Source organism: Gymnodraco acuticeps, unplaced genomic scaffold (assembly GCF_902827175.1).
Source record: "Gymnodraco acuticeps unplaced genomic scaffold, fGymAcu1.1, whole genome shotgun sequence".
In the NCBI taxonomy this organism is placed as follows: Eukaryota; Metazoa; Chordata; class Actinopteri; order Perciformes; family Bathydraconidae; genus Gymnodraco; species Gymnodraco acuticeps.
The window spans coordinates 2,209,753-2,353,931 of NW_022990441.1; the positions used below are offsets into that span (position 1 = coordinate 2,209,753).

The 144,179-nt window shown below is 41.3% G+C and overlaps 5 protein-coding genes across 12 annotated transcripts; 3 read left to right on the forward strand and 2 right to left on the reverse strand.

Annotated features, from left to right (window-relative positions):
• Window positions 1-3,305: 3,305 nt before the first annotated feature.
• vps53 (VPS53 subunit of GARP complex) lies at window positions 3,306-26,567 on the forward strand. The gene is made up of 22 exons (XM_034225489.1): window positions 3,306-3,460; window positions 3,856-3,936; window positions 5,577-5,626; window positions 6,061-6,127; window positions 10,582-10,668; window positions 11,098-11,213; window positions 11,697-11,816; window positions 13,685-13,763; window positions 13,888-14,031; window positions 14,110-14,252; window positions 14,817-14,958; window positions 15,682-15,780; window positions 16,239-16,333; window positions 17,339-17,581; window positions 18,661-18,808; window positions 19,145-19,227; window positions 19,345-19,423; window positions 19,737-19,885; window positions 19,994-20,063; window positions 20,290-20,427; window positions 24,811-24,915; window positions 25,572-26,567. The coding sequence occupies exons 1-22, from the start codon at window positions 3,374-3,376 to the stop codon at window positions 25,737-25,739; spliced, it is 2,493 nt and encodes an 830-aa protein (XP_034081380.1). The 5' UTR covers window positions 3,306-3,373; the 3' UTR covers window positions 25,740-26,567.
• Window positions 26,568-26,764: 197 nt separating this feature from the next.
• Window positions 26,765-29,672, forward strand: rflnb (refilin B). The gene is made up of 3 exons (XM_034225490.1): window positions 26,765-27,359; window positions 27,799-27,893; window positions 28,102-29,672. The coding sequence occupies exons 1-3, from the start codon at window positions 27,165-27,167 to the stop codon at window positions 28,472-28,474; spliced, it is 663 nt and encodes a 220-aa protein (XP_034081381.1). The 5' UTR covers window positions 26,765-27,164; the 3' UTR covers window positions 28,475-29,672.
• A 977-nt stretch (window positions 29,673-30,649) lies between these two features.
• Window positions 30,650-38,429, forward strand: LOC117552181 (tRNA-dihydrouridine(20a/20b) synthase [NAD(P)+]-like). Of its 4 annotated transcripts, XM_034225477.1 has the most exons (12): window positions 30,650-30,990; window positions 31,246-31,367; window positions 31,549-31,666; window positions 31,982-32,104; window positions 32,604-32,838; window positions 34,405-34,511; window positions 34,735-34,835; window positions 35,639-35,786; window positions 35,866-36,001; window positions 36,560-36,662; window positions 36,767-36,867; window positions 37,251-38,429. In XM_034225477.1, the coding sequence occupies exons 1-12, from the start codon at window positions 30,899-30,901 to the stop codon at window positions 37,284-37,286; spliced, it is 1,422 nt and encodes a 473-aa protein (XP_034081368.1). In that variant the 5' UTR covers window positions 30,650-30,898; the 3' UTR covers window positions 37,287-38,429. The 4 variants fall into 4 exon arrangements, with proteins under 4 accessions (XP_034081368.1, XP_034081365.1, XP_034081366.1 ...); XM_034225475.1 differs by lacking the exons at window positions 30,650-30,990; window positions 31,246-31,367; window positions 31,549-31,666; window positions 31,982-32,104; window positions 32,604-32,838 and adding an exon at window positions 33,761-33,900 and having other exon boundaries at window positions 34,394-34,511; XM_034225476.1 differs by lacking the exons at window positions 30,650-30,990; window positions 31,246-31,367; window positions 31,549-31,666; window positions 31,982-32,104; window positions 32,604-32,838 and adding an exon at window positions 33,778-33,900 and having other exon boundaries at window positions 34,372-34,511.
• A 35-nt stretch (window positions 38,430-38,464) lies between these two features.
• Window positions 38,465-69,701, reverse strand: LOC117552180 (solute carrier organic anion transporter family member 1C1-like). Of its 4 annotated transcripts, XM_034225470.1 has the most exons (15): window positions 69,468-69,701; window positions 66,157-66,329; window positions 60,128-60,269; window positions 52,114-52,246; window positions 51,707-51,828; window positions 51,477-51,623; window positions 50,321-50,419; window positions 48,795-49,043; window positions 47,903-48,067; window positions 44,126-44,321; window positions 43,696-43,861; window positions 42,998-43,170; window positions 41,010-41,074; window positions 40,774-40,891; window positions 38,465-40,467 (listed from the first exon to the last, which is right to left on the reverse strand). In XM_034225470.1, exons 2-15 carry the CDS (start codon window positions 66,250-66,252, stop codon window positions 40,242-40,244), a joined length of 2,097 nt encoding a protein of 698 aa, XP_034081361.1. In that variant the 5' UTR covers window positions 66,253-66,329; window positions 69,468-69,701; the 3' UTR covers window positions 38,465-40,241. The 4 variants fall into 4 exon arrangements, with proteins under 4 accessions (XP_034081361.1, XP_034081364.1, XP_034081363.1 ...); XM_034225473.1 differs by lacking the exons at window positions 66,157-66,329; window positions 69,468-69,701 and having other exon boundaries at window positions 60,132-60,150; XM_034225472.1 differs by lacking the exons at window positions 60,128-60,269; window positions 66,157-66,329; window positions 69,468-69,701 and adding an exon at window positions 57,027-57,094.
• An 11,980-nt stretch (window positions 69,702-81,681) lies between these two features.
• On the reverse strand, window positions 81,682-131,670 carry LOC117552275 (cGMP-inhibited 3',5'-cyclic phosphodiesterase A-like). Of its 2 annotated transcripts, none has more exons than XM_034225625.1 (15): window positions 130,682-131,670; window positions 102,203-102,448; window positions 98,233-98,378; window positions 98,029-98,144; window positions 97,656-97,899; window positions 97,414-97,502; window positions 96,587-96,783; window positions 96,274-96,411; window positions 95,289-95,400; window positions 94,654-94,761; window positions 93,461-93,660; window positions 92,877-93,080; window positions 92,621-92,782; window positions 88,941-89,208; window positions 81,682-88,283 (listed from the first exon to the last, which is right to left on the reverse strand). In XM_034225625.1, the coding sequence occupies exons 1-15, from the start codon at window positions 130,751-130,753 to the stop codon at window positions 87,967-87,969; spliced, it is 2,619 nt and encodes an 872-aa protein (XP_034081516.1). In that variant the 5' UTR covers window positions 130,754-131,670; the 3' UTR covers window positions 81,682-87,966. The 2 variants fall into 2 exon arrangements, with proteins under 2 accessions (XP_034081516.1, XP_034081515.1); XM_034225624.1 differs by having other exon boundaries at window positions 97,426-97,502; window positions 130,682-131,441.
• Window positions 131,671-144,179: the final 12,509 nt, after the last annotated feature.

The following is a 144,179-nucleotide window of genomic DNA, read 5'->3' on the forward strand; positions in this document are numbered from 1 at the left end:
ATCTAATCAATAGATTTATGATTCGAAAATTATAAAAGTAGGGTAGACATGTGGATATTATCCGGCTGAACAAAACGTGCATTTATCTAACAGGGTTGTTTCCCACAGATCTTATTTTGAGCTATTTTCTAAAATCCTATGGAGAAATATCATTGCTTTTTTGTCGAGGGAAGCCATGCGCAGTTTACTTCCGGGTTTTAAGACGCGTCACTGCAGCTCTCTCGTCTCCTCTTCACACACCACACTTTTCGCGGCACACGTACTTACAGCCAGTGGTGTAGTGGGGATTTTTTTTACAGGGGGGACGCTATTTTAATTAGGTCATCCCAAACAATGCCACACAAGTGCGCATGCGCGCAGTGCACTCACAAAACGGGCAGACAGGTCCACAGAAACTACCGGTATGCTTAGTCCTACTTTAGTTACTGTACTGCAAAAAGCAGACGGCGCTGCGCTCAACACACACACAGACTCAAAACCATGGACACACTGGCACATAAGTTACATAAACAATTTATAGGCCTAAATTGCATAAGCTACAGTATTGCAACTAAGCAGACAGTGCTGCTTCTCTCTCTATCTCTCTCTCTCTCCACTTTCAAAATCTATTTAAAACTCATAACAAACAAACAAATGTCCAAAGTTGTCCTGAAATTAACTTATTAAATAAACAAAACGAAAAATATAGCCATACTTATGCAAACAACATTGCATCTGGACTTGACATTATTCTGATTAGGCCTAGCCCGCCCACACACACACACACCACACACACACACACACACACACACACACACACACACACACACACACACACACACACACACACACACACACACACACACACACTCCACACACACACACACACACACACAACACACACACACACACACACACACACACACACCACACACACCCACACACACACACACACCACACACACACAACACACACACACACCAACACACACACACACACACACACACACACATCACACACACACACACACACACACACATCACACACCACCCACACACACACACCTTGGGTTTTGAAGACTGATAAATCCGAATTGGTATGAACAAACTTTGCCAGCCCAGTTTTCCCAGCTTTGCAGTCTATCCACGGTATATGCCTCTGTTTCCTCCGCCATATCTCCTCCGTCCATACCTCTGGGAAATGTGAGCTTGAGCTAGCTAGGGGAACGTTGCTAGCGCAGCTAACGTGCACGTTAGCTAGCATTATCCACGTCTTGAGGCGGCTCTTCTGATGATGTATTACTAGCAGCTCCACTTGTAGCTTCGGTGCTGCTAGCCTCTTTCTTCTTGTGAATTATATTCTTTTTTAGAAAATAAGTCAAGTAAAACATGTTAGCCTGCCATTATAGAGCTTTTTCGTTAGTGTTCTTGAGGGAAAGAGCTGCCGCAAAATCGGCGGGCGCGGCGAGCTGTCTCGCCGTGGGTGTGTCAGTGACCGTGGGGTCACGAGCGTGATGATGAATCATACTTTTTTAAGGAAATCATTTTTATTTTTTATTATAATTACTGTGAAATGTATTATGTTTTCGTCATTATTACAACAAATACACACTTGCAACTGATAACACTGGCAATGATTTTATATTTATTAGACTTAAAAAAAAAAGATCATGCTCAAAATAAGTGGGGGTACGGCGTACCCCCGCGTCCAACGCCCACTACACCACTGCTTACAGCCAATCAGCTCTAAATGATGTGAGATGACGTATGGTGGGGGATGGCAGCACTATGCCCCTATGGTCATTATTTTTTTGCCACACACATTAAATAGGACAATACTCTGAGCATGCGCAGTGTAGTTTTTACAGTCACCATTGACTTAAACAGGCAGAGGGAGGGGCAGGATCGGGTTTTGTCCCACATGGCTCTAAACGGCTCAATAGGCACACACTGTAGACACTAATTAGAAGAACACAGACTAAAACAGCAATGTACAGACGAATTAGATGATTAAACATGATCTTAAAATATATTTTATATATTTTTTTATTTTTTTTTGCATTTTTTTGTAATCATTATTTGTAATACTTTCTGCTGACACTAGGTGGGGCTGTGCCCCACCTGCCCCTAATGACCAGTCGCCACTGGTCCTAGGAGTGATAGATTAATAGTTACATTTACAAACAACTTTTTAGTCTGTATGACAAGTTTGTCCTGTCTCCTTTTCTCTACTCTATTGATTTTCATCCCTCTTTAATATGCAGTTAAACCTGATACAGCCATTTTTCGTCTTCTCTCTTTTTCTGTCTCACCCCCCCCCCCTACAGCGAGACCTCGACTCGCTGTAGGGGGGGGGGGGGGGGGGGGGATGAGTCCTCGACTCGCTGTGTCATCTTATGCGTTTTCAGCACTCCACTGCTTTCCACTTCTAAAAAGCTCTCTTATGGGTTTATATTCCTGTCTTTGAAAGAAAAAGAACAGTGTAATGCTTAGAGGCTGGAGCTAATGGGAGCATGTGTGTGTTTCTGTTAGTGTGCTGCACCTTTAAACAGCAGGTGGCACTGCTGCTCTTTAAATCATGATGTGCGCAAAGAGGACAGCAATATGTTACTGCAGTAGGTCGATTGCTTGTAACAGTAGTTGTGGTAGGGACAATTTTAGCATGATAAATTGTTTCTGCAGGGCACACTTTAAATGAAATCATGTTAAAGGCCAGAGTGCCTATTAGGATCATCAGAACAGAGGAAATGTGTGGGTCAACAATGTAGGAAGGTGTTGTACGGTTGTGTACATTTAATTTGAATAAAAACGATGAGGGCACATTTTCAAAGTGCAATGTGCAATTGTTGAGGTTATTCAACTGTACTATGTATAACACGTTCCTCTTGTTAAATGGTCAAGGAAGGAAAGCCAAGGAGATGCAATTTTTTTTTTAAAGTTATTACTTTTAATTGAATTCCCTGGGACCATGGATCATCTTCTTATTCTGATTAATGCCTGGTGATAAGAATTGTTTTCCATGAAGAAACAAATGCTACTGCCCTTACGTCCCCAAAAAAAGGAAAGACGTTCAGACAAAGGCATTTAAAAACAGTCATTAAAAAGAAAAGATAATAAAGGAAACATTAAAAAAAAATACATGAATATCTACCCCTGATGTCAACTGTTTTGTATACAAAATATATGACCTTCATATATGTTCTTGAATACATAAAAGAGAAAAAAAAGAAAGAGAAAGCGCAAGGTGTGTAACGTGTAACTACAATGAGACGTTAAAGTGTAGCTCTGATTTCCGACAGCCTTGAAAGCACCGTTTTCTACGTCATCGAGTATCCCAAAAGCCTCCTCACCAGGAAGTGGTATGCCGGAGATTTTTTTCAGGATTTGTTTTGACAATGATGGAGGAAGAAGAATTTGAATTGGCTGAGGACTTGGAGGCTATTCTGCATCTCACCCCAGAGGTGCAACTAGCCATTGAACAGGTAGCCGTTTGACCCTCGGTTGCTCTAGCAGCGTTTAAACAGTGTTGCTGCTCATGCCTATAAACCAGCTGTTAGCAGGCTAGCTCAACGTTACAGTTCTGTCACAGCTAGCCAAAACACCTTGGGTTCCTCGATATATTAACATTGTTAAGCCTCCAAAACATCGTGAGGTTGTTTTATATGTTGCTTAAAATAACACGAGAGTAAAAGGCAAATACGTCGTGAAATGTCATTGTAATTACACACGTCCCATTTATCAACTTGTCAGTGTATGCTTTCAGTGACAAGCCAAAACCGGTTTGCATGTTGAAGTATGCCAAATGACTCCATCAAATATTTAGTGAAACGTTGTCAGTAACGTACTGACTGGACGTCATGTATGTTTTGTGTACTAGGTTTTCCCCAGCCAGGACCCACTGGACAGAGCAGACTTCAATGCTGTGGAATACATCAACACCCTATTCCCCACCGAACAGGTACACTTTATACATGCATGGGTACACTGAAGTGATAAAGACTGTTATGCTACTGATATCCATTTTATTGGGGGGCAGTCAAAAGCCATATTTGTCATTAGTGTGTTGATAATGTTTGTCTTTGGTTATACTGTTGTGGAATTCGTTTTAGGTTGGAAATTCAACATACTGATAGAAACAACTAGTATTCAGAGGACGAACTCTTGAGCCCTCACTCAGGGGCTGTCAATACATTTATTACACCAAATCAATCTTAGTTGCAATACCTTAATACTCATATTAGCGAAAATTATGCTGATAAATATATTAAAAAGGGTCTTGTGTTTCACAACTTTTTAAATGGCTGATCTGTCATTAATATATTTAACACAAACATTTAATCGAAAGATAATTTCAGTTTATTTCAATAGCTTTCATATGTGTGACTCCAAATTCATACCAGCAATGTTGTCTACACCGGACCGTTCAGACACACTGTTGGATTGAAGTGTTTCTTTTATTTTCTATGAAAACATTTTATGAACATTCTGCAGTTTTTGTATTGAAAAGTCTTGATTTTTTCAAAAGCTTCAATGTCATGTGACCCAGTGACTCTATTATACATTTGGAAATATATATATTTGTAATTATTTGTAATGACTTCATAAGCGCAGTTTAAAGTCATATATTTTTTCTCACACTTTTATTTGAAAATACTTTAAGAACTATAAAAACATGCTGGTTTTCTTTATTATATAAACTTGTTTAATAATAAAAATAGGTGTGCTCTACTTATCCACTGCAATGGTAGGAGACCTTTCATAAACTCGTGAATTTTCATAAGAATAACCATATACGATTGAAGAAATCACTGAACAAAATCGTGTACAACTTGTCCAGTGTAATAACTCTACATTAATCTAGATGTCACATGCTATGGCAGTTATTGAAAAAATATCATATGTCTGTGGATGCAATGAGTATGTTGTGAATCTTTATGTATTGCACTTTTGGACGGTATACTTAATAAAGTGTCTGTGTGTATACTCCATTTCCATGAGGGGTCGCTGTTACCCTATAGTTTGTGCTCATCGTATACATGGAAGGGCCCCTAGTGTAAAAGTGCATGAATTTTTTCTTCACCTAAATGGACTCTATGTGTACTATTTCATCAGGTAAGGTGTAAACCTGTGCTGCAGTTGAAATGGCTAGTTAAACAGATTTGTATACCCTGAAGCAAAATGATCAGCTTTTTTAAAGGGACAGTTTACGTCAAAATCACATATGTTTCCTTTCACCTGTAGTAGTATTTATCAATCTAGACTGTTTTGGTACTAGTAACCATGTTGGAGGTAATGGCCGAGAAGATGTCTGCCTACTCGCAAATATAATGGAACTAGATGGCACTCGGCTTATGGTGTTCAAAGTGCAAAAAAAATACATTTGAAAAAATCTGCTGCAATGTGTCATCAGAAATCATGACCCATTAAGTCAAGTTGATCTATAAACCTTTTTGTTTAGTAGTTTAATGTAGGAATTGTACTTTTGTTGTGAACTGTCCCTTAGGCACACATGCAGTACATGCTACAATGTGTGTATTTAAGTACAGAGGTATAATATAGGTTCAACAGCTGATTACCTGTGTTTGTATTTCCCATCAGTCATTGGCTAATATTGATGACGTGGTAAACAAGATTCGTCTGAAGATCCGGTGAGTTCATTTCATTGACTTGATGGCACATTTCTTGTGTTTGGTCATTTCATTTCAAAACCTTTATTTATCCAGATTGTCCATTGAGATCATAGATCTCTTTTTCAAGGGAGACCTGCAGCAATTCCAGTTCCACATGAAACATAAAACAACATAAAACAATAGAGGATATCATACAACATATTTACAAGCTACATTTACATACTTATCAACATTTACAAATACCCATAGTTTCAATGAGCATTTCACTTAGACTAGCTTTAAAAACATTCAGAGGAATAAAATTGCTCAGTTTCAATTTTAGCTGTAGACTGTTCCAAGCAAGTGGCGCTGCGCACATAAAAGCTGTCTTACCTAAGACAGTCCTTGCTCTTGGCACATCAATTATTTTACCCTCAAACTGACTGCAGTGCCCTTTGTGTCCCATTTGATAGGCGTTTGGATGACAACATCAGGACAGTGGTGAGAGGCCAGACCAACGTGGGTCAGGATGGCAGACAGGTGAGTCGAGCTACAGTGGTTAAACAAACTTGATCAACTTCAAATATGTTTTCCGGCACAATGAATTGTCATTTATGTCATTATGGATAGGAAAAAATATACATTTATTTAATCTATGAAACATGTTTCGTTGGTTGTCAGAATTAAGATTTATGTAACTATTGAAATGTATTATCTTGTTATAGTGAAGATGGTGGAGCTGGAATTTTTCCGCAAAGGCTGATTGATATGTGTCCAATGTAACCATAGTATATAAAGCATTATAGAAACATAGTAGATGTTACGTTATATGGGGGATGGTAACACTGTTTTCTTATTGTACACGCAACCACAGTATCCTTTCCCTGAAGTTAGAATAGCGCCACTGGCTTCTCTAAAGCCATAGAAAGATGTTTTTCCCGCTCTCCTCCTCTTTCCTCTCTCTACATTGCTTCCATGGAAAAGGACAAGATGACTCAGAACCATTCCCACTCCTCAAACTGCCCTTCTTTACGGAAAACACGTCTGGGAAATAGATTCTCGTATGTGAAAACGTAGATTTATTTTAAACCCTGGCTTTTGAGTCTTTGCCTTTTCATGTTGGAGCGTGATGGAAAAGAACAGCCCCTGCTGATTTAATCCAGGTCCTCTTTTTGTCGAGGAGTTGTGGCTCAAAGGGAATGTGACACCTGACGGGTGAGCCGTGTATGTTCTGACCAGTTGACATGATGAGGTGTGTGTTGTCGTCAGGGTGTCTGGCCCGGTGGCCCTGTCTTTCCCCGTTAGCTACTGTTTGGTAGCGGAAACACTCTAAATCCCTCCAGACCAATAACATTACACAGCCACACACAATCATTTTAGTTTGTTTTTCCAACATTTCCAGAGGGAAAATACTTTCTGTAGATGGAAAGAGGTGTTCATTTCAAGACGGCGATTAAGACATAAAGCAATAGGATAAAACCAAAAGTATCAGCAATTTAGTCATTTCTGCTGTTGACTGATCTCAACTCACTGAGCTCAAAGGAATGCCTGGGATGACATTTAAGATTATTGAAGAAGAATGGAAAAATCAAGACAGGAGGAGAGAGAAAGTGGAGGAGATTCTGGGAAATATTTCTCTGGTGCTTTTTTTCTGTTTGGAGTCATATGCTGCAGGACAGAGTGTGGAAATGTGGTTCCCTTAGTGTTCGACTTAAAGCGCTGTTATTAAGTGTTACAATGACTGTGTTACCTAGCAACCAAAAATCTTTGCAATCATTCATTTATGAAAAAAACAACAACAGATGCATACAGGAATGGCACTGCAAGCCGATTTGTTTACGGTATGATGTCAAGTGGCTCTGCGGCAGACTCAATTATTACATAAACTCTGTCATTAATCAGAAGCTAATTTCTTAACAATCCAGACTAATTCCTTTTAATCTGCATCATTTAATGTGTCAAGGTAATACAGAGGTTATGCCTACAGTGCTGAAGGTGACTAATTGTTGGATTCTTCTGAGCAGTCTGGCTATATTGGAAAATGTACTATGAAAATATCTGTATGGTTGTAGCCTGCCAGTTAAGAGTTTCCTGCCACACACACTGTTCCTGTCTGTTGTTAAAGCAATTTGGATACCACATGCACACCTGCTCCACAGTCAGCTCAATATTGCAGTGCACTGCTAATGAATGACATAAAAGCCTGGCTCGGTGGGAATCTATATGTTCTTGTCTGAGTCAAAGGATCTCATTAAGGAACCCAAACATTTGTTACCAGTTAATTCCATTCACATAAAAGCTGCAGTATGTAAAAAGGGGTATGAAAACACACCCACACACATACACATAGTGGGGCTTGCTTCCTGCATGGTTGGCAGTCTGGCATTTGTGTTTTTCTTTCCGTGTGTCTGATTTGTCTGTTCGTGTTTACATAATTTTATATATAGTCACATTGGTACAGGGAAGGATGCAATACAGTATAGGCTGGTATTCCTGTAGAAACAGCATTAATGTCAATATTTAACTCAGAAAAGGTTGTTCAAAGCTTGTTTTAGCGTCCATGCTTTCCTGTTCTCAGAACTCTGTCTGCTCTAAATGCACTAGTCACTTTCAACCTTCGCCACAAATATGTTTAGTGACTGTATCAGTTTAGCCTATTACATTTGTCTAAAACATCATCTGTAAACACCAACTTTGCCAACATTTTGTATTGCTTTTTAAAGGAGAAATTAAACAATTAAAGAAATACGAGGCAGCTGGATACTAGGATATTTATATTTAGGCTATAAAAGAATACATTAGAAAGTGGTGCTTTGGATTTTATTTACTGTCAGTCTTAGCTATGACAAAACAATTGTTTTAAAACAGGGAGTATTTCTAAACAAATCTTTTTACAAGTTATTCTCTGTTAAGTGAAACACTCTTCTCTCCAAATGTTCTCCCTACAAATGTTAACATGATGGCAATGAAACAACTATTAAAATAGCCCTGATTAGTCGATCAGATTTTTTAGAATTGGCCTTAATCTCAGAATTACCATTCAACCCAACCTGTATGTCAGAAAGCTACACTAGCATCTGTCAGAGGGAGGAGTGAAGTGCATCCTGTTCACACTCCTTTTGTACCTCTATAACACTACATATGTATGCATTGGAGCCCTGCTGATTATTGCATGTAAGGGATACACTGGTTAGCATATGTGTGTTTGTGTGAGAGCAGATAACATCTCGGGCTTAGAGGCGCCTGCTGGGCAGTGGTCTCTCTCTCTCTGCTCTCCTCAAGGCTAAATACAGGAAATGAGCGCTCGGAAGCGAGCCAGTTTGTCTCAGCTGAGCCTGCATGAGAGGCATTTGCCGCCTTGGAACCAGCCTCTCCTGCATGCAGTTTGCTTTCTGAACAGCTCCTCCAGGGAACCTCTTAGAAGATTCAGTGGCACTGCCTTCCGCTTAGATCAAAGAGTAATGACATAACCTGCATGCATTTTTCTAATTCATTTATCCAATCACCCGACAACCAATGGGTTGCTTGAAGCATAAAATGAAAGGGGCAACCTAGACTTGTTCTCATCTGTATTAAAGAAGAGATCCTCTCTGTCTGGCCTCCAGGGCCGACTTCCCTAATGTAGTTTTATTACACAGAGTAGATCAAGTGTGAGCTTAGTTTAAGATTACAAGAGTGAAACTCCTTGCCGGTTTAAATGTCAGAATGGTTTTGTTGTGATTTGATGACCTTGTCTTAGTGTTGTGCTGATTTTCACTGGGTCTCCACGACACTGTCACCAAGTGCTGCTTTTTAGCCACTCTCAGGAAGCAGAGTGAATCCTCTGCTGTCAGTGAAAGCTGTATTTATGTGTTGTGTGTATGTGCACAGTTTGTGTCTGTTTGCTCACTCACTGTTTCTTAGACGTGCTTGTAAAAGTGGTAAATTCCTTGCACAGCTGGTGCCGGCTGTTAGCATTCCTTGGGTGCATCTGTCAGTCTGTGTGTGTGGGTGTGTGTGTAAATCTTAGGAAAGTCAAAGTTGTGTCGTAGCATCGGGCCAAGTGAAGCCAATTACCTTGGCATCAGATGTCGAGCACAATCTCTGTTTAGGACCATCAAAGAACAGCTGCCATGTCAGATGATGGGGAAATATTCAAATGGCACGTTAACTATCTTACAATTGTAACTGTCTGATGTTATCTAATCCCGTCTGGCTTTATAGGTTTTTAAAACTGCTAATAGTGTCTTTAGACTTTAACCTGTCAGTGTCAGATATCTAGTTAGCTTTCCAGATAGATGGGCAATTACTGTGTATATATCAGAACTGTGAACAGGCATAAGTGGGATATTTATTTTACATGAACCAAAGCCAGTAGTGAGCGGATAAGAAAATATCCCTGGAAATACGACCCAGGCTGGCAAACCACAACTGACAGTTATTCCACACAGCCCTGCTTCTCAAATCCACTGTATTTTAAGTGTAACATGTTTTTTTGTCATACAATTTAGCTAAAAAGTTCACCTCTTATGTATGGGATGACACATTTTCATTCAAGGGCTTCCCTGATCTCTCTCAGGAATTTGTGGATTAAAGAATATACAGTATAATAAAGTTCTAGACACCAGAGGGACATTTTATTGTGAGTTTGGTACAGTAGGTTGACTCATTTGAAATATATCCACAGTACAATACTGTCTGTTAGAAAGGACACTTGTAAGGGATAAGAAGAATGCATGCAAATACACACCTTTAACGCCTCTCAGGTGGAAGCACCAAACAGCAAGGGATTGTTTTTTCTAGCTGTTTCCATGACTTGCCATTTCTCTACAGGTAGACAACTCCACACATTCAAACTCAGCATATAAGCGTTAACTGAGTAGGAGTTTTTATCATCTCTTTGTTCAGTTCAGTTTGTTTGAGAATAAATACACACTTTTATTATCAGCGGCAGCAGCAGGTGAAAAAAAGGTATTCTCAGTATGTTTCATATTTTCTCTGTTTGTTTTGGACAGGCTTTGGAAGAGGCCCAAATTGCCATCCAGCAGCTCTTTGGAAAAATCAAAGACATCAAGGACAAGGCAGAGAAGTCTGAACAAATGGTACACACACACACACACACACACACACACACACACACACACACACACACACAAAAGGTGGCTTGTTGAAGCTAATCAGTGACATGACCTGGCAAAGGGGATATACACTCTGTATCCTTCTGTTACAATAGAGGAGAGAGTTATTTAAAGTTGAGGAAGTAGGCTGGGTGTGTAGAGAAAGGATGAAGGGGGAGGTTGGAAAGCAGACCCTCACTCAGTGGCATGTAGGAGCAATGATTTCTCAAACCAGTGGGTGGATTGTTTATCTTGCTCTATTTATCTTTGTCGTATCGCACCATCCAGTCGAACCACCTATATGTGTACACCTTCTCTTGCTTCCTCTTTTCCCCATCTCTGAACATTTTATTTTCTTCTTATTCTGTGCGATATAAATGACCAACCTCTCTGACCTTTTATTTTCCTGCGCAGGTCAAGGAGATTACGAGGGACATAAAGCAGTTGGACCATGCCAAGCGCCACCTAACTACATCCATCACCACCCTCAACCACCTGCACATGTTGGCAGGAGGCGTCGACTCTTTAGAGTGGGTGCAATCCCTTTTAACAGAATGGATCTAATTTCACCTAAATAAAGCATTTAGGATTTTTCAGAAGCTCTTCAGTTGTGATAAGCGTTCTACATTTTCTGATAAAGAGTTAGTTGCTGCCAGTAGAAATACTCTGAACTGAATGAGGAGTTTTATTTCAGTCTGATATGATTTCAGTGGCATGTTAAAAAAAAATACGGGGTTCAAGCTTCTAATGTATATTGATAAAACATCTGATTTGTCTTTAAAATCTGTAAAAATAACATCCTTCTTTGTTATCTTTTCTATCTTTTAAGGGTAGTCTTTTTATCCCCTTTAGCATGTTAGGAAGGAATTTGCACATGTGAGAGATATACACTTAGATTGATGCTTGAATGATACGTTTACAGATGTGCGTGGCATTATCACTTGACAAAATGTAGCGTATTAAATATATTTTCTTTATTTAATAATAGAAATGTGTGTTGTTTTGGGTTCCAGAGCCATGACCAGAAAGAGGCAGTATGGTGAGGTGGCCAACCTGCTGCAGGGAGTGGTCAATGTGCTTGAACATTTCCACAAGTACATGGGCATACCCCAGATCAGACAGCTATCTGAGAGGTAACTGAAGTGCACACGCTAACACCTACACACACAGCTCTGGGGTTGAGTATCAAAGCATTAAGAACAGCTCATTTCCAGTAGCAAGTTCAGAGCCGGTTCTCTGCTTACAGCTGAATATTCCACCGCTCGTCAGCAGAACTGTTGAAAAGTGGTTACAGTATTTGGATGGAGGTATTTTGCGAATTGCATCCTGTTTATGCAGATACAGTATACACACACATCTCCACAAATACAGGAACACAGAGGAAGGAAACACTGAACAGAGTCCCATTATGGCCATGATTCTTCCATTGTGAGAGATTAGGAGCATACTTTTAAGGGTGTGTTTGTGTCTGCATGTATGTGCTTCAATTAATGGTACATTCCAGAAGTTTGTTTGCTCTCCTGCCAATATCTGGAAAATACACACATCTACACACGCACACACTGACACAAACAACAAAGTGCGTTGTTACACTCTCGTTTCCCTCAGCCCTGACTGATTTAATTTCCCTTTTTACTATTATTTTCCATGAACATTAAATCAATTTGGGACACATGATTCCTGGCCATGTTCAAGTTTAAAGCAGTGCTGATCCCCCCCCAAAAAAAGATGACCTTCTGTTCTGTTTTGACTGAGGTGTGGCCAAATAGTTGTTTACCAAATAACAGCTGCGTGGAAGAAGTGACTCGAGATAATAAGACAAGGCAGAAAGCTGGACGCAAACAGTTAAAAGAAAGTCACAGACAAGACAATAAACGACTACATATTTTATTAAATTCTGAACTCAATCTCATTAAAAACTTAAAACATTTACAGAGAAGGAGTTAAGTAATTGTTGTTTTACTTATGAACTTACATTTAAAAAAGGGATGGTAATAAATATAAAGCAATACAAAAGAAGAAGAATGGTTTGTTTTATGTGAATATTCTACATGGTTACAGTCTAAATGTATATTAGGGCCTCCAAATTACAATTCTCCCTTCCTGCCTTAAAATATTTAATTCAGTTAAGGAAATTGTTATTTAATTTGTCTTTATACTTACTATACTGAAAGTGCAAATGTCATAGTTGAACCTGATCAACTTTTTTGTATCTTAATAACAAGCCTTACTCTTGTCATTGCTTAATGCTTCGCTCACCTTCTAAACTTCACCATGACTCATGACACAGTTCAGCTGACAGGCAGCCAGACAGTGTTTTGTTGTGTACTGTATCTATGTACTGTACTATTGTGTGTGTATATATATATACTGTGTGTATACACATACATGACCTGCTGTTCTCTCTGACATCAGTGTATATGAGCACGAGACTCAGCTGAAACGGGAGCAATAGAGCAGAGTTTGTTGTTACACTCAGTAGCTGAGGTTGCTAGCTGGATATTTAGCCGACATCATGCACTTGAAATAAAGCTGCCAGTTAATTTGCCCTCCATCTGTGAAAACATCTCTGCACCCTCTCCTGCTTATTCTGGACCATTGTCATGGCTTTGGGAGCTGTCCTTGGTTAACCCAGCCTGGAAGCCTTCAGGCAACACAGACCCTCCAAGCACTGGACAGACAGAGTGTTTAAGTGGATCCTTTTGTATAAGCACTTTCGAAACATTTTATACAGTGACTTTATAGTGGGTGAAAACAAAACTAGCCACTTGTAAACAGTGTCTTTGTCTACAATCACTGAACAATCATTACATTAGGGATATGTTACCTGGCTGTTTATCATAAAAGGTATTTGCCAAAGTAGCTAGGTGGCCAAATGTCATATGCCAAAAGTCTATTGTATATTGGAAGCTTCCACATGTAATTGCTACCATTCCCTTATGCAATTTGAATGATTGCGGAAACAACTTTAATTAAAAGATGTCATTTATTGGATTTCCAGAGTAAAAGCAGCACAGAGTGAGTTGGGGACTCAGATCCTGGCAGATTTTGAAGAATCCTTCCCCTCTCAAGGCTCCAAGGTAAGAGTTTCAGATTTGTTGAGTTTAATTTGTTTCTGTAAAAATGAATAACATTTCTCACTATTCAGACACTGTTCTTGTCTCGTTCCACCTTGTAAAAAAACGTGTATTGTTATCCATCCAGAGACAAGGTGGTCCCAGTAACGTGTTGAGAGATGCCTGTCTGGTGGCCAATGTGCTGGATCCACGCATCAAACAGGAGATCATCAAAAAGTTTATCAGGCAGCACCTCTCAGAGTACCTGGTGTTATTCCAGGAAAACCAAGATGTGAGTAAGAAACTGATTTCTCTAATGAACAAGATGATATCTGTAATAGTATATACTAATACCATGACCTGTGCTCAGGTTGCATGGCTAGACAAGATCGATCGGCGCTACGCCTGGATCAAACGGCAGCTCGTGGACTACGAGGAGAAGTACGGACGCATGTTTCCTGAGGAGTGGAGCATGACGGAGCGCATTGCTGTGGAGTTCTGCCACATCACCAGGTAACGAAAACACCACAACATATAGCATTAAAAACCCATGTTGGAAAAAGCGGTGCAAATGATCATGGGCTATTAATTGTATATCTTGTGTTTCTAGCCTATTTAGTGAATATTTTGATGGTGTGTCTCTGTCCCTAAGAAAAGAGAAGAAAGAGAAATAAATAAAAGAACAATAATTAAATGTAATTAAATTAAAGAGAACGTGGCTGTGGAACATTTTGGCACTAACCACACTGGTATGGCATGCTTCTCGTGAGTCTTTGATTTGGCTTTTAGTGCAGTTGACGTAGGTGGCCTGCATGAGCAGCGACCTAGTGACCACACACTCAGCCGGTTTCCCTCAGCTACAGAAGGCAAGAAGAAGTGGGCACTGTGTGTGTGCTACTCTCGACTACAGCTGACAACAACAATGCATAAATCCAATCAGTGTCTTAGGAGAAGCCTGAAAAGACATGTGTTAGGTAATAGGATAGGTGTAACATAAAAGTACTAACAAGGGTCAAAGCATAGAAATGAATATTCTCATAAGTAAGCAATTTCAATTTTTGTATCTTTGTTTTTAAGGGTGGAGCTTGCCAAAGTGATGCGAACACGGGCTAAGGAGATTGAGGTGAAGCTGCTTCTGTTTGCTATTCAGAGGACCACAAACTTCGAGGGTCTTCTGGCCAAACGCTTCACCGGATGCACCTTGACTGACATACCCGGAGTAAGAAAACTCCAATAAATACATACAGTTGTACTCAATTTAAACTCCAACTGCTTCCACCTTTTCAAGCTGAAATTGTCCAAACACATAGAAGCTTAAATCAGAGATCTTAATTGCACTTCTGCCCTTAAATAACACTTTTCTTACAATACAACATTTCATCCAATCAAACTAAACGTTTTGATGCAGCTTGCTTTTTTTGTTCCATAATCACAATTACATAAAGCTGTTTGTTTTGTTCTACTCACACACACAGTCCTCTCTGTGTCACAGCATAAAGAAACCTTTTACTCCACGTGATGTTGTAAGTCGAATTGTATGCAATAAATAAAAAATGGACGGTTAATGATTATTATTTTGTTGGACGTAAAACTCTGCCAAGCTTTTTCATCACTGACAATATTTAGGTTAGTCAGAGGCCCTTTTGTCCTCAGTTAGGTTTACACCAATGCCTGCTGGGTTCTGCAATTTGATCAGGGAATTTAGTTGAGTGGAATTTCATAATTGGATTTGCAGTTTCACCAAATCCTCCCATTAAATTGTCTACATAGAAATAGAAGAAACTGACTAAGTAATACTGAACGATTTAAATAATTACAGAAATATTTATGCAAGTCAAGAGAGTTGTTAGCATGGGATGCCTAAGTGGCAGTAAAACCCCTAATGCTGCTTTTAATAATTGAGTAATAGAAAAAATACTAAAGTTTATCTGTTCTTTTATAGAAAAAGAGGCCAGAGAGTCCTCTTGAATCTACTAACCCCTTCCTGGATGACGACGCGGGTGAGGATGTGGGCGCAGATAAGGACGAGGATCTAGCTAAGGTGAGTTGACCTGGAATGACCCCATCTGTTTTGTCACAATGAGATGTTTCTTCCTCCTGCTTTTTGATTGGATTGATTGTTTTGTACTCTTGCTAAAGGTAATACCACTGGTTTATTGGCTTATGCAAGTAGAACAGTTGTGTAGCAGCTCAATTTAAATATGTAATGTTTATTTTGTTTCAGTTAAAAAAACAACAACAACCTTATAACCCATTCAAAGCAGGGTGGATTGGTGTAAACTGCATAGTCACTTTAAGTTGGAGCTTATACCTTGGTAGCTGATTGTACTTACAAATGAGAAGTGATTTCTAACAAGTTACACCACCATATCTTTGAAAACTGTGCTCATATTTTGACCTTTGTTCGCTGAGCTGGAAGCACATCATAAACTCACTGATTGATACTCAAAGGCGCTACAACTTAACTAAAATGCCTAATTGATGTCTCAATCCTTTTAGCCCAGAAAGCCAAAAGCGCCGGACAACCCTTTCCATGGTATCGTCTCCAAGTGCTTTGAACCTCATCTATACGTCTACATAGAATCCCAAGACAAGTGAGCAACACACAACTATACAAGCAGACAAGGCCATATTGGGTCGCGGTGCACAGACCCAGGGTCAGAGGCAGGTTGTGTTTAAGGAAGGCACGCGCATCCTTTTTCCACTCATCAATCAGATCCCCCACCTACCATTCTACTTCATTGTCTCTTCTGTCTTTCCATCTCTTGTTTCTGAATGCCTCTGTCTCTGGCAGAAATGTTTCCCATTAGCTACGCGACCACAGACGCTGGGAGGAGGAGAGAGGGAGCTTGAATAAGTGCTGCCACAGCAGATCTGCCTATTTTCTTTCCCACCTCTTTATTGCTTTCCTTTTTGCCCCCCCCCTCTTTCTGTCTTTCTGTTTGATTCCTCCTTTCTTCATCTCAATCTCTCATTGTTCCTATTTTGTACATTTCTCTAGCCATGCTTATGTTTTTTGATTCCCTTCCTGTCTCCCTGTCTTCTACCATCATCCTTCACTTTCCCTCCTTTAATCCCTTCCCCCAGTCATGGCAATCTCTCCTGAAATCAAACACAGTTCTGGGAGTGCTGTGCTTGCATGCAGGCCCTGGCTTTTGGCTCTCTGGCCCGTTAAATGCTGTTTGTCTATCCAAGGGAACAGTGTTGACCTATTCTGCAGTTACAACCTCATTTTACTTCAGTCCAAAGGCCTTAGGCAGGCAACAGCCAGATCAGCATGTCCCCAGTGGGACATAGCAGGAGAGAACAGTGGCCTGCTTGTTTTGTCCTTGGCTTTAATTCCAAGATTCAGCAGGATTGGGCCCCACCAACTGACTGTGGTCCTGTTGACTGTAGCACTTTTGATTTTGATATGCATGGAATATTTTCTCCTATTCAGCCGTGTGGCTCTCTGTCTGCCTCTTATTGTATCCTTAAGTTTATTTAATGGGTTTAGGAATGATTTATTTTAATGATCATGTCTTTTATGTTTGAGTCACTTATTTCCTAATCCTAATCCAACCATGGGGATTTGGCTGTACATTTTCTGGCATCCGCAGGAACCTGGGCGAACTGATTGACCGTTTTGTGGCTGACTTTCGAGCGCAAGGCCCACCCAAGGCTGGCACGGAGGAGGGCGGAGCCGTGCTGCCCAGCTGTGCGGACCTCTTTGTCTATTACAAGAAGTGCATGGTGCAGTGCTCACAACTGAGCACCGGGGAACCAATGATCGCTCTCACAACCATCTTCCAGAAATTCCTCAGAGAGTATGCTTGGAAGATCCTCTCTGGCAACCTTCCTAAGTAAGACATTTAAAAAAAGTCATTATAGTGAAAATGTCCTTCCTCATGTCCATCATACCATGGAGATTTTAAAAGAATATGAGAAGAAACGGTAATCCAGCATGACTTTGCTTCTAAATGAAAACACTTCCAAATTGGCTTCCAATCTCTATGTTGTGGAAGTAGCTTTCATATTTCCTGTTTCCATCCAATCAATAAATATTCTGGGCAGTAACACAAACAGATTTATTTGGGATTCATTTTTCACGAACAAAATTGTCAGGCCAATATTTGTCAAATCTGTTGGTAAGATGATGTTAGGGAGTTTAGTTTTAAACGAAATGTCTTCAGTGCTGTGTGTATGATGGATTGTGGTGGCATGCTTTAAGGGATCTGGAGTTAGTTATGTTGTGGCAAAGCCTAATATGCTACCAGCAAAGACATCTCTGGCTTATTGTCCACATTATAACTCATCACTGGCTGTGGTGTGCACACACACACACACACACACACACACACACACACACACACACACACACACACACACACACACACACACACACACACACACACACACAAACAGGGGCTCTGTTTCTGTCTCAGATATTCATGCATGCTAATTACAAACTTGTGCTCACAGACTAATGTATACCATATTCTGAGCTGTACACAAACATGATACAAAGATGCACTCAAAGGCTTTGCAAGTGCGTACACTTACAAACACATGGGGACACAGTCGTGCAATGTGGTGTGCTGTAAAGGTTTGCAGAGGGGCCCTCGAAAGGAGCTTAAACTGTTGTGGTTTCTCTGTTATGTCTCTGTGATGATGTTAATGTAGAGCCATCATGTTGGTGCTGCCACCCCATAGATTGTTGATAAATGTCTTTAAACAGTTACTAAGAGCTATATCTTAGTTGTTATTATCAAACTCATATGTTTCCAGGTATGATTAGTTGAGAAGTGTAGGGTTTCTGCCAACAAGTAAAATCTTGAATTATATATGCTAATTCACTATTAAATGTTACAACCAGCCAATATGTTGTCTCCATCTTTGTTTAACTGCTTTTCTCTTCTGTTCCTTATATCTCTCGATTCAGATCCAGCAGTAACAGTGGAGGTCTTACCATAAGCAATCTGCTGAAGGAGAAGGACGGAGCGGAGGCTGCAAAGTTCACCATGGACGAGCTGTGCCTGATCTGTAGCATCCTTAGCACTGCGGAGTACTGCCTGGCTACCACACAACAGGCAAGCACACACACATAAGCACACCGATGCACCAATCTTAAATATCTATAAATGTATGGCATGAGATGAACTACAGTGACAGTAGACACTAGAGGACACAATAGATTCCTTCCATGTAGCAGTTACAGAACGTTTGACCTGTGTTTCATCCGTGTTTTAAGGAACTCAGAGTGATTACAATGCATCCTGGAAGTTTTCATTCCTGCTCCTTTTTTTAGGCAACAAAGCAATTTGAAGACAATATTAAAGAGAAATATGACAACATGCATTACAAAGGATGCACTCGAAGTAATAAAGCTTCGTATATTGACGTTATTTTGTTTTATTATTTTCTAGTTGGAGGAGAAACTGAAGGAAAAAGTCGATAAAGTCCTAGTGGAGAGAATTAATTTGACTGGGGAGATGGATACTTTCAGCACGTAAGTGACAATTACAGACATGCAATGTTTTATTAGTACAAAACATATGTGCTTACCTAACAGTGTGTTTTGTGAATAATATGTTTTAATGGTGTCAATTTGTTCTTGTTTTCACAGTGTCATCTCAAACAGCATCCAGCTCATCGTTCAAGATATTGATGCTGCCTGTGACCCTGCTCTCACTGCTATGAGCAAGGTTGTACACAAACACAAAAAATCACACATCATCTCTAGTTATTGGATCAAATACCATTGCCATTGATATAAAAAAGGAACCTTTTATTTTTTTGCTTTTAAATTATGAATGCCATAACACAAGGTTTCTGGTGGTTTTGTGAATGTCTCTTTTCTAACCATCATCATTCAGAAAACCTTGTAAAATATGTCCTTGTTTTATGTGTAATGCATTAAAAGGATTGTCACATACATATTACAATAAAATGTATCGTAGAGCATATGCTAAAGCTTCCCTTCTCTCCCCTCTCCTCTCCTCTCCCTCTCCCTCTCAGATGCCGTGGCAGAGTGTGGAGCACGTGGGAGACCAGAGTCCTTATGTGACCTCAATTATCATGCACATTAAGCAGAATGTGCCCATCATCAGAGAAAACCTGGCCTCCACACGCAAATACTTCACACAGTTCTGCATCAAATTCACAAAGTACAATATACACACACAAAGTATATATAACACACATCATTGTTATATTTATAAGCCACAATTAACACTTCAAAAAATTGATGTTTTTGTATTTTATTTTTTTCTCAGCTCTTTCATTCCCAAATTCATCAACCACCTGTTCAGATGTAAGCCTATCAGCATGGTTGGAGCTGAACAAGTATGTTTAATTCCTGCTTATCTATCGTAAAGTGTCATTAATTATGGTTCATTTTCAGTCACCATCCCAATATATCTTCTGCTGTACATGCATGTGCACAAATGCATGATTATTACATCAGAAAATCCATTGTTAGCATTCATAATGTGCACTGGTGTATATGTTTCATCATGAAAAGCTGTTCTTAAATGCCTGATTTTCTGTCTTGTGTATCCTACCCCATCAGCTTCTCCTTGACACTCACTCCTTGAAGACAGTCTTGCTGGATTTGCCCTCCATTGGCTCCCAGGTGCTCCGCAAGGCCCCTGCCAGCTACACTAAGATAGTGGTGAAAGGCATGACCCGAGCAGAGATGATCCTAAAGGTGAGGAGTGGGTGGGCTTCAGTGCAGCAGCTTTTTTCAGAAGCCTTTTGTACATGTCTTTTGCATTTGTACAAAGGGCGGAGCACTTCCCAGAATACTGTTGGAAAAACACTCAACCATGCTCTTAAGGCCAGTAGATATTAGTTTAAACAGTTTACCTTACTGAAATAAACTAAAGAATGAGCTTGTTTCTTTGACTGATGGATTATAATGAGAACCTGAGATGTTCTCTTAATTCACAATAGTTCAACTCAAACATATTATCAGAGTCGCTTGATGTTTATGGGACACTTCTGATTTTATTACATTTAACTTGGGTGGCTAACCTCATGCGTTCCATTTTACAACAAAATCTTCACTTTCTGGCCTTAAAAGGACTTTGAACTTTAGATGGGCCATTTTGGATGAGTGCAGTCTGAATTTAATTTTGGTTTGCCATTGTGCAGATGTAATGTTGCTGACATATCCAGTTAAACATGAAGCTTGGTGTTGATGCTAACGCTTGACCTAGAATAGTCTGGCACAACCTCTAGCTAACTGCTTTTTCCACTAATTGAGGTTTCATCATAAGAAGAAAAAAAAGACAACATCTCGTCTGTGGCTTCCCTGGCAAGTCAGAATTAAACAGTGTATTTTGAGTCACTCGCATAGATTAGTTAATTTTGGCAGAATAACTCTTGAATTGTTTCTTTACCCCTACTTACAATAGCACTTTATGAGCATGTTTCCATAAAATAACCTACCTCACATGAGGTAGGGAAGGAATGGAGCTCATGCACTACTGGTTTAATGAGTGAAACACAGAACACACACACAAACATATTCTTTAACACAGTATGTGGCTGACCTTGAGCCAGTGGAAAGGTGTGAGTGAGAAATTAAGGATATACATGTTACCATGCTCATACTCAAGAAACACTTGGAGTTGATCACGGCATAGGGGTGTTGTTGTCGGTGAGGAGAGCAAACACAGGAAACAGCCAGTTAGCCATGCGTCAGAATTACCTTAGGAGACCTGAGAGAACTCTGGTATGTGGCTGATGTAGATGAACCCCACCCTAATTAACTGTCTCTGGAGTGTACTGAAATGCAGACACTCACACGCGCCTGTCCCTACATTTCCCTCCCTCCCGGGAGGCCTTCTTTCCTTCCTGAATTTGTCATGGTTGGGCTGTTTTGTTGTTTGTAACAATAAGAGTGACCTTCACTAATCATGCCATGCTTTACTTTAATTTGATGGATACTTTATTATACTATTAGGCAAATTAACCACTCTGATCATTTGTCAGTTTTCTACTGGGATGCACACTGTTCCATAAGGCCCGTGTTTCCTGGAAAAATGCCCTGAATGTATACACATGAATTTCAACTCATCTGCCACACATTAAAGGGGCTTTCACATTATAGAATTATAGAGTGTATTCACATCAGTATTCACTGCCTGGTTTTTACTGAATTGGAGTGCCAGCGGGCCCCTTCAGCTGGAATGTGATCTACAGTATATGGCTTCTTAAAAACTCTCATAGACGTAGCTGACTCTGCATTAAAGCCTCCAAGTGGTTCACATCGATTAGAAGTACATTATTAGTGATAATAAGAATAATAGAGAAAGTATACATTTCTAATGAATACAATCAGCATTGCATAATGTTCCTGTTACTTTAGCAACAAGTCATTGAAGGGAGAAGTCTCTGTTGCATCTCTTTGAAGAAAAGAAAAGGGCCACACATGGACTTTTTTTTTAACAGTTTTGGCCTTGGAAAGAGAAAGCTCATATTAGTTTAGAGAAGCTTTTGTACTATGAGCAGCATATAAGCCATCAACTTTGTGCAACTTAAAGTTTCCTCACAGGTAATTGCTTCCACCTTGGGCTAAGTCTGAAGCCTCTGAAAGACAAACCTATCGGAACAGGGTCAATATAATAATTCCTCTGTCTAGCCTCAACAATAGTTTTGAATTGCTCTCTGTGATGCTGTGGCTTGAAATGTAATCCGGCGCACACCCCCACCAAGGAACTGCAATTCATTGGGACAATTGAAGGAGCACTTTAAGTTCCCAAAGCTCACTAAGATTTTAGCATAAAGCCAACTTCAGGAATACATGTCAAAATCTAAGCAGATCATAACATATTTGTTTTTGAACATTTAGATTTACACACTGGAGAACATATCGTACGTACAGTAAATGTAAATGTACGTCTTATTACTGTAAGATTCAACAAAACAATGAAGTTAGTATGTTTTGTTTTGAATAGTTTGCCATGTACACAGCTGCACATTTAAATGATTGTGTTACTGTTCTTGAGGTGGTATAATGATCTCACACTTATCAAAACGATCCTGTTGATGTTTCAATTAGAAGTGAAGTAACTATGTTTATAAGTCAAGCGGTTAGTGAAAAGTGAAGCCAATGTGGAAGTGCAGCTGGCAAAGAGAAGTTTTTGAGAAAATCCCCCTACATCTCACTTGATTTACCTCAGTAAAACATTTTCCTGACGAGTCAATGGCTAGTTCAAAATCTTCTTCAATACAGCATGATGTTTGTGTTGTAAATGATGGTCCTATTTAGAGAATAATAGTGTATAAAACCTTATGTGTTCACCTTCAAACTTGAACCCTTTCCCAGTGTGTGGTATTTGTTCACATAAGTTCATTGTAAACATTTTGGTCACTTAAAAATGTTTTGTTCAGCACTGGGTTGTACTTTTTGTTGCCCTCTTTGGAGCCGCGAAACAGACTGTTAGCACACAATTGCCTTTATTATCACCTGATGAAGTTGTTATGTGTTATAAAAACAATTGCCTACTAACTACTACACATAGACAAAGACATTTAGTATGTGGTGTTGACTCCTCAGGGATCCTATTTAGCCAAATGCTTCACAATGTTCAACAGGAACCAGCTGACTTTATCTCTATTCTCTTTGGATCAGCTCGGGAATGAGTACAGTGGTTCATCGGAGCTTCTTTGTTATGCAGAAATGAAGCTGTGTTTGGCCGAGCGGTAAGACTGAACCAAAACAATGAAGTTCTTTGTCCTAAAGCCAAAACAATGAGTTTAAAGATGTTCAAAAAGTCCATGACGCTGAGCGGATCTCTGATCCTTTCTTGATGTGTTCATTACTACTAGAGACCCCTTTCACAATATGTGTGATCATTTGTTCCATTGTTAAAATAACAAGATTCAAATTGCATATTGTTCTGCACGTCAGCTGACAAAAAAAAGTCTCAAGATTAATTACCGTATTTTTTTCCCACTTCCACCACCACCACCCTAAATTAGTATTACACATATTTGGGTTATCTGTTTTGTGTGCTCAGTGATGTTTAAAGTACATAGGATTGTAAGCTGTGTGTCTGAGACGCCTCTCGTCTGATGCCTGTGAGACGTGGCTGTTTTCCACGTTCATCCAGCCCATCATTGCTCCAGCTCTCTGTACCACCTCTGAAGCTCTCTTTTGGGGAGTATTTAAAAGGCAACCCCCCTTCCCCCCCCTTGTTCAGCCTAAATGCACCCCCCCTTACTCTGTCGCTCTCACTCTCCTTTTTTATGCCCCTTTTCATTCTTAGCCCCCCGCCCTTTCCTGTTTTTTTACAAGGTCCCTACAGGCCTTTCCTTTGGCCTGGCTCCAGGACAGTTGCTAAGTAAATCACAGTCAGCAGGGAAAGCAAAGAATTCCACACAATTCTTTCATGGCTGCTCTTCCCTCTTTTCTCCTGCTTCTGATTTCTAAACTATCTTCCTCACTGTTTCACTCACCTTCCCATATGTTTCACCGTGAGTAAAAAAAGTAAACACTGACAGATTTGGTCTTTTTTAGAATTGAAGGAAATGAGAAACATTTAGAATTTTAGTCAGATGATCCCTGTGTGCATGCCTATGCATGAGATGGGAGGTGGGGGTCTGTCAGCCATGTGTTGGTCTGCCTGCTTTGTAGCGGCTGTAAGACATGCTACCCAATCCACGTTTTCCAGTCTCGTGCTCGTATTGTAGGAAAAAAAAGACACCAATAGAATCTAATCCAAAAAGACATGTGCCTCATTAAACCTTTTCTGCCTGCTCTTGACTAATGCTGATTTTTGCCCAGACTCATTATACCCCCAAAATAATTACCGGTGAAACCATTTATTGCCACTGATGCATGGAGTAATTGCTGTGTAAAAGGAAAAAAAGAGTGAGGATCGGGCTCCTAAATTTAGAACCATAGTCCCAACTTTGTTTGTAGCCAGAACTACATGCTTTTGTCAGTTGCGGCCCCCCCTTTCCCTCATTTGAGCCGTAGCTGCCCCATGTGGGATCATTTAAAGATCTCTTGGGTCGTGCCATGATGGTTCACAGGAAAGGAGGGAGGGTTGAACCCCACATTAAACTCTACTTTCCACAGGTGGTGATGGCCCCACATGAACCACCAGTGGTGTTTGTTGACAACTACATCAAGCTCCTGGCTGACGGAAATCCTGAGACCTTCCAGAAGATCCTGGACATGAAGGTCAGTTGTTTTTTACTTTACCAGTCATTTCAAAGGATAGTTTGAGATTTTTGGAAATACGACTTTTTTTTAAATTACAAAAGCAGAGTGAAAACTTGCTCTCATCTCTTTCTTCAATTTCAAAGCTGGACCTGGACCTAGTTAGCTTAGCCTACTGGAATGAAATAACTGTCAAGGTTTTGTTGGAAGGTAACTAAATCTGCCTACCAGAACCTCTTAAGTGAACTAATTAACAGCTGCACATAAAACCGAAAGTGGTCGTTTTTTTTCACTTTTGTCTTTGGTGTACGGATTAAACAAGATATAACAAGTTAGTTAGTGAGCTTTACAAGTGTTGGTTGGCAGATTGTGTTACCTTTGATAGAGCCAGTCTAGCAATTGCCCTTCCAGACTATGCTGAGCTGACCTAACTGGTTGCTGGCTCCAGCTTCAACATGAACATACAGGTTTAATGCTGTTGTGATCCTTATCTCTCTTTTGGTTGAAAAAAAAAAAAGCGTATCCCTGAAATGTCAAACTATTCCACAGCTTTAGCTTTTACATTGTAATTTAGCATTTTCTCTCTTTTTGCCGAACTCGTGGTTTTTAATGTTGTCTTTTCTTGAGAACTAATCTAATTTTCTTTCTTGTATTTGTTTGTGTTCATGGCTGTGAAGGGTCTGAAGCGCAGTGAACAGAGCAGCATGCTGGAGCTATTCAGGCAGAGGCTACCCACTCCGCCATCAGGGGCCGACAGTGGCCCCTCTCTATTCAGTGCCCCCACCCCAGAGCAAGAGTCTTCCCGCATCCGCAAACTGGAGAAACTCATCAAGAAAAGATTATGAAATGACAAATTCACTGAAATGTCATCTTGAAAATGTAAAAGACTAAAGGCCTGGATGGTGGTCATGTCAAAGACTTCATTTTACTCCATTCAGTCATCATTGAGAAAGAGCAAAAATGTTGACAGAATGTTCTGACTGACAATAATATCAACACAAGCTGACGCTGGATTATGAAGACACTTCCTCAAATGCTACTAGCTGTTGTTGCATACATGTATGTCATTCAACTCTGTACATTTTTACCAATGTCTGAGCTTTGTAACATTATTGCGCAGTGTATATACTGTACACTATATAGGGTTGCAGTGCTGTTAACTGTATTCAGTTGGAGATCCTGTAGAGAAATATTCCCATCTTTAGTCAGAAATGAGGCTGGCTTTGTCTTGGCTTTTGAAATCTCTCTAGGCTGACTTGCATATGAGAACCAGCTAGCTGAAGACTTTTAACTGATGCCGTTGCTTCGGGTGTATACTATACTGTAAAGTATGTGAGCATTTAATGTGAGGATCAGTATGATTTGACATTAAATCAAGTTTGTTTTTGTATATTATTTATCCTATCGGAATTTGTAGGGCAAACTGCAAATTCAACACTTTATGTGGTCTTTCATGTATTCTCAGCAATTTCACTTGCAGTATATCTCACTCTCTGGAAGACAAATAAAATCAGCTACTTATTTGAAGATCAGAGAGTTTGATGCAGTGCCTCTCAGTTGTAATAAATCAAGAAAATGCAAATGCATTGGTGTACACTTCCTGCATTTAGCTACAAAATGTTGATTCTTTGACTGAATTGTGTCAACACTATTAAAAACATTGCCTCCATGTATCCATGTGTGCACAGAGCTTCAATGTGCACTTTATGCCAAGAAATATATCAACCTGATTTTACCAGGATCCAATTTTAAATGTGGGGCTGGAAAAGTTCCCATGACCAGCTCCGTCTCTGGTTGCCACTTATCCTGCATCCAATCAGGAGCCTGTAAAAGCCCCAAAAGGCGTTTCCTTTGGTGTGTCTGGATCTGAAGGCCCCTGTGAGGGAAAATATAAGTTTGAAGACGAGCCGCGGGCAGCAGGGCTCCCTCAGCCTCTCACTGCTTAGTCCTAAAAGCGGACAAACTTTCTGATATTGTTATATTCACCGCGCCGGTGATGCTTTTATATTTTTGAAATCCAAAGTAAAGGACCTTTTTTATTTTATTTTCCTTTTAACCTCGGGCGCCCCTTGGACCGAATTACCGCCTGGTTGATTATATTTCCAGCGGGCAGACGTGCATCCTGTCCGGGGAGAGGTTAGCAGCAGTAACACCGTGGAGCATTGCAACAAACCCTAACGGATCGGAAAAACACTCCTGAGGAACTGCAATCTGTTTTTCTGTTGCAATTTCCGTTTCAGTCGCTGGACTTTTGCAACGTTTGACTAGAAATGGTTGGCAGGTTGAACTTGCCAAATGTATGTGAAGGAGATCCACTGGATATGAGCTGCAGGGCTGAGAGAGGACTTGACAGCCCGGACTCCGGGTTACCCCCGAGCCCGAGCCCCAGCGCCTGGCTGCTGCCTGTGTGTCCGGATAAAGGTGGAGTGAGCCCGGTGTTTGAGGACGAGGAAAGGGGCTCCCTGGTAGGTAATACTACTACCTGAGTATTGTACTGATCTAAGCAGTAATATATCAATTCCCTTTGCATTCAACGACCACAGATTCCATCTGAACATTTACTTGATTGATAGTCTATAAGACTTTGCGTAGGCTACTACCAGGAATTTAGTATTGCAATTGTGCTAGTTTCCACACATGCTTGTGCAAACGTAAAATTATCGGTTGTCCTTGAAATTGCAGGGAGTCTTTGGAATAAATGTGTCCACTGCACACAGTACGTTAGCTCAGAAATTGTCACATGTCAGTTAACATCAATGTTTTTGGAAGTCCTTTGACAATGATTTTAACATACCTGCGAGAACTTGCTGCATGTTCAGAAAGTGGCTTTCTGCTCTGAATGGGCCTATGATAATTTACACAATTGGCACTGTTTTGACTATGTGGCTGACTTCTGCATTGCAGGTTCCAGTTTTACCCACCGGATCTTTCCAGCAGCTACACCCATTGTCCTTTGGGGAAGGCATAGCACTTGATCCATTACCGCCAAAGGAAATACGGTAGGTTGGTTTGCTGCTTATGCTGCACAAAATGGAACACCCTGAGGAGTTGTTGTATTGTGTACCAAGAAAGAGAACAACTGCAAAGTGTGTAAATGAGCCAACAAGAAGTTGCAGTTGGGCAGACTTGAGTTGTAGTGATATTTAGTGGGATTCAGACTAGTTGTTGTCTACAAAGTAAAACCATCACACTTTCCCTCCTTTACAGATACACCTCATCCGTGCACTACGACTCAGACCGCCACTTCATCCAGGCCCTGGCCCTGCAGCCCACTGGCCGTGGCCTTGAACACTGCAGGCAGACCATCATGGCGGTGCCCCACAGTACCTGGCGCCACTACAAGACACAGTTGGAGTTCCAGCCTCGCCATCGACCACAGCACTTCAAGAGTACCACCATTGTCTACCCCAAGAAAACCAGCGCCCTCTACACCACAGAGCTGAGCTACAACTGCAACCGACTATCTAAACGTTTCCTCTCTAGTGTGGAGCTGGTCGCAGAGAGCTCCCTCAGTGATGGGACAGGTGGCTGGGAACACAAGGGTGCTATGCCCAAGGCCCTTATACTGGAGCTCCCCTAAGGCTGGCTGCCATCGACCTGCTGTGTTGTCTTTTTATACTTGTGTAGCTTGTCATCTTTTTCAGTCCCCTTCCTAAACTGCAGACAGGAAGCACCTGTGCTGTGCGCCGGTGTTACATGGTCCATACCTCCACCTTTCAATGTGTGGTCTATCCATTGAAAAGGATATTTCATTTAATATTTCACTTTGCATATTTTTGGTTTCCAAAGGCATGTTCATGTGTGATTGTTTTGTAATGGCTGTAGAATAGGCTCATAGGACAGGGATGTGGTGAATGTGACATCAATTGGGCAATTATGAATTGTGATTGGTTTTGAATTTGAACTGTGAGGCCTGTATCCACTCAGAACAAGTGATTCCAAACATAGAGAAGAGAGAGATAAAAGGGAAAGTAAAGATAAAATGTGATGCATGCCGGGGTTTAGATGCATGCTAAGAAATATACACACTGTAAAACTGTTTGTCCACAGAGGATGTAGTGATTATACTCAACACACGTCTTCTTTCTTCACAGGGTATTTTGTTTTTCTGCACAACGACACAAATAAGCTCCCACAAGCTTTCTTTCTGGCCATTGTTATGATTCATAATGTATTTTGTAAATGTTGCTAGATAAGGGAACTCTTCTGTTTGTTGAGATGTGTTACCTTAAACAAACTGATTTTAATATGTCATGAATTCAGAGTTTACTGAGAAGTGGATATATATTTTTTGATATCATCTACAAGCTGCATTCCACTGCCATCACTTTCTTTGGATTGAAATTGTATTTATTATGTTGGAGTTTCAGTTTCTGAGATTTTATCAGCTGTTTAACGGGTCTCTCCACAGTCATGGCAAGGGATATTTTGTTGATGCCGTTTGAGTCTTATTGATGCTTTTATATATTAATCGCTGCAGTGCCAGTTTGAAATAAAGTGCTCATCAGTTCAACAATGTTGTATTTTATGAGGTGGGTGGACAGATTTCCTATAGATCTTTTCAGGTAGGAAATTAACGGGTACTTTTGAATTTGGGTTGCCCGAGATATTTAGAATTGTGCTGCTCTGATGCTCTCCTGTGGCCAGAGAGGGAATTACAGAGGACTCCCTGTCATTGCAAAGTGAGGTTGATTATTTGCTTCAAATCAAGTTTTCTATATTTAAGACCTTTGTTTGGATATAATAAAACTTGTGATACATAGAGATAATTAAGATAACATGCATTTGGACTTTTTTCTTAGTTCACAAAAAGCTAATAACAACATTAAATCCAACAAGAAATCTCTGTTTTTATGATTAATAAGTTCTACCGAATGGATTCACTCACCACACCATTAGGGCTTATTCTATAAATTCAGTGTGTGTTGAGCATTCCTTTGCGAGGGTGGTTACCATAGATTGTAAAGGTGGTTACCCAGAAGATGCCTCCAACACTGGCAGTCTAAGACCTGATGAAAGTAGGTATTACGTGACGTCTTGCATAATTTCCTCAGTGTATTTCACTTTTCCCTTTTCATTGCACATCTGACCCATTGTTCCACCAATGGAGATACTTTTGCACAACCTGCTAAGTATTGAGTGTATCAGTTAGAAAAGGCTGTTCAAAATGGTATTGTAACTAGATTTAATAAAGTGTCACTGAACCCACAGCATTTAATATATTTTCTCTAGCTTGTCTTCCATTAGGTTTAAGGTGCCAAAATATTGTATTTTCATGTAAAGATAGTACACATAGGATGAATACATGTAAGTTGGTGCTATAAGTGTCAAACATAATGTAATGTTCGTATTTCCATCAAACCAGCTATGCCCTGTTTCTTGATGGCATTGGAATAGTTTGTACGTCCCTACACATATGTAATGAGCATAGACTGTATATATAGTAATGAGCCAATCTACAGTACACAAACTCATGCTTAGGCTTTTTGTGCGCTTCAGTGAACCAAAAGCTAAAAACACGACACTTCCCCACAGCACCTGAAAGCAGCATTGCATAATGAATTCATGACTGTATATCGCTGTAACATAAAAAACACAATTTCAAGGGTTTCAATATTTTTTTCTCAATACAAAATGACTGCATGTTAAACAAACTGAACTATTTAAATAGTTTGATAGATTATGGTAAGAATTTTGAAGAAAAAAAAGATAGACGTACACATCGATACATGTATGACGTACGGGTTCAGAGGTCGTAAACACGCCTACATTTATCTTCCGCATGTGGACTGAAAGTATCGTTGTTTATAAGTGATACGAAGTAACCCTAGCAAAATATGTAGCTGTATGTGACTGTGTGGGATTTTACTTCGTATTTTCACTCTGTTCTTGTCTTTGAAACAATGAAATAGATGCAACGACAGAACCTTTCCTTAAACCAAACTCTTGGATAGCTTGTGGCTTGTTATGCTAACTGGCTAGCAGACAGTACTACATGTGAAGAATGGAGACTTCTAACCATAACAGCAGAATTATGGACATGTTTGAAAAGGGAAAGGTCCTGAAAATATGTGCTCCGATGGTACGATATTCAAAGTAAGTGGAGGCTGTATTTATTATGTACTGGTAGCTATTAATTTAGCTAGTTTTGCTTATAACGTCAGTAAACCATTAACCACGTGAAATTCCATAAGAAAACACGTCCAAGTAAATGCATAGCAATTAACGTTAGTTTTCCTAATTTTACAACAGTTTGAAGTGCTCTGTGTCCGGCCTTAAACATGAGACATGCTGTGTACAACTGCCCTTTGTTGTGTGTCTGTGTGTCTTAATAAAATATTTGTTCCATAGGCTTGCATTCAGGTCCTTGGTGAGGAAATACAACTGTGATATCTGCTTCACCCCAATGATAGTGGCTGATGACTTCATGCGATCAGTCAAAGCCAGAGACAGTGAATTCACTACCAATGCAAGTGAGTGGCAACATTAAAATGTGAGCGTAATCATTGTGTTTCTGTAATGTGTTGCTCCAAGCAAGGCCACTTTGAAATGATTAGCATTTGTACACAAATATGTCAATCTTGCCTGTATAATAAATGTCTTGTTGACACTTGATTTGTATTACAGTTGTGTGTTATTCCTTTTCCTCCTCAGGTGACCGGCCTCTGATAGTGCAGTTTGCTGCCCATGATGCCCAGACTCTGGCTGATTCAGCCTGTGTGGTAGCACCTTTCTCAGATGGAGTTGACCTCAACTGTGGCTGCCCCCAGAGGTACAGTCACTGACAGCAGGCCCTGATACAATATGGGCTCAGTTCATTTTTGTATAACTTTATTATTTCATCAACTGGATTTTATAGAGGCTCAAAAGCTCACATTTAGTTAATTTCTTCACTTCTAATAGAATAACAAAATAGTATGTTTCTGTTTTTATGTTATGGTTTTATTTTGAATATTAATTAAGTGTTACACTGAAGGACAGTTCTACAAAAAGAATCTCTTTAACCCTTTGACAACTAAGCATGCTTGAAGATGTTTCCGAATGTTTTATCTCGGTTGTTTGGTTAACTTTGTTGTTGTGTTTTCAGATGGGCTACGTCAGCTGGGTATGGTGCATGCCTCATCAACAAGCCTGAACTGGTGAAAGACATGGTCACACATGTCCGAAACCAAGTAGACAATCCAAATTACACAGCATCCATTAAAATAAGGTAAACACCCTTCACCCACTTATAATATGTATTTAGTTATATATCTGATGTTATACTTCAGCTACACTACAAGGCTTATATATTGGAAGATATACACTTATTACAGTTACATCATTATCTGTGAGTCATTGCCGGCCAGAAATCATGTCAGTACTTTTTTGACAGTACTGACATGAAAATAATTTCCTCTTCTAATACAGAAGAGGAACTTTTAAAAAGTACTGACATGATTTCCTCTTGGTCAAAATTGAATATATATTTAAAGGTTTAAAGGATTTAGATCAACATTGTTTGTTTAAGATGTCTATACTTAAAAAGACACATTACACCATCATTGTCGTAAATAATCCATTAATATTTAATACTTTACATACATATTTCAATAATCAATACATGTAATTACATGTAGAATCCGTACCTAGGACCTGATGTGTTAAAAATCATGGTAAAAACCTAATAATAACACTAATGAAAAAATGAAAATAAACTTCATCCACAGAATTCACAAGGACCTGAGGCAGACAGTAGATCTGTGCCAGAAGGCTGAATCAGCAGGAGTCTCATGGATAACTGTTCATGGCCGCACAGCAGAAGAACGCCACCAGACAGTCCATTATGATGCCATCAAGTTAATCAAAGACAGCGTGTCCATCCCTGTCATTGCCAATGGGGACATAAAGTACCTTCGTGATGTGGAGTCCATTCACCAGCTCACTGGTGTCGATGGTATGTTTGTTTACAACAAATCCCAGTCTTGAACAAGTACATTAATACATCTAGATAATAATAATGACAATATTCCTTTTGAATTTACTAATTTCTTGTTTTATTTTCTTTATAGGTGTTATGGCTGCACGGGGGTTGCTTGCAAACCCTGCCATGTTCAGTGGCTACGAGGATGCCCCTCTGGAGTGTATATGGGACTGGGTGGACATGGCTATAGAGCAGGGCACTTCATTCACCTGCTTCCACCAACACCTTATCTACATGCTTGAGAGGGTTAGCTCCATGCCTGAGAAAAAAGTTTTTAATTCTCTATCCAGTACCTCAGCTGTCATAGATTACCTCCAAAACACATATGGGTTGGTGCGTGATCTGGCAACATAAGAATATTAAAATGTGATATTTTAGATTTTAACATTTTCTTGTATCTGTGTCTTTTTTTATGCCAAATAAAACTGCTAAGCTATTGAGGTGAATCGCTGATGTCTTTTTTATTCTGATAATTTCTCCCATGAAGCCAGATCTTATCAGTATCTTGTAGAATATATTCATTTGTAATAATTGCTTGTCTTAAACAGTGAGGAATACTACTGATGCTTGATTTCTTTTTTTCGTCTCAGAAAATATACATAACGTGGAACATTGGATACATACATATCACAGAATCACAACAAATTAATATAGTGCAATATTCCAAGTCAGCATCATGGATTGACTTTATATTATTTATTAGCAGTCTCTTACATTAGAAAATACAATTTAAATAAGTACAAGGTAATACTGGTAGGCTCCAGAGCTTATTGTGTCTTTTGCTATGTGTATATTGTTTGCCTTGTAAAAAAAGAAATTAACAAACGACTGTTCTCCGCCCTGGTGATTTTTGATAACTGCCAATGAAATATTTTTATTCTGAAAAGAAAGGGAACCGGAAGTTGGATATTTAACAAACGAGCCGCCTTAGAAACCACAGGAACAGGAAGTGAGACGCAGACATAGCCTATAAACTTTCTCTGGCTGATTTCAGGAGTTACTATAGTTACTCTCTTTTAATTCGTATTTTTAGTAATTTGCTGGTAAGTTGAACATTTTTAATTTTGAATTCTGACACAAAACATTCTACCTTCTTGCCATTTTAAAGTGTTGAGCTTGTTATCAGTAGCTTAGGCTATGTCCTTATCGCCAGGATAGTTAACGATAGCTTTTAGTTAAGATAACGTTAGCTTATATTCACGAAGCATTGGATTTATGATGTAAAGAGTGAAATAATATGTTTCGTACATGTGCCTGCAATAAGTACAAAGCACACGGTTTGTGGCAGTGTGACGTAGATTGCAGTGACGTGAGTTTGCATGAGTTTACGTTAAGGTATTGTGAACTGCGAACAGAGTGGATAAGAAGCTTAAGATACATATTTCTCAACTGAGGTCGCATTGTTGTCGAAGTGGAATTAAAGCCATTTGCGCTAGCTAAACCTCCCAACTGTTCTGACTGAGCTTTTTGTTCTGTATAGTCATAACCCAGGTCTTGCCTGTTTTTCCTGATAGCATCCGTGTCTATATTTGTCAGGTTATCTTCAGAAGCTCCCACTAAAGATGACGCTGCAATGGACTGTTGTGGCCCTCTTTCTCTATGTGGAGATGGGCATTCTTGTCATCCTCTGTTTACCCTTCATCTCAGCCAGGAGGTAAGTAGTAGTCTCCCAAAACCCTACATGTAGTTCATATTTATATTATCACAACATGATCTCATAATATACCCAACTGAAAGATAGGGTAAGGGTTGCACATTGCTGTGACAATATACTGGCATTGTAGTGATTTTGCAAAAATATTGTTATTGCATAATGGAGGAGTCAGTGACATACTGCCTGTCAATAAATGCTTGTGTTTATGTGTGGGTGGTTACAGATGGCAGAGTATTTTCCAGCTGAGGATCTGGAGCTGTGTGTCAAAGTTCTGGAACAAAGTGTTTCTCACAATGATTATAATACTCATTGTTCTCTTCCTTGGTAAGTAAAACATGAAGTGTGAACAGAATGTTTTCTTCATGTTGATTTATCATAATAACCAACCATATAGGGGACAGGGACCCTCAAAGTTGTCTCCTATTTAATTTCTACACTGCCTACAGACACAGTTATCCTCTTAAAAATATATATAAATAAAAGTATGGTTTGCTGATAATCTAAAGCTTATTAGAGTTATCCACGATATTAACAATCTTAGTAATTTGGGGGTCATTTGGTCCCAAAAATGTGTGTACTTTATAAGGTAGACACTTCTTTACCTCATGTTGCCATCACTATTGGTCCGAGTATGTTTTGGATGAATCCCTGAGCCATACACAGCAACAGGCAGAGCGTCACTCAGATCGAGCAGAGCATCCCTTTACTATTGTCTTTAACATACACCTTCACATGATTTTGCACCACACAGTTTTGCTGACTTGTTCTTCCCTATTATGTAAGTTTATTTAAATCTTCTGTCAGTCATGTGATGATAAACAAATGGTAAAACTGAAGTAAGGTTAAGCAGAAAAATTATAGGCAACATTAAGTATTCATATGTTTGGACTAACCTACCCAATTCACTAAACCTGCACAACATGAGAGATGTCTACCCTACAAATTACTTTTTTTTTTAAAAAAAGAACAAAAATAACTACGTATGTATTTTGGACTCCGAAATATATTATCATTAAGGTTCATCAAACCACTTTCTTGCACTCTCTCAAATATATTGCCTGTATGGAGAATTACATCAAAATTCCCCAGTATAAAAGGTCTAACTTTGTGTCATTGTCTTTCTTTAGATGCTGTGCGTGAGGTGAGAAAATATTCAGCTAAGGATCTTGGCTCCGATGCCAAGCTGCAGCCCAACATGTTCGATCACCTCCACATGAAGCTTTTCAGAGCCCAGAGGAACCTCTACATCTCTGGCTTTGCTGTCTTCCTCTGGCTGTGAGTCTTTGTTGTCTTATACTGATACCATATCAAATGTGTTTCCCAGACCCCTGTAATTCCCACTGTCTTTTTGCAGGGTCATGAAGCGAGTGGTCACCTTGATAAACCAACTGGCATCAGCGTCTGGCAGCACGGCTGCTCTTCAGCTGCAGGCTGACAACGCTAACCAGGCTGCCAAGAAATACACAGAGGACAATGAGCTGCTGAAAAAGGTAGGCTCCACATTGGTTCGGCATTGACTACACTAAATACGTTTTATATTATAATGCAAAATCTTCGTCAGACAATGAATAAGTCTGCCACTCTTCTAATGAGCAATGTGTATGTACGTGACTTCTAAAAGCAAACAAAATGTGTCGGACTTTATATGTTGCTTTTTTTGCTTATAATTTAAACTCCTCTTGCAGTGGAGATTCTTTTTAGACATTGTGAGACAGTTTAAAACATTTCCAGGCCAGATTCCTGGGTGTTTTCTTTCTTTTAACATCTAATCCTCTTGTCCAGGTGAGTGGCCAATGGGTGGTCAGTCACACTTTAGTTAATGTACCTTGTGTTGTCCAAAACCCTGTTATTTACAACCATCTGTTTGTGTTTTGCTTGTATATAGAGATAGACACAATTGACCCCACCTATGTTTGAGACACTTATCTATCATACTTTGTTTGCTTCCCTTCATTAACCATCTTTAAATGTGAAGACACACTGAATATTTCATCTCTATCGTAGCAATTAGCTTGACAAATAACAGTAACTGTGAAAATCATTTTCAGACTCTGATGGAGGGGAAGGGCGATAAGGCTACTGCAGAGGGCATGGAGCTGTTGAGGAAACAAGTGGAGAAAATGAAAGAGGAGCTGAAGACCTCAGAAGATGGTAAATATCCATGTGCAAATATCCTCCGTCATGTTAAAAATGATTTTCACACATCGTCTAAAATGTGGCTTCCCTATGTTAATGTGTGCTTGTTTCCCCTTTAGCTGTGAAGAAGTCCCAGTCCGAGGCAGACGTAATGAAGAAGCAGACCGATGGTCTCGCCAGGGAGTACGACCGACTGCTGAGAGAACATCAGGAGCTCCAGGTGATGCTAGCTCTTAAATACAGCTGGATAATGACTTGTTGGGTCATTCGTTACCTAGACATAACAGTTTCAGAGAGCAGTTAAACCTAATCATCATCATCATCATGCAGGTGGGAGGCTTCTCCGTATTTCAAGTTTTAGGAAGCCTGTCCATTTCATTATCGGCTAAAAGTACGTTTCCTTAAGTGCTAGGTACTATGTTTTGACATACAAATACTGTTAATTATAATTAAAGAGTTACATTTAAAGAAGATCAAGGGATTAGATTTTGTTTCGTTATTACCATTTCATTTGTAAAGGTTAGTGAAAACCCCAATGGATTAATGTTGCTTTACATAATGTTATATCACTTTAACTGGCATTTTCTTTCATTTTCATTCCAGAATCTTCAAGATGGTGAAACCAAAAAGGACGACTAGTTATCGTAAAGTCCTTTTAAAGGTTGACTTTAGCCCAATCAGGACAGAGCCACTGCAACAGGTGCTTTACATTCATATAACACCCTGTGTCAGAGTGCATATCACAATATCAGAATGTGCCACTCTGAGGTAAAGCCTTTTGCTGATCACAGTAACGTTTTTAAAGCATGGAGTTAGGTTTTTTTTATCAGGACATCAGATTAGCTTTGGTTTATTTGGAGTAATGTTAATGGTGTCCTGTTTCTGATTGGTGCGCTTTGATCTAGAGAATTGCTTTTTTTCCTAGTCATCACTCGAGGGACTGTAATTGGAGAGTTTAGCCAGTAAGTCTGATCACAGAGCGCTTCATATGTTAAAGAATTGTGCAACAAGTAGGGCTGTTTTATGGTTTGTGGCATTAGTTTTGCAAAGGGCACAGCGTAGGGTCCATCATTTGTTGAAAGCTTGAGCAGTGACAGCTATGAATGTATTTTGATACTGAGGATTTGCTTTTTTGTTACTGTAGCAGGAACACCTGCCACTTTAACAACATTATGCAACGTCCGTCTTTGCAAATATATTTTGCATGTACAGTTGCACTTCACTCATTTTTGTTTTATTCCAGTTGATGATATGTACATCTCAATTATGTTTTGAGATGTCCAACATAAATACGTACAGTAAATACGTTTGTTATTCTTTTGGTTTCTTGCTTAGTTTAAAGTTGTAGACTTGACTTGAAGAAAATCTGATGTAATAGATCTGTGGATGAAACTGTATATCTGTAGGGATAGAAACCTTATGATCTAACTGAAGGTTTACACGTCTTAACTTGAACGTTCCGATTTGTTGTGTATTTTCTGCACTGTGTGTTTCATGCGTATAATAGTGTGAGAGTTGCACCAGGGGAGTTACTGTGTGCTTCCTGAAAGGTGCTGTATGTTTTTTGTTATATCACCTTTCTCCAGAAAGAGCCTTGAAACTGAGGTTCTTAATGTTCCCCAGCAGTTTTTTATAAATAAATAAGGATATTGGGCTTACAAAAGTTGCTTTCAGGTTGCATAAATGCCTTTTTAAGTTGAGTTTGGACATTTCTTCGGAAATCAGACGAAAGTGCCTTTTAAGGTAAATGTTCACTTTGTTAAATAAAGATCATTTTCTTTATGTTGTGCCTTGTTTCAAATTAATAACAACACACATTGGATATTAAAAGTTTTATTTTAGTATGACATTTAAGATATTCTTTGAAATGTTACAAAAATAATCCAGAAAACTATTTATTCTGATTTATTTTGATGCAAGCAAATGCATCACTGAGATTGATAGCGACTTCCTTCCTCTACACGTCTCTCTGAGTCTGTACTAGTGGCCATCTGTGCCTGAAACTTAAACCTGAATGTAAAAGACAATATCACATAATGTTAACAAAATGATACATATCCATTGTGGAAATAAAGTCTTACAAAATGATAATATGCTATAAATGTACATACTAAAGAATTGTCATGAGATACAATAGCAAGGCGATTTGACGGATTTCAAGAACATGGGTTTCTTATTATGGGATAAAGCTGTTTATGAAAACAGAATTGTTTGAAAAACCTGAGAATAGACCATGATATTTATATGTGTGGGTTTTGGCACAGGAGTTCATACACACGCAAAAATACACAAGAAAAAACAAATGTCTCCTAAAGACAGACTGATCAGTGAAACATAATGTATAGCAATGGCTTTTTTCACAGCAGAAACATAAATGGGCATTTCCTGTGGTCACACACGGAGGAATATTTTGCCTGAAGATTAAAACAACATACAGTATATCTTTATATATATTTTCATTAACGTTCTAACAGTACACATTCTGCCTCTTCTAAGGCACATCACATGGCAGACACTAGCAAGCATTGACCTCAACCAGCGGTTTAAACAAAAATGGCTGTTCAAAAAGTCTGCCTCCAAAAGTGAGAGATATTCTGAGCAAATTCTATCTAATCCTAGCTATCAGCGTTGTGACAGACTGTTTATTCTTGATGACATTTATTTTCCTTTTCAATACCAGATTTAGAAATTGTGTCGTCTAAAAGCAAAATGGAGGAGCATCCATTAGACAAACGGGTAAGCAAAACTCACAAAAATACAATTTCCTTGTTTAGCGTATGAGTACCAATGGAACAAATTCACATCCAAAAAGCGCACAACACAAACTGCAATACAATTACACGTTGGCCTAAAGTAAATGACTACAGTTTAAGACTTAACTTTTTTTCTAAGTGAGTGTAAAGACTTCCATTCCTTTACTAGTCAAATTAAATGGCATTCAGATATGTTTAAGATGTGAGACATGATTTAGAGAGGTAACTGTTGAGTGAATGAGGCACACGTCAAAACATCAGACAAGCCTTCTGAACGTTATTGAAATACAGATTTCCATTCCCTCATATAACAACCTGTTTCATCAGTTCCTGTTTTTTTAAGGCCTTATTTCATCATCTCTGTTTGAATTTGGTGTAGTGCCTCTAGTTTATAAGGCCACTTATCCTCCTGTCCACGAGTGATGACAGGAATAAAAACAGTGCTGGTCTTCAGGATCAAACTGTTTTTTGTAGTATGTACAAATCACATGTCCCATCTATCTTGTGCTACCATTAAAACCAAAAAGATATAGTTTACTCTTCTTTATAAGAAAAATTATAACAGCATATACAGTACATTCAAGAAATATTGAAGTTATATCAACGTTTCTGTCAAATTCACAAAGCCTTCATATGCCCAGTACTAGTATAAATATAGAATGTATGCTTTATATGAGATGATTGTATGTGATTCCCTGCAAATCTCATTTAAATGTGCGTGCATGTGTACAGTATCACTGTACATACTGTAGGTGTAAATGTATTCTTAAATACATACAAGTGTGTGTGTGTGTGTGATGTTTGTGAGTGTGTGTGTAGGAGACAAGTCGGGTCAGTTCTGTCACAGCCGCGTCTCCCTGTCTGCCGTTTGTTGTGATTGGTCAGAATTAGAAACAACAAACTCTTCCTTCCTGAGTGCTTCCAGCTCTGTTCCGCCGTTGGCCAGTGCTCCGTGGACGGCATTTCTTTCCTCCTTCCTCAGCTGCCGACTGAGCAGAATAAAGCCCGGGATGCAAATAATGAAGGAGATAGACCGTAGGCTCAGAGTCAGACCCAGGTATGCTATCCTGAGAAGTTAAGATTTACACATCACATGATTACTTAGTGAAGCAAAATAAAAAAACGTGACACTTCTTAGAACCTTTCTGGAATTATAAGGATTGTTTCCGTTTAATGATTTTTAAAGCGAAGCAAGCATTGCAACAGAGTTTCTATAATTTCAAAGTTGGTTCATCATTTTCCATCTAGGCAATATCAAGGGGCTCAGTGTTTTTGTTTTGGTCTGAATCAGTTCAAAATGTCATGTTGTTTTTCTTTGCAAAATAATATAAAAAGTCTCATGTTCATTGCAGAACTTCAACTGAGTGTACTACCTGTATGCAGTGGTGTTGTAGATTCGACAGGCTCCTAAGCCTCCACACCTCTTCTGACCCCATTTAAGACATGTGGTGTCAATGATTGCTCCAAAGTAGATCGGTGCTGGGATCCCCGCTGTGAGCAGGAAACATTGTGAAGAAAGATGGAATAAGGATTCAAACCGATGCCAACACATTTTCATGGTTTGCATCTTAGACCAGCTCAAGAGAGGATGTATTTTAAGCGGACTTACCTAGGGTACGAGTTGCCATAGCGTGGAAACCTAACGCCAGGGATTTCAGCTGTGGTTTGATGCACCTGCATCAAAAAAAATGGTAGACTATTTAGAAAAAAACAGCCCATTATAGATTAACTCAGTAACTGTCTTACTCTTAATGTAATGAAAAGAGTAGAAACCTCAATTTCGGACACCCTAAGAATATAAACCATGCACGTTGCATCACTATTTCATGATGAAGGGATACATTCATTGTATGGCACTGGGTTGAAAGTACATTATTACATGACATTAACAACAATTTATGTTCAGTGAGGTCAGTGCAGTTCAACAGGATCAGATTATATGGCTTAAGGAAATTGTGTAAGTATGTGTAAGAGTGTGTGCGTGTCATATGAAGGGAACGGTGTCTCTGTGTTGAGTGGAGACACAGGGCTGTGTTGCAGAAGAATCTATCTTCTTGTCCAGGGGATCTCAAGTTTTGGTGACAATGTAGGGGACCAGTATAGGATTGATGGCAGCGACAGTAACAGTGCACACATAAAGAAAACATTTATTGTTGATCTCACATCCATAGTAAACTGCAGATTTGTGTATCGTTATCGATAGCTTTAGCCAACAGCAAAAGCATTGCTTTATGAACTTTTTGTGACATACTATACTATGTTTTGGAATACAGCACTATATTTCATGACATTTACTGTGCCTTCTGTATTCATACAATGTCTTACAATATTTCTTAAATGGCAAACTGTGATACATGCTTTGTGCCATATTAATGCCATTTTATATTATGATTCTATTATTTATTTTATTATGATCCTATTTTTCGGCCCTACTATTCCAGGTATTCTCAAATCCCTTAACTAAGCGCACATGTACGGAGCCAGAAGATCATTAATATCATATCATATCATTAAAACACCTGTTGCCAACTGTTACAACCCCCTCCCCTCCACTAGGGGTCTCTGTCTGTGTTCGCTGCTTGCTGGCTCTTAATACATCTTGTGAATAAATATGCTTTCTGTTACATGTCAAGTCTTCTTGCCTTCCATCTTCGTTGCAGCGTTTGAACTGGGTTGTAAAATAACTGAATTCTAGATTTGTGTCTAACTCAAGAGGTCAACAGGTCCTTCGTTTGTAGAAAGCAATGCCTAATATCCATGCATTCCAGCCATACTGTGATTTTTCATGATGTTTTTGACAGAATATACCATGACTTTTCTGCAATTTTTTCCACATATCTTCATGATGTTTGGAAACACTATATGATGTCATTATATATCGACATATTATTCTTTGAACTTTCCACTGACCACTGTCATTTTTTAACAAACTATACTATGAATAACATACTATATTATAACTTTTTCATGTCATTTTACACAGACTATGTTACGATGCTTTGCACATTTTTGACATACTACACTGACTTATTTTTGCACATTTTCAACTTTTTTTCATGATATTTTCATGATATTTTCTACATTGTGACATTTATTATATATTTTTTTGAGAAACTGTAGTCTGACATTTTCCATGATATTTTTGACAAACTATACTATTACTTTTTTCATGTCTACATACTATATCATTGCTTTTCTCATAATATCTTTGACATACTCTACTATGATAATGAATGATTGAATAACAAGAACTTCTGTTTTGGTGGAGTTCAATAAAGGAAAATGTTCACTGTGTAAAGAACAGTGTATTGAGGTCAACAGTATTACTGGGGCCATACATCTGTTTGTAATCAGCATAACATTTAATGACAACACAATGTTGACATATAATATGGCCTAACCAGAACAAATAAAAAGAGAAAACAATTAGTATCCCCTAGTTAACATGTCAAGAATCCGGTGAAAATCCTTATTACATTTTCAAAACAGACAAAAAGTGAAGTAATTGATGTACTAGCATTGAAGCTTATAAGATTCTTCGTAGCAGGGTAGTGATAATTATTAATTTTCCTTATATTTTTACAATTGAAATCTGACCTTATGAGAAACATGTAGCCTGGTGTGCCCCCAAGGGAGATGATAAAGGAAGTGATGACAGAGAGAGCCAGGAAATATGGGAACATCCTGTCACAGTCGTCCTTCTCAGGGCACTGCCCCGTGCTGGCCGTAAAGTTCCCAGCCTCTCCGACACAGCTACAGCTAGAGAACACCTGGAGAGACGTGTGGTGGGAATGTATTTATCAAATGTGGATAGAGAATCATATAGCCTACTTTATACATATATATATATATATATATATATATATATACATATATATATATATATATATATATATATATATATATATATATATATATACATATATACATACATATATATATATATATATATACAAACTTTCACATATACGGTTGTTGGTCACAAAATCTATCTAATAATATATATTTTTTAAAACATTAAAGCCAACCAGGCACATAAGGATGATGTGACTACTTTGTTAGCACTCATTAGATTATGGGATCTATGAACATTTAACTGGAAACAAATCTCACTTTATTAAGTGGAAAGTAAATAACTTAAAAAGCAAAAAAGCATAGAGTGATATATGTATAACCCTCTCAGTTATAAGCTTGAAGGCATGTACCATATTGTGCTGTGAATCCAGCACAATACTATGGTTTTCACACCAGAAATGACATTTCCGTATTACAGTTTAAGTACCTTGTCCACTTACTGTGTTTTTCCCTGAGCCAGAAGAGCTGGCGCAGCCAGCGAGACAGGGAGAAACATATGTGATGCCGTTCTCTCCACAGACTGGGTCCCAGTCGCTTTCTGAACAAAAGCAGTCTGAGTTGCATGCTGCGAACACTGAGTGTTTATCATAAGATATGCTATCCAAGCTGGAAAGGAGAGAGTGAGAGAAAGTACAATACAAAGGAAATGAATTATTAGGGCAGACATCATGAGGGACTTGAAATAAAAATGTATCTTTACGAGATAATCGTTATTTATTTGAAATTCATGAAGTGCATTCAAGTTATGGTAATTGATGACATGTCTATTAGATCAATAACATTAATGTGTGCTGTTGCTCAAATTGTAATATTATATTTTTACTTTGAAAACAGTAACTCCAACATACAAAATAATTTCCCATGACTAACCTGATGTATGGAAGTGTCACTCCGGCTACCTTGGCATTTTCGCAGCTCATTGCAAAGAAGAACAGCGACAGGATGTATCCGATCAGAGATGTGCCAAAGGCAAACCTGGCTGCGCCCATGATGTTCAGCTTCAGCCTCTTCATCAGTAAACCTCCAGAAAACATCCCCAGTGCCACAGCTGGGATATTAATCACACCTAAGATCAAGAGAATCAGCAACATGCTAGATACATTCTCACTGCAGTGAAATGTTGCTTTCAATGATACATTTGGATTTAAACAAATACAGAGTATATGATTTATTATTGTTTCAAAGGTGGCTATCATCTCTCCTTCTTGCTAATACAGAGGAGGAAACAGGACTACACAATTCCAGTTGCCTTGATCATTACATTACATTACATTACATTACATTGCATTTAGCTGACGCTTTTATCCAAAGCGACTTACAATAAGTACATTCGACCAGGAAGACACAACCTTGAAGAAAACAGAATCATATAAGTACATCAGGTTTCATAGAGCCAAACATTTCAAGTGCTACTCAACTGGCTTTAGGTAAGCCAGTCCTTTATTAGTATAAAAGTGCTTCGTTAATAGTTCTAACGCTTGAAGTGGAGTCGAAAGAGATGAGTTTTCAGTTTGCGCCGGAAGATGTGCAAGCTATCTGCTATCCTGATGTCAATGGGGAGCTCATTCCACCATCCTGGAGCCAGGATAGCAAACCCACGTGTTTTCGCCGATGGGAACTTGGGTCCCCCTCGCAGCGAGTCGTTTGGCTGATGCAGAGCGTAGTGCACGCGCTGGGGTGTACGGTTTAACCATGTCCTGGATGTAGGAAGGGCCAGATCCATTCGCAGCATGGTAAGCAAGTACCAGTGTCTTGAAGTGGATTCTAGCAGTTACCGGAAGCCAGTGAAGGGAGCGGAGGAGCGGAGTGGTGTGGGAACATTTAGGAAGGTTGAAGACCAGACGAGCCGCTGCATTCTGGATGAGCTGCAGAGGTCGGATGGCACATGCAGGTAGACCAGCCAGGAGGGAGTTGCAGTAGTCTAGGCGTGAGATGACGAGAGCCTGGACCAGAACCTGAGTCGCTTTCTGAGTCAGCTGGGGACATATCTTCCTGATGTTGTAAAGCGTGTATCTGCAGCAACGGGTTGTAGCAGCGATGTTTGCAGTGAAGGACAGGTTGTTATCTAGGGTCACACCCAGATTCCTTGCAGTCTGAGTCGGGGAAACAACTGAGGTGCCGATGTTGATTGTTAGGTCAAGAGTGGGACAATCTTTTCCCGGGAGGAAGAGCAGCTCAGTCTTGTCAAGGTTGAGCTTGAGGTGGTGAGCAGACATCCACTGAGAGATGTCAGCTAGACAAGCAGAGATGCGTGCGACGACCTGGGTCTCTGAGCGGGGAAAGGACAGAATTAATTGGGTGTCATCAGCGTAGCAGTGGTAAGAAAAACCATGCGGGCTAATGACTGATCCGAGCGAGTTTGTGTACAGGGAGAAGAGGAGGGGACCAAGAACAGAGCCCTGAGGGACCCCCGTAGTTAATTGACAAGGGTCGGACTCAGACCCTCTCCAAGTCACCCTGTAGGTACGGTCTTTCAGGTATGAGGTGAGGAGGGAAAGTGCAGAGCCTGAAACTCCAAGTTTTTGGAGAGTGCGAAGGAGGATCTGATGATTCACCGTGTCGAATGCAGCAGACAGGTCCAACAGGATGATGACAGAGGAGAGGGATGCAGTTTGGCAGTGTGCAGTTCCTCTGTGACAGCAATGAGAGCAGTTTCTGTGGAGTGACCTGCCTTGAAACCAGACTGGTGCGGATCCAGAAGGTTGTTCTGATTGAGATAACAGGAGAGTTGTTTAAAGACAGCGCGTTCAAGTGATTTAGACAGGAACGGGAGGAGAGAGACAGGCCTGTAGTTTATAACATCAGACGGGTTGAGAGTGGGTTTCTTTAGGAGAGGGTTTACTCTTGCCTCCTTGAGACTGTTTGGAAAGTGACCAGAAGTTAGAGAAGTGTTGATGAAATGGGTGAGAAACGGTAGAATATCAGGAGCGATAGTCTGAAGGAGGTTTGAAGGGATAGGGTCCAGAGGACAGGTGGTAGGGTGGGCAGAGGTAATGAGGGTAAGAACCTCACTTGGAGAGAGAGGGGAAAAGGAGGTAAGTGTGTTGGTGGAAGGAGGGTCTGGTGACCCAGCGGTGAGTAAAGGTGAGTCAGAAAAAGAAGAGCGAATATCATCAACCTTTTTTTCAAAGTGGGTAACAAAGTCGCTTGACAGAAGTGAGGAGGGGGGAGGGGCTTTTGGAGGGTCCAAGAGGGTGGAGAAGATGGAAAATAGTTTTTTAGGATTGGAATAGGAAGATTGGATCTTATCTTGAAAGAAAGTGCTTTTTGCCTGAGAGATCGAAGCAGAGAAAGAGGAGAGGAGAGCCTGATAGGTTAGGAGGTCGTCACGGTGTTTGGATTTCCACCATTTCCGCTCTGCTGCCCTAAGGACGGTTCTATTAGCACGCAGTGCATCATTTAGCCAGGGAGCAGGAGGGGTCTGACGAGCCTGCCGAGATGTGAGAGGACAGAGAAAGTCCAGAGTGGATGAGAGAGTAGAGAGGAGAGTTTCTGCAGCAGAGTTTGGAGGCAGGAGATGGAACGAATCAGAGGAAGGGAGGGCTGAGAGCACCGACGAGGCAAAGCTAGAGGGGGAGAGGGAGCGAAGGTTACGGCGGACAAGTGCAGGATGAGAAGAGATTAGTTTGTTATGTTTGGAAAGGGATAGAGAGAATGAAATTAAGAAGTGATCGGATGTGTGGAGCGGGTTTACAGAGAGGTTAGAAGTAGCGCAGTTCCTTGAGAATATGAGATCAAGGACATTGCCAGCTTTATGAGTCGGTGGGGACGGAGACAGTGAGAAAGCAAAGGCGGTTAACAGAGATGTTAGTTCGTCTATCTTCCCCGTCTGGAGGTTGAAGTCTCCGAGAAGTACAGCGGGAGGGCCAGTTTCAGGGATGAGTGAGAGGAGATTATCTAATTCCCCCAAGGCGCCTGGTGGACGGTAGAGAACAACAATGGTTAACTGTATAGGATGGGTTACTGTGACGGCATGGAATTCAAAGGTGGAAGGAGTGAAGTTAGGTAGCTTGAAGAGGGAAAAGCTCCATTTGGGAGAGAGCAGGAGACCAGTGCCACCTCCTCTGCCAGTGGGTCTGGGTGTATGGGAGAAGGAATATGCAGTGGAGAGAGCTGCTGGGGTGGATGTGTTGGATGGAGTAATCCAGGTCTCAGTGAGAGCAAGGAAATCCAGAGACTGCAGGGAGGCGTAGCCAGAGATGAAGTCAGCCTTAGGAACAGCTGACTGGCAATTCCACAGGCCACCAGAAACTAGATGTTGGATCTCAGTGGAGCACGTGGGATAGACGAGAGCAGGCCGGTTATATCGATTAGGAGATACACGGGGCCAGTGATAATTGCGAGAAGACACATGAACAGGAATAGAGAAAATACACATGATTATAGCATGCGGGGCTAGAAAACTGATCAAAGTAGAGGCCTGCTTTTTATTTTGTCAGTCTCTTTCTCATACCTTAATTTGACATCAATGTGAAGGCATGGTCTTTCATCTACACCCATGTCATTTGCTCTGGTCACTAATATTGCAGCAAGTCTAGGCCATGCAGGCACCTCCTTTGATGAGGCCACATAAACATAAAGACTTTCATCTTACGTTATCACCATCATTAGATATTTCATTTCATATGCTGAGCAATTTTCATGTACCCATGAGAAAGTTGGCCTTTGATGCCGACTGCTTGAAGTGCTGCTCGATGTACTTGGGCTTGTAGGTTACCATGCCGATGAGGGAGTTCAGCTGGATGATTGACACACACAGGTAGATCAAGTACACAGGGTTTCCCAGTAGAGTTCGCAGGGATGGAATAAAGTCTGCAGAGAAATCGAAATATTGAAAATGTTTAATATGCAATATTGAAAATGTAATGGTAAGAAATGACTGTAACACTCTCTGATAAGTGCTATGGAATCAAGTTTCTGACTACAAGGGTTACGTGTGACAGTAGGACATCATTTAAGTTTTGGATTTGAAAGCTGCAGTATGTAGTGACTTAACAAATCAAAAGGTAACCTGTGGAATTTGGGGAACTAGGAATACTGTGGATGTTTTTAGGTGTGGGTGGGCAAGTAGCCAAAACAATTCACATCCTGCTGTTTGTATCAATCTATACAGCTACAAAAAGAAAGGCAGTAAAAAGACTTCAAGCAAGTAAACATGGATATAAATAATGCAAGTTAAAAAAATTTTTTTTTTTAAATCAACTTGGAAATATTTCTCTATTTCAAGCTCCTATAACTAGTATATTATTGTTATTGTATTAATATGGTGAAGTGTTGTGATTTTCGTTGTAGAAATGTGTAGTGTAAGTGTTTTCAGCCATTTATTTCCACAGCCCATTAATCATTTAGGGGCTTTACACTTATAAAACAGTCAATCCATTCATATTTATGAACAAAGAGAACAGTCAGGGAATCTAAAGCGCTGAACATTTAAAATCAACTCTGTAGAGTAGGTTATGTTTTTTTCCTGTTTTTTGGTTTGTCTGTCTGTTTATCAGCAGGATTATAGATAAACTAATCGCTCTTGGTTGATACTTACCTTTGGCCATCTCTATGAAAGTAGTATTTTGGTCTGCAGGATACTTGTGCTTCCCACTATGAGGGTCTTTAATGAAACTTGTCTGCTCCGGTGTGCACTTCTCTGAGCCCTGGGCCCCGGGTATGTGCAGGGAACGAGGCAGAAACCAGAATGGGATGGCAGAGAGCAGAGTGATGACCCCTGCTATGAGGTAGCCCAGCCACCAGGCCCCCACCCAGCGGGCATCCGATGGGGTGATGGTGATAGTTTCTGTGTTTGGAGACAGAGGATGACATGTAATCAATGCTCAGTGATACACTTATGGCTAAACAAAGATCCTGTAAGGTTCATCTTGATCATTTTATAATATAGCTGGCAGTTTTGATACATTATTTTTAAGGGTATCTAAAGCCTGCTTGAATCCCTCAAGTTGACTGAATAACCAAATAAAAAATGCAAAAAGTGAGCCTATTTATAACTGACGTCAGCTTTTCCAAGAAGGCAAAACAGAGGTTATCAGAACACTCAAATAAAAAGCCTGACATGGAGGTTTCTAGTGAGTACTCATTTGTTCTGTTTGAGCGGTCAGTAAGTGCAAACAGGCATGCATTATTGCACACTTGATAGCTTGGGTTAGCTGGGATGTTTATAAATTCTTTATCATTAAAGTTATTTTTTTTCATTGGTTTTATTACCTGTTTTTTCTTACAGTTTACTTTATTATGTGGCTGTTTACATCCCTTTTTCAACTGTTTTCCTTATTTTCTGCTACTTTTCTATTTTCCTGTTTGCGGCACTCTATTTGATTGTAGCTTAGTTCTTCCTAACCCCCGTCATGCTTTGTTCATTAGCTAATTGATGCTAATCCTGTACACCTGTTCTGAGTCCTTGGGGCATACATATGACGCAGGTGATATCTGATGATACCATGCCTCAGTTTTATGAATAAAAGGACCTCTTGTTGAAGCAGACATTTTGATTTAAATTTGGTTTTACCAATAAGATTACCAGTGGCTCTCTTCTACTCAAATGTCCAAGGAATTCATGAAAATTCATGAAAACCTATTTAGCGAACATTTATTGTATTAGATATACCTTTGCTCCTTTGTTTATTGTTAATTTCAATGTCTTACTCTTTTTGTATTTTCTTTATTGCACAGGGGTTACTTATAAATATAAATATAGTGTCCAACTATTGTCACCTATCGAGGAAGCACCGGGTACACCAGAGTAGTGTAACATAACTATTCATTACCACAGATTTTAACAAGATTATATCTGACCAAATGTGTGAAACCCTGAATATTCAGTGGCTTTCCATAACTAAATATGGTCACTAATATTACAGTGTCTCGGCCTATGGATCATTAAAATACAAACACACAGAAGAAACCGCTCTCTGAGATGCTTCTAAGATGTAAAGAAAACACATGGTTTCCAGTGTCCACATGAGCTCTTTGTGAGAAGTTAATGACATCAAGTCTGTCTAGACGGACCGCAAATTCTGGCCTTAAGAGACCTAGACATATACTCGTGATTAAACCCACCCATTTTCACAAATCCAATGTCCACATAGATTTTGGCACAAAGGGAGCCTAACAGGTAGCCGAACACAGGTCCAATGACGGAAATGGTCTGCACACAGCCTAGGAAACAGCAAACACACAACAAGAGACACACAACACAAAATGGTTAGGAGTCTAGCTATCTGTACTAACAACTGATACACTCAACACATTTAACATACAGGCTCAGAGGTCTAGTGCGCTGATCTTCTGATCAGGAGAGCACTGGTTCCATCCCCACTGCAGTCAGCATGTTGTTGTGTCCCTGGGCAAGACACCTCACCCCAAGTTGCTCCTGTGGGGATTGCCCACAGTATTATGTGTATGTAAGTCCCTTTTGGTAAAAGCGTCAAACAAGTTAAATGTTTTGGAAAACACCTAAGGGATTTACCCCCTTAGGTGAGTAAGTCTTCTTACTCGGAAATGTTTTTAATGACAGTCTAATTAATTTACTTCAAATTAAATGTGAGACTTGGATGTTACCAAAAAAGAGCAACACTGCTGATAGTTGTGTGGACTATGTAGGACGTTTTTTTGGGACATTAAAGAATATGTTTTGTTTTATTCATATTTAGCTATGTCATATTTTTTTTGTCATCCAACAATCTAAGTTTGCAATCAATTATATCAGGAAGTCAATAAGGCTAGGATCTTTGTTTAGTCTGCATATAAATGAAAGGGTTTGTTGTGATTTGTTATGACATTACTTGGTGGGATCAAGTACGGATTAAAAAGCAATGGTCCAAGGATAGACCCCTGTGGTACTCCAGAGAGAATTTGGATCTTGTCTGGTAGAAAATTGTGAATGAACACAAGGAAACTTATGAGTTTTTTTAGTATGGGCATTCATTTTTTCTAGGGTGTTTCAGCTGTGTTACCAGTTTTCATGGGAAATATATATTGCCTGCAAAACTAACGTGAAGTGAGGCCCATTAGCTGCGACTAGCAGCTTCATGGATCAATAATGGTTGGTTGGCCTATACAACATGTTACCCAAGTTTTTAAACACCTCTGTTTATTACTTATTTCTGGTGGTATTTAAGATATTCCATTCTGCAGCTTACGTTGAATATCATCAATGATAAAGGGTGTTTACTTTTCAAGTATATATCTTCCACTGGGGGGAGGTTTTTCTTACCAACATATAGCGCAGCATTTTCATCAGAAGCAAAATCATCTATATAAGAGATCCCAAGAGGCTGAACAGGTGTCTCTCCAATCCCCCTCAAGACATTTCCAAGGAGCACATAGATCCACATTGACAGGTTTGAGTCGCCTTCACAAGCTGGAGGGCAAGGAAAAGAAGATGAGGGTAATCAGACCAATGTACTTGTGGACACTAGTCTGTATGTGTATATAAGTGCTCACCTGTGGCTGGCACATGAGACAATTTTCTATCTTGAGCTAAGTCTGACGGTGAGCCCACTGGACAAGGAGAGGGGTTCAGTGTTGAATTCACTACCCACCGCACAGATGTTTCATATTGGTAGCTGTAAGCAAAATACAAATGGAACTGTTAAAAATACAGCTGACAGAGGTGAAACACTCATTCTACTTGGTTATAGGATACCATTTTTTAATCCTACAGAAAAGATAATTCATAAGTAACTTAAAAAAGTAAAAAGTGAAGCCATCATTGGAACAGCAAGAATATTCGACCTACAGTAGAGAAGCTGAACAATTATTGAGAGGCTGACAAATAACAGTGCTTTAGTAAGTAGAGCAATATATTATTGAAAAAATTATGGAATTTGTTTATCATATCTTAGACTCACCGTCCAATGATGAAGTGAGGCAGAGCGATGATGAAAGTGCCAATAGACATCAGGACGCAACCTACTGCGATGATCTTTGGTCGATGGAGCTTGGCCCCAAAGTAACTGACAAAAGCTATCACCAACAGATTACCTGGGAGGACAGAGGCAGCCAGAAATACAAGGGGTTCAGAGTGCTACTTTACATCTCCACAGCATGAAAATGAAAAACAATGCAAGGCTTTGAGCAAAAAAAAGTCATGTTGAGAAGGAAGGAACAGAACTATAGGTTACTTACGTAACCCCAGTTCTCAGAGTAACATGAAGTGAGATGTCTCACTATGGGATGCGCCTCATCGCGGAGCAAACAGAAGCATCAATCTCATTACGCCAATCCTGATTGGCTGGAGATCTTGACGTCAGCGTCAGGGAAATCACCCCCTATAAGTAGCTTGCGCCACAACGCATGCGCCATTCAAAATAAGCACCTCTTCTCGCTTCACCATAGCAAGGAGGGCCGTCTGGTGAGACATCTCACTTCATGTTACTCTGAGAACTGGGGTTACGTAAGTAACCTATAGTTCTCATTCATAACACTCCGTTCGATGTCTCACTATGGGAAATTGTAGCTCCCGTATTGCCAGACGAGCTTATCTCGAAAATCACCAAACCAACCAGAACTTAACAGGTAGAGCTCTGACTCAACCAGGTGCCCAGCACTGCTTGAGTCACACTGGGAGCAGAACGTCCAGCCTGTTAATAGGCGGACAAAAGTGAGCGGCGAGGACCAGCTCGCCGCTGCACCAATGTCTTTGATGGGAGACATCCTGGACAGAGTCCAGAATGCAGCCAGACTCTGAGTCGAAAGAGCTCGCGGACCCGAGGGTGCCTGCGAACTCTGACTCGTATGAGCCCCAAAGCAATTGCTTCCACAGACCAGTGGGAGAGCCGTTGCTTAGTAACAGGCTTGCCCTTATAAGGGTTAGCCCAGGACACAAGGGGTTGGTCATTATGACAAAGCACCCTTGATCTGTCCCTGTACGTGCGTGAAGCACGGGCTGGACACGGCAAATCCGGCCGCTGTTCCCCGGAGGAATACAGTGGCGGGGAGGATGCCTTAATGTCAAATGTGGTACCCGAACCGACCGCCTTAAGATAAAGGCAGGGTTGGGCTTCAACCACACTCTGTTTGCCCTGGGGCGAACTGAGTGCATGAAAACTGTACAGATAGTGCATGAGTGCCACTGGCTCGCTTGGCAGCTGCCAGGGTCAGCGTCATGTCACACTGTATTTAGATTGTACCACTCACGGGCCAGGCCCATAGAGCCAAGCGCTCTGGGTGTGGGTGAAAGATCGCCCCCCCCCGCTTGGGACAGTATGTCCCTGCATAGTGGGAGCTGCCATGGCTGCCCGCACAGCAGCTGATATATCTCCGCTAGCCAGTACATAGCTGGCCAGTGCGGAGCTATCAGGATAAGTGTGTGGCGTTGCTCTCTCACTCTGGCCAGAGTTGGGGGTATCAGAGCCAGGGGTGGGAACGCGTACAGAAGGCCCGGGGGCCAATTGTGCGCGAGTGCATCCACGCCTAACGGTGCATTTAGATCGCGCATCGAAAAGAACAGCTGACACTGAGCGTTGTCTTTCGATGCGAACAGATCCACCGCGGCTCTGCCGTAACGCACCCACAGCTGGCTCACAATCCTTGGATGTAGAGTCCAGTCTGCATAAAGTGGTATACCTCTGGACAGTAGATCTGCCCCGAGGTTCCTCACTCCCGGTACGTGCGTCGCTCTCAGAGAGAGGAGACGCCTACCGCTCCATAGGATAAGTTTGCGCGCCAGTGTGTGTAACTGGAGAGAACGCAAACCCCCTTGGCGGTTAATATACGATATCGTGGTCGTATTGTCTGTCCTCACGAGGACGTGATGTCCCCTGAGGAAAGGCAGAAAGCGTTTTAGGGTGAGAAACACCGCTAAAAGCTCCAGGTAATTTATGTGTGCCCGCTGGAGGTCTCTGCTCCAGAGACCCCTCACCGGGCGACCTTCATAAATACCTCCCCAACCTGTCAGACATGCGTCCGTGGTGACCACTTTCCGTGAAAGGACAGCACCCATAGGCACACCTCGTACTAGAAAAGTCGGGTGCAGCCAGTGGCGCAGTGCCATTACGCATTTCACAGTAACCATCACTCTCGGGTTTAGTTTTAGGGCGGCCACCCAGCGCTGAAACTCCCTCATGTGTAAGCGTCCCAGTCGTACGACCAGGATGGCTGACGCCATGAGCCCCAGCAATCGCAGGCATGATCTGAAGAGAACATGTTTGCGCAGCTGGAAAAGAGCGAGACAAGCTCTGAAAGCTTTCACTCTATCCGCTGACAAGCGAGCTGAAAAGGGCACCGAGTTCAGGTGTAAACCCAGGCAGAGTATAGTCTGCGCGGGGCACAACATGCTCTTCTCTGTGTTTATTATGAAACCCAGGTTGAGCAGGTGCTTTACGAGGACATTCGTCTGCGTAACAGCCTCCTGCTCCGACTGTGCGAGAAGCAGCCAGTCGTCCAGGTAGGTCGCCAGGCGAATACCCTGTTGTCTTAACGGGGCTATCGCGGCTTCCGTACATCGTACAAACACCCTTGGACTGAGAGACAGACCGAAGGGGAGTACTCTGTATTCATAACAGATCCCCTGAAATGCGAATCTCAGATATTTCCTGTGTGGGTAATATACTGGGATGTGAAAATACGCATCTTTCAGGTCGACTGATGTGAGCCAGTCGTCTTGTCGCACGAGCCGCAGCAGAGATGTGTGAGTGAGCATTCTGAACTTATATCTTCTTAGATATTTGTTCAGAGCCCTCAAATCAAGTATTGGCCGAATTCCGTTCCCTCCCCGTTTGGGAACGAGGAAGTACTTGGAATAGAAGCCGCCCTGACTCTGCTCGGCGGGTACAATAGATATAGCCCTCTTTTCTAGGAGAGAGAGAATCTCTTTCTCCAGAATATGGGCTGACTCTCCTCGGGCCTGCGAATGCAGAATGCCAGAGAAGCGAGGGGGGGTGACAGCGAATTGGAGTCTGTAGCCCCGTGTTACTGTCTTGAAAACCCAGGCAGATGATGTGAGCATCTTCCACTGCATGCTCCTTAGAGCCAGTGGAGATGTCACATCTCTTCCCCTCTGAGTCTCTATTTGTTGTGTTATGGGGCCCTCTAGTGTCTGAACACAGGTGCCCCCTTTCGACAATCCCCACCGACACTGCGCATGCGCATGACGGTGGTGCCTTCACAACCCCAGCCGGCACTGCGCATGCGCGTGGCGGTGGTGCTTTTAAAAACCCCAGCCGGCACTGCGCATGCGCGTGATGGTGGTGCCTTCACAGACCCGCCTGTAATCCGCCTTTTGAGAGATGCCGTAGCTGCTCTCAGAAGGGGAACAGTTGACGGGCTGTTTATTGTTTTTCTTTTCATTTTTCCAAGCTGCGCCCTTGGCTCGAAGCCTGGATGCGTCAGCGGAAAATGATTTGTGACAGAAAAATCAATAAGTGTGTGACATGTGTTTATGCGGACTTGAGGATGGTGTTGAGGCATCTCTCGAGGCGGCGGGAACACATTTAGAGCTGGGGAACCGTAGACTTCCAGCTCTGTCACAGAGGGGAGAAGGAGGGGCTGTCACGCCGCTCGCTTCTTCTTCCTCGACTGCTGGCCGAAATTCTGGGTTGGCTGCGCCTGGGCTGCAGCCGGAACCGGAGATTTTCTAGGCCAGCTCGCCCTCGTCCCCTGCCTGGGTTGGGGACTCGGGGCGGACTGCGACCTCTGCGTTTTCGGTATTTTGAACCGAGCAGGGTTCGGAGCAGCTTGGACGAAGGGCTGCCGCTGCGAAGGCAGCGGCTGGGCCCTTCGAGGGAGGCAGAGGTGGAGGGCCTCGTCCTCCTTCTTTTTCGACTCGCATCTCCTCTGCATGGAGGCAAGAGCGGAGCCGAAAATCCCCTCGGGAACGATGGGCATGTCAAGCACATCCTGAACAATGTTCAGAGCCCTGGCGGACAACGCTGCGGCTCTGTAGGACCGTTCAGTCATGGTCGACTGGAAACGGTCCACCTTCGCTGGCAGCGTGGGGTTCCTGCTTGGTGACCCATCCTCGGTGGGAGGTGGGCTGCCACCAGCAGTTCCATCGGCGGTATGCGGAGCAGGCCGAGCCTCTGCGGGCGAGACCATGGTGAGGTCTCGCCGGGAGCTCCCGCCTGGTGAGGCGTGGGGCTCTGTTCCCGCGTCTCTTGCCGCCACCGGGTCCCGGCCTGAACGGCGTGGGATCCCGGTTCCGCAGCTGCCGCTGTTAGTGAGCCCCAGACCGACACAGTGAGGGGCTCAGTCTCTGCGGCGGACGCCCCCGTGTCTTGATTGCCAAACGGCGAATCAGTGGACATGAGGGAGTCCTGTTCCAACAAGCTAGCTTGGTGTGCTAGCCGTCGGTGGTGGCTCTTTCGGGTGAAAAGGGCACAATGCCCGCACGAGCCGGGGTTGTCGATAGCCTCCTGGGCGTGTTCCAGCCCGAGGCAGGACGAGCAGACCTGGTGTGAGTCTGTGCCTGCTATCTTCAACCCGCAGCCGCATGACCGAGCCTCCGAGTCCCTGACTCCTCTGGTGTGAGGGGGAGAGGCGTCCATCTTGTTCGCCTCGTGGCGTGGAGAGGACCCGCTCGTAACAGGTACGTCGTTGAGAGAAAAAGTGTTACCAACCCGTCCTTAATCCGGAGAAAAAGGGACGTTGTGGGTCCTTTGTTCTCAAAGAATATTGACTGGTGTGTCAATATACTTCTAATCCTTTTCTCCTCCGTGAGAGAGAAAAAGAAAAGCGTCCTCGCTACCGTGGTGTCGGTAGTAAGGGGAAGCTAGCTAGCAACAGGTGCGTAGCTAGCTTGAGAAAAATCAAAACCTTACCTTACTTTCCGGGGAAAGAACGGCGAGGTCGATTTTAATACTAACTGGCGTTAGTATTACCGTCTTCTTGCGAAGCAGAAGGAGTAGCCGGCGAGCGCCCGTCGACCGAAATGGTTATATTTGGGTTCAGTCTGTGGACCGTTAAGCTTGTCCGGCTACTATAGAGATGTGCTCTGAAGCGAGAAGAGGTGTTTGAATGGCGCATGCGTTGTGGCGCAAGCTACTTATAGGGGGTGATTTCCCTGACGCTGACGTCAAGATCTCCAGCCAATCAGGATTGGCGTAATGAGATTGATGCTTCTGTTTGCTCCGCGATGAGGTGCATCCCATAGTGAGACATCGAACGGAGTGTTATGAATGAGAACCATTGATTTATTGCATTTGATTCATACTGCTTTTTGTGACACTGTGTGTAAGAATGTGATGTAATCAAATGAAACGTACATTTGTAAATATGCACAATATACACAAGTGCTTTTTAAATGCTTTCTCTAGCAACACAAGATACAGAAACACAATGGAAAAGCAAAAAAAAACAACATACATATATCTAAAACTGTTATTTTTCCTTAAATGTTCGAGCCTTACATTACATACCGCAAATTCACATAATTATAACAATATACACAAACACTTTGATGTGTCTTATGTTGGAGGACTTCTGTCTTCTGCATGGACATTTCAGTTGACTGGTCATTTTTGTGCATGTCCATAGTTTGAAAAACAGATAAGAGTCATCACATGTGATGCATTATCTATAAAATATATCTTATTATCTGGAGCATGTGGTGGCATGAATATTAAACAATGCTGGGTGGGAACATGACCATTTCTCTATGGTCACCTTTGAGCACATTTCATCTATTATGGGCAACGTGGTAACTTTGTTGTAATAACAAGATGGAAAACTGGCTTAGAAAGATAAACTTAAGCCTTGTGGTAAAAGGCTCATTTTATGGAATGACGTCAGACCCTCCAACAATCCTTCAGCTGTTGTCATGTGTGTGTGTGTGTGTGTGTGTGTGTGTGTGTGTGTGTGTGTGTGTGTGTGTGTGTGTGTGTGTGTGAGAGAGAGAGAGGCAAAGACAGAGCAGCACTTACAACATGTCAATAGTTATAAGTATATGTGAATGTGAAACCTTATCAACCTTGTTTTGTGGGTATAAGGAATTCAAAGTAGTGCTTGTATCTTACCTAGTATTCTGCATGTAATTCACTACATGAGGTTTGTACTTTCCCAGAGTAAAACAGGAGATTTCTTTCTTTCCAGTAACACATTTAATTGTGTTCATTCATGATGATTTTGTATGTTCTTTTTTCACTTTTTTAAATTTCAATTTACACTACTTTTACTGTTCATGTGTAATTACAAGAACATGGATGTATATAACAGCTAGCTCCAATCAGCTGTGCTCATTATCCATTATTAGCTATCTATACTGTCCTTCCTCTTCTTTAAGCATCTTTATTTCTCTCTTCTCACCCTTTGTCTTCTACCTGCTCTGTTCTCCTCCCTTGTTCCCTACACTTTCTCCTCCCGTTTCCCTTCCTCTTCACACTGCCCTGATTTGCCTCTATGTTACCCTGGCAACAGTCCTATATAAAAAGCTTGTTGCCTTGGCCACGTGAGAGATGCAACTTTCACAGGAGACGTAGAGATGGAGAGATAGGAATGAAGGGAGATTGTCCGGCAGATATACCCCACCTCAATCAGAGTGAAAGCAGGTTTTACAATCCGCCATAATGTTGTTGGAGTAAAATGTTAATTATTTTTCACTACTTTTATGTCACCATGGGCCCAAACCCATGTAGAATGGCTATTAGTAGAGGACGACTTTTATCTTGGATGAATCATATCTCTTTGGGTCTTACTGCAAGCTTTGTGTAATTTATAACATACAAGAGTCCCTTTGCATAATGTCATCAAGGTTACTACAGTATGATTAGTAGTTGTGGACTTGTGCTGCAAGCCAGATCATCTCGCAAGCTAAATCAAACTTGTGGTTGGCTCGAATAATTCAAATCAAACTCTGATACTATGTTTTGTCCAACTTGTTATAGTTAACACAATAGCCCACAGGACAAGTGGTACCTGAAAACCAGAAATTAACATTAGAAAAAGTACAATCTAACTCAACATATGACTCACTCTTTCATGAGTAATTGTTTCAAAATCACATATTCTTGGCAATTCTGACGAGCAAATGTCTTAGTAATGAGCAATTTTAACATCGATATTGATGAAGTATCTGGGAGGAGTGCCTTGAGCAAGGCGCCGGACCACCCCGGGCACTGTACAATAGCTGCCCACTGCTTCTTGTATAGACTCCTGGTACTAGGATGGGTTAAAAGCAGAGAACATATTTCACTGTCTGTGCTGTGTGCTCTGCATGTGTGACCATTAAAGAGGGTTTCATCCCTCCCAATTCTTCTTCTTCTTAAATTGGATGAAAATATTGGCCATAAAATGTAATTCAGAAAATTGCTTTGTTTATTGTGTTTTCTCTTCATTTTTTTTACCATGTGCCACATCTTGTAATGATCAAATGTGTGTCCCTAAGAACCAACATCCCCTGGTGTGGAAACAATTTGTTTGAAATATTGTGCAAATAAAGGGTAAATCTGGTTTATCTAAATGTCTGCATACAGCAAAGCAGTAAGTGTTGTAACAAATTATTTTTGGTATTGCCCTTAAGGGTCTGTCTGCTTAGAGCTGATTAGCATTTCTGATAAAAGCTGATCAATGCCAGCTGATTGAGTATATTACCGAGGGTTAGTTCTAAATAAAGTAAAAGTAAAGAGAAGTTATTGCATTTGAAGTTATTCAAAACATCACAAATTCGGCTATCTGCAACAATAAGACAGGGTTAACTTATAACCCATTATGTCCCTGCTTGACACCGCACGCAACACACACACACACACACACCCTTATGTCCTCTTCTTGGAAGCCTGATGAATCCTTTATCTGCAGCTTGAATACCTCTGTGACCCATTCATATTGTTGTACCAAAGACAGAAAAAGAGAAGGGAGGGGGGGCCCATGAAACGGAGACTGCGAACTGAACAACAAAATAACAGCAGTGACTGTGTCAGGCCTACTCACCAACCTCGAAGCTCCCGTCAATGACACCTATTAGGTAACTGGGGATGTCAAAGCGCCTCTCCAGCTGAGTTATTGTGCTCTTCATGTAGCTCCCCGACAGAGCCTTTGCAAAATAGGCAAAGGACAAAGCCACCAGAAACATCTGGGAGAAGAGAGTAGGATGAGAAAGGGAGAGAGAAAGAGACGAAGAAAGGCATTACAATTAATACAAGCAGTGTTTTAATCTAATTATAAAAGTATCATAGTGTGGTGTACACTTGCTATCTGTTAACTAGCTATACACAAATAATCCCTTGAGTGGTATCTCTTCAGTTGCTCCTCTGCATGAACTCGGCTCATAACCCTACTTCCACTGGTCTGACGTGCATTAATTAACACGTGCCAGCCTCTCTATCAGAATCAGAAATAATGTGGTCTGATAAATAGAGGCTTAAGTAGTGGGTGGGGATGATAGGAGATGAACACAAAGGGTAGGTCAGATGTTGGCTTATATTTCAATGAATACAGCCAGATAGACAAATGGATCAATGTTTGGATTAACAAGGGAAGGTGCTTAGGACAGACTAGCACACAGCTAGATGTAGAGCATAAAACAAGTCAAAAGTGCACGATATAAATAGAAACCTAGCAGAGACAGAGAAGCAATCCCCATACAGTTGTGTCCTCCTTGATAGTTTTAATTTGTGCTACAATGAGACCAAAGAGCAGTGAGCTGACTCCAATAGTGACTGGACTCAGATCAACGATTCTCACAGTTAGGACCAAAGCCAATTTATTAAACTCATAAAATGAACAACACCACGCAAATTCAGTTTCCTTGTTAACATCAAAGTAGTCCCAAAATCTACTCGGAGCAATATTTGTACTTATGTCGTTTGTTTCCCTGAGAAGGATATTAAATTAGACGAAATAAATCTCATTATAAAATGTTTCAGTCTCAATAACTTACTCACCCCACACCCCTTCAAATGCAAGAGAAAATATAAATAATCCCCAAATGATGGACTGTAAAATCCCTGAGAAAATTCCCCTGCTTTTTTATTTATTTCTTATGATCTTGCCTTAAGGCGGTGAATGTAAAGACTTTACATTTAAGAATGAAATACAATGGAGCCCTTATGCTTAAATTAGGGTGTTGATATCAACAGCTTTCCATCTATATCTCCAGTATGTTTTATTGCTGCATGTTGCATTTTTACGTTTTGGGATGCTTACAATTTGGTATGGAGTATTTTGAGCAATTAGATAATTAATCCCTAGTTTATTCTTTAATAAAAAATGTTTAAGGGGAAACAGACCACCTTTCAACTCCCCTCCACCCCAGCATATCCAAATTGTATTATTGTTGACGGGTTAGGGTCAGAGACAATTGCATTGCTTTCTGTTTTCCTCATAGTCTCAAACACAAACAACACAGGACAAACTAATTGTGTTTCACACAGTCACTTTGTTTGTTGCATCATTTACTCTATTGGGGAAATAGGTGCAAATTGCTATAATTGTTGATAAAATAGCTACCTTAAAATAAAAGCGCAATACTCTTCCTGTTTTGGTTGTGAAATGGTTGACTGACTTTCTTTGGGCTGTAAATTGAGGATTCATTGGAAGATCTTACCTTGTGGCAAAACTAATTTGAACTAAACATCAATAATAAACATAAAGAGCAATTACACAATAGATGGATGAATTTAGGCTAATATTAAATAAATAAGATACTTTATTTTAACTTGATATAAATGAACATACATCGAAATGCTTGATACAGTCTAAAGGTGGTCAGTTCATAAAGCAATGCTAATAGAAAACTTACAAAATGTGACTTCAAATTACTATTTGAATAAGTACTAGAAAAGTACATAAAAGCTTCTCATGCACACAACAAAGGTTTGTTACTTCAGCCCCCACAGGTAAGCATATGTGTGGTGTGAACATGGTCACAAAAACCTTTTCCTTATCCTTGTGCGTCTACATCTATTTCACTCCTCTGAATTGACTCTCTATATCCACTACAAAAAACGGCTTGCTCCTTTCATACAATTTGCCTTGCGGGCAAAATGACAGTGGTTTCACGCTGATGTCAGAGAGAAGAAGAAAAATAATCCTTGTTTTATAGATTACAAAGTGTCCATTGAAATAATAGAATGGGATCTATGCAAACAGAGTTGAGATCATGCCCACCACCAGTGCAAGCTGCGGGGCATTAACGAAAGTAACTCATCACATGTGCATTTCCTGGGGGTTTTGACCTGCAAGCAAGCGTGCATACTCGTTTTAGTGTGGTAAAAAGGTTTACGGTAAAGAACTCAACATCTATAAGAATTGTAATAATCCAGTGGTTGCTTTCCTCCATATGTTTATCAGTAGGAAGTAAGTTGGCTTTACATTCTAAGATATAATGTAGTGCTGTTTTTGTTCAATATGATTGAGTTGACTCACGCTGTTCACCTAGTTTCTAGTGTTGCCTGTGGTAACACGTTCATTAGAGACGCATGTTGGAATATACTCATTTTATAAATCCTTGAAATTCTCAGAAATGTTTTCAAGATTTATTCATTTGGTAGAGAATTAAAAAATGTTGACAAAAATAAAATGATGTTGCCTTTGATCAGAGCCAAGCTAGTTGTTTGATCACATTTCCAGTATTTGTGCGAAGCTAACAAACTGCTGGTTGAGTCATTACTTTCATTGTTGAGAAAAATCCAAATGAAACCAAAATAAATTGATGATAAATGGCTTAGGTTTTTTTTAGAAACTTCTTTCCCATATTGAGAATGCAACAATGGGATGCATTGTGACATTTTAATTCTGTTATTTTAATTCGTTTTTTCAAATTGTCAAATGAGCAGTGGCCTCATTGTGATTACTAATCAGTCAAAAGGGATACACATTAAGACTCTTTAAACATTTCCTCATGACCTGCGACCCGCTTTTGTTCTGAGCTTTTGATGTCATTCACCTAATGCACTTAGACCAGTAGTCTGCCACACACACAGTTGTATGTTATTTGTCAAAGTGATGATAAAAATTAGAACAAATAATGTATCATTAAATACACAAGGTGATACGAAACAATTACAGGAGTTCTGAGATGGTATTTAAAGCCAGACAGAAATAAGAAATTAGAATTAATACAAAACCTGGGACATTGTAGAACTAACGTTTCAGTCTTAGTGGATGAATTAACCACAAAAAAAGAGACTTACATTGAGCACAAGATTATAGTTAAAACGGGCTGTGCCATGCCCCAGCCTATCAGGAACCCAAACAATTCTGAGAAGAAAACATAAGTCTGTCCTGCCACTGCAGTCTCTGTTGTGATAAGCTGCTTGAACACCATTGTCTCACGTCACTTTCATGTCGGGAAAAAGCAACAAAGTGTCTGATCTCGTTTTATTTTTTAGAAGGTTGTTTGAGGTAGAAGAAATAAAAGAGAAAGAAGAAAAACCTGAGGTGGTCTATTTATAAGATTCACATTATGTTCTGCCTCATTTTCTGAGAAGGAAACCTTGATAACCATTGTGAAATGTTCACTATGGCAACAAGAGGACAAACTCGTAGTATTAATGTAAAAAAGCAAGTGGTGGCTTACATTTGCCTAATTCAAGGGTTATTATCTCTGCATGACCCGGAATCTTCAAGAACACGCTTTATATTGTACTTAAACCTGTTAGGATGTTTGGTGTGGTGTTGTCGGATAAATAAATAAGGTTCAAATAGGGATGGCAGATGGATTTTTTTTCAGATAAGATATTAGAGGAGATGTGAGATTTTTCTATTGAAACAGTTAAGCTACAATTTTCACAGCTAAACATAATACAGAGGCAGTGGCACATTATTTAGCCTCCCTTTTAAATAGGTTATTTTAGAAACTGTTTACTAAAATTATATTATCCTTTATTCTGATATGTTTAAAGTGCTCTACAATTCAACATGTACCCTCTTTGTAGGTGTTCAGAATCTGACATTCTAGTCACAACTGATAATTGGTACTGGCACTGGTAATGATACATAATAAATATGGGTGATCAACAGCTCCACAATAGCTAGCTTTTTAATGGACATTGGTTTTTATCACCAGTGATTTTGTGAGCCTTTTAAGCAAATCCTTGAAGTGCTAAGAACAACTCAGCAAGCTCCATCTGCTGTTTAACACTCAAGTGAAATTGTTTTATCAACCACTTTTCCAAGGTCCAAAATGTAATGTCTTTGACAATCATCAATAAAGGTGATAGAAAATGTTGTTTTGTGATTGCTAAACATGTACAACTACCTTGTGTCTCATTCATTTGTAAGTAAAAAAACGTACTTAATTCTGCAAATCTACAAAGAAAGCATCAGCACTGTACAGCCTCACTTTCTCCTAGAATTCAATTGGCAGAAGGCAAGGCTCTATATTCAAGTGCTGACAACACAAGTGCCAATAGATGGATTTCCAGTTAACAAATAATCACGACAGGGGATTCACAAACTGATGATAGCTAGTGTGTATATATTTTGAGTATTCAGACATTTTAAAAACGTGCAGGAAACACGTATAAATACAATTCAGAGGCACATGTGTAGGTTGCACTCATCCTGGAATTTATTGTGGAAGTATTTATTTGTTACCATATGCCACAGTTTGATAGACTAGTTGGCCCTGATCAGTCAACACATTTTCCATTAATAAACTAATGTAGTAGCAGCAATAATAAATCCAGTAGAGTAAACCCAGACTTCACATATTTAGCTCCATGTGAACAATGACCTGTGTGTCCTAAACCAGTGGTTCTCAACTGGTGGGTCGCGACCCAAAAGTGGGTCGCGGACCCGTTTCGAGTGGGTCGCGGATGTGTGAGTGAAGAAAAAAAAATTGGAAAAAAAAAGAATTGGAATTTTTTTTTTGTGTGTGGAAAAAGTCAAACTTTTATTTTGAAGGCCCGATTTTCTAACTCTGTGCATGCAGTCGGCGTTGGACTGGAAGTAGGCTACCGGAGACCATAAAAGGTTTTGAAAACTTCTGTCACATAGTGATCATCTTCTCAATAAAATATCTTTGCTGATGTTTGTTCGAGTCTTCTGGATCAGAATCAAGATTGTTGCCGGAAGTCCCCACGGAGAATAACTTTGCGGTAGAACTCTTCTTTATACATCCATGGTTACAACTTCAGATAAAAATGAACACATAATGAAATATGACCCCGGTCTGATGACTGACAGGTCACAGAACAATGGGAGCTATCTACCCTTACCCACAATTTAAAGTAAGTCACACAGACTATCTCCTCTTTACTCTTCTCGCAGCAAGCTGTCAGAATAAAGTGAAAAACAAACAATGGCATAACATATTATTAATATGTCGGGTAGTAATAGATTTATTTATTTTCTTCTCAGTGTACCAGAATGCATAGTTTATGTTAGTATTTCTAAAAATCTCCTGGGGGACAATCCCCCCCAGACCCCCCTGCTGGGGTTGGGTTTTCAGCATGCGTGCCTTTTTATACAGTTCAGCTTTGATTCCATCATCTCATTAAACCTTTTCTAAAAGCATACTTTAGTTCTGTGAAGGGATATAAGGGATATATGCACTGTACTTCACTTTTATTAAAATATTGTATGCTGAAAAGCGTATATATTACAGCATGATTTTTTGTTGAATAGATTTGAGTGCTTCAAAATGTTGGGTCGCGATGTATTGACCAAGTAAAAAGTGGGTCCCGAGGCCTGACCAGTTGAGAACCACTGTCCTAAACTATCAACAGCACTCCAACAAGTAACATTTCCACTTTAATAAAAGATTAGCCTATATGTTAAGACCACATAACACCCTTATTCTGCATATTACATAAGTTACTTACATAAGAATACCTCAGGTTTAAAACAGTAACCCTCAAGAACACACATCATCCTTCTGGAAGTGACTTGTTAGACTGTAATTTGGTTATGTAGCATACAAACTAGGACAGCATGTGATCCCTTCCCAACACGCACAGCATATCAAAGAGAAACATGTGTCAGCTGGAGCTACATTATTCCACATGTTTCTGTACCTTCAGGCTGTTGCAGGGAGAGGTGCAGGGCTTTCCCGCTGCGGCGTCACTGCGTCCATTCCCCTGTGCGCGTCCTTGCTCATTTCCCACCTCCATCCTCCAGAAACGTCTCTATGTCTGCTTAGCAGAAGTTTCCCACGTAATGCAATTTCTTGTCACTGATGCATGCAACCCTGCAAATGGATAATTCAAGCATGTGACCCACTCCTCATCCTCAGCTCAAAAACAGAAACATGTCTGCAGCAGCCAGCAGAGGGGAGACAGACACGCAATAGTCCCTGTATGTGTTCTGGAGATCTTAAGACTTATAACACAACTAAACATTGTAATGATGACACAGATGACATTTGCCCTTTTTCAGAACAAATTTATTTTCCAGTTTACAATTTTCTGCCACAGTATCAAAAACTGAGCTAAGCATTCATACATTTCGCAATTACATACTTTGTTTTGTTGTTCGGTCAGTAACTGACAGCATGTGACCGACTGAAAAAAAGGCATCAAGAAAATGTACATGTCTTAACCTTAGAGGCTGTTCCTGCATGGGAGATTGATTTTAGGCTTCTGACAGTCCCTGTTAAGTCTGAGGAAAAGCCTGCATATTTTCTGATTTGATACCGTTATACCACTGTATTCGTTGTATTATTGTATGGAGATTCTAAGAGTAGGCTATACTTTCTTTTCACTCCAGTCCTCATATTCATCTTGTTTATTTCACATATACTGAACTCTCCACCCCTTCAGTAGATTTCCAGTAGTCATAAACAGTGAATGTAATTGCTTAAGGGGACCATGTGATTGTAATAGAGGAAAAGAACACACACATAATGCCATCACCATTTGTTTGTTATATTATTATATCAACGTACATTTAATCAGTCACTGTTATATAATGACTGGTGAAAGAGACCTCATATCAGACTCAAACTTACTCAAATGGGTAATTTCTGCCCTTTCATGTTAAAAAGTGTAACTTGTGTAAGCAACACTTCCTCAGAATAGACAATTAACTATCCACATTGCATGGTATATGTACGTAATAAATCAAATTACTGGGTTGAGTTTTAATGTTTACCACCGAAGCTCTGAAGCTAGCAAGAAGACCTTGACAACATGTTGCACAGTTGCGGTTACAACAATCTGCACACGCACACAAACACACAAACTCGCGAGGAGTAAACAAAACATACCATCGCTGATAAATAGTCTGGTAACTGAGGGGTTAAGTGAACCCGCAGGAATACTGTCCGTCAATAAAATGAATAGAAATGGGAAATGACCACTGTCCTGTGGTGTCCAAATAGTGGTAAAACGCACCTCTATCATGGTGTTGTCTACCCTAAAACCTTGGGATCTCCCAGTGAGAAAATGTAACATCCATGTGATTAGTTTCTATTCCAGAACAAACTTCTCCTTTAGTCAGCAATGATCAGAGGATGGATTGTATCAAAAAGCACACGAGTAATGTCGGATGCATACAATTGGTTTAAAGGTCCCATGTCATGCTTTTCTGGTTATTACCTTAGTAGCTTTTTATGCATGTGGTCTGCAGAGTCACAAACCCTCAAAGTACACCCTGTAGCGAGTAAAACTCTAACACAGAAAATACCTGTATATGCTGCCCCAGAACGCCTCGTTGGAGATTTTTATTTTTCCATTAGCCGCTTTCACACCAAGTACTTTGCCGTACTTAGTGCCCCGGCACTTATGGCGCGTTTCCACTGCAGGCCTCGCTCGGCCTCGCTCGGTTTGGTTAGGCCTTATTAGGCCCGGCTCACTTTAATGCTGCGCTTCCATTACAGTTTAGGAACTGGGGCAGTTACTATAGTAACGCAGTGTAGGCGGAGCCGTGACGTCATCTTCAATGAGAGCCCCAGAAAAAAAACACAGCCGTTAACTCTTAGCACTCAGAGCTCACAGCTCTTCATATCTGTTCAGAAACTAGACAAAAGTTAAACAAGTACAAACCACAGACTGCCTGTGTCATGGCGAATACAGTCGCTGGTTTATTTATGTCTGTATAGGCCGTTGTTGTGAGTGTGGATGGTCGGAGCATATATAACGTTAGCTTAGCCAAGCTACATTTAGAAAACACGCATTTTAAAAGGGTTTTTCGCCTGCCCTCAGGTCTGCAGACTTGTCAAAGCATTAATTCATGGTTTTTACTAACCGGTATCAGTATGTTGTTACTTCGGCATCATTTTGAAACGTGTATTACAATTAAATCACGGTCAAATATGTTCATCTTGTTGTAGTTGTAGCCCCCTTGTCAGCGATTATCTCTCTAGTTTAGCATACTCAGCCCGACTCAGCCTGGTTGTTCCTGGCCCTAGAACCACGATTTAGTCGGGCCAGAAAAAAGGTGAAAAAGTAGCCCCGGGCCAAAACTAGGCCAAGTGGAAACGCAACCAAAAACGGGCCCCGCACGGCTCGGCACGCTTAAAGCGAGCAACCCGCTGCAGTGGAAACGCGCCATTAGTACCCCAGGGCACTAAGTACCAATCGCGTTCACACCGGAGTACTTTTCCCTGAGGGAAGATTACGGAAATGAGCCGCTGACGTCACTTCGTCTTCTTCTGCTTTGGGTTTACTGGCAGGCCGCAAACAACTTCACGGCGTATACTGCCACCCGAAGTCCCCGGAGTTGGGGACTGGCTTCAGTAGAAGCTGCTGGGACACGCCCATCTACTTTCGGAAAAATTATGTATTGAAGTCAATGGAGAGAGAAAACTTATCTTTCGATCCTGTTTAAATTGTGCCACCAATTACACATATGATGTTTGACAATCTTAAAAAATGATTTCCATGTAAAAAAAAATCACAGTTTGTCGTAAAACTGTGAAATGTTGTCATTTTTATTAGCCTTAACATGAAGTAACATTAAGTAACCCAAAATGTTAAACAGTAAGAGTAGTAGTCATATTTCATGAACCATTTGAAGAGTACTGTCACACCGGTGTGGTCATTCTATAATACACCATTTAAGCCCGGGGGGCCCATGACATGTGACCTTTAAAAGCTATTGTAGTGTCACCTGTTCCTCTCCCAGAGCAATAAGAGGAGTTGATGAAGTCCTGAAAATGCAATGTTTAAAGAGGAATTGGAATGTTTCTTAATGCTCTTAATGTCTTTCATTTGTTTAAAGCACTTTGAATTGCCTTGTATTGAAATGTGCTATATAAATAAACTTGCCTTGCCTAAACACAGTAAATCAAAAAAGGGATTTCAATATCTTCACCACTGGAATAAAAAAAAGTGCGATAAATCAGATGTTCAGCAAAGAGCATCAGAAAAAAAAGCGCACCACTTACCTCGGTGTCCTGTGAAACAGTAGTCCAGTTGCTTTACTACTCAGACAAAAACAAGGCAATCGGAAAGACAGGTATAGCCTCCCTTCAACCAGCTCCAGTCAAACTGTTCATGTGGATGAGAAAGGAGGAGAAGCGAACACCCGTATTATGAATGCTCTGAGACCAATATGCACCTTCAGAGTTCATTTCCAGCCGACTTCACGGTTACTTCAGGCAGACGAATCGAGATCAAATAAGGATTTATATCTGGAAACAACTAGTCATCACCGGTAGGTCTCCATCATTTTGGAGATACGGTGTGCTCGACGCGCTGCGACCTGTTTCCTGGACTGACCTGGACTTAATCTGCATCGCTCTCTCTCTCTCTCTCTCTCCCTGCCTCTTTCTGTTTTACTCCCTTCTCCTCCTTCTATCCCTCCCCCTCTCTCTATAATTTCTATAAAATTCCACTGAGCTTTATCATACAGTGCCAATGTCATGCATTGTTAAGAGGCTGATGTAGTGTTATTGACAAGCTTGAAAAGCAGTTATTTAAAATAGTGCTGTCAAAATTATCGCGTTAACGCGGTAATTCATTTTTTGAATTAATTGCGTTAAAATATTTAACGCATTTAACGCATGTGCAGAATGGCCCGCCCCATACATGCCACCAGTGGCAGCGCCAGGGTATGGCTGGGGTAGGCTACACCCATACCAAGAAATGGCTTAGCCCCACCATGAAAAATGATGTTAAAGTAAGCAAAATAAAGTCTGCCAACTCGCGCGGAGTAAATTGCACAGACAGCAGTTAGTAAGATTGATTTCAGTAGCCACGGTTTCGAAAACTTTTGTCACGTAGTGATCGACTACTCAATAGAACATCTTTGATAATGTCTTCTGGCCAATCAGAATCAAGATAACGGCGTGGTGTTGTTGCAGGAAGTCCCGACGGAGAATACTTTTGCTGTAGTACAGGGGTGCACATAACTGGTACGCAGGTTATGTGCGTAATCTGAAATGCGTACCGTCACTTGTGTCACAAAGCGCATTTGCGTACCGACGTACTTGTGAAGCTTTTCCAGAAGGCGGTTAGATCACCAGAACTTAAATACACACAAGACTAATCACACAAACAAGACACAGGTGAGGAGGGAGGAGAAAACACAGGGGCCACAGGTGAACACAATCGGGTAATCAGACACACCAGGGAAACTAACGACAGGGAACCACAGACAAATCCAAACAAGACAAAACACAACGCAGACAGAAAACCAAAAACAGATATAGACAAGACAAAACACCACAAAGACAGATCGTGACAGTACCCCCCCCTCAAGGGACGGATCCCAGACGTCCCAAAACCCCCCCCCACAAAAGTCCAAAACCTCAAGCAGGGTGGCTGGAGGGGGTCCGGAGGAGGGACGTATCACTAGGCCACCAGGGTGGGTGGAGGGGGTCAGGAGGACGGGACTGAGCTGACAGGCCCAGAGGCACAGCAGAGGACCAGGAAGGGATCTCGGGTGGACGGCCCGGGGGCAAGGCAGAGTTCAAAAAGGGGGATTCGGGCGGATGGCCCGGGGGCAAGGCAGAGTCTAAGGTGGGGGACTCGGGCGGCCGAGCATGAGGGCGAAGGCAGCGGCAGGAAGAGTCAGGGGGCCGGGCTCGAGGACGAGGACAGCGGCAGGAAGAGTCAGGGGGCCGGGATCGCGGGCGAAGACCACGGCTCACAGAGGGCCGGGATCGAGGGCGAAGACCGCGGCTCTCAGGGGGCCGGGCTCGAGGGCGAAGACCACGGCTCACAGAGGGCCGGGATCGAGGGCGAAGACCGCGGCTCTCAGGGGGCCGGGCTCGAGGGCGAAGACCAGAGAGCTTCGGAGGCCGGGCAGGACCCGGTGTCGGCCGGACAGGAACCGGAGCTGGTGGGACAGGCCTCGGCAGGATCCCCCACGGAAGAGGACCAGGACACGGGATTGGCAGGACCCCCGGCGAGACAGAGGATGGCGGGGCCTCCAATGGAACAGGACAAGGGGTTGCTAGGACCCCCGGCAGGAGAGTAGTCGGCGGGGCCTCCAACGGCACAGGACAAAGGGTTGGCAGGACCCCCGGCAGGAGAGTAGACGACGGGACCTCCAACGAGACAGGACAAAGGGTTGGCAGGACCCCCGGCAGGAGAGTAGACGGCGGGACCTCCAACGGGACAGGACAAAGGGTTGGCAGGACCCTCGGCAGGAGAGTAGACGGCGGGACCTCCAACGGGATAGACATACGATTGGTAGGACCCCCAGCAGAGGAGTAGTCGACGGGGCCTCCAACGGGACAGGACATGGAGTTGGCAGGACCCCCAGCGGAACCTCCAACGGACCAGGACATTGGGTAGGGACTTGAGACGTGACTCGAGAGGGGACTCGAGAGGAGACTCGAGAGGGGAACCAAGGGGGAACTCGAGAGGGGACTCGAGAGGGGAACTAGAGAGGGGACTCGAGAGGGGACTAGAGGAGAGAGGAGGGACTAAAGGAGGGACTAGAGGAGGGACTAGAGGAGGGACTAGAGGAGGAACTAGAGAAGGGAACTCGAGAGGGGACTCGCGAGGGGAACTAGAGGAGGGACTAGAGAGGGGACTAAAGGAGGGACTAAAGGAGGGAACTCGAGAGGGAACTCGAGAGGGAACTGGAGAGGGGACTCGAGAGGGGACTCAGGTAGGAACTTGAGAGGTGACTAGAGAGGGGACTCGAGAAGGGACTCGAGAGGGGACCTGAGAGGGAACTGGAGAGGGAACTGGAGAGGGAACTGGAGAGGGAACTGGAGAGGAGACTCGAGAGGGGACTCGAGAAGGGACTTGAGAGGAGACTCGAGAGGGAACTGGAGAGGGAACTGGAGAGGGAACTGGAGAGGGAACTGGAGAGGGGACTCGAGAGGGGACTCGAGAGGGGACTCGAGAGGGGACTCGGGTAGGAACTGGAGAGGGGACTCGGGTAGGAACTTGAGAGGGGACTCGGGTAGGAACTTGAGAGGGGACTCGGGTAGGAACTTGAGAGGGGACTTGAGAGGGAACTTGTGTCGGTCGGTACGCCGACAGGACACGGGGAGCTGGCGTTGTCTGGGGAGCCAGCAGGAGACGAGGTGCTGGAGTCGGCCGGTACGCCGACAAGACTCGGGGAGCTGGCGTCGGCTGGGGAGCCAGCAGGAGACGAGGTGCTGGAGTCGGCCGGTACGCCGACAAGACTCGGGGAGCTGGTGTTGGTTGGAGAGCCAACAGGAGACGAGGTGCTGGAGTCGGCCGGTACGCCGACAAGACTCGGGGAGCTGGCGTCGGCTGGGGAGCCAGCAGGAGACGAGGTGCTGGAGTCGGGACCATGACTGTATGGGCCAGCTCTGGTGCAGGGACCACGGTTGTAAGATCCAGTTCTGGAGCCGGAAACATGGCTGTAAGGTCCGGAGCTGAAGCCTGGATCATGGCTGTGTGGGCCGGTTTTGGAGCCGGAAACATGGCTGCTGGGGCCGGCACTGGAGCCGGAACCATGGCTGCTGGGCAAGGAACCGGAACACGGATCCATGGCTGTGTGGGGTGGTACTGAAGCACGGTACCATGGCTATGTGGGATGGTACTGGAGCACGGAACCATGGCTGCTGGGTCCGGCACTGGAGCTGGAACTGACGCTGGAACCCTGACCTTTCGTCCTTTAGGAGTCTTTTGGAGGCTTCGTGGACCTCCAAACGCCAGACCAGACCCCAGGAAAGGGTCAGAACATGAAGCCTGGTACTCAGGGCTACGTGAGAAAACCCTAAGCCACTCGGGCAACAAGCTCCAGAGCCAGGGCTTGCGAGCAACCTCCTGACATGCCTCCTTCAACGCAGCCTCTCTACCCCGTCTAGATGAGGCGCCTTTCCATGTATAAAAAATGTACTCCAGAGAGTATCCAAGACTTTCCGCCTGTCGCATCAAAAGGGCTGAGTCTGCTGGGTCCATAATGTGGTCGGTTCGTACTGTCACGGTGTGTGAAGCAGGTAGGACCCAAATGCAGATTAAAGTGCAAATTCCTTTATTTCAAGGCTAGGTGAACAACAAAGACAAAACAGAACACTCACAGACGAACTAGTCATGACAAAAGACGAACCGACAAAGACAGACAGAAAAACCAGAACTTAAATACACACAAGACTAATCACACAAACAAGACACAGGTGAGGAGGGAGGAGAAAACACAGGGGCCACAGGTGAACACAATCGGGTAATCAGACACACCAGGGAAACTAACGACAGGGAACCACAGACAAATCCAAACAAGACAAAACACAACGCAGACAGAAAACCAAAAACAGATATAGACAAGACAAAACACCACAAAGACAGATCGTGACAAGTTCAACATATACAAAACACAGACTGTCTATGTCATGGTGAATACAGTCGCTGCTTTATTTATGTCTGTCTGTATGACGTTGTTGTGAGTGTGGACGGAGCAGCTACAGGTTCGTTTAGCCTGATCGATCCGATTCCGATAGGATTTACATGGAGATACGGCCCGCCCCCTCTCCAGCGTCTTGTTTGAATGACAGGAGTAAACACATAATTAATGCTTTATTAATTCATGGTTTTTAAGGGGCTTATCTCCATGTAAATACTATGGTAGACCACCCAATATTCGCATCGCTCTAATCGCTCGAGTTTCACCGCGGCTGTCAGCTGTGTTTGCTCCTGTCATTCAAACAAGAGGCGCTGGAGAGGGGGCGGGGCGTATCTCCATGTAAATGCTATGGGAGATACCAACTACAACAAAATGAACATATTTGACCGTGATTTAATTGTAATACACGTTTCAAAGTGATGCCGAAGTAACTACATACTGATAACGGTTAGTACAAATCATGAATTAACGCTTTGACAAGTCTGCAGATAAGACGGCCGGCGAAAAGCTTTTAAAATGCGTGTTTTCTGAATGGAATCGGATCCATCAGGCTAAACTAACCTGTTGCTGCTCCGTCCACACTCACAACAACGTCATACAGACATAAATAAAGCAGCGACTGTATTCGCCATGACATAGACAGTCTGAGGTTTGTACATGTTTAACTTTTGTCCAGTTTCTGAACAGATATGAGGAGCTGTAAGCTCTGAGTGTGTGCTAACGGCTGATGTGTTGGGACATATTTCGCTGTCAGGTGTTGACGAAGCGTCATTTCTTGACTGGCAGCAAAAACAACCAACCACAGCAGTGCTTCTCTGGCTGGCTCTGTCCAATCACAAACAAGAAGTGTTCTCTCTAAAGGAATACCCTTTCCGTCCAATGTGAAATGCTGTGGTGTTTTCTGAAATGCTGTGGTGTTTTCTGAAATGCTGTGGTGTTTTCTGAAATGCTGTTGTGTTTTGTGAAATGCTGTGGTGTTTTCTGAAATGCTGTAGTGTTTTCTGAAATGCTGTGGTGTCTTGCACTTCAGGGCCACCGTACTTATAAGCAGTGTTGGGACTAACGCGTTACAAACTAACGCGTTACTGTAACGCAACTACCTTTGGCGGTAACTAATAACCAGGGCCGGCCCTAGACTTTTGGGGGCCCTAAGCGAGCTTTGGCTTGGGGGCCCCCCTCACTCTAGCGCGTTCTCACTACACGGAACCAACTTTTGTCTTATGGTGTTAGCATAAGCACACATATTGTATAAATAAGCATGTGAACACCGTGGACCTAACCTCGTGTAGGGGGGTCCTCACCTCCTCTAGGGGGGTCCGGGGGCATGCTCCCCCGGGAAGATTTTTTTTTAAATATTGAAGTTAAAAGCATCAATCTGGTGCACTTTGAGAGCAAAATTAAGAGATCTATGGATACATCTCTCAACACCCATATGAAACAGAACTGTAAACAGATTTTTCTTTATGGATATTTTACAAATCACTTAAACTGTATTCTTGTTTTGTCATACATTATTTCATAACTGTTTTTCATGTATTCTCTCTGGCTGTCCATCTCATAATGTTCACATAGAAACTAGCTGTCAATAGGAATATAATTCAGAAGAATTATAATTTCTTGCAAAAATCTGTCACAAAAAGAGGTTGCACATTTAAATTCAGGTGTTGTTATGGCAACGTCAGTGGCCAAACAGCCACATTTACTGCTGCAAATACGTTCAAACATGCTGTTGACACGTAAAGCAGTGGCAACTATGCCACCATTTCAGCTGACTTTTTATCAGAAATACTGTCACATAACATCCATATATTTCAGTGCTAGGTTGATGCTTAGCTAAGCTAACTATGAAACACTTTAACTGACAGGACTCAGGATCAACTGTGTACTGTAAGGTAGCTTCTAGCTTCATGTTGAACAGTAAGTCAACATTTCCCAGAGAGCTTTCTTTGAAATCACCAGGTAACGCTAAAAAATATTACATTTAGATTGTATGACAAAGTGTTTATTTAATATATCTGGCTAGCTATAGCTACTTGCTAACGGTTTAGCTTACCCCGCGATTCAAAGTAATGTCAATGTAGCTGTAATTTATGCTTTGCTTACATGTTCTCATAACTTGGAAGTTTACTGACATTTACATACCTTGTTCACCTGGCTCAAGTGGTGGCTCTGGGATTGTTGTGTGAGCCACTACTTGAGAATTGTCGTCTTGTTTAAGAAAATGTTTTCTTATGTCCATCTTCAAAAACTCTGAGTCCGACTGACAGTTTATTTTAAACATTGTCACAGCTCACAGGATAGGTACCTGTCAGCCAATAAGACAGATGTTTATTTCCATTCAACTCTCTGGTTGGTCTGGTGTCTTGCCTCTGTTGCATTCACTGAACACGGGAAATTACAATCCTGCCGTCCTCTCTTGTGTCATGATGAGGTTCAGGTAAAGCATGGTTAATGTATTATAGTATTGACTCAATAATATAATACATGACTTTGAGAGTAGGCAATCTAGGCATATTAACACAATTAATTAAACATACTTATCACGGCGACGGTGTACTGAGACTTTTTTTTTTTTAAATAAAAAAGGGGGCCCCTTAGTTGCTGCGGGGCCCTAAGCGGCCGCTTATGTCGCTTAATGGGTCGGGCCGGCTCTGCTAATAACGTTACTAGTTACCTATTCCCATTCAGTAACGCCGTTATAGTTACTGTGATTTAAATGGGTGCGTTACTGCGTTACATTATGTGATCCAACTGAACCGAATCTCCCTGCGGATGTAACGTACAGGCGAATACAGCGATGTCCTCTCACAGTACCATGTGAAAGTGACCAGAGAGGAGTGATGATTGGTTAACGCGGGGTAACATTTCAGGGTAAGCCAATCAGAGACAGAGTTGGGCGGGTCTTTCCTTATGGGGAAAATACACAGACACACACACAACACACACACACACGGCAACGCCCACCACCAGCGCACACACACACACACACACACACACACACACACACACACACACACACACACACACACACACACACACACACACACACACACACACACACACACACACACACACACACACACACACACACACACACACACACACACACACACACACTATGGCAGATACAAGTATCAGCAAGAGCAGCAGCGCATTTACAACTTGGAGATATAACCACTATTTTCAATTTGTGGGGATAAAGGACGCAAAAAATATTATGGTCAAATGTAAACTGTGTGCAGGACAGAAATCATTGTCCACATCGAATAACAGCAATGCCAATCTCCTGAAGCACCTAACGAATGTACATGTGGGGAGTTGTCTTTTCTCTTACGGTGCCACAGAACAACACAAAAACTTGTATTTGTATTGTTATTATTTCAAAAGTAAAGTAACTAGTTACTAATTGCTTTTATAATTTAGTAACTAATAAAGTAACTAGTGACTTTTTTGAGAGCAGTAACTATAACTATTACTAGTTACTTTTTAAAAGTAACTTGCCCAACACTGCTTATAAGACATTTTATATTATACCTTAAAGCATAAGATAGGTCTATTAATTATAAGTTATAAATACGAGATCTATCTTATGCTGTTGAGTTGTGTAACCTACTTTCATTAATGTTTCTGTTATAATAATAAAATAATAATAATAATACATTTATATAGCTCTTTTCTAAAAACTCAAAGACGCTTTGACAGACTGTTAACTAAAATAAATGATTTTAACAATATTCAAACCTAGAGGAATCAATACTTTTGATCAAGATAACAGACTGTTTTGTTGTGTCTCCTGATGTATCTCCTTTGGGCATGAATTGTGTGTTATAAACTGTTATGTATTTATTTCTGTTTTTATCCAATCACATTGCAAATGGTGGGGCCTTGTTTCAGTCCTGATTAGGCTTTGGGTTAAAATGATTCTGTACCTTCAATAGGGACTTTTTAGCATAGATATGTCTGTAGAAATATCAGAGGGATAAACACAGTGTTTCCAAGATATGATCTCATGATGATGATGAGAGCTGTAGTTTAGCAGATTCTCTTTAGAAATGTTTTGAATTGTAAATGTATCCAGGGTCCATGACCTGCTTAATCCCCACTTTGTTTGAAACTTGCCTTTCTTGAATATCATTGTACTCTCTTTTTATTATCCAACAGATAATATGTAGTCAACATAAAATAGGAGTAGCTACAGGAGCCTTCTGTGATAAGCCTTTAGGCCAGGCTTTATCAATCAATGTTTATTTATCCCCATATCACAAATGTTACATTTGTCTCAGTGGTCTTCACAGTTTGTACAGAATATCAGTATGACAATACGACACCCTCTGTCCTTAGACCCTCACATTGTACAAGGAAAAACTTCCAGAGAAAACCCACAGTTTAAAGGGAAAAATAGGAGAAACCTCAGGGAGAGCAACAGAGGAGGGATCCCTCTCCCAGGACGGACAGACGTGCAATAGATGCCGTGTGAAAATCGAAAAATACATTTACAACATAGGTAGACCAAATGTTTGAATGCATGCATGTTTTATCATCACCATTCTTGAATTTGTTTTGCTTTATACCCAGATATTCTGAGATTGTTGTGATCTTTTTTTTCAGATGTCCAAAATCAGATAGCTTTGTCATTAATCAAATGTCTCATTGCTTAATAAAGTTTTAGTAATTTTTTTAATGTCATTAATTTGTGGGAAACGAGAAGTTGTAAGCTCAAAGTGCATGCACATCTTTTGATATTGGTAGTGTCTGCATCATGTTGTGTGGACATATTTTTCTTTTTGACAGCAGTATTTCACCATAACCTCCTCCTCCAGATCTGATTACTGGCCAGATCAATGTTAGTTAATATGTGGAAACAGAAACATGTTGTCGTAACACCTGTCCTGCCACTCTATGATTATATTGGCAGTTGAACCTGTCGGATGGTACACATTAAAAAAGGCTGTTGACTTTATCAATAGAGCAGTTGACTCTGTCTTGATGGCACTGACCTGATGGTCAGCAATGACTGTTTATCACTTATTCACTCTGCGCTCTCAGGCTGCAGACTTCCGAGTCTAATTTAAATTGGGAAGCTTGGATGGGTTAATCGTGTCCTGCTTGATTTTTTGGGGAATTTCTTAAACTGAAATACACTCAAAAACTATTAAAAAATAAGTGTGCTTCTGGCTTTTGAATGTTACGTCTATTTTTTAGCCCCTCCCACCTTCCCCCAAGAGGCTGCCATTTGCTAGGCTGCTACTGTCAATTATAATTCGTTCTTGATGGCTTGCCTTTTAATACAAAATTATATTTTTAGCAATGGCCTATTAATGTGATACTCAAGGCTAGAAACAAGCATATTTTGATGATCTCATTGACTTCTAAACCTAAACAATAGTTATGATTTTCCAAAATATTTGCCCTTTCCGAAAAGGATAATGATACAATGAAACTTTGCCCCTTTTTACCACTGATCCTGTTCGGCCCCATATTAGACACAGTCTTGAATGTTTCTGTGTTGCTATGGTAACTTGTGGTCTATGGAATATGAAGGGCTTGGGTGACGCCAAGCCAGAAACAGTGGCACTATGACACAGTATACATTATCTGTTGAACATTATAGCATCCTCCCCTCTAAAACGGTCATTATCACTGATGTTGACACAGAAGGAAAACTTGCATTAATTGTACTATTGAAATAATAATGATTTTTTTCCTTACTGCAAAATATAGTATTATCGTTTGAAGGAGTTTTGGAGCATAATGAGCAAAACAAAGCCATGTCATTTTTAGTTATTAATCCCAATCAAACTGATTTAGGCGATTCGCTTAATCTGCCGTTGCTAATTCCTCTGTAAATACATGGTATGACCATGGTCTTTGCCCTTACATAAAAATGTATGTGATACAATACGATTACATTTGGATAATAGGTCATTTGTACTACATGACAAAGTGTGAGTTGTCACTCATATGGCCTAATTAGCCATGGTTCTGTGCTGCAGTAGTGAGGTTAAACGTATTTTCATTTGCTTAACACACTGAAATGTATACGTAATCAAACTGACCAAATCATTCTAATAAAGATATTGAGGGTTCAAGAGATAAATAACTGATGTGCCACATATCTTAGTAAAAAACAATAGCAGCAAGTCAAGGATAGCTGTGTCACATCTCCGTAAATTCTAGCAGCTCTTGTCCTTATCAGTTTTGTCTATTTTAAATTAGACTTTCCCCTCGCATCAGGTAAACTATTCAACCCTCCTCTTAAAAAATAAATGGTCCAGGCATGTAGATAAAAAAGCAGATGTGATTGTTGGCTAGTTGTGATCCCTCCGCCTCTCTTACAATGCTTGAGACCATGCATGATCATTATCCACCGACGTCACACGGTCAGATCTAAGAAGGTCATGGATTATCGGGAGAAAGGAATGAATGAAGGGGAGGAAATAAAGCTCTGAGGTAGTTGTGGATACAGAACAATGGTGAATGGGAGGGGGGGTTTGTCACTGAGCACATAATTAGTAGGATAGGGAAACAGTAAAGAGTAAATGTCTACATCAAAATACAAATCCAGACCTAAATCATATAACCTTAATCCACCCGGTGAATGGAAAAAGAGGATGCCGGATTTTGATATTCAAACTCACCCACTGGTAAATTCTGAACGCTGAGGCAAAATTGATCGGATAAAAAGGGCTTCAAAGAGAAGGCAGTTTCCATGAAAACCAGATGGCTAAAGAGATTACTTTCTCTTCATACCAGACACAAGAATATGCCATTTCTAAAACCCTCTGTCCCAGAAATACTGAAAAAGTAAGAATTACTTTGCTCATTGTAATGTACACTTTACAAAAGTCACACTTTACAATCACAGTCGCACAAGAAAAACAAACCATGTCATAGTCACTGCAACAATGTGGTGAACATTACACATTTCCCCTCACATCTCATGACATTCTGTCTGTGTTCTTAGAAGCAAGCAATAAATGTTAGTAGCCTTTAAGATAATGAAATGATTGGCAACCTCCACTGGGAGGACATTTCTAAATACAATAAAGTATATTGGCCTCAGTTAAATGTTAAATGTATAACTTATGTTATATAACATGATTTAAATAAAACTATACAATCCTGTTGTACTTGACTTTACATAAACTCACTATTAATATATTTCTTCCAATTCAATCTTTGACTGCCTTTATTTTAATAAACAGAGTAAGCCAAACTGACTGATCCGTAATGAGTCAAGATGCAATGCGAGGTTTTGACAAGAGAGAAGATACTTACAAAAACATGGCTAGCTAATAAAAAAGATTGCAATATAAACTATTACACTTTGTTTCTAAACCATCAATGAATATATACTGTAATCAAACTGTAATGTGTTAGCCATGCTTCAAACGGACTTACCGATTAGATGTCACTTAAAATCAGATGCGGCCAGTCTCCTCTTCAAACTCAACCTGTGAAAATAAATCTGTTTTCACAGCCATGAGGATCAGTGTTGGCAGCAGAAGCTGTTTTTGTTGACACTCACTGCTCTCAGTGTTACTGTATTGCACTTGGCCATACTTCCCTTACACGTATCTTGTAACACATACATTCAAGCAGAAAATATAACATCTAACATCATTATTTATTACAAAGTCATTAGCAGATATGGTCCGAGCAACTATTAAATAGGCCAAATGCAGGGAGCTGCTTTATGTTAGTTAGGCTTTGCTTTACTGTATGACAAGTTGACTTTTCTTGACCACCGGACTCAAAAATACATTTCAATATTTGTTATAAAAATGTCCTAGTCCAACTGAAACTTGGATAAATGACAGACACATGTGCAGCATTTATAAATCTTATTATTCAACAATATTCACATTACAACATCAACACTGCTCTGCTAGTGACAGGTTCTAATAATCCCAATATATTGTATAGTTCATTTGTAATACATTATCGAGAGGCACTTCCAGTAAGTCTGGCAATAGAGGAGCTACAGTATTGTGTCTAAATTACAAAACAGTAAAAATAAATATTTTTCTAAAAGTTTTTTTTTCATAATATACTTTGAATCTGTACAGAATATATTTGTTTTATACAAAGCCAAACCATATCTAGAAATAAAATGTCATATATCACTTAAACAAATACTGGTGAATCACACAATGTCCCATCCTGTAGGTATTGCTACATGTGTATTGCTACAAGTGCAAGATACTGGTGAGAAGAAAACAATTGAGTCTGTGAAGCGCCTGCTATACAGTAGAAAATAAAAAATAATCATACTAGTCTTGTTTGTGTTGCTTTAAATGAAAAAAAAGTTTGTTTTGGTTTCCTTTGTAACGAACACCGAAAGCTGAAGAATGTAGCATTCAAAGAGTATAGACATACATGTGAAAATGGTATGGCATAGGAGCAGAGCCCCCTTTAAATTGGCTGAAACAACAAACAATACAAAAAGGAATGTTTTTGGTTCAAACCATCAAAAGAAAGGGCTTCAGTCTGAGAGCAGAACAGTCTGCCAGGTCCACTGTGCTACTGCTGCCTATCACAATGCAGTGAAATAAAAATACTACACCGTCTGTTAGCAGGGGAGCCGCCAGGGATTTTGGGCACCATGAAAAGATATCACATTGGTTACTTAAACATTTTTTCTTAATGTTCTAAAATAGTTTGGGCCCCTGTCTGTCACAGGCCCTTAGAATCGTCCTAACTTTTCACCCCCTTACGGCGCCCCTGTCTGTTAGATCAATGCTTCATTAAAGTTTCTTATGCTTTAATCTTCCCTGTCTGTACATGATAATTGTTACTAAGTATAAGCATATCCAGACATGCTTCTCAGGTTCTGAATAACACTGAAAAATAAGAAGATGCAAGAAACATGCTCCTTTTAGGGCTCTTTTTTGTGAAAATCACAGAAAAAGACAGAGTTCATAAAGTGTCTTTGGTTTGCACAAGTTAATTCAGTGTGCAGCAATCGCCTTCTGCTCGTCCCTATTTAAAAGAAACTACTGATACTGGCTTTGTTTTGTACCAGTTTTTACACAAAGACAATGTAAAACGAGATGTCTCTGGCCACTGATGTTGCCAAGAGACACTCAGATAATAACAAAAAACTGATAAAATGAGCTTTCATGTTTGGTTGCCAAGAATATTTCGGAAGAAAATGAAGAATTTTGAGAGCCAGCGGGTAGTTGATATTTAATAGGGCCAAAAGGAAGGGCGTCAAACAAACTCAAAGAGCAACTCATCATCCTCAAGTAGTTTAACCTTTCACTGCAGTGATGTGGGGAGGGAGGCTGTGGCTCAGTGGATAGTGTGCTGGACTTCGAATCACGGGGTAGCAAGTTCGAGTCCCACTGCAGTCAGCATGTCGTTGTGTCCCTGGGCAAGACACTTCACCCCAAATTACTCCTGTGGGGATTGTGCACAGTATTGAATGTATGTTAGTCGCTTTGGATAAAAGCGTCTAACAAATGACATGTAATAGTGTACTTCAAGGTGTGTCAGTACACCATGACATCACTGCAGAGTTGGGTTAAAGTTACTGCAAAACTGGGATCATACCAGTGTTTCCAAAAGTTTTAAAACGTTTCACTTAATCATGCGTAGCCTACTTTACATTTCACAAGACACTTATTAAACCAGCCAACGAAGATGAATAAAGCTACCCTTTAAGATTTGAGGAAACCCTTCCTTATGTCTGACAAAAAAAAACCTCAATGGCAACAAACAGCTTCATATTGTTAACAAAAAGAATAGTGATCACAAACTCTATCACAGCTTTGATTCCGTCTCTTTGATTGCTGCACTGCAGTGTATACAGTTAGTGAGGCAGGGCTGGAAAGGGAGATCAGAGGAAGGGAAGCGTCTATTTTGACTAACTGGATCCCAAGTGAGCTTTGAATTCTCTGATCAGTTAGAATTCAGGCTAATAAAGGGAAAGGAGTGGGAGAAAATCTACAAATTCCCAAACAGAAGTAGGCATGGGATGGTGCAAATGTGAGATATAAGAAAAAATCCATTGCAAGAGTATGCACAGTAGATTGCAAGTGAGGCCTCGATATATACTATACGGTGCGTCGCGTATTTACAGTGCATGGAGCAATAGCTCATTCATGAGTGCCACAAATTCCTGTTGTTTACAGGAGGCTTTTTACAGTTTATGTCATTTTTAAACTGAAATTTGCTACAGAGCTTCAAAAAGGGTCAACTAAAAGACCCATTAGGTTGCCTTACATACAGTTGTGTATCAGCTGGTGTGCAGATCATTCTCACCACTACAGATAAACTTATCATGAGAAGCCAATGCAAGGACAGGCTATTGGAAGACATAAGGTCCAGCAGGGGACATGTATAAATATAAGTCAACTTGCTATATTAAAAACACACTGCTGCACGTTTTGGCAGATAAGACGTACATTGTTCAGGGGTCTGATAACCCTTTCTCTTTTTTTCTGTTGCCAAGCAAAATTTGCTGCTTTCATTATGGACTGAGCCACATCAATGCTGGGGGTAATTTAGCAACGCTGGAAGGACTTCCGACAAAGTTTTATAAGAGAAACTAAATGGAATTGTTCGCCAACTAAAGAATTACTGAAAATATACATTTCTGAAATAATGGACTCAAAAGTGTAGTCATGGAGTCAGACCTACATTTTGAAATCCACCTTAGGAAAATTACCAAATCATTCTACTATCATGATAAGATTATATAAAAAATAAAAGGTTTGCGTCTCAGCAGGATGTAGAATTGGATCGATTGGACGTATGCACTGCCTCAGAACGCTGAGTCCTCACTAAAACCAAGAGACGACAGCTCTCAGATTGTTACACTGGCCTCCTGTGTGTCAAGGAATTTACTATTTGTGTGTTGGTCTATAAAGCACCGAATGGCTTTAGGGCCAAAATAAAAGCCTTATCTTCTGCTCCGTCATGAAGCGTCAGGTCTGCTTACCGTCCCCAAAGTCAGAACTAAAAATGGAGAAGCAGCACTGAGTTCGAAACTTTTCTTTTATTCTGTTCTAGCTTTTTTATCTTTCATTTTATTCATTCAAATGTGTCTTTTTGTATATACTTGTTTTTAATTTTTTGATGCATAATATGTCTTTTATAAATAACCTCAAACTTCCCTGTTGTTAAAAAGTGCTACAATAAATAAACCTGATTTAGTTTCCTCTCAGCTGGATCTGAAACACTAACAATATGCTCAGGCTCAGAGCACAGGCACAGGCTTTCTTTTTTATAGCAGTGAAAACAATCTCACCACTGCACCCTTCTCCGTGCAAAGGAAATACGCAGTCAAGGGCATTAGGTTGCACGGTTGAGCCCTCTTTTGCACAATGGGCGTTTTGATAACAGTGCAATGGATACAGCTGAGGATTTAGACAGTATTAAAGTTAATAAAACTCTAATTGAGTTAAGAAATTGGGTCACAGTAGGGCAAGTTCATCCAGAAAAAAAACTTAGATAGTCTCTGCAAACAAGCCTATTCAATTGGTCTGTTTGTCTCCAGTGCATTTAAATAATTTCATTTCATTAAGTATAATTGGTATCCTTAGTGGATGTTTGCATTTCTATCTAATGCTCTTTGTGAATTAACTAATCACAATTCTCCTGGGCATTTTATGTTGCCTCAGAGATTCCACGACTGCATTCTTGCAAATTCCCTACCTGCTACAGAGCTGAAGAAAAATAACATATCAATGAACTTAAATACCTCTGTTAACAAGCCCCTCAGATAGACGCACACGCTGTGATTTATCAGCCTACATCGCCTCCTGAGCATGTATTCACTTTGCAATTTTGACACATTGACTGCTACACATCAGTAAGTGAAGACACAAGGCATCTATAAATCTCTGAACCTGAATCCCCAGTGCTGCGTAGCTTTGCCAATGTCAGATCAAATACACTGTACTGAGTATCTGTGTAATACATTGTGCAGACTTGGAGACGTATATCATCACATGATTTGGAATCCGACCTAACTGACTCATCTTCAAAGGGTTACATCTAGAGGAATCTACTGAAATGTGAAAAGGATCTAAGACCCCCCCTTGACTTGTCATAAGCAGCTACAAGTCAGGCTAAAAGGCTTCTCCCTCTCCTCCTTCCTCTCTCATTACTAAGTCTTATTACTAAGGCTGTTCTCCGTGTTCACACTCTTCTCCATCGCCACCAGTCTCATTCTCTGAGAACATCAAAGGAGAGCAAAGACACCTCGTTAGGCCATACACCGTGTCATTGGTAAGGACTGCAAATGGAGAACAAAAATCCAGGTCTGCTGACCTATGATAAGATCTCAACGAAACATTCTCTAACATAACTCTATATTTTCTATATTTTGTGTCCATTATGCTACTTTAAAAAGAAACCATGCAGAATAAAAGACATCTTCAATTACAGCCTTTTTCAAACTACTTGTATCTCCTTACCTGTGTTGGTAAAATTCTAACATTCCTTTTTTATTGGCTCTCCTTGAGGATTAACTACATGTACAACATCTTTTGATTTCCTCAGTGTTAGTTAAGAAAACCCTGACAGTATCACAGAAAATTACAGTTTTACACTTCGTCAATTCTAAATTTGACTTTAAAAAGGATTAACTAATATTATATATTAATTATCAATAGACATGTATGCAGCTGTGACCCTTGTTTTGTGTTATTCCTTAAAGCAAGGCTTAGACAAAATGGGTCTTTGCAATTTGGTGCAACATAACAAATGAAGGATTTGGATCTGATTGAATCATTTTTAGCGGGTACACAGCAACCCCTGGATTTGTTTATGTATGATGGAGGTTAATCCTCTCTGGTGATTTGGAGCTGTGAGGTAACTCCTTCCCAGGCCACTATGGCTTACTGGATTACTTTACTTCGGGAAAAATTGGCCTACATACCAGCTATAAATGATATTGCAAAGAAGAAATAATTCTGGTCATTAGTTAGAAAGTGGCATAAAATGTGAATATAAATTATATTTTCTTGACAAAACACATGACCTTATTAGCTAGTTTTGTGTCTTGTAAGTTGGTTTGATGTAATTAACAGTATGATCTGCAGTGTTGTAGCATAAGGGGACCTTACACTTAAAAAGCAGTAATTCAATAGAGTTGTGTTCTACAGTATAATGTGATCTATTACCTTGTTTTCCTTGTGGTACTTTTGTTTTTCACAAAGGGCACCACGTGTCTGAGTAATTCAAAAGCATCACAAACAGCATAGAAAGAAGATCTTGTAAAAGCGGCAAGTAAAGGACAAGGAAGCTACACGTCCTGTCCAGGCCATTTTTTCTCTATGGGTTTCTGCCTTCCTGAGTTGTGTGGCTTTGAAACGTGAAGGTGTGCTGGACTTACTTTTGTAAGAAAACACAGGGAGAGAACATGCGGACAAACATTGTAGTACATGAACAAAACCCTTGTTGTGTATGTTTTTCCTTGAGCGAGAATAAAGCTTTTAGAGCAACAGGGTTCTTTGTTAAACTTCTTATCTGTTCAGAGAATGGAATGTGATTCTACAGTAGCATTGTGTGGGTGTGTGTGAAGCTTGTGTGGGTGTATGTCCGTATTCACAATGTACTACAACTGGGCCTTTTTCCCCGTCTACCTCTCAAATCCACACGGCTGAGCCCCAATGGACACACAGTCTTTTCCCTGGCTTTCATCCCATTGTCTTCACTGACTTGTTACACATCCTCCACCAACCAGCTGAGTGGCTCCACAGTGTGCTGTGGGTGCAACACCAAGGGGGGGGGGGGGTTGTGACAGTGTATTACTCACTGGTGGAATGAATCTGTGAATCTGCGTGGTTAGCCTGTAGTGGGACGGGCAGCCTGGGTGAGGGCAGCCGATCCAGACTAAATCAAACACTACAGCAAAAACAAGTACAGTCCCAATATTTTTTTTTCTTTTGCTCATTGCACCTCTCTTCCCTCAACAGATAAACTGGGCATGCATAATCCCTGTCCTCAAAACCAGGTTTTTGTTAGGCACATATTACCCCAGATATCTTCTACAGTGTTGTGTGATGTGCTGGCTACCATATCAAGAGTTTAGTTATAAGAAATACAAATGTTTAGACAACGTTCAGATTCCTGGTTTAACGAGGAAGACAAAGTTCATAATATCACTCTGGTTCCTTATCGTTTTCCCCCGAAGTCTCTGATTGTGGAAATGTTTCTTCTTCCTCTATAGCCGGTATCTCTTCCCTTTCATCGAGGCCGTCAGTTGACTCCTCCTCCTTGCTTGCTAGCTCTTCCTCTTCCTCGTGAATGGCTGTGATTGGATCAGTGGGGCTGCTGATGCAGTTTGGCTCCTCTTTCTGAGCTTCCTCCTGAGCTTCTGCAGCGATGACTCTTGTCCACATTTCATGGTTTTCCAGAATATGCTGTGTTATCTGGCAAAACACTTTCCTCCTGCTCACCTTGTTGGTTTCTTGTCGCTCTGTCAGAGACAAAGTCAACAGTTAGACAAACTCCTGGAAAAGCTGACCTTGCTTACTTGCCAAAAGATAGAATACAGGACTGATGCAATCTGTCTGAACATTAAATGTTAGCCAAAACCTGGAGACAGTTAGCTCAGCTTAGCTTAGCATCAATAGAGCAAAACCGCATTGACAATGTTTAAAGTTTGTAAAATTCCACAAGCATCATCTCTAAAGCGCTCTTTAGTCAAATACATGCAACATCTTAAATGTAAAATGTAAATGTGTGGCCAGTGACTGCTTGAAGTTGCCTCTCGTTGTCTGGCTACCATAGCAAAGTTAAACTAACTGTTTTTCCCCGTACCTAGTCATTATGCGAAACCAAGAAAAATGTCTCCGGGTTCCAGCTGGATATTATCAAAGACAAATACAAGTCGTATCAATCCGTTAATCTAAATCTCAGTAAGAAAGCAAATCCTTCTATATCCCAAAATGCCAAATGGGCCGTTTAATATGTTAGCTAAATAACAATGCAATTTTACAATCTCTGTAGGCATTCTAACTAAGTGCATCACAGTTGTATGAAGTGGCTATGGGGTACAAATACCTTCCAATAAATGTGAGTAAAACAATTTGTATTAAAACATGACTGTATTATTTTGCAGAGGTTGACATACGGGAGTTCTCAGAACTTGTTGATGTGTCCTCATCTGCTGATTCCTCCTCTTCCTCTTCTGTATCGAGTCCCTCCTTCGCCTCTTCTGCATCTGTCTCTCCCTCAGGGGGGTCAACCCAGCGTGCCGGCATAAGAGCAGCAGAGTTGTAGGAGGAGCACAGAGGCCCCACGATGTGAGTGATGAATGACTCCTGCAGTTTAGCGAGCTGTGGAGCGGACCTGTCCATGAAAGGGCTGATGGGAAGGCCCAGGCTCGCTTCTTCGTCACCCTAGGAGGGTACAAACATGGAAAATATGTCAGATGCACAGAATGGATTAAACATTAATGTGCTGGAAAACATTACATGCACACAATCACACAGTTACAGTTACAGTCCTATTGTGGTCTTTTCCATTTTTGACATTTCTTGATAATAAATATGGCTTAGATGTATGTTGCAGAGTCTTATGTTATATGGCTTCTGTTGATGTGACATACATTGTGTCAGTCATTTGCTGAGGTTTTGTGTTGGTTTTCTTTTTGCCGGGGCTTTTAAAGCGCTTCAGTATAGGGGGACAGAGGGGCAAGGGCTCCCGTTGCTATGGAAACCTGAACTTGTATGGCATCAGTGTGCTGGCCTAGTGGTCCGTGTTATAGATGTGATTATGTGTGTGTATATGTATAGTAGGTGGGGAGAGAGAGAGAGATAAAGGGGATTGTTCATATCATAACAAGAAATTGCTGATATTTTGAATTTAAAGTGGTCCGTATGTGTGTACGTGTGTACATTTGTCTGTGCATAATATGTGCGTGTGTCTGTGCCAATCCATCCCTGGGATCCTTCTCTCTGTGACTGCGAATGAGTGCTTTCAAGGATGACTCATTTAGGCCATCCATTGTTCTGAAGAGAAAAACATACGCAGTCCCTCAAAAGACATACATATTTCTCAAAGCTATTCCGTGAACTGACCAGAGGGTTTGAGATAAGCTAAGACTCAGAAACACATCAGAGGGAGGAAGTCTTCCTCAGAAATAAGCAAAGCTATGATTTTTTTTCTAGATTTTTTTCCTGGTTTTCAAATATACACACATTTTTTTAATTAAGAATGGACAAAATAAACAAATATTGAGAGTCAGTTTGCTGATTGAGAAGCATTGTGATAATACATCTTTGTATACATATAAATGTGTTTTTTCATTTCGAGTTGAATAAATATTAGGGATAAAAGTGAAAGAAATATTTGTTTGCATCTTTACCTTCTTTAATGCATAGCAAAAAATTGCTTTATTTAAGTCTTTGGCGATTTGCTTGGCACTTACTGAACTGACCAATGAGACGCACTGTTGGTTAAGGGCAGGATATGTTGCCATGCATCCATCTACAGTAGTCTCTTAACAAATTCATGAGCTAGTAGACAAGTCTTTTGACTATTCTATTTCTGTTTGCAGGGAACATCCAGTTTCACACATAAAGCACTTGGCGGAAGGTCCTTGAGCGAGAAAGCAAATTACTATCATCTGCAGAGATGCTGTTATGCAGTTGATCCTGACCTCACTCTATAAGAGGTGAGCAAAAAGCTGAATTGCTTCTAGGAAGCAACATCCATAGCTTTATCCTTGGAAATATTGTAATACAATTCCAAGAATCGGATAAGAGTTGGTTAGCTTTTTGCTGACTGTCAATCAAATCTGATAAAACATCACCCACTCAGTCCTTATGATGCATGTTATTTCTGACCTTGAGTAAAAAATACCAAATATCTTGTTTTTTTATTCATAAATGTTGATTAGCATTCAAGTTTTAAGGGGTTTTAAAGTGAGACAAATACAAACAAATGTTTTCTGTAAATAAAATGCAAGGGAAGGTAAGATAATTGTTCTTATTCCTGAGGGGCAATTTGTTGCACAGCCAGCAGTTATACAGTCAACAGACTAATCAGCATACAAACACATAGAAACAGGGAATAATGGATTCTTCAATCTATTGGTCCGACATCTTGGGAGAACATTCTGCAACCAGTTTGCAACCTGAACTCACTGAACATAAGGTGACTGGGGTCGGCAAGGAGAGTTGGGTCTTTTTTGTATCTGTGACCTTGTCCGCTTGAGAAAGGTACACTTGAGATGTTGAAAATAAAATGCACTATTATTCAATTCTCTACACTCATAGGATCTGCAGCTAGAGCAGGAATTGGTCTGGAATGGTCAATAGCTTAAGGTGGCCAATGTGAATTTATAGTAGCAGATACAAAAATTATATATTGTTGTTTAATTGCTCACCCAAGTAAAATACATTCTGACGAGTTTATGATCTCAATTGCTAGTTTCAAGCCTTCGTCAATAAAGCATGATGTTCATTTAAAGAAATGTGATCCCATTTGAAGTAAATCAGATGATTAAGCACCTATGCTTTACCTTTTTTTTTTACCACTATGTTGTCCAATCTGGTTGCTCTCCTTGTTTCCTACTTTCAACTTATAACCCTTTACAGTGTGTTATCAGTTCAGGAATGTATTTGTAAACGTTCTCCAGCATTTGGTTTTATTTTGCTCCACCCTGTTCTATCACTTCTTAGTGCAAAACTAAGATAGCAAAAATGACATACTAGGGTCCTCCTAACCCTAGTCCACAAACCCTTTATGAGATCACAGGGACCTTTTCCTAGAAACAATATAATTATGTTCAGATCTTATATATACGGAGCCCCTAAAGGGACATGTAAAAAAAAAAAAAAACAGAGAGAGAAAAAAAAAAGTCAGGATAACGAGTTAGTATCTCGTGCTCGAGATACTAACTCGTTATCCTGACTTTTTTTTTACTAACTCGTGCGCACTTTTTTTTGTTGAGAAAGTTACCGGTGCGCCAAGGAGGAAGTGAAGCGCACAGGAGACAACCATTTCATTGCAGACTGTTATGTTTACGTGGGGAAATGACAGTGCATACATTATTTGAGATATATATCGTACTTAGACGGCTAGTGACAGGGCGGCCCACTTTGGTACCGGCCCAATGGGATTCGTCCCGATGGCCAGTCCGCCACTGGCTCTGTGTGTGTGTGTGTGTGTGTGTGTGTGTGTGTGTGTGTGTGTGTGTGTGTGTGTGTGTGTGTGTGTGTGTGTGTGTGTGTGTGTGTGTGTGTGTGTGTGTGTGTGTGTGTGTGTGTGTCTATAAAACAGTACTCTGAGAGTCACGGACATTAATTCATAGATCAAAGCAGACTGGTTTACAGACTCGCCAGTGTTTTGCCAATCCGGTGCTTAAACCAATAGCTCTACAACCCTGGCCGAAATGTCCATAAAATTAAGTCTGACTTCAAAATATATCTCAAATAATGTATGCACTGTCATTTCCCCACGTAAACATAACAGTCTGCAATGAAATGGGTTGTCTCGTGTTCCACTTCCTCCTTGGTGCATCGGTAACTTTCTAAAAAATAAATAAAGTCAGGAAAACGGATTTGTTTCTCGTGCGCACGAGAAACAAATCCGTTTTACTGACTTTATTTTTTTTCGCTCTCTCTCTTTTTTTTCTTTTTTTTCCATGTCCCTTTAGGGGCTCCGTATATATATCTTCCTAGCAACGTCTTTGCAATTTGTTACCAGTAAGTAGTATTTAGAACTTACTGTACTTGGTAAAGTACACTTCCACCAATCGATGTGCAATTTTTAAAAAGATAATTGGAAGGGGATTTTTTAGCATACTTGTTCGTAGAACTCGTTGACGATGCCCTCTGTCCACTGCAGGTGCAGCTCCTTACACTTCAGCGGTCCATTGACATCAGCCAGCTTGATGCACATCTGGCACACCAGCAGCCGGTCGTTTTCGTTGGTCCAATCAATACCGGAAACCCCTTCGTCACCCACCTGGGGAGATGTGCACAGGATGGTTTGTGTTAAAACCGTTATGAAATCCCTTAGTTTCAAGACAATCTGAGAGGTTATTCCAAAGATTTTTTACCTTAGCGTTAAATTCTGCAAGGAAGTCAAAGTGCTTTTTGAGGTCAGTGGCCAGGATGGCTTCAATAACTAGGAAGCGGAAGCGTTTGAACTCCACATGTTCGAGGTTTGCCAGGAAGTTAAACTCAGGTCGGGACATAAAGAGGTTCCACGCTGAAGCTGCATGGTGGTTCTCCAAGACGGAACGATCATTGTACAGAAGAGCCTACAGTGGAAGACCAAGAGGAGAAGGTGAAATACAATTCAGTCTTGTTATATAAGATGAACACTTTAGTGTTTTTCACCATGAGAATTGTGGTATTGATATTGACTCTCATGTAATGGATAGAGCTTATTAATTATCTGGTCGGCACTGCCAATAAGCTAATATTGATATGTTCAAATATAATAATAACAATTACTAGTTTTTTTATGGCATATTCCCCCTAGGTTGTTGAATAACTATTATTAATGTAAATTATTACCTTCATGAAATACATTTTTTCACATATAGTACAGGTTGTCACATTGACTTATTGAGTTCAAAGCAAACGTTTTTTGTGACAGCTTGCTCTACTTTATGCTGTTGCGCAGAGTCAGTCTTACCTGCGGTGCACTTGTAGCTACAAGGAAAGCGTTAGTCCTTCCAGGATGGTCATAATCGTGCATTGCAGCAGCTACATAGAGGGCCATGAGCTCCAGGCCAGGGATGAGGCCAGCCAGGGAGCTGTAGCCGTCCTCCAGCACAGAGTTCATCTTGGACACCAGGAAGCCTGTGGCACCAGGAGAAATGCCATTCTCTGGGTCTACGAGCAAAAAGAAACAAAGCTCACACTCCAGTCACTGATGGTGCTCTGTGCTCGAATGATTCCCCCTTATTAGTTACACCTCATTATTCGTCCCCAGGTTGTCGTGTTAAATGTCTGTCTGGAATATGAGTTGTGGCTGCGCCTGTTGCCTTGGTCCTTCTTGACGCCCACGTTATTATTTTTGGCAGCAGCGAAAAGCTGTTAGACAACTTTTATTTTTCACAATGTAAGTAAGTTCACGATGTTATTTTTTTCATATGGATTGTCTATGTTGTTATTATTAAGTTGCTTATTCTAAACGCACGATATCTATTGCAAGTCTGTCTCTCCTGCGAGAGGGATTCCTCCGCCTCTTGGATTTTCTTAATACCTTTTAGTTTTTTTGTGGGGGAGTTTATATTTGTCCACTGCAAGGGGCTAAGGACAGAGGGTGTGTTTTGATATACTGTACAGCAAACAACAATTAAACTGTGTACAGCCTTTACACATTTGAAAACCCCTGAGGCAAATTTGTAATTTTTACTAATTTCACCTAGCTACTATTATTATTTAATCGGAAGGACATTATCAACATACTGTGTCTGTCTGTCTGTCTGTCTTTTGTAAACAATGTGTGCATGTTCAGTTTAGTTTTGTTTCGTAAGCCTTCCTCTGTGAATGTGTGTGAAATAATATGCAACATGTTACAGCATGTATTACATGATTTATCTGGACATAAGAGATCAACTGGCGGTGGTGGCAAAGTCAATAGGGACTTGGCTTGAGAACTGGAAAGTCACCAGTTCAAGTCCCGAAAGTCCAAGTGCTACCGAGGTGTCCCTGAGCTAGGCACCGTTCCCCACACTGCTCCCCCCAAGCGCCGTACATAATGGCAGCCCACTACTCCTAACAGGATGGATCAGCAATGTATTATACCTACAAACATCTGGACCTTATGGGGAACATATTGTGCAGGCCTGCTCTTAAAACGTATGCATTAAAAGTCCTCACCAGTGTGTATCCCATTCTCAGTCAGCAGGGTCGGCAGGCCCGGTACCGGCTGAGTGGTGAGGTACCAAACAGCATGGAGCACATCAGTGGCATGGATCCGGTTATGATCTGGGGAGGGTAAAAAACATTTTAAAAAGGGGTTGATACGATTGATTGCAGTCAGCAGTGTTAGGCTTGCTCTTTTATAATAAATATTTGTAAAATCTTAGATATATGTTGCAAAAGTACATTGCAGGCACTATTTTCCCGGTTTTCATAGGGAAGAGAACATCTAAACCATGTACACCTCCTAAAAATAATTGCATAATGTATAAATATAGTTGTACTCTATTTTAGAAACATAAGGATTTTAGATGCTGTAAAACCATTTTAAAAGCTCATACTACCCATCAGCTACATATGCCATTTCAATATGAATTGAAATGAGCAAATAGTTAATTAGATATGATCATCTTGTGACTTGATATGTCTGCCAACTGTCAAGTATAAGAGCACACCGTAAATTACTAAAGCAGAAACAAGGCCTGTTCTCATATCACTTTAACAAGGCACTACATCCCCCTTGTGGCTGATAAAAGTAATGCTCGACATCAATAATTCACTTAATTTGATAAACATGAAAATCTTCCACTCACAAGGGATGACCCTGTATCCGTTCTCCAAAGCATGGAAGTAGTTCATGAACTCTCGTACAGGAATTCTGAAGGTCTCAAATAGACCTGTGTCCTCAAAGAGCTTATAGGAAACCTGGGATATGAAACAAGGAAAACATACTGTGAGTCATATTTAATAGAGGTTCAGAAGTACCTGCACAAGTTAGATGCCGCCTATCACAGTGCACTGAGATGTCTTACTAATTGTAAAGCACTTACTCATCACTGTACCCTGTATGCCAGGGCAGGTTTGCCTTCACTTACTGTACGGAGGCTCAGTCATTGGTACATGTTCATATATAAAGCCATGTTGGGTAAACTCCCGTCTTATATCTGCTCTCTGATCAGACAGAGAGTTGCAGGTAGCTATTGCCTGAGATCACATGATGTGGTCTTATTACATGTGCCAAGTGCAAGGACTAACTTAGGCACGAAAGCTTTTATGTGCGCAGCTCCTCTTGCTTGGAACAGTCTTCAAAAATAATTGAATTGAATTTGGTTCCACTGCATGTTTTTAAAGCTCGGATAGGTGCAATGATACTTGATACTGTTGGTACTTGTCAATGTCGCTAGGTATGTAATAAATGTAGCCCTGTAAATATGATGTATGATGTCCTTTATTGTTTTATGTTGTTTTATGTTTCATGTTGTAACCTACTTGCTGCAGGCCTCCCTTGAAAAAGAGATCAATGATCTCAATGGGACCTACCTGGTTAAATAAAGGTTTGAAAGTAGCACATATTTTGTTAAAGAAAGGTTGAGAATCGGCGAAGACAAAATTATTTTTGGAACAGCTGGAAAATATGTCTTCCCACTGCCTGTACAGCGAATGCTACTTCTACACCAAGCTGTTAATTGCATACATGTGAAACAGTCCTAAAATTAGAGTCCCCCTTAATTGAATTGGTATTGATATCTCAGAAATCTTTTAAGTGTTTCAACATTTCATCATCAATAAGTGATTTACCTGACTAAGGATGCAGCCTGTCTTGCCATTGGTCTTCTCCATCAGACTGAAAATAGGAAAGTTCCAGTTGTTGATTTGACACAAGAGAGGCTCCAGCTCCGACACCGCCAGAGGCTCCTGGGCAGAGATTGGCTTGTCCTGTCAGGTAGAGTAAAATAACTTATATCATTTCAACATCCTTATTAAGAAAGAAATGATCCATCTTCTTCTTTTTCTCATAGTTTTTTTGAGGGATTTGAAGCATTTGAGCTCATAAGAGACAATTGAGACTTTTTTGTTCCTGTTACCCAATCAGCCCTTTCTGACGGCCTACCTCTGGTGATGGCAGGAGTGGGTGAAGAACGATGCCCTCTGCCAGATACTCCCTGCAACCTTCCCTGGCTTCAGGCTGCTTCTTGCCTCCCTCTCCCTCCTCATCATTCTGTGCAAAGTCGCTGCTGTCACTGTGGTTGGTCTCATAGGTGCTGTCGTAGGTGCTGTCATAGTCTGAGGAAGCTACTGCGCGCTCATCTGGGGACACAGTACACATTGGAATTGAATACATTGATATTGGCAGTAAAACAAAATTACAATGAGGGACAGCGAGTTAAAGGTCCCCTATTATACTGTTTTTCATCAATATATTATAGGTCTCAGATATATACAAAACATGTCTCTGAAGTGTAGTCGAAATACCAAACAGTATCATTGTAGCATCCCGTAATCCCCTCTGTTTCAGCCCTGTTTCAAAAGTGCTGATTCTCTGTCTGTTACTTTAGATGAAAATAAGGAGCCACTCCCCACGCCCCTCCGAGAGATATTTGGTTAAAAAGAACACAATGGTGCTCTAGGAGGAGATGCAGGTGATAAGGTGGGGGGGCTTACCTTGGTTGGTGATTGGCTAATGTTTACACAAGCCAAAAAATCGTTATGACATCATAAAGTTGACAACATCTGATCAGCTCATTTTCAGACAGGTTTTTATATAAATGGATCAGGGCAAAAAGTGAGCCAATCTTTTTTCCTGAAACTTTCAGAATCTCACAGAGGGGACACGTATGAATAAAAGACGTGAAAAGGTGGATTTTGCATAAAACGGGGCCTTTAAATCATATTATGAACCTCGAAAATAAGATTGAAAAAATCTATCATAGAACCTACTCTGCTGTTTACCTGGATGGGGTATTCTGTCCCCTTTGTCGAAAGATTCCCCCCTGTGGTTCAATTGATTGTTGAATGGCCTGCCACAGCTGATGGGAGGAGAGCAGAGAAGCGACTCATTGAGAAAACGAATTTCCCTCATTTTCACACAAACAGGCGCTTCTAAAGCCTCATTACAATATTTGGGAATTGGAACTTTTATGAATGGAAGATAATATTGTGTGTTTGTGCATGTATGTTACCTGCCGCAGAGTGATGCAGGCCGCCAGTGAGGGGTGGTGGAGCTCGGGGCGCTTTGGCTGTGAGTTAAGGCTCTGTGCTGGCTCTTGGGGACCACAGAGCCAGGGGTCTGCTCTAAAAGGGGCACAGCCAGCTCAGGAAGCTGCACTGAACATGTCTTGATGGTTGGGCTGGAGGCAGGCGTGCCCTGGTGGGGAGGAGATGGGCACGGAGAGCCCAGAGGTGATACGTTGGAGGGGGGGAAACCTGAAAGAGAGGGCAATATTAACTCATATCCAAACATCTTTCTGTAGTTTGATCCTCTTGATACCCGTTTTCCTCTGTCTTTATCTTATTAATGTACTTATTTTTTTTAACAAACACACAGAGACACACCTGGTCTTCCCAGTGGATTGCTGTAGAGGTGGTTGATGGTGACGTTGGCAGCATAGGAGGCGGACATGGAGCGACTCTTTGAGATGGTCATCATCAAGGAGTTGTTCCACAATTCACTGATTCAATGTAAGAAAACCATCACCGTTACTGTAATCAGAGGCACTGTAATGCTCTTGATTGCAGTGCGTTGTGTGTGAGCGTTACCTCTCTGTGGTGTGTTTGATGCTGGCTGAGCGGTCTCGGCGCACAGGGCCCGGCTCGATGGTGGGCATCCCTGTAGCTGAGGTGGTGGTGGTCCAAGTTGAGGAGATTCTCCTGAGCAATCCTGGGGGCAAGCTCCGTCTTAGACGCTGTAAGGCAGATAAACAAACACACGTTTAGGCTGTAGAAGAAGCTTCAGGAGTCTGATGAGGCCATAAGGACAACATTATTGTACTTGGGCACTGAACAGAATCTTGAGTGGGAAAACTACTAAATCAAATCAAATCAAGTTTTATTTATATAGCACATTTTTAAAACGATTTTTGGTCGAGCCAAAGTGCTGTACATATAATAATTACCTTACAGTAAGGACACTATACAGCAAATACAACAGCACAGTTTGTGCAGAATATCAGTATGAGAAAACGACACCCTCTGTCCTTAGACCCTCACATCGTACAAGGAAAAACTTCCGGAGAAAAAATCCACAGTTTAGAGGGAAAAATGGGAGAAACCTCAGGGAGAGCAACAAGAGTTGCAAGGTATTGGAAACTACAAAAATAATATATCTTGCCAGTGTGTTTGTAAGAAAAGTACATTTTTATGTCATGATAAGTAGAACTACAGTATATGACAACACCCTTAGAATACCTACATTTGATATCATACCCTGGATTCTTGTGAATTAACATGAGTACCTTTTGCATTTCAAATGTCTTGCTTTCTGTCTTTTCACATCTGCTCTAATTCCATTTATGAATACCAAGGCCTTGTTTTCATAAAGCAAGTTTTGTTAATGTTAAATGAATATATTACCATGGCATTTGTACATCCCCTTAAACAGTTTTTGTTTTAAAAGATAGGCAAGTATGAGAAAAAGTTTGGGGAAAATCCCCAAAAGTCACAGTTTACACAGTTCCCACAATTAGAGACCAAATAGAACATCAAGGAACGAATCGCAGCTCCATTTCCACACAGAAATAGCTCTATTAGTTAAACTGACAATTCAAGTTAGCCTCAGGCAAATTAGTTAACTCAGAGCTATATTTTCTTACAAAGAAATGGTTGTGTCTCCTCTTTAGCATCAAACTAGATGGGTGCCCTATTTGTACTTCCAGACCATTATTGTGTATGTAAGCATATGGGAGACAGAATGGCAAGTAGAGAGAGTGACACTTGTTTCCCCCGTGGATTCAATCTATCCAAAGTTGTACATTTTGTTGTAAAGCCTTGAGCCAAACTCAGTCAGTTTTTGTACAGTCAGTGTGTCTCTCTCTCCCTCTCCCTCTCGCACACAAAGGCACACACACAATGGTCTATAGAGGGCAGCAGAGGATCACATAGATTGAAGGAAGTACAGTTGATTGTTAACTTGTTAGGATAATGCACACACACACACATACACCACAAACAAAAACACACGCATGCACACACACACACAGTTTTCTACTTCCCTCCCACAGCGAAGGAAAGCTATGCAAAGGCATCTAACAGTGTTGAAGAAGGACAGAGTGATCAAACACTGAGCATCACGTCTGCTTTTCACTGTTGAATTATATTACTGTGTGGAAATGCAGCTTTGAATTCAGATCTGAAACATCTGCACTGCATTATTATGCAATAATGTAGCTGACAAGAATATAAGTAGACATGAAGTTGGCTGTAATGAACTGCTGCATGTTATCTTGGACGTCTCACATAAAGTCTCTGCTTCTTTATTTCTGTACTAAAGTGAAGAAAATAAAAACCCCATTGGGATGATTTGGATGTGTAGCTGTAATATGAACTTTTACAAATATAAATCAGTGCCCCAGATGTGTGGTTTAATGTTTGGCAGATGCTATAAAATTGACAAATAGCCAGAACTGCTTGATATAAACCCTGGGAAAAGAGAGCCGAAACGGTTCATCAGCGTTTAACCAAAATAAAACAAAGTGTTTTTTTGTGCCATTTAGCTAAGAAAACACCAGAATAACAAATGCACCTTGGTCATCAACATTTCTTATTGCCTTTATGTAACTGCTATTTCTGACAGGGCAGCACAAGTCAGCTGAATCACCAACTGTAACCCATTGCTTCATGCAGACTCACAAATCCCCAATGAGCTAAAATGAGACAGCATCTCATTGAGTTTCACTACATGGGTCGAGCATTTGAGTGCACTCAGGCAGTGTTAAAGCTGCTTGTCACTTTCCTGGTAGGCTATCCTGCATTGCATCACACGCTTTACTTAGTTTCCTTGCCGCCTTAAGTGCACGCATACATTTTGAAGTACTGGCGATGTAAAACATTAAAAAGCCCTCTGGAAGCCTGTGCGTCATTGTTAGCTACATTAGAGCCCCACACTACGCAAGCAGTAAGGGAAGGAATGGGGGTGTACTGCAGCGTACAACAAAACTTAAATTCTTATGGTAATACATCTACGTTTTCTTATTCAGAGATATTTCCTTTGTACTTTGCTTCCTGATGGAGAACATTAAGATCTATTTACAAGCCCTAGGAAGTATTAATACATATTAAGGAGGCCGATAAAGTCTACTTAGAATAACACACACTCCAACACAAAACTGCATAAGAGGAAGTTTCAACATGCATGATCTTTAAAAAAGCTATTGCTCTTCCAAAGCTGACACATTCTCTGCTGTTGGTTCAGTGTAATAATTCCATATTGCACTTTTGGACCATTTTGTCAGTGAAAACATGCAGGGAGAAAGAGGGGGTAGGGGAGAGTGGGACGAAGAGGGGGGAGCTGGTGAGAGGGAGGGGGAGGGCTCGATAACTTGTTTTGGTCATTGAGCCTAGTGGTAGTGTACAGTTCTCTTCATCATACGTGAAGTGTGTGAACTCAACTGCAGAATGTACTCTCTATATTAGCATTTTCTTTTTATTATCTGCTCTGTGTTGACATTGTTAGGCTGAAAACACATGGGTTGATTCCTGAGATATGTTGAATAATAGTAGCATAAAGCCTTTTGTGGCTCCAGGGGGAGCTGCATTAAATCTGATAAATTGCTTCAACTAACGTCACTGCGTCAGTTGGGTTTGAAGACTACAAGAATCTGGAGGTGTGGAGAAAGAGAGATTTGTTTCTTCCCCCTTACTTTGGTGTTCCAGGACAAATTTGACCGGTCGGTTTTAACTGCTCTTAGATGAGCATAAAAAACATTAATCATCACCACCTTTTATTTAACAGCCATTTAAGCTGTAAACAATGTCTCAAGACTACTTGTTACATTAATAACTTCAGTGAATATACAAAGAATAGACATTAACATTTTGTTGGTTTGTGGGTGTGTACTATCTGATGGGTGAACATCTAGGTTACCCATTCATTTCATATGGCGGCCATTTTTTGGTAAAGTTGACTAAACCACAAAGTTGACTAAACCAACCAAAATTCAATGAAAGTGATGATCAGCAATTTAACATGTCAAAATGCCCACTGATATCATAATGCCTTGAGGCAATCAAATGTAAAACACAACATTTATGATTGATGAAACTAGTAACTTGGTCAGATTTGACCCGAACACGACAGGAGGGTTAAGTAAATTGGGGGTGGTTCAACCAAAAAGTTAATTTGGTATTTCATAGGAATTTCCATTACCAACAACACTAATTTGTAATGTCTCATTATTCTTTTAGTTCATCTTTGACGCCTACAATTTAACTAGACATCTGTGGGAGGGTCCTGACCCTCAGGTTGGGTCCAGTGCTACAAGTCACCATGGTGTTGATTTATGTATCTGTATTATATAACTCAGTATAAAAGACTATGCTATTGAGCATAATCAGTGTCATTCTTACAATAAATCTTTGGGGGCCCAATTAATTGTCCTCTTAGCTGGCGAGTGAACTCCCAATTAAAATCACTATCGTCATTTTAATCGATATAACATTGATTATTGATGTTATTTCACACAGGACCAAAAAACAGAAAATAAACACATTTTAAAGGGAGAAAAACATTTACCTTTGGAATGGCCAGTCTCTCTGTTTTCTCCGGCCCCTCCTCAGAGTCAGAGCAGGTGTTTATGTCTGCAGGAATGCGGGGCCGATGGAGCGGCTGGAGGCTGATCTGGGTGCTGAGGAGGTTGCTGACGGCCTTCAGGGAGCTGCAGGTGTTGGGGGGCAGCGAAGGGTCTGCCAGCAGGTCTGAGATCAGACCGTGGGCCTCCCCCATCACCGCGATGTCCACGACCACATTCGTGCCCGAAGACTGTAGAAGAAAAGAGATAAAGAGATAGAGAATGAGATAATAATTCTTTGTTCATCTTTGTGGTGTAATGCAATGATGATGCGGTGAACATACGTCACGCCACACTGACGCACACAGCTATTTTATCTCGGTACCTGAGAGGAGAAGGGAATATACACTGTGTGTGTGTGTGTGTGTGTGTGTGTGTGTGTGTGTGTGTGTGTGTGTGTGTGTGTGTGTGTGTGTGTGTGTGTGTGTGTATGTGTGTGTGTGTGTGTGTGTGTGTGTGTGTGTGCGCGTGTGTGTGTGTGTGATCTGAAAATGTCATATGTGCTGTGTGTTGGAGCATCTGTCTTTATACTTAATTTAACATCCTACAGTCCCAGCAGGTACTAACTATGACATCCTTGTTCAGGTGAGGTGAAAGTCTAAATATGTGATAGAAAATAAAGCTGGTAGCATGATGGCAATTAAGGTTGAACATGTATGATGCTGTAAAACATATAATAGCCGTGTCCTACATTCTACAACACTCCAATTAGGAATTAAAAACACTCCCGCTTCTCCCGTCCTGCCTACATTTAGCTGTCACTCATCATATTGACTCGTAAGCCCAGAGGCTCATGTATGTTAAAGGTCACCCCTGTTAGCTTTCAGTATGGATTCAACCGTTAATGTCAACATGTGCTAATCATCTCCTCTTTAGCTTCTAATCAATTTCCACACACTCTGAATCATATGAAAAACACACACACACACACACACACACACACACACACACACACACACACACACACACACACACACACACACACACACACACACACACACACACACACACACACACACACACCACACACACACACACACACACACACACACACACACACACACACACACACACACACACACACACACACACACACACACACACACACACACACACACTTAGCATTTGTATGCCGTATGACACAATTGGTACATGAAAACAAAAAGTCGATAACGTAGACTTTGAATGAAACTCACAAATCTTCCAACAATGCAATAATGGAAAACTTAAATGCGTGTCTGAAATCAAAGGCCAACCTTCAGTTATTGGCAGTTATCATATTTTTCTTACAGCTACATTTCAGAGGGTTTATTAGCCTGGCCTACTCTCCAACAGGGATGTGTGTTTACAACGCTAGTTTAGGTTAGAAGCTTATTTGGAGAACATTATTAGGAACTTTTGGACCAAAAACCAAAGGCCCGCCATTAAGTATTTGAAATCAATCTTTTGGAAAAAACAATGAAGCATCATCATGACAGTTGCTGAACTTTGTGTGAACCTTTCCTGTTTACTCAGTATATAGTGTAGATATCCTCTTTATGTATCTGTCTCTACTCTTGACGTCTTGATAAAAGATAATCACAGCAAACAATAAAATGCAATGCAAACTTTGAATTTTTGTTCTCCTTTTTTCGATCCTGTATTCTGTTCTCCACTGTGCCAGCACATGAAGCAAATTAGCTCACGTGATACCTCCATGCATAATCCTTCACCCTCCCATCTGCCTGCCCCCCCGAGGCTGCGAGGCTTGGAGACTGGCAGCAACCTCTGCTTTTGCCACTCCGCTTGTATCTGTGCCCTTTCCACTTTGTTAGTGATTTTACTCAGTATTCTACTCTATTTGGGTCCTCAATTCATCTTAAACACGTTCAGTCACTCTTCTCTACTTCACATACTGTATATATATTTGACTCTGGTAGAGTTTATTTCTAGGTACTAAAACAGTACTAAAAGTAGAGTAGGTAGAGTAGATGGGGAAACATAAAATGTAACAATGGCAGAGCCCCCCCTCTGTAGTCAAACAAAGTGACGGATGATTCTCATACTTTGCTTCTTTAAACAGATTGTATTAGCTCTTCAAACATATCAGAGCTCCGGCCTGTGATGTGATGAGTAAATGCATCAAGCACATAGGAAGATAGTTTCCTGGAAGAGCGCGTGTCTGTTTGTGTGCATGAGCGGGTGCGCATGTGTCACCTCAACCTGAACAAAACCCATTAGACCACTCCAGAGCTTTATGACATCCTGCTATTGTGACATTCACCCATTACCTGGCAGTAATGGTCTCTGTTCAGCTAATGTCAGGGAGAGAGTCAGATAGAAGGAGCTTGTCTGTCTGTCTGTCTGTCTGCCTGTCTGTCTGTCTGTCTGTCTGTCTGTCTGTCTGTCTGTCTGTCTGTCTGTCTGTCTGTCTGTCTGTCTGTCTGTCTGTCTGTCTGTCTGTCTGTCTGTCTGTCTGTCTGTCTGTCTGTCTGTCTGTCTGTCTGTCTGTCTGTCTGTCTGTCTGTCTGTCTGTCTGTCTGTCTGTCTGTCTGTCTGTCTGTCTGTCTGTGTGTTGCAGCCGTTTCAGGAAAATAATGGTCTCAGTTAAATGTCTATTTAAGCCTAGGAAACAAAGAACAAGGCTACGTTATATGTATGCATTGGCAAGTCCATTCAGTAAAACATGTAAAAGCATTTGAGAGGATGGAGTGCTACAGAGCGACGTTCTGGTGGAGACACAGTGAGGCAACACGAGGGAGAAGGTTATCGATTCCTCCCAGCATAAAGGCCGTCAGGAGACAGCAGGCGGAGCGATGGTCAATGAGTAAATCATCAGTGGCACTGGGCACACACAGGCAAATGAGTGTATACACACAGGCATGCATGTACCAGAATTGCCCCTTGGGATCAGTTTGTCAAGCGTTCAGTGTAATACAGTACATGCTGTGCACAGAAAGATGGGATATAATCACATAATATTAAACACTGGCCTATGATGATGAACACAAATAAGAAAAATAAGGTCAGTGAACATCAAGTGTAGAGCTGCTGTCTGTTACGACTCAAAGCTGCATAACATCATCAAAGCTAGACTCAGAGAGTATGGGCTAACTTTACTAATTGTTAAACCATGCTACACCCCAGCATGTGCACTCCGCTCTGCATCAGCCAAACGGCTCGCTGCACCCGCACTGCGAGGGGGACCCAAGTTCCCATCGGCAAAAACATGTTGGTTTGCTATCCTGGCTCCAAAATGGTGGAATGAGCTCCCCATTGAAATCAGGACAGCAGAAAGCCAGCACATCTTCCGGCGCAGAATGAAAACTCATCTCTTTCGACTCCACCTCGAGCGATAGAATGGAAAAAACAAAAATAAAAAGCACTTACATACTAACAAAGCACTTATATACTAACAAAGGACTGGCTTATCTAAATCCTATTGAGTAGCACTTACAATGGTTTGGCTCTATGAAACCTAATGTACTTATATGATTCTGTTTTCTTCAAGTTTGTATCGTCTTGGTCGAATGCACTTATTGTAAGTCGCTTTGCATAAAAGCGTCAGCTAAATGAAAAAAGTAATTATGAAAATCCATCTAAATGCAACACATGTAAAGAGGTAGTTGCTTGTCAATGGGACCACTTAAGAGGCGTGTGGCGCAGTGGGTTGTGCGTAGGTATTGGGATCAGGGGGTCACAGGTTCAAACCCCACTGCAGTCAGCATGTCGTTGTGTCCCTGGGCAAGACACTTCACCCCAAATTGCTCCTGTGGGGATTGTCCACAGTATTGAGTATGTAAGTCGCTTTGGATAAAAGCGTCTAACAAGTAACATGTAATGTTAAGAAGCTGTCCTTCAAAACTGTTTACGAAAGCAGGCCCTTTCAAATATAAAATACTTGGCATGGGATTGGATAATCTCTCAATCCAACTCTTAACGGAACCAGTTGGAAAATAAGGGAAATTGTCTTCTCAATTACAAAAACATTCAGGGGTTGTCTTTGCTCTTCTTTTAATAAACAAATAAACTATTATGTTATAACTGATATTATTTCAGCATAGACTTAAACCACTGCCCCTAGCAGCAGGTAACACCTCACAGGATAATCATTTCCCAGGATATTTTGAGAATCCAGGTTCCATGCAAAGTAAGGTGACACCACAAACTTCATGATACAAATACTACATTCAATACATCTGAAGCAGTGCAACATATTTGACTGCCTTTGTAAAGCAGTTGCTGCACCTACGTCCTCATGCAGATGGTATTTGTAAAACTAAGAATGTGATCGTCTCTACATCATCAAATCAAGGTAAAAGTTGACATCATGTACAATTAAGTAGTTATTAAATCAGGACACAGTTAGCATCTGTTTCAGGCACTTCTAGGAGTCATAAAGTTAAAACTTATATTCCTAAATGTTGAATCCTTTCAAATATTTGTATGCTTTTATTTTTTAAACCAAACTATGGAAGGTAGTATCAACAAGAATATTGATTGAAGTATCAGTATCAATACGCAGTATCAGTATTTATATCTATATCAATAAAATCCATAGGAGACCTCTCTCTCTATGCCAAGAAAAAAGTAAAGAGAGTAGCATTGAAAGCGATTCCTTCATCACCAAATCATAATTGTTATCCTTCACTTTACCTCTATAGGATTCAAAAGACACCTTTGTGAAATAAACTGGCATGACGTTTTCACAGGTCCTCACAGGCCCAAAAACATGTAACCTGATTTAAAGTCAGCCCATGCATTTAAAATGAGATGTTTTGATTGCAGTCATCAGGCCTGAATCACACACACAGGGATGGTTCCCCTTCGAGCACAGATGTTTGTTATTATCTTGGGGATGTCCACTATCGGCAACTTTCGCTCACCCGTTTTTTCTTCCAGTTTCTTATTTCACATCTTCTTCTTGTTCCCATATCTGCTATTTCGCACAATATCAGTTTTCCACTCTACCCCATCCCCCAGCTCTCTCCTGAGACAGTTAAGAGATATGTAGGCAGATCAGGCATAAAGGCAGATGGTGAGAGCAGAGAGAGAGGGAGAGAGAGAGAGATAAAAAGCGATAGAGATAGAAAGAGCAAGAGAGAGAGCCAGAGAGAGAGAGAGAGAGAGCCAGAGAGAGTGGCTGAGTCCACAGGCAGGCCATGGCCAGTCAAGTGAAAATGAGAACAGGCAGCTGAGCTTCTCCACAGCCGAACCTACAACAACTGTACATACAGCACTACAGCAGCCCGTTGTCTCTGTACTACGACACCAACAGAACACAAAAGAGTCAAATATGGAGAAAGTCTCTGTGCTTTAAGAATGAATGCTGAGGCAGTTGTAGCCAACGTAGCATGCCGGAGGCCAAGATCATATTCTGGATGCAGGACGATGATTGCAGAATTGTAAACAGTTGCAGGATTGCAGAGCAGGAGTGCCTGGCAGTAGTGAGGCTATTAATAATGAACCCGTGTATCTATTGATTTGGTAATAATTATGAGATAAGTATGTGTTTTGGACGGATCACAGGTGAGCTAAGATGTGTTTCCTGAGCTGGACAACAACACCCTTTGTTTACAATTTTGCAAAATATCTAACTGTCTCTCATAATTCACAATGTCCAAAAATGGTGCTAGCAGAAAATCAATAGATATCAATGCAACTGTTTTCAAGCTTAATATTCGAGATAATCAAACTATTCTAACCATTGCGTTTGAGTAAGATAACACATGACACTTCCACCTCGAGAGAAAATGCTGCTCAACAAATATCTCCAATCCAAGAACCACAGGGACACTGAATCTCTCAAACAGTGGCTTCACTCTCCTGCTACACTACAGTCTCACATGCGTAATTGACCTAAAAACTCAAGAAGCCTAAATTAGACATTGCTTCAAGTTGTCCTATTTAAACCATCTCATCATTACTGATTAAATGGCTTTCATTTCCCTGCACACATGTGCGCACGCACGCACACAGGGACAGCACTGGCACATGTACACACAGACTGAAGGGGAAACACAGGAAAACCAATACTGAACCTGTTTAGGAGGACGTGTGTTGTCCTGATGGCGTCCTGTGGTACTTGCTGAGTGTCTTCTCTGCATCATTCGTGTTCAGGTTGAAGACAACTGCTAAATCCAGATTCCTCCACTGTAGTTTCAATACGACTGTCTTTCCTTCCTTAGCCCTATTTCAAATGTCAAAGTCATAAGAACCTCAATCCAAAGCAAGTGACATTTCACTAATGAAGTCCACAAACACTTCCTCTCCTCTCCACTGCTCTCCTCTTCTCCGCTGCTTCATGAACCTCCCTCTGTCTTCTCACCCGCCCCTGTTTCCGCATCTGCCAATTGCAAATGTTCACCACCGGTTGAGCGATGAGAAGACTTGCTATACCCTGAAATCAGTTGTATTGGACATACCTGGTTGCTAGGATACTTGGGACAAAGATCAAAGTGACTCAAATATGTACCATCAAATTGTTGTTCGGGGCTCAGTTGGCCACAGTTACACTACGCCCACTACTTGTCGAGTGTTTCCTGTGATAGCAGGTGATGCATGACAACCGAGCAGCAAGTGATGTGCATTATCAGAAAAGGGCTTTCTGCATCAGGAAACGGATGCACATATTGATTCATTAAAAGTCTATTAAGATGGTAGATTTGTTGTAGGCTAAAGCCGGAGCCGCATGTCCAGTATGATGTCAGTTTCGGATGGATTTAAATATTGACTTAAAAGCAATAATATACAAGTTATATTTTTCAGATGTTTGTTGAAAAGATCTTGCAGATTTAAAAAATAATAGGAGCCTTAGTGGTGTCGAATCAGCAATCATCTCTTCTTTGGTTTTAATCTCTGAATTCATATTATAACCTTAACATTGATAGCCTTGCTCGTGCCAAAGCTCTCTTTGATGCAGGATAAACAATGAGCTGACCTAACTAAATATATGTTATATGTTAAAATTGACATAGAAACAACTGACAATCAATTCAGCAAATGTTCTACTAGCACTGCTGATACCACTGGTTTTCAACACTTTATTTTGCTTCTTTATGCAAGTTTTAAGCAGATTTTTGTTCATTGTGTTAGTCATCTTAATTAATTGTATAATAATAATAATAATAATAATAATAATAATAATAATGTAACGTCAAAATGTGCCAGTTATTTTCCACATTAGTTCATGAACTAAACCCTGGCAAGAATGCAAGTGTGTGAAACGTAACAATAGGTGTAAGGATGGTTTTGACAGAACTACAACATTGTTCTGTTTTCTTCTCAAGTAAATGTAATACTCTTGGCTAACACATTAGCCATACCCACCTTCAAAAATATACATATAAATGCGCAGTTTTCTGTTTTTCCCTCTAGTAATAAAACATATATTAAAAGGTTTGGATGTAATAAGCTAAAAACAATAAGCAACTGACTGCCAGGAGGCATATCATAAGGGGATCCTCCAGTTAAAATGTTTAAATATGTAATAAAATCTGTATTTTCAGTTAATAATAAAGATAGACACTTCTGTATGATTACTTAAATGTCTTTATTACTAAAAGAGTTTGAAAATACCTTTCGGCTTATACCTTAGCTAAAGAGACTAAAAGCTCATGGGCTTGATGTTAGCAAAACAACAATATACTTTACATTTATTCACGCATTCAGCCAAACCTCCTTCAAATCTAGACAACCTAAACACATCTGTGAAATCATAAACTAATTAATATCTGTTGTTAGAAAATGTCACGCAGTAATGTGTCAAGTGCTATTGTACTACGCTAAGCGGAGAACAAAATGAAGCCAAACACGTTCACATCCTTCCTCTCCCTTTCCCTCAGGCCTAAACTGACCTGGGATCTGCTCAGAGCTCGTGCAGCCCCATTCTGGCTGGCACATAATCTGAAGACAGAAGCAAAAACAGACTCTTCTGCAAGAGACCTGTGACACACACTGTTCCTCTTCTTCTCCTTTACTTCCTTCTCCCTTCATCCTACGTCAACCCATCTAAAAATAAAAGAAGAGCAGGCGCTGATGATGAAGAAAAAGAAAAACTCATGTCACACTTATTACTGGAGGGCTGATCTACATACCACTCCCCACCACCACCACCATCTACCTGTCCCTTTGCTGCAATAGTGTATTATATCTGTATCAAGACGTGATGACATTTAACAGTCTGACAATACGTTTCCGAGTGGTTTCCCCCTAAATACGAAAGCTTTAAAGTTTTCGGAAAGCCCCTTTAATAACCATTTCCACTGCATAATTGTAATTGTATTTTTTGTGCTGAGCTGGATTAAGCATTTCCCAGACCAATCTCTATTCTAATGAATAAAAGAGGCATCATTTTAAACTGAGGAAGACCACTGGTAGTCCGAAAAGGCATCCGGATCAAATGTGTTAAATGTAGACATCTCAAAACAAGGCAGAGATCTTGGGCTAATTTGACCTAATATATTTCATTTAGATAACAGTTGTTATAGTACGTATGAAGAAGATGAGGAGTAGCCAAAAATGGGAACCCCATTTAAGGATAAATGAAAAACTGACCATCACTGTGTGGGAGCAATTTGAGGATTTTGCATTTTATTTTGATTTATTATTTAATGAAAGGGCTAAAGACTAATCATACCAGACAGTAGATGTTGATTTCAGTCATAATGCTCTGCTCTGTTGCATCCCCACTGTGTGAAATTAAAATTAAGGGGATTTATTTTGCGTTGAAGATATCTGTCCAGCGGAGCTTAACACCACAGTGCATTATATTACGTTTCTCCCATACCTTAAAGGGCCTGTCACCACAAATAAGAATTATAACTACAACAAAATAAAAAGGTCATTGTAATATGTTATGTAATCTCTCTCATACCTCAAGATCGTCTGACATATTCTAGTAGTATTATTATTATTACTACCATATGTGTAATGAATATAATCATTTGTAAATAACTTTTCCCAAACCTATAGTGTGTGTGTAAGTCCCTGTACGTCTGCAAATGTGTGTTGCGTCTGAGGACTGCTCTTGTTGTCGTAGTTGTTAGGCTGATGTATAAAGTGGCTCAAAACTAGATGACCTGAAAGTGCAACTGTCATCCACCGGAGATGACTTTGCATCTTGAATGGCAGACGAGATAATCTGTCTAATGCAGCTGATTCATGTTTTATGTGAGGCCCTCAGGATGGGAGGGTGATTGGAAGAATGAAAGCACAGTAATGCTGAATCACAATGAACTCCATGATCATGTTAAATAATATGTTCATCTCATTTTGGAATACACTGTGTGCCATTTAAAAAAAATACTACTCTCTATTACAAACCACACAACATTTAGGCCTCAATCATTCGACCGGCCCCTTAAATCTTCCTCTGCACTCCGCTCTTTCTTGAAGGCCTCCTTTACGGCTCACGAACACTTAAAATGTCAAGTCTATAAGAGGCTGGGAAATCACGGAGTCTTAATGCACATCTGAGCCACTTAATCTCTGACAGCTCTATCATTCAGTAACGTAGACTGCTGCTAATTGCACTTATGCCAATACAGGCATAGTTTCATATCAGAATAGCTAAAACATTTCAACGTTTTGTGCAGTGTTAGGGTGGTTTATCTTAACACTGTTATATTGCTGGGATGGCCAACACATGCGTGAACATGCAGGGGGAGCTCTTTTTGTTTATGTGAACACTGCTGCTCTCAGGGTGTTTTTCCTGTATGCAGAACTTATATCTGTTCCCAGGGACAAGCCTATTGTGTGTATGTTACAAAACCACACATTTAAGTGCATACAACTCAAAGAGTAATACAAATATATGCATTTAAAAACAGCCATGGTTTTCTATAATTGTGCAACTATGACACTTACTTTTAGTTTCACCGTGTATTTGAAACATGCATGAACACCATATCTTTATCTAGAGATTCCCAGTGATACAAATGTAACCATGAGAGTGTCGTCCTACAGAGATATTACTTGCAAGGCTCTCCCAAGTAAAGAAGAATGTAAAACACATTGAACTTGAAACACTGTTGACACAATTATACATATTACAACAGAGTATGTACGTTTTGACTACAACTAAACAATGTCTAGTTCTGCATGTTCTTTATCAGTGTCATTATGATAAGATAAATACCATTCAAAACCACAGCATTTTCTTCTGCAGCCTCCTAGGCTTAAAGAAAAATCGTACACAGTAGAACATAGTATAAATACTTCTTCAATCCACCAGTTACTGTGTTGTGTACCCCATTATTTTTCCTGTACTCTCTTTCAAAGGAAAGGCAATTGTGGTTGTTTACAAGATCGTAACGCACTGTGAGACTAACTTTAACCTTGGGGAAGTTATTTAAACTAACAGCACTGTGTGTAACTGTGTACATTATGACATACTACAAAGCCATGTAAGAGTGAAGGGACAAAAGATCTGCCAGTAGGAATATTTGTTAGATTTGAAGTACACACAGACATACAACACACTATGGTTGTCAAAACCTAAGGATTCCAGTCCTGAAAAAGCCAGCAAGCCAGACCAAAACCCCTACTGAGCAGCAAATGTTCTGACCAGAGCCCAGCTGGGGCCGTAACAGAACGGGGAGAGACAAAGGACATATATGGAGAGAGGGAGAGAGGGATGATCACAAAGCAAAACAAAAATTGGCAAGGAAGAATGTACGAATAAATATAGAGATACATCCTCTATCATTACATTACCATTGTGAACTAATATGATGTGCATTTTTAAATAAAAACAATGAAAGAAACCAAAGCAGCTAATATGAAATCTGATATATCACAATTATTTCCTCTCCTACATCCAACAATGTTTTTATAATTTGCTGAGTGAGCAGAATTTGATACAATGATAACACATGTTGTCTCAATCCAATATACAAAAAGGAAATATCTCAATGATAATGATTTCTGCTGGGATTAAGAAAGGTAAGATGTTCTAAGGAGCATCTCTCCTCATCTCATGCTATCTTAAACCAAATCATGCTTAACCATTAGAACAACACTTTTCATTCTTCAGATAAAGGCTGGTCATTGAAGAATATATTCTTGTGCTGTAATGTTATCTACTCCTTAAAAGGGACCAGCAAACAAGTTTAACTGCAGAAAATGATGTTCCCTCTACAAACTGGTTCATGGTGACCCTAAGTTTGTTTACCCACTCAACACAACTAGCTTGCCAACAGGATTTGGCAAAGCTGCCCGTGTATGCAATTTCTGCCTGTGTGCGTGTGTGTGTGTGTGTGTGTGTGTGTGTGTGTGTGTGTGTGTGTGTGTGTGTGTGAGGGAGAAAGATGGACTGGATGATGATGACTCACCCATCCACACACGTTAATTCAAACATGCACTCATGACCGTCATCACTCAACCATGTTAGCGTTGCTCACTGATGCTAATTGTTTCCAATCAGAGTATCAGGGGTCCTGTCAATGCACTGTGAGACCAGACCACCCCAGCGATTGCTTATTGATCTCATTACATGCTCACGTCACTCCGCTTAGCAAACGTCTGGTCGTTTATCTGAGCATATTTATCAAATATTGATTTGCATTGATGATGGCGATGTTAGAATAGACAGTATAGTGTTAAAGAAATTGAAACAAATATTTAGAATTGAAAAATTAGGTAACACTGACAGAATATAGACAAAATATTAGTGTATGTGTGTATCTCTGTGTGTGTGTGTGTGTGTGTGTGTGTGTGTGTGTGTGTGTGTGTGTGTGTGTGTGTGTGTGTGTGTGTGTGTGTGTGTGTGTGTGTGTGTGTGTGTGTGTTCTGCAGCGGAGTTGCATGACAAAGACTTTGCATGTATTGTCAAGAAAATACATTCATGCATCCGTCAGCAAATTAAGATTTACATCTTTGTAATGTCCTTCTCATGATGATGTATACGGGACTACGGATGGAAATGAGCTCAAAGCTAAAATCCGGCTCATTTACATTTGAAAGCATTATTTTGTTTAAAATGTTCATTAATGTGCACTGTCCCGGTTCAAATAAACGATTAAATGAAAAAGAAATGACACATAAACAACAGCTCATAAAACAGCACTTTTGCATTTGATCGTATGTCCTGTATCTGCTGATGTGTTTAATGATTAATATAACATATATGAAACAGAGTAAATACAATATAGACAAAACACGTGCTCTATGACTTTACTGTGTTAACTGGCTCGTCGAATAACGGAATATTGAAATTTACAAGGCAAAACCAGTAATGAATTCCTGTGTGGATGTGGAATGGTGAAAAAAGTTGAGCAAAAACCAAGAAACACACAATTTTTCTCAGGAATCGGAGAACAAATACTGCAACAACATTTTGGAGCAATAATGCATCCTTGCACGGAAATCCCATACATCCCGTGTGGTTATCTTTTGTTTCTGTATCTAATTGTTTCACGTAATATAGCCTACACCACGGTAAAAAAGGTTTTCACCCTTAAAACCCAAAATCAATCAATTATATTAAAAAAAATAAGAACTGTCTATCTCTGAATACTACCACAAACAATTACATATTTAAATGTATACCATTCATAATCTTGCACGCTTTGCTTGTGATTTTTACCTCACTGTAGCTGAAACACACACACACACACATACCATGTATACATCACTTCAGGGGACATTACATTGACTTACAGTACATGCATTTCCTGGAGACTTATCCTAACCCTTAACCTTACCCTAACCCTAATCCTAACCAAGTTTTCACCCTAAAATTAATGATTCCCCTCATGGGGTCCTCCATTTTGTCCCCATAAGGGTGGCGAGTCCCCACACGTGACTGTGTAAACAGATTTAAGTCCCCACAAGTATAGTAATGCATGCATGCATGCATGCACCCACCCATGCACCCACCCACCCACCCACCCACCCACACACACACACACACACACACACACACACACACACAGCACACACACACACACACACACCACACACACACACACACACACACACACACACACACACACCACACACACACCACACACACACACACACACACACACACACACACACACACACACACACACATCACACACACACACACACAACACACACACACACACACACACACACACACACACACACCACACACACACACACACACAACACACACACACACACCACACACACACACACACACACCACACACACACACACACACACACACACACACACACCACACACATCCACACACCACACACACACACACACACACACACACACACACACACACACACCTTCCTGTGCCCTCCAAGGCTAAGTGGAGTGCTTTTCCCTCGTGTTGTTGTACCCATGTTAGGCTACTTACGCCAGCTTGTCATTCTGTACTCCTATTACTGAGAGGGGAGTGCGTCACAGCTCCCACTCCCCACTTCTCTCTGTCAGCTTTCTGCTCACGTTGATTGACACTGACGTTGCCGGGAGTTAGCATTTCAGGCAGAGTCCCATGGGAACAACGTGAGCGTCCAGACACTGGTCTTCCATTTGGAGCTGCATGCATAATGACTTAAATCACATTTTGTGTCTGTGCTCCTGGAAGTTTCACTCTCTCATGTTTCCCCTCCAAAATGTTCAAGATGATACTCTAAACAGAAAATAACCAATACAAGTCATTTGTGCCGCAGCATTTTCTGCCATACTTGAGGTGCAAGAGTTAAACAAACTTTTATTTACATATAATGTATTTATCAAGACCATAATACTGTACTAACAGATACTGTGAAATACTACTCATCAGTGGACGCTACAGTAATTATGCATGATGTATGAGATGTCACCAAAGTCTCTGAACTAATACAAATGATATAGATGTAAACTGTCCACAGCGCTAACATTAAATTATAACACTTCATATTGGTGGATTACTGGTTTAAATATGAATAATATCCATGCAGAAATAAAAGCTGTATATTAAAATGTATATTTTGAACAAATATTGTTTTAAAATAAAAATGAAAAAGATTTGTGGGGTTATCTTTGTAATCGCTGGTTATCCGAGACATTACTCCGAGTTTGTAAACACAGTCTATCCATAAGTAACATGATCATTATGTCTCTATATCAATGTATTATGCTGTCCCTGTCTCATCCAGAGATACAAACAGAGGCCGCTCTGTATGTGAAAGCTATAACTCTTGTTTAAGTGTGTAAAATATGTTTCTTGTTTTCGTTCACAAAAGATAACACTTAAGTCTGAAAGACCAACAACAATAAAAAAGACACAGAGTATGAAACTTGTAGGAGAACGAATCCATAGAAAGAAAGCGTCTCTTCTGGGTAGCCGTGTCTTCAGGCTAAACCAAACACACTCAGCCTATTCTACACCCCAGCAGCCTCATCCAATAAGGACTCGTTCTTTGAATTCCTTGTTGAATGAGATTGGACAGAGGGAGGTAGAGGAGGAAAAAGTGGGAGGCAGATGAAGGCAGAGGCTAAAGAAAATAAGCTGAATGAAAGAAGGGAATACTTGACATTAGCACAAGCTGCACAGGCCTGAAGGAACCGAACCGGATCCTATAGTAAACGTGCGTGTGAATATGCCGCTATGTGCGCGTTTGTGAAAGCATTTGATTGAGACAGTGAGAAAGTGAGAGTAAGAGATAGAGAGACGGTTTGTGTGTGCACTGTGCAGTGTGTGAACCATCCTGTACACACATCACAGCCCGAGGCAAGCTCCTTCGTCTGCTCTTCGGATGAGAACCAAGCGCTCCCTTCTTGGTGCGTTACCACCACAGCTCGCAGAAAAAACATGGTGCCATTTATAGAAACGATCCAATTATTTCTGAATATTAAAACTTGACCTGAAATAAACTCTCTCCTCCATACCAGGTTTTACCCTGAATACTTAGAGACATCATAAGAATGTATTACAATTGAGCATAATGCACTTTGTAATTATAGACTATGATCTGCTGGTTATAAATGGCTGTGGTACAAAGTCATGTAAAAGTTGTTTTATGTGTAGGGACTGCATGCAACAGCAATAAGAGTTAAACACATAGTACAGGTATGAGTTCATTAAGGATCATATTAAGAATAGAATGAGTAAGTGACAGAATAAAATAAAATAACTAAATAAATATACAAAGACAAAAACGTTTTCCATCATGACAGCTTCACTATTCCTTTACTCTAGTTTGCTTTACACACACTCATCCCCCTTTCAGTGTGATTTTGCATTTCCAAATCACATTTAGGTGTCCCAATGTTTCAACATGACAGGTGCGAAATTTGCATCCAAACCATTACATTGTCACAAGGTGTCAAAACGCCACCTTGCTTTTGATATAAAATATCAGCAACTTTACGCATTACAGCGTTAGCATAATTTAGATAAGAAAGGTTCTCTTTTTTAACTTCCCTTACTCCTGCCAATTTTCTATACAGTTAAAACAAAGTATAGCCACAGAGGAGGTCGAGGTAAAGACACACTGTAGAGCTGAAACAAGCCTGGCCTCAGTTTGTGAATTCAGAGAAGGCATATCAGGACTGAAGCCAGGCAAAAATATAAGCACACATGCAGACACTCACACACATCAGCAGTCTCTTACATAACACAGTGAGTGACGGCAGATGAGGACACAATAATACAGCCTTTGGCATTTGTCCTGTGAAAGTTGGACGGAGAGGAAATTGGGTGAGTGGGAGAGAAAACAGAGAGAGACAGGCAGACAAAAAAGAGACAGAAAGTGAGAGAGAAAGGCAGAGAAAGGCTGAGAGAATGAAAGAGATACCAACACAGTAGAGTTTTTATAGCCTGAGGCAAAATGCCCTGTGGGATAATACTACCCAAATTAATTCTTCAGTCAAGTCATTTTCATGTCTTCTCAGTCTTTCTGTTTCATCAACAGTCGCTAAAGCCTTTCCCCTAAATGTGACACTGAAGACTACCAAATAGTGCAGCAAAGTAGTTTGAGACATGACTATGTTTTATGCAGCATAATATTATTCACAAATGCATAATATTAATATCCACACATGTAATAGGCATACTGTATTACACAATGTCAATAAACAATTACTTTATTCAGATGAATACATTTCTCTTGACACAAGATCTACTGAGGAAGTGCTATGCATTTAAAGATTTGAGTCATGCAAATTGACATAAAAGTTTTTATTTTTTATTTGTCTTATTGTTGTAATGTCCTGTTGCATTGTTGGAGGAGCTCGGGACTTGAGTTTTTCAATGCCATAACTACACTTCTACAATCTTTGAAATTCAACACAGGAGATCAGATGTATCCCAATGTTGAGTGTCGAGACTTAGGGATCTAATAACTGCTTAGCTTTGCTATTCATTTCAGATTGACATGTTTTGAAAAGAGTTGCATCTTCGAATATGGTCCATTCACAAGAAAACATCTACTCCTCAATGTACACATTTTGACAACCCAGAGTTAAGGCCGAACTTTGTACCAATCTGGAACAGTCATTAGCTGCTATATGTACATCATCAATGTGTGTCTGCAGTTTGTGTGTGTGTGTGTGTGTGTGTGTGTGTGTGTGTGTGTGTGTGTGTGTGTGTGTGTGTGTGTGTGTGTGTGTGTGTGTGTGTGTGTCTGACATGTATGCTTGCCTTATGAGGGATAATGGAAGGGAAAAACACTCCCAGATGCATGTGATGCAATTATACCCTTGATTATCTGATTGGGTAATCTACAGGCAGGCTGCAGGCGTCCAAGACAAACACACTGTCGGCAGACTGTTGACCGAGCATAAACCACAAAGACACACACACAAAGACACACAAAGACACACACACACACACAGTATATTGAGTGCGTTTGTGCGAGGACATTTTTTTTATTATTTGGAAATTGTGTGAAAGCAAACTAAGAAAACCATGATGCTGATTGTAACAACCATGCATACATATACAGCTGACAGCATGTGCTGTGCTGTGTGTGTGTGTGTGTGTGTGTGTGTGTGTGTGTGTGTGTGTGTGTGTGTGTGTGTGTGTGTGTGTGTGTGTGTGTGTGTGTGTGTGTGTGTGTGTGCATCTGTGAGCCATCACTTGACAGGGTCAGTGATCAAACCCACAATGACAGTCAAACTCAATCTGAATAAAGATTGCTGCTTTCCGAGGACACAGCACATCTGGGGGCTTCACGAAGGCCAGGCTCAGTGTGTGTACGTGTGTTTGTGTACAGTTTGTGTGCACTCCACATGTCTTTACAGTTAAACACACAACGTTAGCTGTGCAGTCTACACTCCAAGTTGGGATTTGTTACAGAAACATGTTGAAAGATGCACGCACAAAATTGACCATGGTAAAATGAACTCTTTATGGCAAGAAACAAAATGGTAACCTCTCTCTTTAAGCTGCTTTCTGCTTTTGTAATCCAATCATCTTTATACATTTAGAAGAAACCATATATAAATGTGCCATCATTTCGTAAAGACAGAGTTTTAAACAGTTTTTAAAAGTTTTCACTTTCTTTTACTGTAGCTCTGATTTTGTTCTCCACCAATTGGATTAAAGTTTAGTGAAGCACTGATTTAAATAATGCTGTTTAGAAAATGAGGTGGGAATGATTGCGTGTTGGGAAAAGATTATCTGACTCATCTACAGTATGTACTATGTAGAGGAAAAGAGGTTTGCAAAATGTGTTGTACATACAATGTAGGATAATAAGGGCCAAAGGCAGATTTTCTGATTGATGCTACAATGTAAATTAGGATTCTGAGAAATTGCCCCTGGAATAATGTCACTGCAGATAAGAAATGCTCTCTCTTCAAAGATCAACTTGCATTGCTTTAAAGGATTAGGCTGGTGTTGAGCTATCTTTCCTAATTATTTTCAACGAATGAAATAAAAAAAAAAAAAGCCTCTCTGAAGAACCAGCACCTTACCGTGGTAGAGAGGTTTGTGTGCCCTGATGAACCTGGGGGCTGTGTTGTCTGGAACCTTGTGTTCCTGGTAGGGTCTCCCATGGCAAATTGGTCTCAGGCAAGGGGCCAGACTAAGATTGGTTCAAAAGACCTCATGAAAGAAAAACTAAGAAGTGAGGATACCCGGCCCGGAGGAAGCCCGGGGTCCCCTTCTGGAGCCAGGCCCAGAAGGAGGACTCGTCGGCGAGCGTCTGGTGGCCGGGCTTGCCACGGAGCCCGGCCGGGCCCAGCCCGAAAAGGCAACGTGGGCAACACCTCCGCTTCTCCGTCCCGCGGGCCCACCACCTACGGGAAACATCAATGGGGTCGGGTGCGCTGCCAGAAGGGTGGCAGTGAAAGCGGAGGGTCTCGACGGACCAGACCCGGGCGACAGAAGCTGGCTTTGGGGACGTGGAACGTCACCTCTCTGGGGGGGAAGGAGCCGGAGCTTGTGCGGGAGGTGGAGCGTTACCAGTTGGATCTGGTTGGGCTCACCTCTACGCACAGCGTCGGCTCTGGAACCTTACTTCTGGATAGGGGTTGGACTCTATTCTTCTCCGGAGTTGCTCAAGGTATGAGGCGCCGGGCGGGTGTGGGGATACTCACAAGTCCCCGGTTAGGTGCTTCGTTGTTGGAGTTTACCCCAGTGGACGAGAGGGTCGCCTCCCTACGCCTGCGGGTTATGGGGGGGAAAACTCTGACTGTTGTGTGTGCTTATGCACCCAACAGCAGTTCAGAGTATACGGCCTTCTTGGAGACCCTGGAAAGAGTCCTGTATGGGGCTCCTGAAGGGGACTCTTTAATCTTGCTGGGAGACTTCAACGCACATGTGGGCAATGATGGAGACACTTGGAGGGGCGTGATTGGGAGGAACGGCCCCCCTGATCTGAACTGGAGTGGTGGTTTGTTACTGGACTTCTGTGCTAGTCATGGATTGGCCATAACAAACACCATGTTCGAACATAAGGATGCTCATAAGTGTACGTGGTACCAGAGCACCCTAGGCAGAAGGTCCATGATCGATTTCGTTATCGTATCATCGGACCTGAGGCCGTATGTTTTGGACACTCGGGTAAAGAGAGGGGCGGAGTTGTCAACTGATCACCATCTGGTGGTGAGTTGGGTCGAGTGGCGGGGGAAGCCTCTGGATAGACCTGGTAAGCCCAAACGTGTAGTTCAGGTGAACTGGGAACGTCTGGAGGAGGCCCAAGTTCAGGAGGCCTTCAACTCACACCTCCGGCGGAGCTTTTCGGGCATTCCTGTGGAGGTTGGGGACATTGAACCAGAGTGGTCGGTGTTCAAAGCCTCTATTGCCGAAGCGGGGAGCTGTGGTCTCAAGGTCCTAGGTGCCTCAAGGGGCGGTAACCCTCGAACCTCCTGGTGGACACCGGTGGTCAGGGAAGCCGTCCGACTGAAGAAGGAGGCCTTCAGGGATTTGTTATCCCGGGGGACTCCCGAGGCAGTTGCAAGGTACCGACAGGCCCGAAGGGCAGCAGCCTCATCCGTGGCCGAGGCAAAGCAGCGGGTGTGGGAGAAGTTCGGAGAAGACATGGAGAAGGACTTTCGGGCGGCACCAAAGTTGTTCTGGAAAACTGTCCGACACCTCAGGAGGGGGAAGCAGGGAACCATCCAAGCTGTGTACAGTAAGGATGGGACGTTGTTGACCTCAACTGATGGAGTGTTAGGGCGTTGGAAGGAACACTTTGAGGAACTCCTGAACCCGACAACTCCGCCCCACTATGTTAGAGGCAGAGCTGGAGTATGACGGGGGATCAACACCAATCTCCCGGGGGGAGGTCACTGAGGTCGTCAAACAACTCCACAGTGGCAAAGCCCCGGGGGTGGATGAGATCCGCCCGGAAATGCTGAAGGCTCTGGGTGTTGAGGGACTGTCATGGTTGACACGTCTCATCAACGTTGCGTGGAAGTCGGAAACAGTGCCGAAGGAGTGGCAGACCGGGGTGGTGGTCCCCCTTTTTAAAAAGGGGGATCAGAGGGTGTGTGCCAATTACAGAGGCATCACACTACTCAGCCTCCCCGGGAAAGTTTACTCTAAGGTACTCGAAAGGAGGGTCAGGCCGATTGTCGAACCTCAGATTGAGGAGGAACAATGCGGATTCCGTCCTGGTCGTGGAACGACGGATCAGCTTTTTACTCTCGCAAGGATCCTGGAGGGGGCCTGGGAATACGCTTATCCGGTCTACATGTGTTTTGTAGACTTGGAGAAGGCGTATGACCGAGTTCCCAGGGAGTTACTGTGGGAGGTGCTGCGGGAGTATGGGGTGAGGGGGTCTCTACTCAGGGCCATCCAATCTCTGTACTCCCAAAGCGAGAGCTGTGTCAGGGTCCTCGGCAGTAAGTCGGACCCATTTCCGGTGAGGGTTGGCCTCCGCCAGGGCTGCGCTTTGTCACCAATCCTGTTTGTAATATACATGGATCGGATTTCGAGGCGTAGTCATGGGGGAGGGGGTCTGCAGTTCGGTGGACTAAGGATTGCACCACTGCTTTTTGCAGATGATGTGGTTCTAATGGCCTCATCGGTCTGCGACCTTCAGCACTCACTGGATCGGTTCGCAACCGAGTGTGAAGCGGCTGGGATGAGGATCAGCACCTCCAAATCTGAGGCCATGGTTCTCAGCAGGAAACCGATGGACTGTCCACTTCAAGTAGGGAATGAGTCCTTACCCCAAGTGAAGGAGTTCAAGTATCTCGGGGTCTTGTTCTCGAGTGAGGGAACAATGGAGCGTGAGATGGGCCGGAGAATCGGAGCAGCGGGAGCGGTACTGCAGTCGCTTTACCGCACCGTTGTGACGAAAAGGGAGCTGAGCCAGAAGGCAAAGCTCTCTGTCTACCGGGCCATTTTCGTTCCTACCCTCACCTATGGTCATGAAGATGGGTCATGACCGAAAGAACGAGATCGCGGATACAAGCGGCCGAGATGGGTTTTCTCCGCAGGGTGGCTGGTGTCTCCCTTAGGGATAAGGTGAGAAGTTCGGTCATCAGGGAGGGACTCGGAGTTGAGCCGCTCCTCCTTCGCGTCGAAAGGAGCCAGTTGAGGTGGTTCGGGCACCTAGTTAGGATGCCACCTGGGCGCCTCCCTAGGGAGGTGTTCCAGGCACGTCCAGCTGGGAAGAGACCAAGGGGTAGACCTAGGACCAGGTGGAGGGATTATATCTCTTCGCTGGCCTGGGAGCGCCTTGGGATCCCCCAGTCAGAGCTGGTTGATGTCGCCAGGGAAAAGAAAGTTTGGGGCTCTCTGCTGGAACTGCACCCCCGCGACCCGACCACGGATAAGCGGAAGAAGATGGATGGATGGATGGATGAAATTAAAAATACCGAAAGCAAACAATCAAAGTATCCTGCTAAGAAGAGGAAATATAACACAGATGAGCTGAGAGAAATTGTGTATTTAGTGATTTAGTATTCAGAAGAAACATATGACCCAGGGAAACTTTGGCTCTTCAATGTGTTCTTAATAGTGTTTGGATGATCATAGCATAAAAAACACTGGTTTTATGATGATGTAAACTGGTTTTATCGTCTCCAAACCGTCTATGCTGTAAATACTTTGTATGTTAAAATTGGAAATCACTCGTTATGCTGTAAATACTTTGTATGTTAAAATTGGAAATCACTCATTATGCTGTAAATACTTTGTATGTTAAAATTGGAAATCACTCATTATGTTAAACCTGTGTTCTTAAAGCGCAAACTGACAAATGTCCTGAAAGTGAAGCACTCACATAAAACAGTCAGCGCAGAACTGTTACTCTCTGTTGCTGACTGAATGTTTACTGTAGTGCAAGAGAAAGGTAAACTGACATACAGACTGACTTACAGTATGGAAAGATCTAGATTCTACTAGTTGATGCTGCCCCCTTCCCAGGCCAACCACCATCCCCCCTCTCACCTCTCACCGAGCATATTTTGGAGCTAAAACACACCATTGAATCAAGTAACAAGGCAATCCTTGTCCAGGGCCACCAAACCTCATCTGGACAGCCAGCAGGGAAGCCACTGTAAGTGTATGTACAGTGTGTGTGTGTGTGTGTGTGTGTGTGTGTGTGTGTGTGTGTGGTGTGTGTGTGTGTGTGTGTGTGTGTGTGTGTGTGTGGGTGTGTGTGTGTGTGTAGTGGCCTAGCCAGGTTAAAATTATTCGCTGCTGCCTTTCCCACACACACACACACACACACACACACACACACACACACACACACCACACACACACACACACACACACACACACACACACACACACACACACACACACACACACACACACACACACACACACACACACACACACACACACACACACACCACACACACACACACACCACACACACACACACACACACACACACACACACACACACACACACACACACACACACACACACACACTTTTTGTTCTTTCCCTCTCCTCTCTCTGTGGGAGCATATGACATAGTGCCATATTCATATTATGCAGAGACAAACACACACGCGCAATATCTGTCGCACAAAACAACACGCGATCGAAACGTGCCTCAGCAGTGTGTCTATGAGACTGTGTGAAGGCTCGGAGCGATGGTGTGTTTAGAAAACAGCGCAGAGAGGTTGAAGGCAAGGCAAGGCAAGTTTATTTATATAGCACTTTTCAACACAAGGCAATTCAAAGTGCTTTACAAAAAATGAAAGACATTAAGAAAATGGCATTTAAAATCAGTCATTAAAAAGAAAAGCTAATAAAATAAACAATAAAAGAAAAAATACATGGATAAAAGTTACAGTGCAGTCTAAGATGTGAATAGTTCAATTAAAAGCAGCGACAAAAAGAAAAGTCTTCAGCCTGGATTTAAAAGTAGTAAGAGTTGCAGCGGACCTGCAGGTTTCTGGGAGTTTGTTCCAGATATTTGGAGCATAATAACTGAACACAGGGACCAGATAGTTGTCCTTTTACCATCAACACTTAAGCTGCGTTTGGCAGCAACACTCCTCTCACTCCCCCTGTTTTCCTCACCCTCCCCAGCAAATCTTTCAACACTCTCGCTTTCCCCCCCTCACACTCCCTCCCTGCTCCTCTCTCACGCAGTCGCTCCGGCATCAGTTCCCCTCAAGCTAGTTGGTCCACCCTCTTCCTCCTCTCTCTCTCACACACACACTCTCTAACCCACATTTGGCTATTTGACTGAGGCTTGGGGCTGGATGCAGCCTGTGCTCATGCCAGTGTGTTCTTTTCCTTCAATCACTTTTTTTTTAACCCATCTTTCTGTCTCTGTCCACTATCTTCAGCGTCTGTCGCTATGTCTACCTTTTCTGTGTTTCTTTTGAATGAAATGAAACAGCTGCACCTCCGGCAACAGAGGCTTGCCTACTAAACCAACTGCTTACCATGTTTGTGTTTTAACCTTGCCAATGAACATTCAAAACTGACTTAGAGAAGGACAGTCAATATGTATTCCAATTATGCACTGGCACATTTGGCTTGATTGAAAAATCATGCCAAATGTTATTTGTTCATTTTAAATAATGACAATATGCTCCATTATCTCAATCAAAGGCATAATAAGTCTCAATGTTACACAAAGTCAGATAGCTCCAGCAACCGGAACAGGTTGAATGTCTCTCTGGAAATGTATTTGCGTCAATGAGAGAATGTGGGCCTTCCTTCAAATAGATCTCTGAGCACATGTCTCTGCTTTAATGTCTCCCTCCGCCCTCCCTCCTCTTTCAGACACATACTGTATATGATGATGAGATGATGAATATGTTATGCAACACAGAATGGCCTTATTCAAGGGCTGACCTCATTTTAAGTGAACAAAGATTTTGAAATGACAAGAATACTAATTTGTTTTGCCCTGCAAATGCTCAACATGTTTCCAATGCTTATCATACTGTAGCTTTGTCATGTTTTGGTGGACTTGGATGAAAGAAGTGACTGAATGTTGCATTTTTCTAGTGAACTGTGAAAGAAAAACTGAATGATAAATAGTAAAAAGAAAAAAACACTTGGCGTCTTGGACATATCACCACTTCTTTTTAGACATTCTATTTATGGTTGTCATCATTTTGTATAAAGCAACTGCTTTTCAATTGCATGTGACACAAAAACCACTAGCAGAGGCCTTTCCCCCGAAACCCCCATCCCACTGAGACCCTCGTTAAAAAACAAACAACTTCTGTCAAATGCAAGGTCTCTGTGCGAAGATCACAATGGAGTCAAATTCATGTCAAAATCATCAGCTATTATTTAGCTTATCATCATGCTTTTAAAACTCCCTTAATATAAGCTGATTTATTCTGCACAGCAACACCAAAACAATAAATCACTCTCTCCCCCCATAAAAGAAAAAAAAAACTGAAATAAAGCCACATAGACTAAGCTATTTCCCATTTTCAGTTCAGCAGAGTGCCTGTCTTGCCTCTGGCTTTGCAGGCTGCACCAGCCTGCTTCATGAATACTGCACCACCAACGCTTGATGAAAACCCCCACTTTTTTCTCAGGTAGAACTGCACTCTGGAGAGCTTCATTATCTCGTTAAGTTAAACTAGACCTACCAACTGTGTATGATTGTGTCAGACAGAGACTTTAAGAGAGAAGGAAATAAAACAATTTAACATTTGAAGAATGGTTGAATTTCTGTTTTGTAATACATCATTAATGGACAAATGGCAGGTTATAAAACGATCCATGGCTGACTGAAACACACAGAAAAAGTGAATTACTGTGTTTATTATATAGTACATTCATTTAATTCTGATAAGATAAGATGCTACTTTATTGATCCCAATTTGGGAAATTGTTTTTGTTGCAGCAGCAGCATAAAAGACAAGGCATTTTACAATAAAACAAAACTAGAAATAAACAAGAATAGAAATAAAATAAAAATAAAATAGAAAATATACATGTTGAAATAGAAAATATACATGTAGATATTATATATACAAATATGTATATATATACATAAATATATGACATGGAGGTCATAAAATGTATTCCTAAAATGTTAAATAATTATGTCATGGTTTCTTTCTCTCGGAAATGGTACCACACGATTTGGTATGCAGACCTGAGCTTTGTCCAAAACCACTTCCTTGCTTACTGATTCACAATTTCCTTTCAAATAAACACATGAATCATCCTCACTAGGTGTGTTTCAATCTACCTGTTTTAATGCAAATATTTCATCTTAGCATAAAGCCTAGTTTATAAGTCACTAGGCTGGGGTCGTAAAGTTGGTGAATCAATAAAAGCGAAATGGGACAGAGGTGATGGAATCAGATTAAGCGAATGAATGATACATGTGACTTAAACGTCCGTGGAGGCTTCTGCTCCACTGAAGGGACAAAAAAGTAGCAGCAGATTAAACCAGTCTCAGCCTCATTGCTTCACACGGATATGATGTAACCATTCTCACATTATTACATGAAACACACAGAAATGTCATAATTCCATCAGGTAATCTACATTGTTTTTCACAGTCTGGTAATTTGTTTGACTTTGCAGCCTAGGTGCAATCCATTTGTTTGTGTTTCTCTGTGCCCTGCATCAATCTCCATGTTCCTCTCACTGATCTTCACATTACACAGCGAGGAAAGGCTTCAGGAGGAAACGCTGTCCTCGGCAACTGGTCAATTCTGAGGTAGTTTAAGTTTCAAAGTTCAATTTGTCATCGGTCTTGTTCTAGACATGACAGAGCAGAACGGCTAATGGAGCTGTTCTAATACAGATAGTCCGGTAACTCAAGGTTCCCTGGAAACCAATTAGTAATGAACAACCAAGCAGCCGAAGTCAGACAGCTAATGTGGGATCAGCTCCAGCTTCCAAATGAAATAGTGAAAACTGTGAGATGTGATTCTGGATCAATGTGTGTGTGATCTGCTTTAAAAAGGGCCATTGGTGACTCATCACCACCATATTGACACTAAATAATACGCCTTGAAGGTTCTCAATTCTACGTTCAGACCATTAATAGCAGCAAAGAACGATTTGCTATGTGAAGATATGGAGTAATGGCATACTCAGCATATGTGCATTCTCTCTTCGTTTTAAACCAAACTTCTCTTTTGTTTATGTAGCAGGTCTGACTGTGTGTGCATGTGAGTCCTTGATTGTTTGTGGGTTCAACTGGCAAGCTAATTGTCGTTATAGCGCAGAGACCGCTAATAATGTTGTGCCTAGCGACAGCGTTGTCATTAACGTGTAACGCCCACCTTCTTGTTCCACTTCACATTAACACTATGTTGCTCTGTCAGCACTGTTTACTTTGTTTGCACTATTTCCGATGTTAGCACCATTAGCTGCTAGCTGCCAGCTCAGCCAGCTCAGCCGTCGCCATGTTGAGAGCCTTGTGGAAGATATGTTAGATATGTTCTGAAATTATTATTGAGGACCTATAATTAACTCTCACAAAGATGATTACAAACAGAGAAAATGTGAGGTTTTTTGTCGAGAATAGAGGGTGTTTTGAAAAATAAAATAAACTTTTATCAGTGAAAATGTTGACAAAAAGCAGACATGTTAAGAAAACTAAAATACTAAATCTTGATGTTTTTTATATCCAGGAACATGGCACTGCTATATTGCAGCTTTAAAAAGGTAGCAATAAAGTGTGAAAGCTAGTATGCCAGAAACAAAATAAATCATCTCACATTGAGAGATTATGAGCATTTCAACTACACCACAAACCAATAGAAGAGAACTGATGAGCCATTTAATCACTGCTATTAAGGTATTCTTCCTGAGTCACACGGTCTTTCCGTCTCTCAAAGTCTACAAATGGGTCGAGGCAACATGGCCAGCCAACAGAAGAAAGAGACAAGTGTCGGTAAGGATTACGCTGCTTCTCCACTTAAGCCACATGGGTGAGTATGAGGCAAACTCCCCCCACTCAGAATGATCACCGTGAATCCCCACTGCACATCCATGTGAATGGATCTCCCATGTGGCAATAATACTGCCAGCTAAAGCTCTTGGTGTTTATATGATGATGCACACTCGGGGGCAAAAACCGCTGGATTGGTGGAAACATTCTTTGTTTCAGCAGCAGATCACCCATTCGTGAAAACATTATATCAAATTATGAATTGATATGTTTTCTTGATATGTGAATGAGAAAGTGTGTGATATGCATACATATCAGATGTTGAGTCAGTTGTGGAAAATGCTTTAATATACGCTGAGAGATATCACAGACCGTTTTAGGCTTTTGCATAGTAATTGGCTTATCATTGTTAAGTCATAATAAATATAAAGCAAAGCAAAAATTAAGGATTGATGTTAAAGACATCCTGAGGACATATTGGGAAAGTCCCACTTTTTTATGAAGATTGTGATTTCTGTCAAATAATGATGTGGCACTAAAAAGTACTAAAACGGTGTTGATTCAACAGAAAATGAACATTAGTATATACATTTGTTTTAAACTTACTCTGGTTGTCTATAACTTGATAGAACAAACCCCATCACTTGTGATATTAGGCTGCAATCAATCAGCGATTTTCTCCAGAAAATGTTAAGATATAAGTGTTAAAGTTCAAGGGGCAATAACAGTAAACCAACAGGCAACGAGTAAACACATTTAAATTAAATATAAACAAACACGATTTAGGAAAGTATGTTGAGAAAGTGTAGGTGTCTTTGAAAAAGCCAGGATATTCTTGAATTGTTTCACCCAGTTAATAATCACAGGTTACAGTGTAAATATCTCCTCTTTTCACTACACCATCAGTCACTACCCTATCCTGCAAGTTTCCAAAAATAGAACAGGCACCTCCAGGATCAACAAAAGGAATCCTTTTTTAATTAAGATTTTAATGATTGATGAAAAATATTACTCTGAAATTTATAATCCTATCTGTACTTTTTCTTTTTCTGACATTAGGCTGCCACAATAATCATGTATCACAAAAGGGGGTTCTTTTGAGGACACAGTGCCATCACATTTTGCTCCATCATGTGTTAAATTAGGAAACACGTGCACCTCACCACTTGCCAGCACCCAGGATAAACAGAGGCTTTCAAAAATATTTACATGAGATCTCACACCTGCATGCCCGCACACAAATACCCGCCAACAAGCACACACAGTAACGTGGCATGCTAAGTGCACCTTATCAGTAGAAAAAACAGCAGAGCACAATGATGATGACCAAATTAACCAAAGTGTCAGAGCAACGATAAACAGCACTGTGTGCATGGTGTATAGAAGATTGCAGATCTAAACACCATAAAAGGCGTACAATCAGATACATACTTTGTATTATTATGTTGCAATGACTTGTGTGCTTTACTAACATAGGTTGCAGCAATTGCGACCCAATGGGTCGCAATTGCTGCAACCTATGTTAGTAAAGCACACAAGTCATTGCAACATAATAATACATAGTGTTATAACAATGTGTGTTCTTGCCCGTTGTCAGGAAGGAAACGTGCGTCAAGCTGCCACAAATGCCAGGACACCAAAAAGCAAAGCACGTCTACAGTTGCTGAAATGAAATAAGAAAGGCAAACACAAAACGTAAATGGTGCTCTGGTTTAAAAGTTGAACACGTCTTACCTGGTCCCGCGGAATGCAAGGCAGCGAAGTCCTGCGGTGGGACTTGCTGTTGCTCTGACTGTGAGCCATCATTTCCGAGGCCGCTATGGAGCTGGACCTCCGTCTCCTTTTGAAGACAGGGATGTCATCCTCCTTCGCCCCGGTCACAGAGCCACAGCACCCCGTCCCGCTGGTCCCTGAGGCCGGCAGGAGCCGGTCAGCATACCTCGCAAGCAAAACCCCCAGCAGCCCCAGCAGGTAGGCCAGGTAGGGTCTCCAGCTGGCCCGGAATCTGCCCAGAGAGATGAGTGAGACGGTCCTGATGACGCTAATGAAGACGAGGATGGACACTCCCTGACGCAGCCGGACGACCAGCAGAGCCCCGCTGCCCAGGCAGCCGAGGACTACCAGGGTTGCGGGAAGGGACAGCAGCTGCTCCTCCGCGCCGCGCAGGAGGGACTGCGCCGCGGCTTCACCCAAGTTGCACACGGCCAACAAAAACACCGCGTTGCGGATGAGCACCCCGCAACGAATCAGATAAAACCCGACCCAGAAGAAGGCACATACGAGTGTAAAAACGGGGGAGACGCAATCGCACACAGTCAAGAGCAGCTCCCCAGCGCAGCTTACCACGAACTGAAGAAGAGAGCCGCTGCTATTTGCGTCGCTGCTGCTGCTTGCATCCCAGTCGACCAATCTGAGCAGCAGAGCGAGAATAACGGAGACTGAGGCAACACAGACCGCAGACGACACTCTTCGGCAAGTCCATGTCACGGGCGACTCTCAGCCACGACTGGCTCCATGCGTCCTGGTGCAACGGGGTGACACATGTCTTCACGTAGCCGTTGCGCTCTAACGCTGCCCGGGGATATTTTTCATGAGCGCTTCTTGATGAACCTCTGTCGCTGTCTGCCTCCAAGGCCATCGCTGATCAGTCAAGCGGAATGCTGTGCTGACCGTCCAGCAAAATAATATATTTAGTGTCAGTGTGAGCGTCTCAGTCTACATGTTCCACCTTGGATTCCCATGATAATACATGCTCTCTGTGTGCAGGTGACACCAACATGTTGGTCAGTGATGCATGCCTCCAAAACAAAAGTTCAATAAGAATGCGCAGGCTATAGACTGGTTGAAAAAACCCTTCCAAATGATGGGGTTCCCAACTTTTCTTTGAGTTTTGTGCTTCAGAACTTCCCCATTACATTTGGTCTATTGGGTTGCCTCCGGTTGTCAACCAGTGAACCAAAAAAGTAACCCCTGGCGTTTCACACATCTAGGCCACTGCCTCCACTCCTCCATATAGTCTCTCGCTCACCCTCTCTCTCTCTCTCTCTCTCTCTCTTTATCTCCCCTCCCACTACTACCCCTGTTTTGTGCTGCTCTGGTGATTCTTTTAGCTCTTCCCTGCGTTTCGGTTCATTCTGTAGACTGATGTGACTCTATTGGAAGGGGATGGATTTCATTTCATTTAAAATCTTTATTTATACAGATAAATCCCATTGAGATCATTGATCTCTTTTTCAAGGGAGACCTGCTCTTGGCTGGATGCCATGTTTACATGGAGATTTCCTGGCTTGTTCTGGAAGATGGAGCAGCCCATTATCTGAATTAACTATAGTGATCCTGCAATACATTTTGGAGGTGCTACACTGTATAAATATGACAGGATATTATACTGGTACCATGCAACTTGTAATGATATCATTTATCAGTCGGAGGTTAGTCAAATTTCAGATGTCAAACACACTATGTAGAAATAGGTATGTATTTACTGCAATATAAGCAGCTTATTTCCCTTTCCTTTAGTCTAAATACACCCAGTGGTCATTTTCATGGATGTAGGCCAGAAAAACAGACAACCAGAGAAAGAAAATCCAACAAAAAACAATGAGCATAATCTATCTTTAGTAATAATCATCTTGCTACTCATTTATTTTCCTGGATTAAATACTAAATCACATCATCCTCTGCCTACTGTGTACCCGACTGGCAGTGGACAAGTTAGCAGCCTTCACCTGTTTGCCCTACATGTTATGAGAGGATTTAAAAGGATGCACTGCAATAAATAAAGCAGTCTCTTTCTGGAGTATTATTCATAAAACTAAATCGTTTAAATTGGTTGAGGAAAAGCATTACAACATTTTTGTTGTACTGTCTTCCGTGTGCTAAAGTAAAAGCCATGTTTTATCTGAATGGCTGAAGAAGTAACAAATATTTATAATACACAGAGTACATTTTGTTACATGTAGTTATGCATCAGAAAAGTGTGATGTCTCTCCTTTCCCCCATTAATAGTTTGAGTTATGATGCCAAATAGGAATGGTGTTTTATTGCAGCAGTGTTACACAACTTGAGCCAGTACAATAAGTCAAGTGCAATCAGGGCATACATCTCAAGATTTAGTCATACCATCACAATAGACAGTGGATATTTGCCAGTATAAACTCTTCCTTCTCGTTCAAGCTATAAAGAAACCTGGTTTGCATGTCAGGGAGATTTAGAGATGAAAGCTTGCACAAGAGGCAACATCCTTAACTTTGATTTTGGTTTTAGATTAAAAACAATGTACAAACAACTAAACAGCCTCAGTCCTGATTTTCCTATATTTGACAGACAAAGGATGTTGACAGCTACAGTTATTTTGTCCATGCTGAATGTGTCCTAGTCATTCGCCAACTCAACCATCTCCAAAGCACTACATTCTTGAAATGAACTACGATATTGTCCTATACATTGGGACCCACAAGCAAATAAATTAGCAGCCCTCTCTTTGCTGTTTATCAGCAATAACACATTGTAAATCAAATGTTGGCAAAGGTAACCATGATAATAACATTGTTCGACCTTTGCCATCAAAGACGTTGTCCAGACACACTCCTCCAGTTGCACTGAGGAAGTGTTGTAACAATATCATCTATCACTATGAAGTGCTTGATGAGACCTGGATGTGAGCCTGTGTGTTTCATTGTTGGCCCTCATCAGGTCATAGGTGGGTTGGTTACACAACCACACTTAAGGCATACATCCTGATATACTGTCATCATATATAAACGTTCTGCTTTATGTTCCAACCTGTCGGACTGCATGAGGTCTTCTTCACAAGATGTTCCTGTAAGCTTGCGTAATGTTTATGGTAGGCCTAAAAAACAGGGCATACTGTATGCTGCACTATATTTTAATAAACATAAAGACAGAATAAATATATTCTATGATTGATACGTACAACTACTGCTAGACAGAATAACACATTTGGGCTATAATTACGGTGGCCCTGAAGTGCAAGACACCACAGCATTTCAGAAAACGCCACAGCATTTCACAAAACACAATAGCATTTCACAAAACACAACAGCATTTCACAAAACACAACAGCATTTCACAAACACAACAGCATTTCACAAAACACAACAGCATTTTAGAAAACACAACAGCATTTCACAAAACACAACAGTATTTTAGAAAACACAACAGCATTTCACAAAACACAACAGCATTTCACAAAACACAACAGCATTTCACAAAACACAACAGCATTTCACAAAACGCCACAGCATTTCACAAAACGCAACAGCATTTCACAAAACACAACAGCATTTCACAAAACACAACAGCATTTCACAAAACGCCACAGCATTTCACAAAACACTACAGCATTTCACAAAACACAACAGCATTTCACAAAACACAACAGCATTTCACAAAACGCCACAGCATTTCACAAAACGCCACAGCATTTCACAAAACACAACAGCATTTCACAAAACGCCACAGCATTTCACAAAACGCCACAGCATTTCAGAAAACACAACAGCATTTCAGAAAACACCACAGCATTTCACATTGGACGGAAAGGGTATTTCTTAGGGAGAACACTTCTTGTTTGTGATTGGACAGAGCCAGCCATAGAAGCACTGCTGCGATTGGTTGTTTTTGCTGCCAGTCAAGAAATGACGCTGCGTGATTGGCCCAACACATCAGCCGTTAGCTGTTAGCACACACTCAGAGCTCACAGCACCTCATATCTGTTCAGAAACTGGACAAAAGTTAAACATATACAAAACACAGACTGTCTATGTCATGGTGAATACAGTCGCTGCTTTATTTATGTCTTTATGTATGACGTTGTTGTGAGTGTGGACTAGGGTTGCCAACTTCCAGAAATGGAAAAACGGGACACATGGATGTGTCCCACGCGTGCGCGCGCGCGAAGATTTTCGGGTTTCTGGCGGATTTAGTTACTTTTTTTGTTACTTTATTTCGGTTTTAGGGTTAGGTTAGGGTTATGTTATTTAATTATTTTGGGGGAGCCAGCCCATAGGGTTCGAAAATGTTTTTGGGGGTCAAACCCCCCAAAACCCTCAAAATGCATAGAAAACTATGCATACCTATAACACAATACAAACACAATGGTCTTACACCTGCATTAGGCTACTACATCACATTGTACATCAGCATGTTCAAATCGGACTAGGGACATCTGGGCACCTCGATGTACAATTGGCTATTTTGTCCAACATGTTAAAAACTAAAATATTTGAAAAATTGTATTAAGTAATGCAAAGTATACATGTGAACATGCACGGTACATCATTATTAGACTTAATGTTATCCTTCAACCAACCATTGTTGCTCGCTTGTGCAGTTCTGTGCCAGCATGCTGTTTCAGGTCTTTTCTCCACCGTGACCTATTGAAAACTCCCTCCGACACAAGGTGCAGAAGACCCGAGACAGATCTCCACTCACGGGCTTTACCCAACTGTATTTTTCTTCCCACTGTGTGTTGTAAGACACAAGTCTTTTCTTTTTAGAAGGGCCAGGGCCCAGAACCACATCCTCTCTCTCTTCTCCTCTTTCATTATCACCTCCACCGGCAGCGCTCATTTTCCCGCACAACTGAACAGGCTGACATGCCACACACAAACAATGATGCTGCGCCCGCGAAAATCTCACACACACACACACACACATGCGAGCATTGTGCCTGCCCTGTCAACTGAGCGGTCCTATCGCCCTTCGCATACAGCACACAAACACACAGGCACGCAGCCAGACACACTGCATTGCGCGCAAACAGAAAAAAAAAAAAAAAATTTCCCTTTACCGGGAATCCGGGACACGCCCCTTTTGGCTCAAATACGGGACGTCCCGGCTAATACGGGACGGTTGGCAACCCTAGTGTGGACGGAGCAGCTACAGGTTAGTTTAGCCTGATCGATCCGATTCCGATAGGATTTACATGGAGATACGACCCGCCCCCTCTCCAGCGTCTTGTTTGAATAACAGGAGTAAACACAGAATTAATGCTTTATTAATTCATGGTTTTTAAGGGGCTTATCTCCATGTAAATACTATGGTAGACCACCCAATATTCGCATCGCTCTAATCGCTCGAGTTTCACCGCGGCTGTCAGCTGTGTTTGCCCCTGTCATTCAAACAAGAGGCGCTGGAGAGGGGGCGAGGCGTATCTCCATGTAAATCAACTACAACAAAATTAACATATTTGACCGTGATTTAATTGTAATACACGTTTCAAAGTGATGCCGAAGTAACTACATACTGATAACGGTTAGTAAAAACCATGAATTAACGCTTTGACAAGTCTGCAGATAAGACGGCATGCGAAAAGCTTTTAAAATGCGTGTTTTCTGAATGGAATCGGATCCATCAGGCTAAACTAACACTCACAACAACGTCATACAGACATAAATAAAGCAGCAACTGTATTCGCCATGACATAGACAGTCTGAGGTTTGTACATGTTTAACTTTTGTCCAGTTTCTGAACAGATATGAGGAGCTGTGAGCTCTGAGTGTGTGCGAACGGCTGATGTGTTGGGACATATTTCGCTGTCGGGTGTTGACCAATCACGAAGCGTCATTTCTTGACTGGCAGCAAAAACAACCAATCACAGCAGTGCTTCTCTGGCTGGCTCTGTCCAATCACAAACAAGAAGTGTTCTCCCTAAAGGAATACCCTTTCCGTCCAATGTGAAATGCTGTGGTATTTTCTGAAATGCTGTGGTGTTTTCTAAAATGCTGTTGTGTTTTCTGAAATGCTGCGGTGTTTTCTGAAATGCTGTGGCGTTTTCTGAAATACTGCGGCGTTTTCTGAAATGCTGTAGTGTTTTGTGAAATGCTGTGGTGTTTTCTGAAATACTGCGGCGTTTTCTGAAATGCTGTGGTGTTTTCTGAAATGCTGTAGTGTTTTCTGAAATGCTGTGGTGTCTTGCACTTCAGGGCCACCGTATATAATAGAGACAAAAAAAAGTATTACAAAAACATCACAATGCAGCACTCTGCATCCCACGGATACAAATGATTATCAAGTAGCCTATAGCTTTTCTCAACATAGACAGAATAACACATTTGTGAGCCTGTGTGTTTCATTGTTGGCCCTCATCAGGTCATCTAGGTGGGTTGGTTACACAACCACACTTAAGCACACATCCTGATATACTGTCACAAGAAATAACCAGGGAGGTGACACAAATCACACAATTAAACAAAAATGACTGATAATTAATAAAACTTCTATGGACATCTCAGCATGTTCAACAAGCATTAGCTTATAGGGGGATAGAAATAAAAAATAAAATACCACCAATGTTAGAATTAGCAGACAATACTGTGTATGAACAATATGAAAGTCTACAGCTACTGCTTACACTAACACACCGCCTACATTAACCAGTAAATCTGTTATCTGAGGCCTACTCACCTGTCTGAACGTAATGGTGCAGTCATCGCAAGTGCCTCCTAAATCGGCTCCAGGTTCTGCCCCAATATAACCACTCCACTCAGCCTGTCTGTCTTAAAAAACTGCTCAAAGCTTTCAGAAATAATGAGCCCAAATCTGCAATCACATCAGAAATGACTGTCAACGGCAGAAATGCATCACAGACCTCAGTGAATGTAGATGCTCTTCGGTGAACACTGAACTCACCTGGAGGAACCATTAGCATGTTAGCTTAGCAAACACCTTGTTAATTATGGGTTTGTTTGGTTTGGGTCACTTAGCGTGCTGCCCGGTCGGTGTGTTACATTTGATTACTTTGGGTAGGCCTAAATGACAACAATCTTCCTAAAAACATTAAAAAAAATAATGCCCTGTTGCGATAATGCTAACCATGACCCACATGCCCACTTCATTTTATTGAATTATTGCGCCCTGTTGTATTGTTCTAGAATTACTGGCCTTGGTCTGTGTACTTTTTTTGCTGCTCTGTTACAGATGACTTTGAATGTAGCAAAGTACAATGCGTGTTAAAAATTCCTACTGTATGAATATGTTCAACCCTGTATGAGTATCAAGAGACCAAAGTATCAAACTCAGTTGAGTTTGTTTCTAACAATAATACAACTCTTTGTGGAATAATGTCCCCCATTGATTGTAACTAGATTAGCTTATAAGCACAAAAAAAACTATAAACCAGGCAGGAATCTCTTAACACTGCAAGTTTCTTAATCATTGGGTGGCTAAAAATGATAACATATTTTGCTCGACTAGTAAGCTTTGTCATGGTTTACAGACCTTAGGGATATGCAGATATGCAGTGTTACAGACTTTGAGAAACTAAAAATACCCTACATACAACACCGAGAGGAATGTTATAGGGTGTTGGGCCAATTCTAATCAAAAGTAGGTTTTGATTCCCCTTTTTTTTCTACTCTTCTTCTCTCCTTATCAGTTTAAACAATTGTCTAACTTCTAATGAGCCCAGAATCTCCAACCGTCTCTCACACAAACACCCACACACATTTTCCAACATACGTCATGCATATTGCATTGTACACTGCACTGACACATCAATGTATTTCATTAAGCTTCACTGCCTTAGTATACAGTATCTCCAAGTTATAAACTGGGGTAGAGCTTACAGCCTTGTCCTGCTGCATGTGCAACTTCTGCTTTTTAGACATTAACGTGTGTTCCTGTTGTCTTAACCTTTTTAGGATAATGGCACAACAAACTATTTGTCATGTTCTGACATACAAGGCCAGAGAGACGTCACTGCCCAGTTCTTTGGCCGCCAGAGACAACAAACTGCCTGGCTGTGTTCCTGCCCCTGTACGTGCATAATATGTGTGTACCACTGGCTCCTTGCGTGTGAGTGTGTCTACATGTATGAATGTGAGGAGAGAGAAGGGGCTGTGTCAAGGGGGCTATGCAAAAGTGAGATGTCTGATCTCTCTCTCACCTCTTCCCTAAACATCAGAAATATTATTTGAAGTAGCTGCTCTGACCCTTTCCTGCTCCAAGGGGGGAACTCTTTACCCGTGGCACTCTACAGTTTTGGGAGCAGTGCCACACTCCAGCAGTGACTGAGGACAGCTTCTATGCCAAGGACACACGACTCACTGCTCCAAACAAAGCACACCAAATTAGTGCTCCCCTGCAGACGTCACAGACAAAGCAGAGTCTGACTGTATTACCCCTTTCACACCAAGGCTTTTCCTGTTCTAGCTCCGTGCTAGAGCTTTTCTGGTTCAGAACCGGTTCTTCGGTTCAGCTCCCGCTCTGTTCACACCGCTCAGAGCCCGACTGGTGCTGCATCATTGCGTCATAGTTTATGTCATGGCGTAACCGTTTGCGTGCCTGCTTCATAAAGCCAAACCGCGCGGAAACCCCTCACATCGACAACAACAACAATGGCAGATTGTATTGAAGCGCTACTCGTTTTGGTGTTGCTCTGTCGAAACGAAATGGAAGAAATGGGACGACTTTACTACCAACTTTACAGTCGTTACATGCTACATTCAAAAGTTCTTTACAATCATTATCAACTTCAACGACGATTCCGTAGGAGAAAGAAGGTAAATATACGTCCTATTCAATGGTGTTAGAGCTAGCTGTTGTTAGCCTCTGCATGCGCCAAGCTCAAAATACCCAGCTTTGCAGCATTAATTACTATGGTATAACATTAAAACTGATTCTCAATGTTATTTCCACAGATCATGTTGAAGCTGGCGGAAAGGCGGATGTCGCGTGTTATTTGGACACAGCCCAGATCTGACGTACAAAAAGTACGGTGCTTGAAACTAACCGGAAACCGGAGCTTAGAGGCGGCTCCACTGCGGTGTGAACAGGAAAAAACTGTGCTTTTCAAGCTCCAGCTCCGAACCGGCCTAAGAACCGCGTTGGTGTGAAAGGGGTAAGGTTAAAAAAGAAGCCATTCTTACACAAGGAGGGGAAAACACAGTGCGGTCATAATGATTATCTGTGTTTGATTATGTATGCAGAGTTTGGCAAATAAAGATGTATCTCAGCAGAAAAAGTATACTGTATGTTTACTATTTACTGTTCTATATATCTCTGTATGTGCTGCTCGGAATTCCTAATGGAGAAGTACATCTTTTTGGGGAACTTGCAGGCAGTAAACAGCAAAGATATTCAAGTCCAGGCAAACATTTTTTGTAGAACTTTGTTGTTAATGTCATTTATTTAGAAAGGGCTGTTACTTATGTATGGCTTCTATACTTTATCGTAAGCCAACTAAGGTAGATTACAGAAAAGGCTTTTTGAGTAAGCGTTGACAGAAAATAAATATAAAAATCATGAGTAACTGGTCAAATAGGCAAAAAGTGCAGTAATCTATCATGTCATCTCTCTTTTGGCTCATCACCAAAATGTGTTATGTGTTGTCACTTGCTTGTGGCACCATCTGCCATATTTGAGCAGCTGAAAATACATGGGATGCAGAACCAACAGCATGAAGAAACTCTGGAGAGCCAGAAATCTGTTGATTGTAAAAGCATAATTAATTCCTTCAGAGAGTGAACAACAGCTCAGGTGACCTGTGTAAAAGTCAGGTCATCTTTACACAGTTTAACATTCGAAGCTGGGAAGCAGAATTCTTAGTAAAACGTTTCCACTGAAAAAACAAACCACTTGTAAATTAAATAGTAGGAGGCATGACAATACAGCTTTTCTACTTTAAGAGCTCTGAAAGAAGATCTTCAACAGCGTTGATAAATGTTACATGAAACCAGTAGTTTTATCTTGCATTGACTATTGCAAATGACACAAAAAGCAGTGGAATGAATCATAATTATCTGAACAATGTTAAATGAGATTTGCAACAGATACGCACACAGCTGCACTACAGGAAGAAGTCAAAGCATCAGTAATTCACCATATAGACAAGATGAACAGGATGCACTTCAATATATAATTTTTCCGAAATAAGGTCCCATGGGTCGGAAGTAGATGGGCGGGACTTCGTCTCTCTATGTCCTACTGAACCACAATACGTTTGTGGCTGTCTCTTAGATGGCAAATAGTGCAAAACTGATCAGTGGAATCACTAACAATTAGGGATGCACGATATTAGGAATTATGATGTCATCCCGATAAACCCGATACCAGTATTAATAGCCCCGATAATATACAATATATTTTTTGGGTAAAAAAAAGAAAAAAATACTGCGGTGTGGGTGGATTGGGATGAGGGGCGCTTGTTTTTCACTCGGCTCCTCCCGTTTTGCCAGTACTGTGGTATTAGTGGTTTAGGAAGAGGGGAGTTCTTCACAAATCCAGCGCTCCCTAACTCATGCCTGGCTGTGACGTAAATGGTGTGCGGCCGTGAAGCCAGGACAGTAAACAAACATGTCGTCGGTGGTATGGGCGTTGGAGCTATGTGCAACTCAAGGCATATGCTCGAACCGGAGCTGCCTGGACGCTGCAATCATGTTGCGCACTATCCGTGCTGAGTGTGCTGACTTTTCGTACAATGTCCCACTGTCTGGCTTCCTGCATAAAGTCAAGTGCTCGGCGCAGTTGTGGCGAAATGTTGCTCCTCTGTTTTCATTTAAACAGCTCCTTATATCCGTTAGCGCAGCTAGCTAGCACCAGATGCTAACAACAACAATGCACGTAAGGTCTCTCGCTCGCTCGGGCCACACATACACACACCCTCCCGGTCCTCCAGATGGCCAGTCGGTGCCTTTATATATACAGTCTATGGTCGGTGCCTGCCGGTGAGCGTGGAAGTGTGGTCTGCCACAAGCGGGCGGCAGGAGCGGGGCTTTCAGCATCAGCTTGTAGATGGTATTTTAAACTCGATGCGCTCTGAAACTACGGGCGGCCAAGGCAAAAAAATACACATGCGTTAATCGCGTTAAAATAATTAGTGGCGTAAACATTTTTTTATTATCGGTTATCGGTATCGGTATCGGTCTTGAGAAGCAGGAAGTTATCGGTATCGGTTTCAAAAAACCAATATCGTGCATCCCTACTAACAATACAAACTATAACATTTTAATAAAGTTATTTGCTAATCAACAAAATAAGACTGAAATGCACACATGCAATACCCCAACTGGCACCTCACACACATGCACACATAAATATATCTCCATTGCCTCTTAAATGTAGTCATATGTAAATAAAAAGTTATTTATGAGTTAACGCAGCAGAGACTATCCTGTTCCCGTATTATCCATGTGTTTACAAGGAGATAAAAAAGTGCTATAAATGACTAGCCGAAAAGCCAGAACACATTATACTCAACCTTTTCTTTCCAAATGGCACAGGCACCCTGCCTAATACTGGCTCCCGCTGCGTCTTGATCCCATCAGACCAGACCCAGAAACACAACAAAACCAGTCAGCTCCTGTTGGTCAAAAACAAAACTTTAATGGACACCATTGCGTCAGCAGCATGATATGCTGTCTGCTAACCCTTCAGGAATCCATGGACTGCTATCAGGGCTGTGATAACAGCCTCAGAATGTTTGTGTGTGTGTGTGTGTGTGTGTGTGTGTGTGTGTGTGTGTGTGTGTGTGTGTGTGTGTGTGTGTGTGTGTGTGTGTGTGTGTGTGTGTGTGTGTGTGTGTGTGTGTGTGTGTGTGGCCAAAACACTTTCATGCCTGCGATTACACATACATATGTTCGCATTTATGTAGGTATGTAATATGTTTGATCTATATGCGTGTTAGTGAGAATTCAAGATTCAAAGGATGTATTGTCATATGCACTAGCTACAGCATAGTATTCACAATCTAAATCTTAAGTCTAAGGCTCCTCCGAAAATATATCATTCACTTTTATAACTTTAAAAGACAAAACACATACTAATGCAATAAAATTGACATAAAGGTACAAATCGGTTGCAGGGATACGAATGGTGTGACCTCCCTGCATGAAGAGAAAGAGAAGATATGTGCTATAAGGGGTTGTACCTGTGCTTCACTGCTGGTCTCAATCCAATTTATTTGCACACTGTCCCTCCATCCTTGTGTGTCTTGCTTTCACATCTGCCACCTCTGACTAACCCTCTCTCAATGTGTGTTTGTCTATCTATCTACAAACCACTGGGATAACACATGTATATTCACACACGTATACAAAGCAGGGCTACTCATCCCCCCTGTGCTGTCCAAATCCCACTTAAACAGAGCAAATATAAGATGTAACCTGGTGTGGGAGCATTAGTGTTGTGAGATGAAGAGACGTGAGGTGTGGCTGCCTATAGAAAATACCAATTAATTATATAGAAAGGCCTGAATATTTAACAGCCGTCGTCTTGTATGTAAGTGACAGGATCAGACGAACGATCTGACAAGATGAGGCTACTGAACAGTTTACAGTTTTATTCGGTCTGAGGCCAGTACAAACATGAACAATATGCTATACCTACTCTCCCATTGCAGTAAAATAACAATAAAACATTTACATGTGTGTAGAACATGTGGCATAACAATAACACCTCAAATGTAGTTTATTTAGGCTAGACATAAAGTGAAGAGGAGAGGGACTGTATTATTCACTGGGCATGTATTTTTATGTTTGCAACTCCAAGGGCCTCTTGTTGTCCTTCAGACAAGTATCCCATCTAGCTTGAGTTGTGCTTTGCTTTTGAACCATATGCTAATACCTGTTTGCTATTCACACTACTGTTTTGCTTGTTGTTTGTCTCACTGCAGCATACGTAGCTCTGTGTGGGCAGCTGATTAAATAATTGTCAATACTTACTTAATGATGTGCTTTCACAGTACTTAGAGCATCATTTAATATTTGTAAGGCTGTTTTTGTCTTGCTTACTTTATAGGTAACACTTCCGACTACAGATCTAATGTAAATATCCAATAATGCTTTAAAAAAACTGGTTAAAATACAAATAATGTTATCTTTACCACATACTCTGACTATTAAGAGAAACGTTTTAGACATGTATTCGTTTTCTGTATATTACTCTGTGTGTACGAGGGATTGTTTCTATGTTGTCTCCATGTCAGTGCAGATTTAATGTTGGCAGATTACCAATCACTGCAATGTCAAACCTTGCATTCCTGAGGCTAAACTACCTCCCTGACGCTTTGATTAGCATGCAGCTTTTTTGCTCCAACAGCCGGACTGCCTGCAGAAAATGTAACACATTTTCCAGCTATAATATTGGCTGGAAAAGCAATACATTAGACACAGTGTAAGACTAAAGCTTAAAGAGCCATCTAAAACTTAAACCCATCAATAAAGAGCTGACTGACAGATAGTTGAAAGAAAAAGGTGCAAGAGAATCAAAG

Coding starts and splice junctions, on each gene's coding strand:
- vps53 (XM_034225489.1), top strand. CDS start 3,374: ATGATGGAGGAAGAAGAATTTGAATTGGCTGAGGACTTGGAGGCTATT. Junction 19,886..19,993: donor TTCTGCATCAAATTCACAAA/GTACAATATACA, acceptor TTTTTTTCTCAG/CTCTTTCATTCCCAAATTCA. Junction 24,916..25,571: donor AGAAGATCCTGGACATGAAG/GTCAGTTGTTTT, acceptor ATGGCTGTGAAG/GGTCTGAAGCGCAGTGAACA.
- rflnb (XM_034225490.1), top strand. CDS start 27,165: ATGGTTGGCAGGTTGAACTTGCCAAATGTATGTGAAGGAGATCCACTG. Junction 27,360..27,798: donor ACGAGGAAAGGGGCTCCCTG/GTAGGTAATACT, acceptor TCTGCATTGCAG/GTTCCAGTTTTACCCACCGG. Junction 27,894..28,101: donor TTACCGCCAAAGGAAATACG/GTAGGTTGGTTT, acceptor CCTCCTTTACAG/ATACACCTCATCCGTGCACT.
- LOC117552181 (XM_034225477.1), top strand. CDS start 30,899: ATGGAGACTTCTAACCATAACAGCAGAATTATGGACATGTTTGAAAAG. Junction 32,105..32,603: donor ACAGCATCCATTAAAATAAG/GTAAACACCCTT, acceptor CTTCATCCACAG/AATTCACAAGGACCTGAGGC. Junction 36,868..37,250: donor GAGAACATCAGGAGCTCCAG/GTGATGCTAGCT, acceptor TTTTCATTCCAG/AATCTTCAAGATGGTGAAAC.
- LOC117552180 (XM_034225470.1), bottom strand. CDS start 66,252: ATGGAGGTGGGAAATGAGCAAGGACGCGCACAGGGGAATGGACGCAGT. Junction 51,624..51,706: donor GTCTCATGTGCCAGCCACAG/GTGAGCACTTAT, acceptor CTTGCCCTCCAG/CTTGTGAAGGCGACTCAAAC. Junction 48,068..48,794: donor TTTCATAGAGATGGCCAAAG/GTAAGTATCAAC, acceptor ATTTCTCTGCAG/ACTTTATTCCATCCCTGCGA.
- LOC117552275 (XM_034225625.1), bottom strand. CDS start 130,753: ATGATGGCTCACAGTCAGAGCAACAGCAAGTCCCACCGCAGGACTTCG. Junction 96,412..96,586: donor CACTCCTGCCATCACCAGAG/GTAGGCCGTCAG, acceptor TCTACCTGACAG/GACAAGCCAATCTCTGCCCA. Junction 94,762..95,288: donor CGGATACAGGGTCATCCCTT/GTGAGTGGAAGA, acceptor TACCCTCCCCAG/ATCATAACCGGATCCATGCC.